The sequence below is a fragment of the Lissotriton helveticus genome, chromosome 12, assembly GCF_964261635.1.
Source record: "Lissotriton helveticus chromosome 12, aLisHel1.1, whole genome shotgun sequence".
Lineage (NCBI taxonomy): Eukaryota > Metazoa > Chordata > Amphibia > Caudata > Salamandridae > Lissotriton > Lissotriton helveticus.
This window is the reverse complement of record NC_136073.1, coordinates 885,054,686-885,198,864: the sequence shown is the minus strand read 5'-3', so window position 1 is coordinate 885,198,864 and position 144,179 is coordinate 885,054,686. Positions and strand designations below refer to the sequence as shown.

Genomic DNA, 144,179 nt, shown 5'->3' with positions numbered 1-144,179 from the left:
GTGCAGCAACTTTCTGGCCGCTGTAGCTGAGGTACGTCTGGGAAGATCCAGAACAAACCTAGCAGCGGCATTCTGGACTACCTGTAGGCGCTGCAGTAGGCTCTTATTTATGCCCGCATACAGCGCATTACAGTAGTCCATCCTGGAGCCAATAAGGGCAACAGCAAGCTGTTTCCTCGCCTGCAAGGATAGGTAGTGTCTAATCCTCCTCAGGACATGGATAATGCCCCAACAGGTGGAGATAGTGCGACTGACCTGTTTGCCCATATCAAGGGAGAGGTCAATCACCACCCCCATAATTTTTGCGGAAGAGGTAGGGGTGAGACAGGCTCCTAGTGAGTCTGGCCACCAACAAGATGACCATATGTCCTCTCCCCCTCCGAACACCATCACCTCCGTCTTCTCTCCGTTTAGTTTAAGCGTATTCAAGATCATCCATTGACCGACTGCCTCCATATAAGATCTAAAATTGGAGGCAGTCGGGGCGCTAGCCTGGGAGAGAGAGACAAGGATCTGGGTGTCATCCGCATAGGAGACTATCTCCATCCCATAGGATCTAATAAGCCTGGCAAGTGGGGTCACATAGATGTTAAATAGGGTCGGACTGAGTGCCGACCCCTGAGGGACCCCACATTGCACAGGGAGGGATGGAGATAGGAACTCCCCCAGCTTCACTCTTTGAACTCGGTGAGTGAGGAAAGATGTAAGTAGGTCCAGGGCTGCACCTCGCACCGCAATCTCCCTCAGCCGTGATGTTAATACTGAGGGGGAAAGGGTATCAAAGGCCGCTGTCAGATCTAAAAGGATCAGGAGGGTGGTCTGGCCCTCGTCAGCACGCGTGCGGATATTATCCAACACTATGGTGAGGGCTGACTCGGTGCTGTGTTCCCTCCTGAAACCATGTTGAGAGGAATCGAGACATTCCGAGCTCTCAACAAAAGCGGCAAGGTGCATATTGAGATGCGCCTCTAGCAACTTTGCTGGGGCTGGAAGTAATGAAATAGGCCTAAAGTTTTTTAAGACCAACGGATCGAGAGAGGGCTTCTTTAAAAGAGGTTTTACCACCGCGCTTTTCCATTGGGTGGGAAAGAATCCATCTCTTATGGCTCTATTCATAATGTCCACCAGAACAGGCAGGAGAGTTTCCCTGCACTGCTTAAAGATCCTAAGGGGGCACACATCCAAAGGGGAACCTGATTTAATTTTGTCAAGGAGGTTATCCAGCATCTCCACAGAGAGAGGGGGAAAGGAATCTAGAATCCCCATCGGAGACTTTTCAACCAGGGCAGAAACTACAGCCCCTGCGGCAGGGGGGCCACTCATAAGTGATTTTTGTAACTCCAGGGCAGAGTAGATGTCAGATATTTTTGTCTGGAAAAAAGAGGCGATATTATTGCAAAGCTCTTGGGACGCCACTACAGGATCAGGGGTTTGCAGGGTTATAAGTGAATCTACAACCCTAAAGAGCTCTTTGGGAGAGGACAGTGATGTTGTCAAGGTCGTGAAGTGTTGTTGTTTTGCTTTTATAATTTCAGCCTTATATTTCCTGAGCAAAATCTTATGGGCTTCCTTATCTTTAAGGTCCCATCCTGTATGCCAAAGGCGCTCCTGTCTCCTTACCTCCTGTCTCAGGAGTCTCAGGTGTTCTGAGAACCAAGGGGCTGAAGGCCTGGTGAGCTCTACTTCCCCCCTCTCTCCGCTATTGGGGTGTTATAGGAAGGGGAAACATCCATTACAATGCGGTCATTACACCGGCACTGCTTTTACATCGCAGCTGTTACAATGCAAATACCATCACATCGCATGCCATTACAAAGCATACATTACAACGCATGTCACTACAACACATGCCATTACAATGCATACCATTGCAACGCTTGCCATTACAATCCATTATAAGGAAAGTAATAGAGATTTTTTAGTTTTAGGGTGGGTATGGGTTTTGGGGCAGATGGGAATAGTACTTTTTACCCCTACACTATCCAACACTTATCCTACTGTTCCCCTAAAAGTATTATGCATTGTAATGGTATGCGTTGTAATGGAATGCGTTGTAATGCTGGTTTTAAAAAATGCGTTGTAATGGCATGTGTTGTAAAATCAAGCGATGTAATGGTAGTTGCGATGTAAAAACCGTGTTGTAAAAGAATGTATTGTAATTGTTTGCATTGTAACATCATATATTCATGGGGAAGAGGAAAGTAACCGAGGGAGGGCTGGGAGGAGACTGCAAGAAGAAAACAAAAAACAAACCTCAGAACCTGTGTCCCGCGGCAGGGGCCGGTGTTCTGGATCGTATGGACAGTTTGTTGTCCAAGTGTGAGGAGCTTCTTGATCCAATCGTCACTGATAGTGCACCGAAGCCTAGTGACTTACTCGCCCTTGCCAGTCTCGCAAAAAACAGGCGTATCCTGAGCATGTTTAAAGGGGCAACCAGCAGAAAACAGACTTCGGAAGTCACAGAGATGCAACACAAGAGCCTGCCTAGTGCGGACCATGCCTCACTTGTGACCACATCAGACTTCCTATGGTAATAGATTCTTAACACTTTTAGACCTACCAGAACCCGTGGATACCACTACTATCTCAGGAGAGCAGGCGGCCGGGGAGGACACAGAGACCTGTAGACATAACACAACATAAAGGGCCAGATGTAGGTGAATTCAATTTAGTGAGTCCTTAATAGCGATTTTTACAGAATCGCTATTAAGGACTCTCAAAATTGAATGTAGGTAGGATTCGCAAAAATATTTGCGATTCCTTAATGTTCCTTAATTGCGAATCACAAATTGAGATTCGCAATCAAGGAATACCATCCCTTTCATTCCTATGGGCCTAGAGGTCCCTAGGAATGAATAGGATTTGTGCCCGCAATTAGCGAGTAACCAAGAGGCACTCGCAAATTGCGGGTACAATTTCAAGGGTGCCAGGGGTGCAAAAGGACACCGTGTTGCACCCCTGAAAGGTGCATGTGTGCACATGTGGCACACATACATGCCCTAAGAGCATGTATGTGTGCCACATGGCACTCTGTAAAAAGCCAAAAAGTGCTTTTTGAAATGAAATCGCAAAATACCACCAACTTCATCGCAACTTGGCTTCCTACATCTGGCCCGTAGTCATTTAACTGAGTGCTCAGCATTAAAAACAGGCAACCAGGGGATTGAGAACAGCGTAAATCATTTGATTTATATAGATTCCCCGCCTTTGCTGATACATGACTGACACAATGGTTTTAAACAATTTCCATCTAGAACAGCTCCATCCACAGACGCAGATAAGCTTCTTAGAAAAACCACAACTGCTTCAACACCAGAGGAAGTGTTCTTAAAACATTTTAAACTGAAGATTATGGCTATTGTCCAGGAAGTTAGTACACTCAAAACAATGGTTAGTAGCCTTTCTGATTTATTAAATAAAGTACTCTCTGACGTTCAATACATTGACCAGTTGGGCGGAGCCGGAATTCCCCCGCAGTGCTGGCGAATTCCATTCATGCGCGGTTCGAATGGCCCACGGCCGTCCGACGCACACGCCCACGCATGCAACGGGTTAAAAATCAGATAGGGGTTCACATAACTAGTGATCGAAGGGAGATGCACTCCAGAAAACAGGTTAACGCGCTCATTAACTGGCGTACGGCAAACAAAGAATGCAATGTATAGGGATCGTCCAATAATGCAAAACACAATAGATTGTCAACTAGGCACTATTTCCAGTTGGGTAGCACAAAAGCACGCAGGATATTGGCAGCCGAATAATCCCATTGTGGTTCCAGGGCTCCTAGCAAGACCTATTCCAACCCAGGCAAGTCTGATACAAGTACAACGTGAAGCCGGGAGGGCACCAGACACAAGGGGGCAGATTTATGTTGGGAATGCGCCACGTTTGCGTCACGCAACTGCGGCGTAAACGTGGCGCATCCCTACGACCCATTTACAACGTGACGCATCTAGGCAGATGCATCACGTTGTAAAGCCCTGCGCCACTTGTGGGCGTTCCGGCGCAGGGTGGGCGTTCCGGTCCAGGTGCGCCTCGCAAAAGTGGCTGAGTGAAATCTATAAGATTTCACCTAGTCACTTTTAGGCCAATGCTGCGTCAAAACCCTACGCCTACTTGAAGCAGGCATAGGTCTTGACGCAGCATTGTAAAGATGGAGCACCCCCGAGCCTTGCTGGAGCTGCGTCGCGCTTGCGACGCAACTCCAGCAATGCGCCACCTTTACGGCACAGATGCATCACGCATCTGTGCCGTTTTTGCCCCATGGTGCGCCACATTGTAAATGCGGCGCACCATGGGTGGCGGAGCAGCGGCGCAAAATAGTTATCATAAATCTGCCCCAAGATGTATAGTTCATTTAACAAATATACTCAAACTCCTGCCTAGGTCAACCTATGAAGACAAGGGCTTCTTAATAAACAAATGCATCCAATGGATTCGACATGTGAGGGGATGTTGTTTGATAATAAGGGAGGATATCAAAGGAGCCAAAAGATGTTCCCCTCAGGGGGTTCCCTTGGATTCCATTGCATTAACACTCTCACATTGAGATCTAGTCGAGAACTTAGTAGCGTTTGATGCTCGTACTCTCCATCTCGCCAGCGCCAGCATTCAATTTAAGTACAAACTTCCCGAAACGATTCTAGAGATTAGTACACCTCATCTACCAACACCCCCCACAGCGACGACCCCAACACGGGACGTAGATTGATGTTTACAGATGCCCTCCCTAGTGCATAGCCAGATGCTGACTCCTGTATGTACTGGCAGGGCTTATGAGCTACATTCACTAGTAAGCTCCTCTCTGGATACTACACATACTACCAATATCATGAGCCAACAGAATCTAAAATCTAGCATAGTAGCTCCTGGGGCTAGAACAGTATTAGAGCTGCATCCTGTGACACTTCAACTATCCCTCATGTCTTGGAACATAGCTGGGTTAAAATCCTAGTGGGGTTCCCCAGGCTGAAATACTTTTGTGGATCTGCATAACATCTGAATATTCCAGGAAACCTGGTCAGTAGACCCATTATTTCACCCAGGGTACAGGAATTATTATTCCCCCGGGATCCATAGTAACAAGGGTCGCTCATCGGGGGTGGCTAACAATCTGGGTTAGACAAGACATAGATTTCACGATACAGGTACTTCTGACACACTGTCCGGTCATTCTTGCCATTCGGCTATTGAACAGCCCTAATGGCAATATTGATATTTACAATGTGTACGCGAGAGGCCTTAGAGGTGGGCAGAGGTCTACTACTGTGGCAGCCCTAGATGAGCTGCTGGACAAACTATCAGGCGTAGCTTCAGCAATAATAGCTGGGGACTTTAATTCAACTCTTGAGCCTTTGGATAGTGATGATAAGGATCGGACAGGGGAAGAAGATGCACTTTGGGGCATACCTGGTCTTGAATTAGCAGCAATTAAAAGATGGACAGAAGCCGCCATCCAACTTAAAGCTATCCGCTTGGAAAGAGGAGTAAGGGCAGTTAATGGTAGAACTATCTCAGACAGGCAAGGGGCCATTCCATTTAATGATGGTCATCCCTCAAGTCGAATTGATTATCTCCTAATTTATCTAAAATTATGGCCTGCCCTTAAAGATTTGGCTATAATAGAGAGAGTTGAGAGCGACCACAACCCATTGAGTTCCACTTTCGAATTCGATAAACTAAATGAGGCAACACATCTTCCTGTTTTAACATCCACTAGAGATCTGTTAACCTCTAATGATATGCAAAGAGCTAACAGCCAGATTCATCAAGCGAAATGCGCTCGCAAAAGGGCCAGATTCTGAGTATCTGGCCCTTTGCAAGTGCAATTTTTGCATTTGGGATTCATCATCCCAAATGCAAAAATCGCTAATAAAGAATTCGCAAATATGCGAGGATTAGCATTTAAGGAATCTCTATTAGAGATTCCTTAAATGCTATTCATGAAACATTTAAAAATAGCGAATTCGCAATTTAGGACCGCTATTTACCACGAAGTCAAACCTCGTGGTAAATAGCGAAAACTTAGAAAAATGCATTTTAATGCATTTTTCTAAGTTGCATGTTACACACACACACATGTCCTTTGGACATGTGTGTGCACAACATCAGTGTAAATTCACATTTCAGGGGTGCTACAGGGTGTCCTTTGGACACCCCTGCACCCTTGAAATCGCATCCTTTAGGCCCATAGGAATGAATGGGGAGTTATTCCTTATTTGCGATTAGCAATTTGCTAATCGCAAATAAGGAAGCTGTAGGTAGAATCTATCCTTATAAAAATAATTTATTTTGCAATTCCTACATGAATCCCGTTTTGCAAGTCCTTAATAGCGATTCCTTAATAATCGCTATTAAGGACTCGCAAAACGGGACAATGATGAATCTGGGGGTTAATGGTCAAAGATAGTGGAAAATTCTGATATATTGTCCAACATTACCAGGGATGTTGAGCGCTTGACAGCAGCATTAGAGACACTCCTGCCCACTACTAAGACTTATGATGTTATAAGAACTGCTCTTAACAAACTGTTGATAAAATACAAACTTACATTCTTAGACCTCACAGCACCAAAGGCAAATGCACCAAGATGCAGTGTCATTGGTTTAATAAAGGAGGCAAGCAAGCATGCAGGCTTTTATTGGAGGCCATTAGACCGAGCAGTGTTCAGAAAGCAAGGAAAGACTACAAGATTTTAGAAGGTTAGTGCCAAAAAGAAATGGGATGAAAATAGATGACAAGATCCTAATTTGGCGTCTGCAAGTGGTCTATCTCTACCCCCGCAAAACCATGCAGCCCCAGACGTTTGGGTCAAACGTTTTATAAAACAATATGCCAACAAAGATGATTAACCGCATGCGTGCGGCGGCTTTTTTTGCGCTGTGCGGCGTTTTTTAAAACACCGCGTTACATGACGAGCTGAGCTCGTCATGAACATGGAAGGGGTTAATAAAGCGAGTCCCTTGTCATTCCTTCACACTCAAATCAACTGGTTTTTGAACTGTGGAGAAGTGTGGCTCAATGGTTAGAGCGGCAGACCCTGATGCAGAGGTCTAGCCCGGGACCAGGGTTCAATTCCCCGCCTCGGTGTGTCTTGGGCTCAAAATTCCACGGACCTGATAATTCTCGCCTCGGTGCCTCTTCCAATCATGGAGTCCCACTCTGCAACTCTGGGCAATAGCTTGCTTAATCTCCACAACGGCCCCCACAACGCTGGGTATTCGTACAAGCGCCTTGAGACCCTTGCGGGTGAATAGTGCGCTATGCAAGTATCAATTTACAAGGGCTGCCCTCAGTGCAATTATCCCAGCGGATATATTTGGGCATGATAAGGATAAAGGGGCCTGGTATATCATGTTGCTAGCAAACGCTATTGCCCACGGTGCTCTCATCCCTGATTATTGGCGGGGAGTGGATATCATTCCAATATATAAAAAGGGTGATAGGTGTCTGTCACGTAATTTTAGGCCCTTAAGCCTCATAGAAGCAATCCAAAAGGTGGTGGCCTGCATGGTCCTGTTAGAGGTTCAGGATTCAGGATTGGATAGACACCAATGACATCTTAACCCCTCTTCAGGCGGGTTTTCGAGCACATATCAGCACAATAGATCAAGCCTTCTGCTTCTTGTTAATTTACTGGTGGACTGTTGTGATGGGAAAGGGCAGTGGGTATGCCGCGTTTGTAGACCTCAAGTCAGCTTTTGAATTAGTCTAACATAACAAGCTATGGGTCGTTCTCCAGGAATTGGGAATGCCTATGGGCCGGTTATCTCTTATTGCTCGATCACAGGAGAATAATTTTGCACAAAAACGATGGGGCTCACAGTGTAACATAACTGATCCATTTCCAGTAGACAAGGGAATACGCCAAGGGTGTGTAATGGACTCCACATTATTCTCCCTATTCATTAATGGAGTCTCTCAATTTTTATCTACACTTCCTACAGATGCAGGCATAAAGATTCTGATCCTAATGTTTGCAGACAACACGCTTATCATCTCAACAACTCCTAGCGGGTTACAGCGGGAGCTAGCCCGATTCAAAGAGTGCTGCAACATTCGAGGCTAGAAATCAACACAACCAAAACTACATTTATGGCTTTTATCAGCACACATCATTCAGGGGTAACATTAATCTAGATGGGAAGCCCCTTGAACAGGTAGATGCATTTATATATCTAGCAATCATACTGGAAAAAAGAATGAGTTGGAGGCCTCACATTGAAATTATGGCATTGAAACATCGCCAGCTAGTAGGTGCACTAAATAATGAATTTCAAACATATTTGACAAAGCTGGTTAGTCCGGTTTTGTAGATCTGTACGGAGAGAATGAGTGAGTGCGTGTCGCCAGCATAGGAGAGGACGTTGATGTCATGTGAGCGGATGATGGTGACTCGAGAGATCATGTATACGTTAAAGAGGGTTGGACTTAGGAAGGGTACTTGTGTAATTGTGCATGTCCATAGATGTAAACCCCCTTGGTGTGCACAACTTTTTATGTTCCCAAACATCAGTAGAATACACAGAGCTTCTTCGCTTCCTGCTAGGCTTGCCCTACATTAACACCAAACAGACATTAGTGTCTGGACGTGATCTAGCAGTGTCTACTAACAATTTTCTTTCCTAGGTCGTTAAGCAAGGGTGTCAAAGGAGTACTTTGTATTAAACTAGTTATCATTCAGAAAAAACATTTCTCTACTGAGGCAAGCAGAGTCATTTTCTCAAACCCCCCCATAATTCCCGACCCATATGGGACCGAGCTCACCACTTTTGCACTAAAGATCTACAAAACCGGACTAACCAGCTTTGTCAAATATGTTTTAAATTCATTATTTAGTGCACCTACTAGCTGCCGTGCTCACTACGCCACTGGAGTCAAGCTACCCTGTCTGATGAAGGCTGATAGCCAGAAACCGGTCCTAGGATGCTTGATTCTGTTCCAGGGAAGACATAGCTTGGTAGTTCGGTCTGGCCTGTTCCCATTAGGGACAGGGTCAACACTGATTTGCATATGGCCATGTCTGAACTGGGGTGGCTTGGTGAGCAAAATGACGATGGATTAAACCCAGATCTGTGACTGGGGGTGAATGTTTTGCCATTGTGTATCATTCAGTCCATCATCTTGTGTGTTTTGCTGTTCACCCTATGTGGGAAGGGTATGCCCAGACGTGGGTCCCGTGCTCACTACGCCATTGGAGTCAAGCTATCCTGGCTGATGAAGGCTGATAGCCAGAAACAAGTCCTAGAATGCTTGATTCTGGTCCAGGTAAGACATGGCTTGGCAGTTCGGGCTGGACTGTTCCCATGAGGCACAGGGTCAAGGCTGATTTGCATATGGCCATGTCTGAACTGGGGTGGGGTGGTGAGCAAAAAAGCGATGGTTTAAACCCAGATCTGTGACTGGGGATGAATGTTTTGCCATTGTGCAATCATCTTGTGTGTTTTGCCATTACAACACAGGCATTACAACAAATGCATCTTTACCACGCATCCCTTTACCATGCATTAGGCTTAAAAGTCAGCGCTTTCCCTACCGTTGCCCAGACTGGAGTTGGAATAGTAAATGATACCGTTCCAAAGGGCAGCCCTTTCCCTTAGGTATTTCATTGTAATGATATGTGTGGTAAAGGAAAGTGTGTAAAGACGCATTTGTTAAACAGACTTTTGCGTAACAACATTTGTGGAAAAGGCATGCATTGTTCCAACATACTGCCCAGATCTACGCATAGGGTGAATGAGTGAGATGCCCAGAATCAAAGATTGCTTGCCCTGTGTCAAGGCCCGCATTTGAATGTTGGACCCCAGGTTCCAAAGTCAGCAACTTAGCCCAAAGACCACATCTTCATGTGACAATTGAGGTGCATTGACAGAGCTGTGTGGAGCTCTTAATACTGGAATAAACAGGAGAACTGAAGATCAGGATTGAGATGTACTGGCAGAGCCATCAATGGCTCCTAGTATTGTGACGGCAGAGGGTCCGGCGAGCCAGGACAAGGTACATTGGGGAAGCTCTGCGAGGGTCTTGGAGTCCTCAGTACTGGTGAAGCAAGCCCAGGACTGAGGCGCTATAGCAGAGTTGTATGGCTGCGCTGTCCTAGGTTTAGAATAACAGAGGGTGCTGTACCTCGGGCAGAGGTGCACGAGTGGAGTTGTATGAATTGCAGTACTGGTATTCTAGGTGAGGAGTAAGGTACCAACCTCTGTCTCGTCTCCTGCCGCTCCCTGTCCTCTGTCTTCAGACTTGACTCTCGCCTCCACCTGCCAGTAACTGAGTCCCTTGTTAGCCCAGCCAGGAAATGCCCATGGGGAGCTCTGCGAACGAATGAGCACCTCCAGGAAGTGTTAGTGCTTTACCTGCTTCAGACAGAGGTGGGAAACTGGTTTTGCACGCAGATAGATGGAATTCCTCACGCACACCCACACCAAGAACTCTCCCTACCTGCCACGACTCTCTGACTGCACAGCCCCTAGCGCATAGGTACTAGCAAACATTTTCCTTTGGGCCACAAAGTATTGTCTGTGGTGTGGCAGGGGGCTGCATTTATGGCAGCAGGGTGGCAAAGGGTCTTTACATAGTATAGGGTAAGCAAAGCATTTATATGGTATGGTCAGTGAGCCACAGAGTTATTTTGAGCGTTTTATTCCATACTGAACTCTAAAATTAAGCCCTTAGCCTCTAGAAGAGTCACATGTTTGAAAATACTGTGTTATGCAGTATCTGATGGCTGTCCCTCTACCGCATCTTGGGGTAAGCCTTCTTTGCTTCCTATCGCTACCTTGGGAGAGTCAAGTGTAAAATGGAAGCAACTTGATTACTGAATTGGAACAACATATCATTGCACAATGTAAAACCAGAAAACCTGGGATCAATCCCAGCTTCCCCACTTGACCAAATTGTGTGATCCTAGGCAATTGTTTTATTTCACTTTGCCTCCTTTTTCTTCATTATCACATATAACAGCACCTTGAAATACTTGAGTTATGGATGTGCGCTGTACAAAACCTTCTCCTGTGTCTGATTCAATAAACGATAAAATTTTCCATGTCTATTAACAACCCATGCCGTTCCGAGGAGTCCACATGATCCCGATGACTTACTGACTTGGGGGCATATTACCAAGCACGGCGTTACAATTATCGCCGCTTTAGCGGCAGAAAACTGCCGCTAAAGTGTCGATAATGGGCTTGATAATATGCCCTTGAGAATTCCAATATAAGCCCATGTTCTGGTGTCAACATGGGCTTCTATTGGAATTCTCAAGGGCATATTATCAAGCCCATTATCGCCACTTTAGCGGCAGTTTTCTGCCACCAAACCGGCGATAATTGTAACGCCGTGCTTGGTAATATGCACCCTACTTCTTAGTTCACCATTGGAATTATCAGGATGGTAGGAGGTATAAACATTTCTATGTTCATTTTGTAAAACAATTGTAAACAACTAGAGAGTATATATATACAAAAAATAGCAAAGAACTCTGTCAAAAGAGTGGTCAGGTAGAACAGTCACCAAACCCCCATCAGTGCTCTATGCAAATACATTCACCAAGCCACAGACCAAAAGTGGAAATACCAAGATGTCAAAAAGGAACCCTCAGGCACCCACTCAAGGCAGGTAGCCGTTTGTCTTCATTGGGTTCCTATGGTTAGTGCGTGTGAAATTACAGCAAACCAAAAAATAATAAGTGCAAATTAAAATGAGTATAGATCACTCTCTCAACCAACGTTTTTAATGGAGAGGTGATTCGAACTCAATTAAAACCAATATGTGCAGACGGACATACGGAGTTGAGTAAATTTGAACCCCTAGTCCTAAAAAACGGTCGACATGTTTCAGCTATATGGTCATTTACGACCCAGCATTCTTCAGGACCAAAATGTATAAAAAACTCACCACACGAGGCAGTACACCCCCTAACGTGTCTACTCACGGTGGATGGATATTCACATAAACGCATTCATTTCCAACTTGTGTTCTATCTGTTGGTAGGCGTCTTGTGCAATACCTCTATTCTGAGAGGTTTATGGAATTTGTATCAATTCCCAGTTTTACTTCATGTGAAATGAAAATCAGGCACTCTCTTTTTGATTTCTCTGTTTTCAAATGCGTGACTTCATGAGTCCGTGGTGGGGGACATCTTCACGGCAGCATTGGTGTGCTGGCGGCTCCCCGCGTATACACCTATTTACGGCTCACCCACGGCTCGGAAGGACAACTCGACCCGCGGAACGTAAAACACTCACTTGTAAAAAACTGCTTCTTAATGCACTCATATAATCTGATGTACTGAGGTGAAAGGCCTCTGCATGTTAATAAAATACACTTTTATGAAATATGAAGATGCTTTTATCATATTTAGTACATGTTTAAAATGCTAGATATCTCAAAAGTAAATGTTTTCCTAAAGTTAGTGGCGAAGGACACCTTATTTGCTTCGTTTCTTTTAAGAATTCTATAAAATTCTCACAGAATTGGCTTGAAGGATCTCATCCCATAACTCAAGATTTCACAGACAAACTGACAAATCATTACACAACCAAAGCAGACATGTTAGACTCCTATTTAACCTCTTCGATGCTCATGACGGCTCCCGGCCGTCATGAGTCACGGTGGGCGTGTGCTGATGACGGCAGGGAGCCGTCATGACCACGCCCACGATAGGAATGTTCAGCAATGCGGCGGTATTCGCGCCGCAGTGATGAGGTTAAAAGAGTGAAAATCCACTAGCACCAAACCTTAAAAAAACTCCAAACGTAGGCCAACCCAGCCTCTGCATTCCTTCCAACAAATATCACATGATCCATTTATGGATCTGGTCAAAGCAAGCAGGCATGCCGGCAGCCCTTCTGACCTTTGTGCACCACTAACTTTCAAGACAATTCTTCTAACTACCTCCTCTGAGACTCCATTAAGAAGAATCATCAAAAATTCCTTAAATGCAGGAATCTTTCCAGAAAACCTAAAAAGTAATACTTATGCCCATTACTAAAGAAAACAAAATTGGACACGCCTAAATATTGACAACTAAAGACCGATTTCAAATGGACGATTCCTGGGCAAAGTGATGACACAACTCATTGAAGATAATTTCATACTTTCAGACTTCCGGACAGGATTCCGTCCAGGAAAAGGCTCAAAATTGCCCTCATTGCTGTCTGGGACAACTTTAAAAAGACAATGTACCGGAACGTGGTTGCTACACTACTTCTCTTGGACCGCTCAATAGCCTTTGACAGAGTTGAGCATGACACTAATACAAAGACTCTATGAAGCCGGCATACAGGAGACTGCTCTCGACAGCATCACATCTGAACTTCAAAACAGAATTGATTTCGTCGTCCATGCCTCCTCCTTTCTCATCCAAACCATACTTCACAAAAGCAGGAGTCCCTCAAGGCTCTATCCTCTCACGCATGCTTTTCAACATCTACTTGAAGTCATTACTGGCACTGATCAATCAATTTCACCTCACATGCTATCATTAATGAGATGACACACAAATAACTCCTTAAACTGGAAAGCCCTAAAGACATTGAACACTCACAAATCTTCAGTTGTCTCAGAGCCGTGGATCAGTGGATGACTTGGAGCCACCTCAAAATGAATGCTTCTAAAACAGAAATATTCACGTGTGGCGATTGCAAAAATTATGACCCACTTGCCGCCTGGCCTGATGACATGGAAACACCGCCTAAAGTATCACAGGAAGTAAGAAACCTCGGAATAACCATGGACTCCAAGCTATCAATGAATGCCCAAGTGGACAAATTAGCAAGATCAAGCTATGTTACTATAAAAACTCTGCTACACATCTTTCCCCACTTGGGATGTTCAGGCTCCTATCTCTCTTGTCCTGTCAAACTCGATTACGCCAATAGCCTCTACAATGGATCATCTTTAACAACTATGAAAAGACAACAATGGATTCAGAACTCGGCTGCCAGACTACTCTTGCATATAAAGCCATAAGCCCACATCTCCCCTGCCTTGAAGGCCCTACATTGGTTACCGGTTGCCAGAAGATCCACATTCAAGCTGCTTTGTATCGCCCAAAAAGCGATACATGGAATGGGACCGCTCTTTATCAGGAATGAAATTGCCAAATATATTCAACAAAGGAACTAGATTGGCACCACACCTCAAAATGCCACCATACAAAAAAAACATAGGTGGCACATCCTTCTCTGTGTAAGCAGCCAAACTATGCAACTCTTTATCCACAAACATAAAATCCACGGATAACTACCTCATCTTCAGAAGACTACTCAAGAGTTGGCTCTTATCCACATAACCACTATACTCAAACATAAATAAACCATATGTACCTGTGTATATAAGCATTCATTTGGACTATATAAGTGTACATAGATATGTGTATTGCTTTTTATAAAAATGTATTATAATTATGTTTATAAATATATAGACATTTGTTACTTCTGCTTTAACAAATGTACACATTACTTATGGTTATATTATTTTATGTTTAACATGTTTACAGGTGACTGCACGAATAAGAAAATCTTTATTATAAGATTTGTCTACAATTGCTTCACTATTGAATTATATATGTATATATATATATTATAAAAAACAAATAAATTAAAATAAAGTACAGCAACATTTAATAGTCTGAATGGCACATCTACAAGCTACTAGCGTCACCACAACATCACTTTTTACGACGTTGTTGTGGCGATAGGGGCATTGCCTTATTTACAAGGCAGTGTTTAGCCACTTAACGTGGCTTAACGCTGCCTTGTAAATAAGGCCTCCTTTCATGCTATGCTTAGCGTGAAAGGGGTGGGCAGTGGGTGTTGCTGTGGATGTTTCACCTCAAGACCCATTGATTTTGATGCTGCCCCCTATGTACAAGGTGAACGTAAACCTTGTGTTAAATAGGTGAAACAAGGAGAAATGCGTTAATTCTCCTCGTTTTTGCTTTTTCCATTTGAAATGCCTTGTGCCTTGGATTGTTTATGTACAGAAAGGCCTTCCTTCCTAAACAAAAATAATCTGTTAAAAAAAAAATGCAATTTTGTGACTTCCATGTGTGCTGCATTAAGCAGCACACACAGTAGTGACAACATGGCATTTAGAGATTGCTTATGTACAGGAAGATGGGCCTACCTGTACATAAACAATCTTTCCCCTGCACACACACACCCTTGCACTATGCTGCATGCATTGGCGCTACACTGTTAAGTGTAGCACCAGCACAGGGGGAAACGCAAGGCTGCACACTATCAGTGTAAATATGGTGCAAGCTTGCGTTTCTGAAGTGGAGGAGTGAGGCTTTAAACCATGACAGCTAACACCTCACTCCACCACTTCCTTGAACACATACCCCGAGTTTATTAAATACAACTTAAATCTACATATATGACCTTCCTTATACATATATAGCTTCCATGTACTTATGTATTTTTATATTTAGTTCTGTACTTCTAATTCAGCATCTCCAATGCACTACCCTATCTCACCATATACCTCTCTCAATACATCCTCTACCTCCACTGTCTGACTCAACCCATACCCCATTTTACTACTCTCATCCCCAAAATAACCCTTTCTAGACTCTTCCCTCCTCTATCCTTCCTTGCATCATCTCAAACCTTTTTTACAAAACAGATCGCCCAAAAAAAGCCTTTGTGTTACATTGTATATTATATTATTACACCTTTCCGTTTTAATTATCCCTTTCCCTTTTAATTATTCTGTATACTTTTAATCTCAGCACCTGCCATACAGTTTGTTATGACTTCACTTGGAACTGTGTCTCATGTCATTCTGCCTTGGACTTTTTCTGATGCAATACTGGGCTTTGTCCATTAAACTTCATATACCTTCTACTGGACTCATCTGCCACGTTTTAAGGAATTTTACACTTTCTAAACCCCTCCCTCTGACTCTTCCACCCTCCACCTCCCCTTCATTCATCCAAACCTCATCCTACTGCTCTGAGCTCCAAAAAAACATTTTGTAGACTCTTCCTCTTCTATCCCTCCACTCACCTTTTCAATTCAACTAACAGACCAACATGTCCACTACTCAAATTAATTTAATCTTTGCCTATACTAATTCACCCCTAATTCTCTTTGGGTTCCGGAGTAGCATGCTACTTGCTGAAAAGCACTTTGACACCTCATCAGGGGTAGCAAGCACTATATAAATGCAAACTCATCCCTCTGCCATCCCTCCACTATCCTTTTTCAATCCAAATAACAAAATCCCATGCCACCGCTCAAATACATTTCATATCTTCCTATACTAATTCACCAATAATTCTCATTGGGTTCTGAGTAGCGTGCTACACTGCAAAAAAGTGCTTTAAAGCATCGTCAGGTTTAGTAAGTACTATAAAATGCCATTACAATTAAAATAACTTCATTTGGGCACAAATAAATGCTTAATCATTTATTTAACAGCTTTCTGAAAGTTTTTGTTCTCTTATGAAATTACAGCAGGGCAGAGCTGTTTTTCAGCAGGCATGTGAACGCATGTGAAGGTCAGGGGGGCACAAGCAGCCCCAGGCAATACTTTGAGTGTCACTGGCCTAGAGTACAGAGGTGCCTGCCTCTAGTATGGAGACGCTTAACCCTGAACTTCCACAGCAACTGGAGACATAGCCTCAGGGCTTCAAACAAAGGGCATTCTGTACTCATGGCTAATCCATGCCAGTGTCAGAGCAGGATAGCAGCTTGTGAGGAAGGACCGAGGGAGGGGTGGGTTTACTGAGACATTAAGAGGACGTGGAGCAGTAACTCTGCGCTGTATCGCCTCATGCAAGAGGCGCTATAGACCACATATTTTTGGTGAGGAATTGGCTAGCAGCCATTCTTTACTTTCATCCTGGGCTTGATGTGTGAAAGGTTGCATTTTGCCAACAGACTTATCTAAAGTTAACCTTTACCTGGGGGTAGCACATGGGGGTACACAATAGTATCACTACCTGCCCTCTTTACTCCACGCAATCAGGCAAAAATGTAAAAGATCGATTGACTGATTGATTTGGCAATTTATAAAGAGCAAACAAATACCCGAAGCCATCAAAGCGCTAATGCGGTTAGTCTGATGAGCATCACCCCTTAACTAAAGTGGCATCAAGAAGCGAAAAGCCATGTCTTCAAGGCCTTGCAAAAGGTAAAATGAGATTCTAGGCAAGAAATGGATTGAGGAGGGTATTCCAAAGCCTAGATGCAGCCATAACAAAGGTTCTCCCTCCCCATCTTGCCCTTCGAAAGCTAGAAATACCCAACAGATTTATTTCCAGCAGAAGGTAACTGTCTAGAGGGAACATACCGTTGAAAGAGATGCCTAACTCCCTTAGGGCCTAAATCTTGAAGTGACTTAAGAACAAGGCCGTTTAGCAGCAGGGACCCAATGCAATTGTCGAACAGCAGCAGAGACTAAATGATATTTAGGAAGCCCCAAAACCAATCTTGCTGCAGCATTCTGGACAAGCTGCAACTTGTCGATGATCGTCTTATTGATGACAAGGTAAAGCGTGAGGCAATGATTCAATCTAGACATAATTAGTGTTCCAGCTACTTGATTGCACGTGGGGAAAGAAAGAAATGGAAACACCCTCCTAAGGGTCTTAATCACCCAAAAACAGGATGATACTGTCCTGTAGGCCTGAAGAATAAAGGACAGAGTTTTATCCACCAAAACGATCTGATTTTTAGCAAAGTCAGCAGGGCTGGGATAGTGCCCCTCCATTTCTGGTCACCAAGAATGGGTCCAAATAGATTGTTTATTACCAAAGATCAAGACCTCTGTCTTGTCCCCATTAATAATGGCCCGATTACGATGCGGTTAGGAAGGCCTCCTAACTGCATTTGCTCTGTCGGAATCGAATCGGGAATGTTTCTTCCCGACCGACTCGGAAAGGTGTCCTACCAACCGAGTACCATGCAAGTTAGGCGTTAGGAATGTCCCCAATCTGAACCCGACGGCATTCAGAATGACTAAGCCGTATGGAGCAGAATAGTATGTCTCTAGGGGCCGCGTTTCCTAACAACCGAGTACGATGATGGATTCAAACAGCCTTTCCGAATCGTGCTGTCTCACTCGAATCAGCAATCAGAAACAGACTTTGGGCCCCGTAGCAGGCCCCACTGCACCCGGAGCCTTCTCAATCAGGCCAAAGGGTTACCCATGGGTCCCCCCTTACCAGCCATGCACAGTGTGGCAGGCACCAGGGGGTGCCTGCCACAGGGTGCCCAATTTTCCCAAGCCATCCCCTTTTTTCAATGGGAGCATATGCATTCGATTGGAACATGGGCTCCTTTTGAAATCAATGGGAGTCTGACCTAATTGTATCTGCAAGCATCTGGATGCATCATACTTGGTCGGTCGGACTCTTCGGATCCGAGTCGGTCAGAAACCATTCCCAAACCCATTCGGTCGGGAAGATTTCCTAACCGCATCATAATCGGGCCCTAAGTCGGAAGTAATTTGTTACGGGGCAGAGACAGAATATCGACGTAGAAATATCGAATCGCATGAATATTGAGTCAAGAATATCAATGTTGGAAAATATCGGGGTACGTTTTTTTGTTGTTAAAAATATTATTTTTGTGTAATGTAGAAATATAAATTTTGCAAATATCAATGGCAAAAATATTGTTGTAAATAATATCGACCTTGTATTTTTTGTTTTCGTATAATGTTGTTTTTATTAATTAATTTGGTAGTAGTTATTTTATATGTTTTAATTTATTTTTAATGTTAAAATATTTGTTTTTATTGTATTTTCATTTACTTTTAGGAGCGGGATGTTGGGTTTATTGGGGAAAAGGGTGGTGAGTAATTTAAAAATATTTGTTTGAAGTTTTAAATATATTTTAAATGTATAACATTTTAAGAGCAGGATGTTCGGTTTATAGGGGATAAGGGTGAGGAGTAATTTAATAATGTTGGTTACAAATAAATTCTAAGGCCATGTTTAAAATGGTTTCTCTGCCCCAAGTATTTTATTGGCTACAGAACTTCCCATATAACATCCCCCGCTCATGGTTTACTAAACTAAATGCAATCCTTAATAAGTTCCTATAGCACGGTGGGGCAATTCGGGTGGCACTAAATACCTGTACACAGTTACCCTTCTGTGGAGGCATTGCAGTAGCGGTTATATATGCATATTATGATGCATCCCATCTCTCAGTCATTAATGAGTTTTGGTATATCCCACAATCAGACCCAGCCTATGCGTGGAACGGCTGGCAATGGATGGCACTCCTCTACAGAAACTCCTTTATAGTCAGATAAATCTCGATATCCTCCCTCTGGCCAGTAAAACAGGTATACAATTATGGTGACACACGATTAAAACCATGGACTGGTTGGGACCCTTGACACAAACGACCCCAGTATGGCAGGGCACATACATACGCCCTGTCTCCATACTTACAGGTTTTCACAAAAGGGACTTCCTTGGAATCTCCACATAGCTGGGGGCGAAGCAAGTACCCATGGAAGTTCCTTGTATGTGTCTGTAATGTTGTTGGTTAAACAGAAAAACATTTTCAGTAAGGCACATCTCAATCATTTGTAAGATCATATGGGTGTGTTCTAACTGGTAAATACTCGGGAAGGAAGTAAGGGGCAAAGCCTCTTGTTGCAAAATCTATAGATTTTCTTTTTTTATTTAAAGTGCAACAGGGCAAAAACATGACCTTCACGCTCTGCCATATCTTTCTACTGAGTCACAAAGTTCTAGTGTATAGAGTGTATATTTGATGGCACATAGCCCATTAACCACCAGCATTTTTTTTTTTAAATGTCTCGACTGCTCAGTCATATAATTCTATCTAACATCATCCACTATTTTGGAATTTCAATTGTACAGACTTTGTTAATACAAAAAAAGTGTAAAACAACGGTGGACATCTAAGCATGAAATTTCACATACTATAATAGTAAAGAACCCTTACATGAACCAAATGTTATAATTACACATTCATTTCAGCTCTTTGCAAAAGTATTTGGCACGTTTTAGGGATGTACTGTGATTATCATTCTGTCAAGTAGATCCAAGTAAAGCCCTTCCAAATCATGATTTTAACCCGCTGTGGGCTCGGAGGAATGGTCAGCTAACATGTTGGCTCTGCAATTATCCACATGAGTCTTGGTTACACCTGCTATGCTGCTGCCCTCATCTCGTTAATGATCGTCAACGTTTACTGGTCCCAGTCTATCGGGAAAAGTTACTGAGACATTGCAGGGAAGCATCGGATTTGTGCTTCAGTAATGATTTAGCCCAAGTTCTAGCAAGGGCTGGGAAGTTTGTTAATATTATTCTAACTGCACTGCACAATGCCCAGCATTAAGAAACAGACAAGTTCTATTTCTATTGTGCAAACGAACTTTGATGAAAGTTAATTTTCAGTAACAAGCATTGGGACAGTTCTGTTATTGCCTTCCATACTATACACTTTCCTATTGACTAAACAACTAATTGCAATATATTACCATCAACCAGATAAGCTGTTTTTAGAATTTACATTTATTTTGTACTGCTAGATTTTACAATTTTTATACAATTATTAATTAGGGCTGGGCGTAGTTTGCATAGCGCCACTACGCACTCTACGCAGAATTTTGGAAAAAAACTTGGCTGAAAAGGAGGGCACGTCCTGAGGGTCCGTGTGCCTGGGGCAGGGGTCCCTCGTGCCTGGAGAGACTCCCTGATCTCCCCGTCCAGGTTGGGTTGGAAAGCAGGGACCGGCACCGGGGCCTGGGCTTTGGAGCCCCCGTCCTACAGCCTGCCAAGAGTCAATCCGCCTGGGACAAGGGTCCCTTGTGCAGAGCCCCGGAGACCTGCAAGGCTCCAGGACAGTCTTCCCCAGGCGGCTGGGCCCCAGGAGCGCTTGCAGGCCTCCCCATGCCTGAGGCCCAGCGTGAGGTTTCAGAGCCCCCCTGAGCCTTGCAAACCCAGAGCCCTGCAGCCCAGCAGCCCCGGAGCCCTGCAGCCCGAGCCCTGCCGCCCCGGAGCCCTGCAGCTCCAGAGCCCTGCAGCCCCGGAGCCCTGCAGCCCACGAGCCCTGCAGCCCCCGAGCCCTGCAGCCCCTGAGCCCTGCAGCCCCGGAGCCCTGCAGCCCCCGAGCCCTGCAGCCCCAGAGCCCGGCAGCCCCAGAGCCCTACAAGGGCAGGTGGGGCGGGAACCCTACCGCAAAGGCTCGGTGGGTAGCTGGGAGTCCTTTAGGTCCCGACAATCTGGTCGCACCGATCCCCTCGGCCATCTGGTCGCACCCAATGATTTCCTATGGGGTGAGCAGATGGCCGGGCTTCCCTGGAAGTCCCGATGAGGGTCCATTTGTCTCCTCGATCCCAGCTAGGGCTCCAGGAGGTCGGGCGTCTCTGCGCCCTGGGTCCCCTCCGTCACTCTGTGCGCACGGGTTCCAAGAAGGAGGGGTAGCCTTCCTCCGGATTACTAGGGGCAGAGTATGCCCGGACACTCCTCCCAGGCTGGCGGTTCTCTGCCGGGGACCAGATGGGCTATGCCTGGGCAGCACCTCCCTGGGCGTCCGGTGCCCCCTCCTCCAGGGCCAACGGCAGGGTCGAGTGCCCGGGATGGGCTCCATGGGACCCGGGCAGGCCTCCCCGGGCGTCCGGGCCCGAGAGCCCTTGAGCCCTGCCCTGCGTGGGTGGGCGGGAGCCCTACCGCAAAGGCTCGAGGTGGGCAGCTGGGAGTCCTTTCGGTCCCGGCCATCTGGTCGCACCGATCCCCTCAGCCATCTGGTCGCACCCAATGCTTTCCTATGGGGTGACCAGATGGCCGGGCTTCCCTGGAAGTCCCGATGAAGTGCCATTTGCCTCCCCGATCCCAGCCAGGGCTCCAGGAGGTCGGGCACGTTCGCTCCCTGGGTCCCCTCTGTCACTCTGTGCGTGCGGGTTCCCAGAAAGAGGGGTAGTCTTCCTCCGGGTTACTAGGGGCAGGGTACTCTGAGACCCCTTTTGCCCTAGCCTCAGCTGGCAGCTGGACGGGCCAGGATGCCGCCCCAGCCTTGGGTCCGTCCCTGGGCCAGCCGCGTGGCAGGCTGCCCTGGATGGGTGCCGGTGGGCCCGGGGAGACTCCCACTGACGGGCAGGGTCCTGGGGCTCTGGGGAGGGCGGCCTCCCCACTCCGGGGCTCCGTCCTCGGTCCTGTCGTGTGGCAGGGTACCCAGGACGGGGTCCGGGTGGCCCGGGAGGGCTTCCCCTGTGCCTCTGGGCCTGGGAGCCCTGCAGGCCCTGGGTTGTGTGCTACAGCCCTGGGCCCTGACCCCCAGGCTGCCACACTGCCAAAGGCCCAGAACGGGGTTCCGTTGTGCCCGGGGAGCCTCCCCTTGCTTGGCTGGGTTCAGGAGCTACATCCGGGGGCCCTCAGGGGCCCTGGGGAGGGTGGCTACCCATCCCCAGGTTCCGTCCTCGGTCCTGCCGTGTGGCAGGGTGCCATGGGACGGTGTCTGGCAGGCCCGGGGTGGCTTCCCCTGCGCCTCCGGGCCTGGGAGCCCCGGCTGGGTCCAGGGGCCCCGCCAGGCCCCGGGTTGAGTGCTCCGGCCCTGGGCCCTGTCCCCCGGGCTGCCGTGCTGCCAAAGGTCCAGGGCGGGGTCCGTCGGTCTCGGGCAGGCCTCCAATGCTTGTCCGGGTGTCTGCGGGCCCTGGGTCAGAGGGCTTGTCGGGTCCCCCTCGCAGCCTCCATGGCTGGGGCCCAGCTGGGGCCCTGGGCCTCCGGTCCCCCATGCCATGGCGCCCGCTCGCTTTCGTTGGGGCACAGAGCGACCAGATGGCTTCCCTTTCCCCCTCGGCCATCTGGTCACACCTATCCCTCGGCCATCTGGTCACCCCTAATGCTTTACTATGGTTCGACCAGATGGCCGATCTTCCCTGGAAGTCCATATGAGGTGCCATTTGCCTCCCCGATCCCAACGAGGGCTCCAGGAGGTCGAGTACTTTCGTGCCTTGGGTCCCTTCTGTCACCTCGAGTGCACGGATTACAAGAAAGGGGGGTAATTCTCTTCCGGATTACTAGGGAGAGGCTCAGTCAGACCTCCGTGAGGCGATTCTGAAACAGGGGAAGGCAGCACCCGGGCCTGCCCGCCAGGGCCCCCAGGGGCCTGGGTACGCACCTGCCTTTCAGCCTCTTGCCGATGGTCCTTTTTCTCTGAGTTTGCTCAGGCAGACCTTCATGAGGTCCGGCCATGCTGAGAGGGGGATGGCAGTCCCAGGACCCACCCGCCGGGGCCCCCGGGGGCCCTGGTATGCTCCTGCCTCTCAGCCCCTTGACGATGGTCCTTTTTCTCTGAGTTTGCTCAGGCAGACCTCTGTGAGGTCTGGCCATGCTGAGAGGGGGAAGGCAGTCCCGGGGCCCGCCCGCCGGGGCTCCCGGAGGCCCGGGTATGCTCCTGCCTCTCAGCCCTTTGCCGATGGTCCTTTTTCTCTGAGTTTGCTCAGGCAGACCTCTGTGAGGTCCGGCCATGCTGAGATGGGAAAGGCAGTCACGGGGCCTGCTGCCGGGGCCCCCAGGGGCCAGGGTATGCTCCTGCCTCTCAGCCCCTTGCCGATGGTCCTTTTTCTCCAAGTTTGCTCAGGCAGACCTCCGTGAGGTCCGGCCATGATTAGAGGGGGAAGGCAGTCCCAGTGCCTGCCTGCTGGGGCCCCTAGGGGCCCGGGTGCACATCTGCCTCTCAGCCTCTTGCCGATGGTCCTTTTTCTCCGAGTTTGCTCAGGCAGACCTCCGTGAGGTCCGGCCATGCTGAGAGGGGGAAGGCAGTCCCGGGGCCTACCCGCCGGGGCCCCCAGGGGCCTGGGTATGCTCCTGCCTCTCAGCCCTTTGCCGATGGTCCTTTTTCTCCGGGTTTGCCCAGGCAGACCTCCATGAGGTCTGGCCATGCTGAGTTAGGAAAGGCAGTCCTGGGGCCCGCCCGCCGGGGCCCCCAGGGGCCTGGGTACGCTCCTGCCTCTCAGCCCCTTGCCGATGGTATGGTAGTGTATTTCATGTGTGGGTGGTCAAGGTCTGATAATTTGTCTGATCTTCCAACTCTCCCATTAATAGACGACCCTCTAGTGGATGAAGCCCAGGTAATTCCTCGAGCTGATGAATTTGGGGGGTTAGAGCGTGTCGCAATTGTAGGTATCTGTAGAACTGCGATTTATGTAACTGAAACTCTTTTTGTAATTGTTGAAATGTTTTGAGGGTGCGGCCTTGCATAATGTAGCCCAATGTGGAGATTCCATACTCCTGATGATGATGATGAAAGCGAATTGTATCGCACACAGCTACTCCTAGGCGGGTCCAGGCACATTAGCACAGATCGAAAAAGGTGGAACAGTTTACACTCATTCCTGCACAAAGAGCCAGGTTGTCTCCCTTTTTTAAAACACTGTAACATTACTCAATGCGTGAAGCTCCATGGGGAGCAGATTTCATGCTGCTGAACCAACATAGGTAAGTGACCTTCCTCCCACTCGGACACATTGAATTCCGGGAGCCACTGCTAATAATTTGTTAACAGACCTCAGGTTTCTTGGTGGAGCATAGAACCTGACTTGGTTCTAAGGTAGAACACACAGATCTGGTAAAGAGCCCTGTGCACTAGTACTTGAGCCTAGAACAAGATTATTTTCCTTATAGGAAGCCTTTGGGGACACTCGGATGAAAAGACATCTGTGTGATGACTGGCCAGTTCAGAAGAAGGGGAGTTGCCGCATTTTGGACCACCTGAAGCCTATCCAACAGATATTTTGGAAGCCCATAATAGAGGACAATAGTGTTGTCCAACTTAGAGGTTTTCAAGGCCAGAATAACCCATTTGTATTTGCCTTAAAGGACAGATAGTGCTTATCACTGACCTAATTTGAGGCTTAAAGGACAAGCTAAATAAACAGGTAACAAGCGATTTCAAGGGATTTATTTAGAATACTCTGTTCTATTGCTTTTGATATATATTTTTAACTGCCAGAATTATTGATAAACTCGCCAGAGAGATATTATTCAAATGTCTTTTATCTAAGATTTTTTTTTGTTCCTTGTCAGGACATAAGAACCAATCACAATACAATAAATATTCAAAACACGGGTATATATAGAAAAAAGTTTTATCTTTTCAAATGTATCAAGGGTACTACACAGTTATACAAACAATGTAACAAGAGAAAAACAAATACAATTGTATAATCCTTCAATCTCACTATTGTAAACACTTCTTCTCATTGTACATTATTTTCCAGAAGAGAGTGTAGATGTCGACGTTTCGGTCTCTATGCATTTGTCCATGAAATCATCTTCAGAATTATCATAAATTTATACAGTTGACCCCTGAATGGTGTTTCCAAAGATTCAAGCATTATAGAATACAATATTAGGACGTACAAGCTACTTTAGATGAGTTTGCACACTTTATTCTGAAACGTACCAAGTGGTTGGCCACCTTGAACATGGGCTTTTGTCCTTCTAAAATAGTTTACTGCTATCATTGATGTTTTTTCAATCATTCTTTACTAACTATACATAACGTGGGATTAGTGCATTTTAATTAATTTTCCCCACTTTCACCTCTCCTTGTTATTATCTCCTGGATCTGCTCTGAGGCCATCTTCTTAATTTCAAGTATGTAGACAAGTGGAAACCCCCTGCTGTCTCTGAAAACTTACATCAGCAGGGCTACTTTGCAGGTGCACATGGTCGTCAACTTTCTATAATTTTCACAGTCTGGTTCCATGGTGACTGCATGCGCCCCATATTGTGACCAGAGTGTGTAGGTCTTACAAACAGCCAGTGCTTTCTGTGAGCCAGGGGCTTTTAACTCATCAGAAATTTACCAAGAGCAAAAGAGATTAAAAGTACACACAAAGTGGAAAGATGGTGGAAGAGAAAGATGGAAAAACAGTCACAAAGGGCGTAAGCAGGAACCTGCTGAAGTGGCATAAAGAGGCAGGGGGTGTCTTGTATTGGATTACAGAGGCATATATTGTATTTAAGACACTTCAGCCTTGCTATTCGGCGCACCAAAATTTAAGTGTTTTGGGCACAGTCACTCATCCTTTTACAAATTAAGCACTGCAAATAGACTTTTAGCTCACCAGCAGCTTTTTAATGGCTTCATTTGTTTTGCTAGAGATGGACAGAATACACAGGGATAGGCAAGCAGCACTTTTCTTTGCTTGTCTGAGAGCAGTGGTCCTGTCCATTGCATCAGTGGTGGCTGGCAGGGAATGGGGGTGGTGAGTCAGGGGAACGGGGGGGGACAAAAAATAAAATTTTTAAAAAGCACTTACCTTCTTACAGCAGCCATCTCTCCTCAGCTATGGCCCCTTCACATGGTCGCCTTCTCCTCCATTTCAGTCCTGAAAGCACACTGTCTTCCCTAAGCCAATCACAATGCTGCAATGCAGTGCTCTGATTGGTATGAGCGCCATTATTCAGCACTCAGACGGGGACTGATTAAGACAGAAGATGTTTCACTTCAGAGATAGTTTCTGCTCAGCCCTTTGCTCCCGACATTACCTTGCATGACTTTTTTAGGTGGGATATGCCCTCACGTGAATTTTCCAATATTACAATTACCTCCCTCCACTGAGCCATATCTTGGGATTCCCCATGCCAAGTCAAGGATAGACACGTTGTCCTCATCTTTATCTCAGCCAATGAGAACCGTAGCCATCTCCATCCTGCTACGAGAACTGTAACTGTATCTATCCTGCCACGAGAACCACAGCCATCTCCATCCTGCAATGAGAACTATAGCAATTAAGTATGGGCAACATTTGCGAATTCTTGGTCCGCTAATTCGTGCGAAATTGCAAAAAAAGTCTGCAAGTTCGCGAATTTTCCCACGAACTCGCGGATTTTTGTGCCATTTGCACAAATATGTGACAACGTGTGCCTGTAACTTTGCCAGCGCGCCAAAAGGTGCCGAGGTCCCTTGAGTGAGCTGGCCATTATAGTGGGCACAGGCGGGAAGACGTTTCATATCGCTAGTGTGTGGTGATTGGGGCCAAACGGGCAGGGCTTCTATGCGAGTTCACATGCATCTTGTTTATATATTCTCAGAGACCGAGCAGAGCAGCAGATGAGGAGAAAGCAGCCTCCTGGTCACAGGAGCTACACAGGGATGGCGCTCGGGAAACTCATCGATGCAAAAATACGTTTGGCACAGGACCCCAGAATCCTTCAGATGTCCAAGATAGCTCTGCTGTGCGTGTTGGTACAAAGCCATTCTGATCCTGCTCAGTGGGTTCAGGCGCATGCAGCTGCTGCTGCTGGACAATGTCCCATCTCATACTAAACTGCCCCGTACAGGCATATGCTGGCGTGGGCAGTAGGGTGCAGTGGCATGCGGGTGCTCCACGCCTGGTACATGCGCATACCGGTGCCAGGGGGGACATGTGTTTATTGGTGCTGTGTAGCAAGTTATGACTTTACATTTTGACTGCACCAGATGGTGGTACCACCTACACAGATCAGGAGCATCCATGCACCAGACTTCATGGTACAAGAGCATAATAATGCTGTGCGGTACGGGTATATAAGTACTGGGGGCAGGGGGACACTTAGCACAATGTGTGCTCACACCCAGAGGGCTCCCAGGCAATTGAGCACGAATGATTTTCACAGAGAGCTCCGGGGCAGTTCAGCAGCACGGGGGCTCACACCCACTGGGCCCCAGGGCAGTTCAGTAGCACGTGGGCTCACAACCCCTGGGCAGCTCAGCAGTGCAGGGGCTCACACCCAGAGGGCTCACGGGAATTTTAGCAGTGCCACCCTCTGGTTCATCACTGCCAACCCCTGGTTCACCACTGCCACCCTCTGGTTCACCGCTGCCACCCTCTGGTTCATCCCTGCCACCTTCTGGTTCATCGCTACCACCCTCTGGTTCATCACTGCCACCCTCTGGTTCACCACTGCCCCCCTCTGGTCCACCACTGCCACCCTCTGGTTCACCCCTGCCACCATCTGGTTCATCACTGCCGCCCACTGGTTCATCACAGCACCCTCTGGCTCACCACTGCCACCCTCTGGTTCACCACTGCCACCCTCTGGTTCATCACAGCACCCTCTGGTTCACAACTGCACCTTCTGGTTCACCACAGCACCCTCTGGTTCACCACTGTAGATTATGGGGAGAAAGCACACCTGCCCAGCCTCAACCGGGGGCTGGTTAATGTGTTACTGAATTTGAGCTTCAAGTCCGGCACCTACTTCCTTATCTGTAAGTGCTTCCTGTTGTGGTTTAATTTTTGTGACAGCCTGGAGCATTGTGCCATACTTGTAACTATTCTCTGACCCTGCTTCGAGGGTCAGAGCAGGGTCAGAGAATAGTTGCAAGTAGGCAACAACTCTGGAGGCGCCGCTCAGGAAGCACTTACAGGGTTACAGGAGGTGCCCAAGTTGAAGTTAATTTCTTTTTAACCATTTTGTAAATGGTTACAAAGAAATTAGCTACAACTTGGGTACCTGCTGTAATCCTGTAAGTGCTTCATGTACTTCAGTTTTTGAAAATTCATCCCGAACGCGATTTCGTGGATTTTTCTACAATCTGGATTTTAGGCCCCTGCTTAATAGCAATCTGTATTCTCTCACAAGAACCTTATCATATCTATCCTATCACAAGAACAGTAGCCATCTCCATTCTTCTATGAGAAACGTAGCCATCTGTATCCTATCACGAGAACAGTAGCCGTCTCCACCCTCCCACGAGAACCGTAGTCATCTCCATCCTTCCACAAGAACCGTAACCACCTGCATCTTGCCATGAGAACCGTAGCAGCATCTATCCTGCCACGAGAATGGTAGCCATCTCCATCCTCCCACAAAAAGCATAGCCATCTGCAACCTTGCACGAGAACAGCAGCCATCTCCATCATGCCACAAGAACCATCTCCATCTCCACCTTGCCCTTAAAACTGTAGCCCTGGTGGTGTTCGTGGTCAGAGCCACAGTGAGCCAAACATTTGGCCTCGCTGAACTTTTCAGAGCAATTAAGAGCCCAGTACACGTATCCTCCAGGGCTGGGGGACTCACCTGTTTCATGAGCCTTGATCTTCCTGGTAGTGTCGCGTACCATTCTATGGCATCATACGTACACATGCATCACCTGAAGGTTTCTTTTAGCTTAGTGGATCATCTGGAATATATTTTCATCAGGCTAGAAAGAAATGAACCATGTCATGTGTAGATCTGTTTTTTTCCCAAATTTTCTATTTGAAATTGTCAAGGGGCCTAACTTCTTCATGCCGGAAAAAAATAAAATACGCAATGCATAATACAAAAACACACTATAAACAAGCAAAATTCCACTAAAGAAAAATATTTAAAGAACAGAAAATAGTGATAAATCCTAATCAATTCAGTAATTCTATTTCTAACCTAGATTTACCAGTTTCTAATTTTAAAGACATATTTATACAGCATGTAAGTAATTCCCCATTGGGGCGAGACCAGTTGAGGTCCCAGCTATTGGTGATTGCGGTGAAGAGTAAACTTCCTCCAAGTCAGGGCTCTAGTTTCAACTGATTCTCTCTGTATACTCTTTGAATGAGGTTTGATTATTTTCAATTCAGATGTCTTTGGAATTTTCGTTTCAATGATTTTCAATGTTCTGCCTCTATATTTGGACATGCTCCAATTGATGATGGATGAATTTGTATTGTTACGTGAATGTAGAATTCGGGCCAAGAAGACTGTGCTGTATCTGGTGTTCTATGATCAGCCAACTCAGGGAGGACCCCATGATGAACACCCGGTTACTTTTTTCTGTCGGGAGATAATGTCAATGGCCTTATTTTTGTCATCTGTCTTTTCTGTATGGATTGATTTGGAAGATCTTTGTATGTGGCCACGATTTACTGCAGTCTTAATATCACTGAAGCCTGAATTACTAGCTGATGTTATTCAACTGTCAGCATATGGTAGGTGATACTGGTTTCCCACATCACCAAAATAAAGAAGCCACAAATAGGGTGTTATTAAAATGTACAAAACAGTTAAAGGCCACGCCCTTCTATGGTACTTCCGGATATGTGTCCTCCCTCTTCTCCTTAATGGTTGTTCCAAAGCACCAAGAAGGTGGTCTGCTTTATTTATTCTCTCTATAAGTCCATTCTTATGGGAGTTATATGAGGTGGAACATTTAATGTTACACTAACCTCATCCCAAGTTACCTTCATTTCAGTTGAAATTAAGTTTGTTTCATTGTCAGGAATCGGACTGCTGAAAGGATGGCGAGCAGTGCCGATGCTGACACAGCTGAAGCGGTGTTCCTACACAACTGCTACAGACTGTCTTACCACATGGGTCACAGCCAGCAAGATATATTTGTTCCCAGTGGTTGTGGGAGGGTCCACTGGGACAATAATGGATTACGACCTCTTAACTTACTCCTACCACTAGCAGTAGACCTAGGTGGTTCTTTATTTGCCTTCCAGATTTACCACACTCATTTGATAAGATGGGCATGAGAAGGAAAACTCCTCTATTTCTACTTCCTTTCTGGACCAATAGGAATGGAAGAAATGCTCTTCTTTTTATCCCTTAAATGTTGGATAACTTGTCCTCCTGGGTCAGTTGCACTTGGAGGTTCTGTCGCATTTGCTAGTCTACCAACCTCTTCCTGAATTGTCCTAAGCAACCGTGAACCTCATGTTGGCTTTCATAAGACAAGTGGGAAAGGAATCAGAGGGTGGTCAGACCAGTCCAGTGGTATTCTACCACCTATCTGCAGAAGGTTTCTTAGAAGTAATTACATCTGGAATGGAACCCTTCTCGTGTGAGTTTGGTGCAATGTTGAGTCAAATCATACTTTCGTGCGAAGGAAGACAAGCAGCATGTGTAATATTGGTAATTTTCACACCAGAGTAGATTATATAGTTACTCAGAACGTTGTTACTGAAGGATATAGTACTGAGATAGTGTGATTTAAGCATTCCTCAATGATTGGGTGATCTTTTCATCAGGGGTGATCGGTAATGTCTAAACTAAAGCAAGGCAATAGAGGCAGAACATTTAAGCTGAAATATAAGATGTTTAAAGGTAGGGTAAGACTCATTCTTTAAATGTTTGCATTGAAGGAACTCACCCCTGGTCTTAAATCTAATCAACACATTGTTCACAAACTCATATTCATTTATCGCTTCTTCAGAGCAAACACTGGCTTTTCTCAAAAAAGTATAACAAGATTTTTAAGATCCAGTGAACTCATTAGAGAGATCCGACCTACCAATTTAGGGAGACGGTGACCCTCTTGAATTGTAAATAAAAGGGGGAAGTGTTTTGCTTCAATTTGTAAGGGTGTGCACCCTTTGAGAGATGTCGTGATAATCATTGACTGCTCCAATGAGTTGACTGGATATGAAAAATCTTGTTATACTTCTCTGAGAAAGTATAAGGTACTCAACATTGCGTGTACAGATCTGTCATAAAATTATCCACACCATCTTAAATGATAATGCTGTCATAAGATATGGGCCAGGCTGCACTGCAGGATCAAGTAAAGCACAGGCTAGCTGTCAGGGCACTTCTGTTCAACGAGGCCACCCAGTGGTCGCACGCTGGCAGTGCCCTATGATGTGAAATGGCTGCGACCAGCAACTGGAGCATATCCAACAGCAGTTGGCAACTTTCCAGCACTGCAGGCATACAATGCCCAATCAGTCTTACTCTGTATGGCTGACTGTTCATTTTTGTAGTCCCCCTCGTTGGGCCACCCCTGAAGCAGCATACGTAAAGCTACAGTGTGGGAGTGACAAGACCAAATTAATGATCTGCAATCTTACCCTACATTAACGTGACTTTGAGTACTGCTTAAAATAATTTTCCAAATGCAGCTGCACTCATATAACACATATATATTTTACTAAGTATTGTGAGCATTTTGAAGAAGCACACCAATAAAATATCCTTATCAATACACCTCCCACCTGCAACAGTTGCCATGCCTGCGAGTGGAGACCCCTGTCCTTGGGAGGATCCGCACTGGGCACACAATTTTGTGTTCTGGGGGTTGGATCTCCCAAAGGTGTTTTTTAAATACTCTGTAGATTTTAAATTTAAATACAAAACTAAACTTAAACCTATTACTGTATTCTTTATTTTTCAAGGACAGCTCATTGTTTCCATTAATGCAAGCGCTCCATGTTCAAACACATTCTACAGGACACATTTCCTCCATCGCCCCACCCCTTAACCCCGCCCCCTCCAAAAATATCTCAGTCCACAATTTGTTTTTGAATCTATAATGTTGTGAGATCTTTAATTCCTCGGATGAAAGGAGTTATTTTGAAATTAAAGATCCCTTATCTTCATCACAGTTGATGTTGTCAACATACAACTCCACATGAAGCAGTTTTAGATAAACTGCAGTCTGTACTCTTCAGTGGCCACCTCAACATGGAGGTGTAAGCTGATATTAAGAAGATAAGCTGGTGGTCTTAGTCAAACTTACTAAACTCAGTACCAAATGAATTTCAAGGTACTATTAAGTTCCCTTGCACCCCACTTCATCCTTTTCCATGCTAGGATTAGAGCACAAAAATGAATACATAAAAAATGTAGGGGGGGGGGGCGTGACTTCGACGCCAAACCAAGATGGTGCTTTTCACCTGAGCTCCATCGCGGGCACAGATTCTTTGTTGTTGTCCTAACCTCCCTTTCACCGCATTCCTGTCAACAAATGCAGACTGTATTGGGGTAATGGCGACGGTAACCATTTCTGCCATTTTTGAAAGCAAGAAATGCATTTTTAGCCCCTTACGCCGCGGCTGTCATTTTTCCTCTTAGACGGGACTGGCCACCAGTTTTGAATTGTCACCGATTGCATTTACCGCCTCTGCCCCATGAGTTTTTTGTCATTAACACCTGCTGATAGGCATTAATGTTGGTTTTCTGTCAGTTACTCTCACCAACTTCAGAGGAGAACTTCTCCATACCTGCCTTTTTGGATCCTGGCTACTGGAATCTGTAAATCTGATCCCTTACGATTCACCATCAGTTAAATATACTCATATAGAGGTGTGGCGCCGCGGCCAGGGCGACTCACGCTGGAATCTGGGGACCACGGTTCGATCCCCGGCTCCGGCGGCAGGTTAGCCCAGCACCATGTGACTCTGGGCAATAGCTCGCTTAATCTTCCCGACGGCCCCCCAGCGCCTAGAGACCCTTACGGGTGATTGTGCGCTTTACAAATGTGGACTTTACTTTACTTTACTTTCTCACTTTTGGTGACAACTATAATCATCTGGGCATGCTATTTTAATCACTTTTTGTGTCCTTTTAAACTGGATTTGCCCTTTTATCATCATTACTGAGGACTACATTTGACAGCATCTATACAGTGTTGTGATGATAGGATTTTGCGACCTCTTATTCACTTCATTGGGCCAGTTTATCCAGTTTCTTATGTTAATAAATCACCTATCCAACTGTAAAGATGACTAGTGAACTGCAATCATCTACTAAGCTATCTTCTTCAGGCACCAAGCCAAGAGAGCAAAAAATGACACTCCCTCCCCTATTTCATTATCCAATAACCCTGTGCTGGACTCTATCTTGGATGAAGTACATGGTTTACAACCTTTCATGGTTACCACCAACGACAAATTGCAACAAATCGATGATCGCTAGATTGTTATGGAAGGGAAGATGTCGGAATTGGAACAATGTGTGGGAGACCTTCAAGATTTGTCTACTAAAATACCTATGCAAGAACAAAACTTCAGAAACTTAATTTACACACCGAAGACCTTGAAAATCGTAATAGGAAGAATAACCTGCATCTTTATGGTCTTCCGGGAAAATGTTGAAGGTCCTGATCTCTTGGTCTTCCTGAAGAGGTTCCTCTCAGATCTTCTGGAGCTTCCCGCTACGCCACCCCTGAACATCCAGCCAGCACATTGTTTAGGATGTCTTCAATCTCACTCTTCAAAACCACTTGGGATTATAATGCTCTTTCTGGAATTCACTGACTTGATGCGTGTCCTAAAGGCAGCTGAGCTAAAACGGCTTCCTATTTGGTCTGTCCATAATTTGTTCATATCACAAGATGTTTCAAACGCAACTAATGCCCGTCGTAAGGAATTCTTAGCTCACCGTCCTCAGATGAGACATTTGAACATTCAGTATGGCATTATCCAACCTTGTCATTGCAAGATTCGCTATGAGGGCACTTCCTGGTTGTTTGAGGATCCAGTGAAATAAAAAAAAAATCAAAGCATTTCAGAGTTGTAGTATGGAGATTTCTCCCTAACATCTTCTAAGTTCCTCACTTTTCTCTTCACCAATTTCTTTCCTTCTCTGTTGATCTATTTTCTCATATTCTATCACAGCAATATTAGTACCTCTAATTCATACCATAGTCTTCTTTTACTTTATCTTGCTTTTCTCTGCTTTTTAAGTTTCCACACTATGGCTACCTCCTATATAATCTTTGTAGTCCTTACTTTCAACTGTCGCCGTTCTTGTTTGTGGTGTAAGCGTGCTCCCAACTTACATCCTAACCTCTGTATTTCAGGTCTGGATCTTTTTTATTGATCTGTCTTACTTTTTTCATCTTATTCCTCTACTCCCTTTCCCCACCTCTCCTTCCGTTTGATATTTCTCTTCATGGTTTTCCTTTATCATTATTTCCTCATATGTATGAGTGTTTTTCTTTTCCTTTATTCTCTTTCCATTACAACTACTTCTGTTCTCCATTATTTGATGATTGTTACGTGTTGTTTTTTTTTATTGGTCCTGCAGCTTGTTGATCCTGTTTCCGTATGCTCCCCCTCATCCTACAACATGTTTAACGTTGTCTCGTGGAATATGCGTGGTCTAGGTCATCCTGTCAAGCGTTAAAAGGTATTGTCTCACTTATCCAAACTCAATGCACATGTTGCCTTTTTACAGGAAACTCACTGTAATGATGTGGAGTCACTTAAGCTCAAGCGTCAATGGGTTAATCAGGTTATTTTTTCTCCTGCTACTAATCATCATGGTGGTGTTGCTATTCTATTTCAGAAGTCACTAAATGCACAAACATTATCAACTGAATGTGATTCGAATGGGCGATGGGCTTTGGTTGATGCCATTATAGGCAAAAAACAAATTCACTTAATTCAACATTTATAGTCCAGTCAAATCTGATCCCGAATTTTGGCATTATATTAAATTGAAATTATCCTCTATCTCTAACCCCAATATAATTGTTGGCGGTGATTTTAATGATTGGTTAGATCCTTTCTCGACAATCTAATTGTAAATTTAAACCTGATAAAGCTCACAAGGCATTTCAATCCGCCATCGCTTCTTGACCTTTCTATGACGTATGGAAAACATGTAATCCTGATGCTTGTTAATTTTTTTTTTTTCAAATGTTCACCACACTATGTCAAGTATTGATTATATTTTTGTTTCTAAATCATTGCTCACTTCTATACATTCCTCTGAAATTGGTTCTATTATTATTTCTGATCATGCCCCTGTGTTTTCCTCTTTCAATATGTCCCTAAACACTTTCAAACAAGGCCATTGGCATTTTAATAATTCCCTTCTCTCAGACCAAACCTTTATTTCAGAGGCGACCTCCTTTATTAATGAATGTTTTCATTTTAATAAATCCAAGGATACTTCTGTCCTTAACTATTGGGATGCCTATAAAACCTCTTTTAGAGCCTTTATTATTGCATACTCTGTAAGAAAAAAAAATTGTTAAACACTGAATCACGCAACCCTTCAAAAGATTAAGACTTTAGAACACAACTATTTCTCCTCAAAATCCTCCTCAAGTTTGCAAGAACTGATTAAAGCCAAATCTACCTTGAATAAGATTGCCACTGTTGATGCTTGTAACATTCTCCTTAAAATTAAATCTAAATTTCATGGAGGCCAAAATAAGGTGGGGAAAATGTTAGCCAGCTATTTAAAAATCAAATCAGAACTTAAAACTATTGGCACTATTCGCTCTGAACAGAATAATAACATTTTCTCCTCCGATTCTGAAATTGTAAATACCTTCCAGTCCTATTATGAACTACTATATACAGAAGATACGACTCCTTCTGAAAAAGGATAATGAGACTTTTTGCCAGGGTATCCCAAAATCCCCTTCCCTATCTGACACTCTCTTACTCCTTGAGAGAGATATCTCCCTTCAGGAGACTACTGATTCTCTTAAATGTTTAAAAAAGGCCAAAGCTTCTGGACCAGATGGTTCCTTCGTTGAAGTACTCTCATCATTTCCCATTATTTTTGCCCCTAAACTATTGGAGCTTTTTTACTCATTGTTTTCTAATTCTAAAGCATGTGGTTCTTTTTTGGAGGCCCTCATTGTCGTGATTCCCAAGCCAGACAAAGACTCTACCTTATGTAAAAAATGTCCACCCATTTCACTGATTAACTATGATTGTAAAGACTTTGCAAAGATTTTAGCTTCTCGACAATGGCATTCCACTCCTTATCACGCTGGATAAAACTGGTTTTTATTAAAGGTAGACTTACTTCTGACAATGCTAGAATGTTTTCTAATATCCTCGCCCTTGGGAAAAAGTACTCATCTCCTTTAGCTGCCCTCTCACTCGATGCTGAAAAAGCTTTTGACTGCATCAATTGGCAATGTATGTTTTATACTCTTCATTGATTTGGTTTTGGTAAAAAAAAAATATTTCTTATATTAAATTTGTTGTATATTGATCCAGGTGATTGTGTGTTTGTTAATGGCAATTTCTCTCCCTATTTTAAATTACAAAGAGGCACTAGACAGGGTTGTCCTCTTTCCCCATTACCTTTTCTCCTTTGTTTAGAATCCTTTCGTGAACGTTAGACATAACCCTGATATAACTGGTTTTAAACTCAACTCTCATGAAATTAAGCTTTCTGCATATGCAGATGATATCCTAATTTACATGTCCAATCCCTGCAATTGCCGAGACCCTTTTTTACAAAAGATTGCTTTATATTCTACTGTTTCTGGGTACAAACTAAATTTCTCTAAAACTGAGATTTTACCACTAAACTCATCCTGTTATCATTATATGTTTGATAAAACTAGCTTTACTTGGTGTTTCCAAAAGATTAAATACTTAGGTATATGGTTCTCCTCCAACATACCAGACACATAAGCTCATATTTTAATTGCTTAAAAATTTAAGCTTCAAGAATTGATGTCTTCCTGGTTCCCGTTATTTTTATCCTGGAGGGGCAGGCTAGACTCTATTAAAATGATGATTGTCCCTCAGGTTCTTTTTACACTCTGAATGTTACCCTTTAAAATTCCTAACTATTACTTTTCTCAAATTATTTCTATTTCTACAAAATTCCTTTGGATTAACCAACGTGTTGGTATTGCTTTATCTAAATTAATTCGACCAAAATCAGAGGGTGGTGTACGTTTTCCTGATTTAAAATTATATCACACTGCCTTCTTAATCCGTCAATACTATGTTATGTCTAAGGATTATTATGACTCTCCTATGCCAACATGGGTTTCTTTTGAATGTTCACTGTTATATAACTTTGCCTTTCAAGATGTTGCTTTTATGAACAACTGTACTTTCATTTCCAAATACCCTATTTTAAAATATTCTCAGCAATTACTACATACTCTTTTTACCCAAAGACTTGACTTTTATCAAGCCTTTTTGACCTCCTCTTTATGGTATATTAAATATATTAAATGTTGCCACACATCTTTTTACTTCAAGCACTGGATAGAAAAGGGTATTTTTTTATGTGCATATTTTGATAGTCAATAATTCAATTTTATCATTTCTCCAACTACGAGAGAAATTTGGCCTCCCTGATTCTTGTATACAACAATATAGCACATTATTACCTGTACTTCAAACCTTTTTGCTGAATAATAGTTCCAACTCTGATGTTATTTCTGTTACTCCTGTTACACCCTTATTTAGAGGCCTATTAGGATGGCGGACGGACCTGCGTCCGTCCGCCACCCCCGAGGTGGAGGGACCGTCCGCAGGGGCAGCTGCGGTCCCTCCGGGGGAATTAGGATGTGACCGCCACCCTGGCGGTCACAACCCATATCTTTAACCTTGCGGCGGGTGCTGCTTAAAGCAGCACCCGCCGCAAGGTTAAAAATGCATGTTTTGCATTTACATGCACAAAGCGGCAGGCACCGCGCGGTGCCTGCCGCTTTGTGCATGTAAATGCAGGGGGGTACCATAGGTACCCCCCATGTGCACCCCCCCCCCCCGACACTCTGTGGGCCCGCAACGGGCCCCCAAACACAAAAGACCACATGCTTTTCCACGGCGGAAAAGCCGCCGTGGAAAAGCATGTTTCAGCCGCCGCTGATCCCACCACCACCCTAATGTGGCGGTGGGTGTTTCCAATGTCCGTGGCGGTGAATCCGCCTCTGAATTTGACTTATTAATTGCCACTTTTTGGAGACTAATTAAATGTTCTTAAATTGTACTTTTGCTTATCTTTTGACCTGTATTATGATGGTTCTATTTTTATTGTGTAACAATTAGAATGTATTTTGTTTTTATGAAACATAATTGTAATATGAATATGTATTAAAAATACCAAATAATTTTTTAACAGTGTATAATTGTATGTCCACCTTTTTTTGCAACGGTCCTTTTGTTTTATTGTTATTATTGCCTAGGATTGTTATATACAAATGGTGAATCCGCATCCTCCAGGCCCGCGGTGTCTTCCGCCGGCCCGGAGGATGCGGATTTACCGCCATCCTAATCGGCCCGTTAATGTCATTTTGGATCCCACTCCACGGGCTTCTTTCATATACAAAACGTTGTACTACCCCATTAATACGAGTAATACATCTTCTATTGAATTACTATGTGAAAAAGATCCATCTCAATCGCTCTCTGTCCAGCAATGGGATCGAATGTGGCAAAAGATTTAAAGACCTCTAACGCTACCAACATTACACAGTCTCTATATTTCATATATAACAGAGTGGTTGTTACTCCCCAATTTTTGCACAAAATTGACCATTCTTTCTCTCCCTTATGTTGGCCATGTCCCTCCTCTAAAGGTACTGTGACGCATTTACTTTAATATTGTCCTAATGTATATGAATTTTGGAAAGATATATGGTCAAAATGTTTACTGATTGTTTCATGTAATGTCTCATTTGCTATTCACAATATCTTTTTGGGAACCATATCTCCTGATTTTGATCATCTCCCCTCAAAGACTATTCTATTCAACCTTTTTATCGCTCTTGCTTTTAAAGTTATGTTAACCTGTTGGAAAGACAATTCTAAACTATCATTTTTGTTTTGGTGGAACTTGATTTATGATGAACATAGAATTGCTTCTGTTTCGCATTCCTCTGTATTTCAAAAGGTGAAATCCGATTTATTATGGTTACCTTTTACCACTTTTCTATCCTCACACTCACACTCATCCTTCTCCTAATACCTTCATCATATTTTATCCATCTACCTCCTTGTTCTTTCTTTCCTCTTTCCCTTTCCCCCTCTTCTTTTCTTTTTTATATAAAACAAATACAAACAAATGAAATTGAGACATTTTCTTATGTAAATTATCATTTATTATGTGGATGTATTTATTTTTTACTATTTATCTATTTTCAATGATAAGTAATTTTCTAAAGGTTATTAAGTATTTTTCTTGTTCCAAATGATTTTGTCAATTCTTATATCTTTGTTATTTCTTAAATCTCTTTTAATCAATGTAATGTTTTATAACTGTGCCTGCACTCTCAATAAAAATGATTTACAAAAAGAAATGTAGGGAGGGAGGCAGGGAAGGTCAGTAGCCCCGTTGGCGTCACACGGCCCTGTCCCACATGGGCAGGGACCCGTTTTCCGGACCACGATAGTTACATTGGTCTGTCTTGCACTGATTATCTGTAGAGTTTTCTTCTCTCTCTGCACGGTGTGATGTCAATGAGTGCATGCATCGGAGTGACATGTTTCCTGGTCTCTGCCCCCCTTCTGGATGTGTCAATGGAAGACATTTCATTAGTTGGAGTATATTTTAAATAAACAAGCACAGATACTGAAGTATAATTTATTAGAAATACAAGATAATTCAACATATATTGTCAGAAATCAAATTTACATAGGATTTTTTTTTAATTATTTAGACTTTATATAGTGCTTATTTTAAAGGGAGACGGGGAGTTCCTCTGGTTTTTCGTGGCTATTGCTAAAGTATAGGACAGCTTCAAGTCTCTGAGTTTCATATAGAAATCTTGAAATGTTGAGGGCTGTGAAGAATTTCTGATAAAAATCAAGTTCCTTCAGACTCAACCATCTCCCCTGAGACTTGCTTCCAGGATCTCTCTTCTTTCCACTTAACAAGACACGGGAGCCTCCCTTCATGGGCAGAACATCTGCTCCCTGCAGCTCTCTCTCCTCCCTCGGTTCTGAGGGGTCAGTGTTTGACTGCATTGACAAGTTGTTATGATTTTCTCTTCCTGTGAATACTATGTTAGAATGATCACCATGTAATTCGTGATGTTGCAGATATTCTGAACCTGATCTTGCAGATGAGCCTGGATTGAGGTCCGTGAGGGTTGCGTTATACTTTACTTGAATAAACATTACGTATTCAGCTTCCGGCTTGAAGAACTTTATTTAAAACAATGGCGACGAGGTAAACAAGGTAAAGAAGCAACCCTACACGACATTTTCCATAGAAACGAACCTACGCGTAATTTAAAGAATTAACCTTCTTATTTCCTCATCTGAGATTAATTGAGGCGACGACGGGAGGTGTATCATCTTCACTGACGTATTCTGGATGACAGGAATAACCTTCAACAAGCTACAAGTACCTGTGTTGGAGTGTGTATGCTGTCCTGACCTCCGATCCTTTTTCTTGCACGAGATGTGTTCACAGTTTGATCTTCACGACTGATCTGATGACGTATTCGAGATTCAACTGTCATTTCCAGTTGCATTGTGGGAAGTGAACAACTAGACTGCATTTTCCTTACTTAGCAAAGCTTTGGAATTCTCTTCAATGTATTGTAACGCGTTGACGTGTACCACTCCAAGTGCATCGAGGGAGTTAACATCTAGAGCGTAGTGTTTCCTGAGATTCTTTTTAACTCACTGTGATGTATTGATGTAATTGACAGTGACATCCATTTTAATGCAATTTCTCTTACAGCGTAGTGACGTTATTGACACTGGCAGCCATTTTTGCTTACTAATTTTGTCAGTTTCGTCAATAGATCGTTCCGATTGCATTTTGTGACTCAGGTAACTCGTTTTTTTTTGTTTTATCATAGCGACTATTAACTGAGCTATTTTTCTCATTTGGATATATGGATTGTGTGGACTATTACATTTCCAGTATTTTTGGGATTGTTGTGTACGCTGTGATACACACACACGATTGACTATCTATGAAGCATTATCAGTCAACAAACTTACAGTGCACAGTGTGATGCACACATTATATTGACAAGGCTATTCACATGTAATATTTAACGTTTACTGATTCCAGACACTATTGCTTCTACTATCCTTATCATCAGATAGACATTTTTTTTTATTTAAAAAAAAAATCTATATTTAACAATGTCAACGTTTGTCGGAGAAAGGAGAGCCTGTTTTACCATGGAAGAGATGGGATGAAATTTTTGATTCTTATCTTATAGCTTATAGAAATAGGTGGAGAAAAGTTTTCTGCATGTCGTAAACAAACAATTCTTTTGCATAATTTAGGTATTGAAGGGAGATGTATCTATGAAAGTCTTGATCTAATTGAAATTGACAATGATGCAAGTGAAACTGGTAATGTATATGTTATGTATGTTTTAATGCTTGAGAAACATTTTGGTTCACATTTTAATGTGGTCTTAGAACGTCATAAATCTTTTTCTAGAACTCAAGGAAAGACTGAAAAAATTTCAAGTTATGTAGCTACTCTTAAAACACTGGCTAGAACATGTGAGTTTGAACAACTAAATGACTCTCTAATCAGAGATCAAATAGTTAGGTGCACATATAATACAAAAGTAGAAGAAAAGTTGTAGAGCAAAAATCCTAATTTGAAAGACGCAATTGCAATTATAGTAGGTATGGAAAACACTAACGTGGGTACAAGAAATGCGGGATGATAAGAGTAAGGATAGTTCTACTAAAGAAAATGCTTCTTTTTCAGAGCCATCTGTCAACGAAGTTTTTAGGATAGATAAGCAGGTTAACAAAGATAATGAAAAGACTCCATCTTTTGCAAGTAATGATACAGACAAAAATTTTGATAAGAAAAAGTTTACTCAGAATGATACCAGGAATAATAAACCCAAATGCTTCAGGTGCGGAAGTGAGGGGCATTGGACAAACAGTCCAGGATGTTTTGCAAGATTCGCTTTCTGTAAAAATTGTGGTAAAAAGGGGCATTACGCTAGAGTATGTCGTGGACCAAATTAATCACATGTAAATTGTTTGGCTGAAGAAACAAGAATTGTTTCCAGTATACGCTATGATGGGAGTGTAGATGCTGACCCATTAGATATGCTTGAATGTGAAATTATTGTTGGTGGAAAAAAAATATCTGTCTTAGTAGATTCTGGTTCACCTCACACAATGATTGGTGAAAAACATTGGGAAACTACATTTGGTGATGAGAACACTAATCTTTTACCTTCTGACATTAGCCCTGTGGGATATGGAGGTGTGAAGATTGATGTATTGGGTTATTGTGTTAAGAAAATCCAATTCGATGATCGTGAGACTGTGGGTAAGATCTACGTAGCAAGGAGGGGTGAAAATCTCTTGGGATGGAGACATCAGGGCGACATGGGAATTACACTTAATCCTAATGGAACACAAAAAGTGATGTTGTTATCTAAGGAAAATCTGCCTGAGGATATTTGTAAAAATGTTCCAGTCGTATTTAGTGATGGTCTTGGCCTGTTAAAGAATTTCGAACACAAAATTATGTTTAAGAGTGGTGCAACACTTTTTGTTGCCAAAGTGAGGAAAGTCCCAGTTATGATGATGGAGCCTTTAGAACGGGAGATTAAAAAACTCAAGGAAAAGGGTATTATTGAGGAGATTGAAAGCTCTGAGTGGTTGGCTCCGGTGGTTTTGGCACCAAAGGATGGTGGTAAGGAGATTCGTCTTTGTGCTGATTTAAGAGGGTTAAACAAGTTTATTTGGGTTGACAGACAACCTTTACCAAACATCAATGAGATTCTAACTCTTATTAAAGACGCTAACATTTTTAGTGTAATGGATCTGTCCTCCGCTTACCACCAGGTTAAGTTACATCCTGATTCTAAGCATTTAACCTCATTTGTCACACCTATAGGGGCGTTTCAATTTGTGAGAATGCCATTTGGACTTGCGTCTGCTGCGGCATGTTTTCAAAGGGTGATGAAGCAAGTTTAACATGGTTTAGATAAAGTATTGTTTTTACAAGATGATATATTAATTCATGGCAAGGATTTTAATGAACACGATGAGATTTTATGGAAAGTGCTGAGTAGGTTACAATCTGCTGGTTTAGTGATTAAAAAGGAAAAATGTAAGTTCAGAGTTACTTCAGTGACTTATCTTGGTCACACAATTTCTGAAGAAGGTATAAGTCCTAAATTAGAGTTGGCTAAAAGTATAAGTGCAGCTCCAAAACCTATTAACAAGGATCAGGTGCGTTCTTTTCTTGGATTAGCAGAATTTTGCTCAAAATTCATACAGAATTTTGCTTCTGTTTCTCAACCTCTAAGATTATTGTTGAAGAAAGGTTCTCAATTTATTTGGTCAGATGGGTGTGAAGAATCTTTCAGTCAGATAAAGACTTGTATTTCAAAGTTACCCACTTTTGGAAATTTTTAAGTAAACAAGAAAACTGTTTTATCTACAGATGCGAGTATTCTGGTTTGGGTGCAGTGCTTTCTCAGATTGTTAATGGAGAGTTAAAGGTTGTTGCGTTTGCTTCCCGTGACTTAAGGGGAGCGTAAGAAAGATATTCCGTGATTGAACAGGAAACGCTGGCCGTATTTTGGGGAATTTCTTAATTTTAATTTTTTTATGGGGATTACCTTTTACAGTAAGATCTGATCATAAACCTCTTTCAAAAGTTTTTCCTTCTAGAGAATTAGACAATCTTTCTCCAAGGATTTCCCGTTGGGTTGATGGTTTGTCGAATTACAATTTTGTTGTTGAATTTGTACCTGGTGCAAATAATTGTTTGGGAGATTGCATGTCAAGACTACCCATACAAACCGAAGTCATTAATGTTGATGTCATTTCCATAAATTGGATTTGGGAATCAGCTGTGGATGACAAAGAATGGAGCAATGCCAATGTGAAGGATCCTGATTTTAACACTTTAAGAGACTTTATTGTGAAAGGATGGCCAGAAACAAAAATGATGTCTTCCTCTATGTGTTGTTATTTTGGGGTGAAAGATAAGTTATCTATTTTGAATGATAAAATTCTCAGAGGTAAACATTTGATTGCTCCTACAAGCTTGAGAACAAAATTGATTAATTTAGCTCATGAAGGCCATTTGGGTCATAATAAAACAAAAGCAAGACTTTGTGGATGGTATTGGTGGCCAAGTATGGACCATGAAGTTGAAAATGTTGTTAAGGACTGTTGGCAGTGTGCCAACAATGATACATCTAAAAATACATTTTACTGCACCAATTTCACCTGTAGAAGTACCTCCTGGACCTTGGACAAAATTAGGGCTAGATATTGCGGGCCCATTTGAACTACTTAACCATAGTGAACGTTTTGTAATCTTGCTGGTAGATTATACCTCCAAATGGGTAGTAACAAAATGTGTACCAGTAGCTAATACCAGGAGTGTAATTGATTTTCTTATAGAGGAATTTTCTAGAGAAGAAATTCCTAAAACTAGTATCACGGATAATGGTATGCAATTTGTCTCTGAGGAGATGGAACAATTTCTGTCTAGTTTAGCCATTAAACATTTCAAAACTGCACTTTATTCTCCACAGGCTAAAGGTCTGGCTGAGAGTATGAATAAAATTGTCAAATCTTGTACTCAACGGGCAATTCAGAATAAATCATCTTTGACTGTATCTTTGAGGAAAACATGGTGGGCACATAGGGGAACACCTAATAATGTGACATCGATTTTGTCTTTTTCTCTTCCCAGAGGAAGAAAACCCCATTGCAAGCTAAATCCAGAGTGGTTAGGATTAGATACATATACTCTTGACCAACCTTCCACTTCTGATTTAGTAGCACAAAGAAGAGATTATCAAGATAGATACAGGATTGATTTTGATAAGAGACACTCCACTAAACAAATTACATGGTGTGTTGGTGATACTGTTTTTGTGAGGAAGCCAGGTTTTATAAAAAAAGGTTCATCAAAATTTATGGGTCCTTTTGTGATTTCTGCTGTCAATGTTGTAGTGTTAGACTCTGGTGACGTTTGGAATATGTCCCAGCTGGTTAGAACTTCAAATCATTGCTCAAGACTTTCTCATCGAGTTGGTTTGAATCATTTTCATGACATTTCTAACAGAAGTGTTGAGAGAACAAGAATCAAACCAAGATGGCATAAGGATTACATAATCTACAATTGTTAATGTATATTATTTTTAAGGTTCCTCCGATACTATTTTCATTATGTCAACAAATATATATATTTTGGTAATACCATTATTCTTTAGATTTAATTATATTTAGTACTTTAAACATTCTTTACAAATGTTGCATGTATATTCTTTTGTTGTTATAGAAAAGGAGATGTGTTATGATTTTCTCTTCCTGTGAATACTATGTTAGAATGATCACCATGTCATTCGTGATGTTGCAGATATTCTGATTCTGTTACGTGGGATTCTGCTTGGAACCTGATCTGGCAGTTGAGCCTGAATCGAGGTCCGTGAGGGTTGCATTATACTTTACTTGAATAAACATTACTTATTCAGCTTCCTGCTTGAAGAACTTTATTTAAAATACAAGTGTGGGGACAACAGCCTCTTGGTGAGGGGGGTTAGCCTTCTTTGTCCTTGAACTATTGGGTTCAAATATAAAGACAAGCATCTAGGGATTTCTTGCAAAAAAATCACGAGGCTGGGCAGAAAGCAAGATTCAAGCTGTGAGATGCTACAGATGCATAAAAACAGAGATGCATCATCAACGAATGAAGTCAACCTTCAGCAGTGAGGTCATTAGACATACAGACACCAAGAACCATAGGTGGGTTCAAGTGTTAAATTGAGTATTCTCCATACATCCTAGAACCCTCCTCACACAGCCCCCTTCCAGCTCTCACACATCCACAGCTGTAAAACTCTATCAGTCTCCCAGCCCAGACAGGAACACCTTTAATGCATTGCTGCATGGCTGATCCCATTGTGTTCATTCTTCTCTGTCACTCTCTCTGATTGGTCTCCTTTCCTGACCCTCATTTACATAGGGAGTGAGTTTGTCCACAATCATCAGCTGGCAACACAGACAAGCTGATATGGGTCCTCTTTTTGGTTCTAGAGAGGGTGAGTGTGCCCTTTGTTACTTAAACTTTAGACTGGACCACGGGTAAGCAATAGGATATATGACAATGGGGAAAAAGCGGCCCCATACCTGCGACATTGGGACTAATGCATCCGTCACCACCACCAGCAAGACTGAGCGGTGCAATGTGCGTTTAGCAATTTAATCCAAGTGGGTTCACTGGTGATCTCTGGCTAACATCTGGACATCAACAAACAAATGCCACTGAGGGCGACACGCAGGTTTGACTGCAACAAGATTTGTCAGTCGAGAACGGTGCCAGTCTGACAGTATGGTGCTTTTGTGATATGGAGGCAAGAAGTGACAGCACTGTAGCCGTGGGGCAGTTGTCTGTTGACAGATTTTTTGACCCAGGAGACAGGAAGTGATATTACTGGAGCCCTGGGCAAGCCTGTCTGTTGACAGATTTTGTGATCCATGAGGCAATAAGTGACATCACTGTAACCCTGGGACAACCTGTCTGTTGACAGATTTTGTGATCCAGGAGACAGGAAGTGACATCACCGTAGCCCGGGGGGCAGTCTGTCTGTTGACAGATGCTGTGAACCAGGAGCCAGGAAGTGACATCACCGTAGCCCGGGGGGCAGTCTGTCTGTTGACAGATGCTGTGAACCAGGAGCCAGGAAGTGACATCACCGTAGCCCGGGGGGGTAGTCTGTCTGTTGACAGATTTTGTGATCCAGGAGACAGAAAGTGATATCACTGTAGTCCTAAGGCAGCTTGTCTATTGCCCTGGGGTGGTCTGTCTGTCCACTAAATTTGTGATTCAGAGACAGGAAGACATATAACTGTAGCACTATGGTGGTCTGTCTGCTAATTGATTTGTGATCTAGAGACAGGACATTAAATCAGTATAGCACAATGGCGATCTGTCTGTTAATTGATTGTGTGGTCCAGAGACAGGGAGTGAAATCACTGCAGCGCTATGTGATCTGTCCATTAATTGGTTTTGTCCTCCAGATAAAAGAAGTGATATCACTGTAGCCGTGGGACTTTATCTCCCAGATGTGGACACCAGTGGGAATTTCTTCCAAATGTATTTAGCTCTAAATATGTAATTGTTTAACCCTTGGCAAAAAAATTATTGGCAAGGCCATTATCCAGCCCCAAGCGTGCCTACATTAGATGCCAGGGACAGAATCTTCTAATCCCCTTTACAGACCCTAATTTAGCACAACAACATTTTAACCTAGAAAAGAGATTTGTCGCTGCCCAAATCATACACAGCTATTGTGTCCAGACTGGAGTTACCCCTGATGTTCAGAATGGAATGTTCCTGCCCTGTGCTTAAGGTCATGACCAAAGAATGGTTCCCCATGGTTCATTCATATTCATCCATGGTGTTTTGATTGCACATTTGCCAAAAAAGTGACCCCTCCCTTGTCAACTTGTGGCTACTTTCAACCTCCCAACCACACTAATTCATCATGGCTGTATTGTATTCCTCTGCCCAGCCCAGCAGCACTCACATTGTTGGCTCCAGAGAAAACAGCTGTAAGTGAAATACTACTAATGTGGTACTACTAAACCTGCTTTTCAGCCAGTTTTTACCCAAACCCCACTTTGAAATTGTACGGCATCCTATTGCTTGAATAGAGCCGAGTTGACTTGAAAAACCTGAAATACGAGAATCTATTAGGGCCGGGTCAGAGTCAGTGGTATATTAGATCCAGAAATTATTCAAGGCTTTTCTTCATCCTGCATTCCTGGACTTTACACCGCTGCTGCTTTAGGTACCTGCAGGAAGTCCTACATGTATATAACTACATTGCTTAATATTCTGTGTAATTACATTAAGTCACTACAAACATAATGTTTCTTTATCATCTAAACATATATTCAGAGTGTCACAGTGTTGTAGGGTACTCTATACAGGAGCCGCTCTACACCTAAACTTGGAAACTATCCAAAGTTCTCTTCGTCTTATATATATATATATAATAATTTTTCAAACATATTTTGAAATATTGGTAGTAAGATGTTTGTTTACACTGGTAAAATAGTCAGTATTAAAAATATTAACAAGAACTCATGAAAATCAGTCATTTCCATTTGTCGTTACTTTTGAAATTCATTGTCCGTCAGCCTGCTCTGGACCCCAGGGCTCAAGTTTGCTAAGATGCTGGAGACCTCAGAAGACACCTTTCAGGGTAAAGAGAATAGTTTTTCCTCACCCGTAATCTAAGATCTTTAGCAATTCCTGCTTGCAGGGGTCTCAAATGTCACTCATCACGAGTGAGGCTCACACATTATGAGGTCACATTGAGCCCTCCTCATGCCTGGCTGAATCTCACAACTGGTGATGTTGGTTAGAAGCTGACTTCCTGGCAGGGCTCTGTTTAGACCTCTGAGGATTGCCACAAATCCTGTGATAGCCTAAGAGGCTGCAGCTGGCCCTCCAAACCGGGGACGGGGGCGGTGGAGGGCTCTGCTTACTTAAATGAGTTACTGTAGTTGTTTTATTAATTTACCTTTCAGCATGTTTCTCCCATGTAGCTGACATCCTTTCTTGTGGCATCATTGGAGTCAAAGATCAAATGGCATTATTTATTTAGATGCCAAGGAAGCTCTTCGTTTTGTTGTCTTGAAGCCCGCCTCCTTCAGATGTTTGACATGGCGACCGCTGAGAGGTACAGTCCCAGCAGACTAAGGGACTGGTTCATAGTTTGGCAGACTACAAATGCTGTGGGAAAGTGCTTGTACCTCTTGGAGCTGCTGAGCTCTGATGACTGCAGGAAATACTCAACCCCCCCTTTGGTCACCGTGAGACTGGGCATTGCTCGAATCCTTGCTATGCCTGCTACAGAATAACTTGCATTGTCATGAGGCACAGTGCTTGCCAATATGGATGAACCATTGAATGCCTCTTAAAGACAAACTTCCAAGAGCAACAAAACTAATTAGCAACCTGCAAGCAATGAGGAGAATGAGCCAATGTGAGCACTTGGAATGGGGGCACTACGTGCAGTTGTTTGCCTTCCTTCTGCGTGGGCTGAGAGTTTGAAGCCAAGGCATAGAGCGGGCATAATTGTCCACCATATTGGGTGAAGTCACAGGCACCATATTGCTGTGATGCTGTAAGACCCCACCAGCAGTTAATTTGCCTCTCCCTCACTAAAAGCCTTTGGTTTTAGCTCTGGCCCCTGGGGTGGGCAGTTAACAGTGATTAACAATCACTGCAGAGGGTGATATTGACCAGAATGTCCATGGCAGACTGGACCGCGAAGGATTCCTGGGGTTCCACAATATCTCTTTTCTTTTGAACTACAGGTAAGGCTAGCACAGTACGCCGTGCAAGCCTTATGCATTGCTACAAAAATAAACTTTATCTTTTAATTTGCCCCACAATTAGTTGATTTTCATAAATGCAGCACTGCATTATGGAGCTATAATGCTATATAGTGGTTCTGATGATGTGATACTTTTTGCCACAACGCCAAAGGGCCATGATTGAACTATAATACACAGGTACACCATTAATCATTTTATAATATATGGGAGCTTGTAATAATCCCTATCTTAACACTTGTCTCTGATTTCTTAAGTACAGGTGACTGCTGACAACAGGATGACGTTGCTGCTCAACTGTAATAAGTTATTACAGTTGAGTTCTGATGTCACAATGACTGCTGCCAGAGGCAGCAGCTAAGAGGAAAGGAAGGTCATCAAGTCTAGTTACAGCTGCAGTTTTTAACAAGGAAAATGAAACTTATTTTTTCTTCTTGTTTCTCAAAATGAACAGCTATCAACAGAAAGCAGATATTTATGGCAATAGGATTATGTTTGCATACTGCAGAAAAGAGAGTATCTCGATGACCCTTTATACAAATTCTGAGCTAGAGCCTATGTTAAATTTGATTTATATTAAACTGATTTTAATATATTTGTGCAACAAATATCTCCCTGCTTTTTGGTCTGTTACATTTTCCTACATATTTCTATGAAAGAGGAAAGTAATGTGGACTTAAGCAGTTTGTGTGAAGATTGATGGTGTGACCATGTATTATAAGGAATAAAGTCCCCCATCATCTATTATTAGGACATTGCAAGTCACCTCAGATATCCATGACCATATAAAGGAGCCCTGCCTTCTGTCTTTTTCCTCTAGATGGTTATGGAATGCCTCAGTGACTTGCAGAATTCTCATAATGTGCATTAGGGGGTACTTTATCCCTTACATACAGTACACATAAAAATGATGTAACTAGTTTTGGGGATTCCCAATGCTTTGGATCCATAATTCATGGGAACAATTCAATTCATGTGAATTATGTAACTAGGTCATGACATGAGTACTTCCCGTGAACTATGGGCTTTAAACCCACTGTGCTTGCAGTGCATTAACAACAGATAAGTTTGCAACATCTTATATATTTTATTTTCTTACATTTTTCAAACCTGTTGTTAACAATATGAATATTTTGCTATGTAAATTAAAATAAAATTCAAATATGTGGTAACCATGATGTGCTCTAATCTTGAAAAACATTCATCCCAGACATAAAATGTCCAGCCCACCTGTCCTGATGCCACCTTTGAGGGGTTCACAGGCGTACAGTGGTGGGTGTGTGTGTTGGAGTGAATAGCGGTGGCCACCCTGCAGCAATCGGGCCCCGCCTTAACACCTGCATTACTTATGCTGCTGGACGGCCTGAGCCTTGCCTTCGGAGTAGGGCGGAGGCATCTTATGAGCCATGCCATCGGAGTAGGACTGGGGCGCTTGAATGGTGGTCGTCTGGGCGTTGATGATGCTGAAGGGCTGCTTCCTCTTCTTGATCTCTCGCGCCATCTGGCACCAGGAGCAGCAATAGCACCCGCACAGCATGCAGCAGTCATCAAAGATGGAGCCCTGAAGGGAGAAGTGTGGGTTAGAAGATAGAGAAACAAGTTACTTTTAAATAAATATTGGATTAATTGTGCCCATGGTGCTATTGAACAGAGAGAAACACCTATTCATTAAGTCTGGGCAGTGAACTCCGCTCCGCTCGCGGAGTTTTCCGCACTCCGTGTTCATCAATGTCAAGTTGGTGATTGCGGGCAAGGAAAATCCACCTCCCGGCGAGATTTTTCCTCCTCTGCGATCATCAACATCAAGTTGGCGAGTATGGAAAATCAACCTCCCGGCGAGATTTCTCAACGCGGTCGGTCAGATTTCTCATTACGAATGGTTGTGTATGCTTGTGACCGCTCACATTGAGAAACCGTCTGTTTGCGTTGAGAAAGCTGCAGCCCGAGTAAAAATCTATTCAAGCAGCAGAAAGGAGGCAGCGCCCGCTTGCGCAGTGCATGGTGCAGTTCGCGATGATTGCACAGTGCGGATAAGCACCTGACACTGAAAATCACCGCAAACAGCATTTATATAAAGAAACTCCGCCGCTTGCAGAGCTCTGCGTAGCAGGGCGGAGGTTTTTTTGTACTTCGCAGAGTCACGCATAGTGGAACTCCGCAAACTCAGCCCAGGCTTACTATTCATTTTACTCCTTCACCTCAATGTAATTTAATCATAAAGCACTTTTAGCATCTGCTTTTCGTTTTACAAGTATAAAAAAAAGCTGCAAACTTGAAATTAGTGTCAAAAATAATTTATATCTAATGTTATTTATAGTGAACCAGGTGCTCGCATAAGGCCTTTTCAGGAAAAGTAAAGCCTTGAGAGATAGTGAACGGCCCCTTGAGAGTGAGGTAGCCTGTATATTGCTTGCAAGATTCAGCTTTGCTGTACTGTGACTGACCACTAGGTGTCACTGCATATCAGCAGTGCACCTATGTAGATTTATAAGGCCTAATGTATAAAATGTCCATCTGCAAAAAGTGGTCATAAATTGTGATCCAAACAATTGCGAATGAAAAAGAAATATGTGAGTCGACCTATGTACTAATTCTGAGCCACAGTGAGCCACAATCCAACCTACCTCATCAATATTCATAAGATATGTCATTCATTGTGACTCACCATGATTGGATGGCATCAAAGGGATGGTTTCCTTTTGGTGTTATCAGAACACCTGTCTGTGATCACATTTTAAATAAAGTCACCTTTTTTCTTTTGAATGTGGTCCATTTTCCTTAAAGGAAACAGGGCTGCATTGCAAAAGGAAAGATTTTTGTTTGCTTGTTTGAGAGTTGTGAGTTGTCCCGAAGGCCACTGACTCCTCCCCAATAAACTTTTAACATTCTCAAAAAGGAAATGGCCTCAAGGATCCCATTTGCAAGAGGGATAATACCTTCTTCAGGTGTAGGTTAAATGTCAATGTTTTGGGACCAGATTACAGTAATAAAATACTGATACATACCATAATGAACTGCATGGGTTTAGTGCACAACAAAAAGTTATTTTGTGATTGCAAACATAGTCATTTTGTGAAGCTCAGGCTTTCACAATTGCCTAAGCTAGGAATAGCCTAGCACCAGGAAGAGCCTGAGTTAGGAATCGCCTAGCACCACTGTTATCTTCTGTTATTGTTAGGCCATGTCCATGTGTCCTGGCAACTGATGCTCTGCTCCATTGCAACAAGTGACTTCGACTTCTGGAATCAAGTCAGATTCAAGAAGTTGAGAGACACTGTTGCGCAAGATCTCAGAGCTTCCCATGGGGCATGTCTGGATACTAAAAAACTTGATTTACAACATCCTGTGTGCCCTGTTATATTCCCGGGTTATGCCCATGTAGCGAGGCAGCTTATTCCTTACATTGTCCTAGAAACTAAAATTTCAGCAGTGAACTTTTGCACACATTTGCATGCCCAATAATGTTGGATTAGTATCTCTGAATCTACTTTGTTTATGTCAAGGAGTCATTGCCTTGCAATGTTTTGACCGCTGGAGAGAAGGAAAAAAAAACATTTGAGTGGATAATATCCTAGTTGTAGAAAATTACACCCTAGCAGAATGCTGTTGTTCAAAGTACTGCTCAAAGAATTACAGTATCGGAATTATGCAACATTCAAGATGGCCGCAGTCATCTTAAATGAAGCGGTCTAATGGTTTGAAGTATTCGTCTAAACATGTTGTACTGACATACTACACTACACCAACAGTACACTTTAGACCCAATTTTTTGCAGCATTATGGGAACAGCATGGTTCCAAGTCATTTAGTTGGCTCATTGTTTGCCATATCAACCATCGTAAACAACGTACACTTACCACACCCACATACACATGTAATGGCTAAAAGCTACAGTATGAACATGGAACAAGACACCTGAAGCTGAGCGAGGAACAACCTCACACCCCAGCGGAGCAAAACAAGAAGTAATGTCCTTTGGAAATTACACAATACATTTCATCACTGAACAATACACCAGTCTATTTCAACCATGCCGCCACTATCTAAAAAAAACAAAACAAAAAAAACCCAACTATCCAGTATGAGCCACCTCGGAACAATATGAAACACAACCAAACGCAATACCAACAGGTCCCTCTGACTCTAGTCAACAAGTGTCCCAGAACAATAAATTGAAACCAGGTTCCAAAAGCTGTACGAAACCATGCAAATGCCAAGAATACATGATATAGATAAACTTAACATAGTTCTCTAAAAATGAAAAATGCTGTAGTGACTCCTAGTGGCTACCAAGGAGACTGCAGTCTCCTTCTGGGCCCCAAAACATACTGTTGTAACGTATCTAATGGTTTCGCCCACCCTGCCATTACCCCCCTCCTAACTCCTTACCTTGGTTTAGCCCGAGCTGTCACCTGAAGGCAGCGTTAGAATGTTGGTAGGACACGAAAGCCGTCAAGCTGGGAGCACTTGTGTGTTATGATCTCAATAAACGACTTTGAATTCTCTTATGTGTAGTGCGTCCTTACTACACTTTTTGGCGACGAGTGTCAAGGAGCTGAGCCAGGGTCAGCGTGGTGCATCCCCCCTGGAGTTGTTGATGCTTGGATGGAGAATAAGTAAATCGATAAATGAATCATCCCTGCTGGCCAACTCTCGGCAGTACCGGCGAGAATTTGTTGAGGTAGCAGTTCGGCGTGGTGATCTCTGGTGAAGCAGCATCTTCATGGTGGGCTGCGTGTTGAATGGCGAGCCGGTGCTGTAAGAGGGAGGATAGCCGATGTGTCGGACGACTTGCGGTGAGCTGTGCTGATGTTCAAACTGACGGTATTCCTGAGGCGCGTTTGCAGTTGAAAGCGCAGTGAGTTTCGTCGAGTAAGGGAGCTGCCATCCTTGCTGACAAGGAGCGAAGGAGTTTGTGGGAGAAGTGCCTGGTGTGTGCGACGCTGCGAGTGAGATCTGGAGACTCCGATTTGCCCAGTTCGTCGTGTGAGAACTTTGTGGAGACACTGCCCTGTTCCTTTCTCCTTTTCGGCGGTTTGTGTGCACGGCGGGTGAGGCATCGGACCGAAGGAAGGAAGTCAACGAGGTCAGAGAGTTTCTGATGAAGCGTCGACGCTCTCCACAGGAAGTTCCCGCCCAGAGCAATTGACTGTGGGGAAATCAAGGAAAAAGAAAGAGGACTCGTGTAGTCTCCTCAGTTTTAGTTCCCATCAATTTAATGTTGGTTGAAAAGTGATTGAAGTTGGTTTATTTCATTTTTCTGAGGGGGAAAACACAGTTACTTGTGTGTCGCACTTTGCAGTAGGAAAATTTGAAAAGGAGGGTTAAAATAGCATAGTACTTCTTCTGAAAGTCTTAGCTTTCAGGGTTTGCCTTCATAGCATTCTAGAGGGTTTTACTAGTTGATGGCCATGGCAGGAGCAGGAATGAGCCAGCCTCCACCCTTTCTGTATGTATGTATGTATTTATTTCTTGTATAGCGCAACCTTTCACCCTACAGGTATCTTGATGCTCAGATTATAGCACAAAGCCCCTCCTGCAGTAGCATGGTCAGAGAAAGGGAAAGAGCTGGAAACCTAGCTGCCTCTAGGGAACAGCCAGGTTTTTAAGCTTTTCCTGAACGAGGTCAGCGTGTCGGACTGTCTAATTCGAAGTGGTAGCTCATTCCAGAGTCGGGCTGCTGACACACTAAAAGCTCGGCCTCCCATCCTAGATCGCTTAAATCTGGATGTCAACGCTAGGTTTGACGAGGAGGAGCGAAGCATCCTCTTCGGCTGGTACCAATTAAACCTGTTGGATAGCGGTCTTGGGCCTGAGTTGTGAAGTCCATTAAACACTGTGCACAAGGATTTAAAGCGAATTCTTTCACAGATTGGCAGCCAGTGTAGCTCTTTCAAAGCCAAGGAAGTGGAAGAACGGCGCTCCCAGCTCAAGGCTAGTTTAGCTGCAGTAGACTGGACTCTTTGTAGGCTCTGAATGATGTACTGCGGGGCACCCAAGTACAGAGCATTACAGTAGTTCAGTCTACTAAGTATCAGACTTCTGACCACCAGAGGGCGAGTCTCCTTCGGGAGAAAAGGTAGCACCTGTCGTAACATTCGTAGGAGAACCATACAGACACTGATTGTCTTGTTGGCTTGTGCTTCCATCTGAAGGTTATCCTCTACCATAACCCCTAAATTCCGTACCACCCTAACTGGAGTCAGGGGTGCTTCCTCTGGTGTAAGTCTAAACTCCAGTGGTAGGTGGCGAGGTAGAGTGTTGCCCGGACAAAACATTACCTCCGTTTTACTTCCATTAAATTGAAGGTAATTTTCCCTAAGCCAAACGGAGGTATGGCTCATGCAGTCTTGAAGGGTACTCAACGGTACCGCTTGTTCCCCCTCCAGGGAGAACACCAGTTGGGTGTCATCGGCATAATTAGCCAGCTCAATCCCAAAAGATCTGATCAGGGGGAATAGAGGACGTAGGTAAATATTGAAAAGGATAGGGCTGATAGACGAGCCCTGAGGCACGCCGTGGGGGACTGGTAGTTTATTTGACGTAAATGGTGTTAGAAATACTGTCTGTTGTCTGCCCATCAGGTAAGATTGTAACCAGTGGAAAGCCATCCCATTCACCCCAGTCTCGGTTAGCCTCTCCAACAAGATACGTTGATTCACCGTATCGAAGGCGGCTGACATATCCAATAATATCAATACTGTATGTTCTCCATTGTCCGCACGCCTTCGAAGGCTATCCATAACCGTTATTAATGCTGACTCCGTGCTATGTTTTGGGCGGAATCCAAATTGGTCCTCATCCAGCAAACAGTTTTCCTCCCAAAAAACTGAAAGATCCCTGCTGACCAGTTTTTCCAGGACCTTAGCTGGAAAGGGTAAGAGGGATATAGGCCTGAAGTTAGCAGGCACACCTGGGTCCATGGAGGGCTTTTTAAGCAGGGGGGTAACCATAGCCTGTTTCCAAGCCTCCGGCACCACCCCTGCCTCCAACGATTGATTGCAAATCTGATGTAATCAGGGTAAGGTTGCTTGTCCCACTTCCTTCCATAACCTTGGAGGAAAGGGATCCAGGGGGGAACCTGAAGAAACCTTACGTACTAGATTGCTGAACACTTCTTCGGTCAGCTCAGTAAATAGGCTAAGGGAAGGTTTCATCCCCCGCTCTTCTGCATACTCCGGAACCAAAATCTCGTCTTTCTAAATGAGCTTGGTGAGCCGGACATTCCCTGGAAAAGATGGGAAGGTACATTCAAGTCTTACCTCATAGCAATTGGGGGAGGAAATTACAACAACGTGAGGAAGCAACATATTTTACTACATAATTTGGGCATTCATGGAAGGAAAGTGTTTGAGGACATAACTGGTAGGCAGGTAAATGACGAACAAGAAGAGGTAGAAGGGATCACTGTCTATGAGTATACTTTAATGATATTGGAAGAACATTTTAAAATTAAACTGAATGTAGTACTTGAAAGGCACAAATTTTACAGAAGGGCGCAGAAGAAAGATGAAAAGGTCACTAATTACGTTGCTGTCCTGAGGGGTCTATCTGCCACTTGCGAATTTGGGGCTTTGACTGACTCAATGATAAGAGAACAGATTGTTAGGTGCACTAATGACCCAAGGATACAGGAGGAACTCCTTACAATGAATCCTGACCTGGAGGAGGCTCTGAGTATAGCTAAAGGGTTAGAGCACACTGCGTTGTGCATGAAAGAGATGAAAATACATGAGGGGGAAACTAAAGAAAAAAATGAGAGCAAAGGGGCACATGAAGGGGAGACTGTTTGTAAAGTGGGGGAGAAAGTTAAGGTCACTCAGCGCAGCAATCCCCAGGGATTATTATGTTACAAATGTGGTAGCCCCAATCATCTGGCAAACAACTGGAAGTGTCCTGCAAGGGATGTATTATGTAGGAAATGCAACAAAAAGGGGCATTTTTCAAAAGTATGTAAGAATTTCAATCCGAAAGTACATATGGTGGAAAATGTTGAAATTGAGGATGGGGGAGAGAAAACCTTTATATTCCAGGTGGGAGATGGTGATGAAAATGAATGTAACGAATATCCCAAATATGAAATTACTTTGGATGGAGAGAGAATTGAAGTATTTGCGGATTCTTGCTCTCCTTATACGCTAATAGACAAAAGGGTGTTTGAAGAGAAGTTTGCCAGACATGGGGTGGAGCTAGAGAGAGCTGACATAAATCCTGTAGGGTACTTCAAGGAACGAATACCATTAGAGGGTATGACAAAAATGAGGATAACCTTTAAGGATAGGCACACGGTGGGAAAAGTGTATGTTACCACGAGAGGTTCTAATCTCCTGGGGTGGAAGCATCAGAAAGAACTACGGATTAAGTTAGATCCCAACAACAGTGAGCAAGTGCTTTTAGTAGACCCCCCAGTATTGCTGAAGACCTGACTCAGGAATTTAAGGAGGTATTTAATGAAAAGCTGGGGGTGTTAAAGAACTATATGCACAGAATAACGCTCAAGGAAGGGGCAGTACCAGTAATACATAAAACACGCTCCATTCCTCTACGTATGAAGGAGCCTCTGAAAAACGAGTTGGACAAATTGGTCAGCCAAGGAGTTATCAAAGAAATAGAGACATCAGCTTGGTTGGCTCCGGTTGTTATCACGACCAAGGATGGAGGAAAGAACATTAGGTTGTGTGTAGACCTGAGAGACTTGAACGCTAACATTCAGATAGACCGATACCCCCTCCCGAGAATTGGAGAGATGTTGAGCACTATACAAGGGGCCAGATTCTTTAGCGTGTTGGATTTGTCCTCGGCCTACTATCAGATAGAGCTGCATCCGGAGTCACAGTCTCTGACGGCGTTCACAACTCCCTTTGGCAACTTCAAATTTCTACGGATGCCTTTTGGGTTGGCGTCTGCGGCAGCGGCCTTCCAGCGAGTGATGCAGCACATTCTCAAAGATTGCAGAAAAACAATGTGCTTCCAGGATGACATCCTGATCTATGGCTCAAATGAAGAGGAACACAGTGAGAACATAAAAGGAGTGCTAAGGAGGTTGAAGGCGGTAGGGTTCACCAACAGAGGGAGCAAGTGCAAATCGGGGGTGAGCTCAGTGGATTACTTGGGCCACACAATTTCAGAAGAAGGTATCAAACCTAAATGTGACTTGGTCAACGCCGTTAGAGATGCCCCAACACCAACAAGCAGAGAGGAAGTGGTGTAATTTCTTGGCCTGGCGGAGTACATGGCGAAATTCATTAAAGACTTTGCAATCAGAACTTATTCGTTGAGAGAATTGGTAAAGAAAGACAGCATTTTCAACTGGGGAGAGAAACAAGAGATGGCGTTCAGAGATATAAAGAATGCAATCATACAGGCACCCTTTATTGGAAAATTTGATCCAGAAAGAGACATAATAATTACCACAGATGCAAGTAACCGGGGAGTAGGCGCAACCTTATCGCAAAGAGTAGATAAGCAAGCAAAGGTAGTGGCTTTCGCCTCAAGAACTCTCACCTCTCCGGAAGCAAACTATTCTACGGTGGAGAAGGAGGCTCTGGCTGTTTATTGGGCAATCAAACACTTTAAGTTCTACGTTTGGGGAGTACAATTCGAGGTGCATACGGACCACAAGCCACTGGTGCCTTTGTTCACCAAGAAGAACATGGAGGAAATGACCCCGCGCATTGCAAAGTGGGTCTTGGGCCGGCAAGAATATAATTTCAGAGCTGTATACATACCGGGCCAACAAAACAGAGTGGTGGATTTTCTTTCTAGGTCTCCCGTCCGCTGCGAGCCAGAAGAAGAAAAGGTGGAGGACACCATATTGGAAATAAGTGTAGCAGCTGTGGCAAAAGAAGAATGGGAAAGGCATATGGAAAAGGATGAGACATTGAGGAAGGTGAAGAGGTACATTGTGTCAGGGTGGCCCCAGAAGTGCAAGGATCTGAGTAATGAAATTCAACCGTATTGGAATGTAAAAGATGATCTTTCAGTGGAAGCAAATTTCGTCAAAAAGTCGGGAAAACTTGTTCCACCAGAGGGAATGAGGCAGCAAGTGATCACCTTGGCCCATGAAGGTCATTTGGGCAGAAGCCTATGCAAGGCAAGACTAAGAGCAGACTACTGGTTTCCGGAGATGGACCGAGAAATGGAGGAGAAGGTACGAGATTGTTACGCTTGTAGCATCAGCGACAAATCCAAGCTATCTAAGCGTTCTCCTTTGATTCCAGTGGAAGTACCTATGGCACCCAGGAGAAAGCTGGGCTTTGACATAACGGGACCCATTCATGGAAGGGGCTCACAAGATTGGTACCTATTGGTATTGATAGACTATTATTCTAACTGGATAACTCACAAAATTGTAGTTAACATCAACACAAAGTCATGGATACGTTTTCTCGAAGAAGTGTTCTCTAGAGAAGGTATACCCTCAACGATGATAACGGACAATGGGGTCCAACTGATCTCGGATGAAATGAAAGAGTTTTTAAAAGACTGCTCAATATCCCATATCTGCACTCCGTTGTATTGTCCCAAGGCGAATGGCAAGGTGGAAAGGGCGAACCGCTTGCTGAAGGAGAGTATCAATCTAGCCAGCAAGTCGGGGAAAAACGTGGAGGACGCCATAATGGAAACTCTGTGGGCCTATCATACCACTCCCAACTCCACCACTGGACACACACCGTTCGAGCTGATGAGAGGAAGAAAGGCTGTATCAAAGCTGTCCCCACAGTGGATGGGGAAAGGGGGTCATCTGGAGGTAGATCAGGAGGATATGAGAAAGAGAATTGAAGACAAGCAAAGCAAATACAAAGAGTGGTATGACAGTAAGTGGGGTGCAAAGGAAAAGAACCTCAAAGGAGGACAGATGGTGTACATCAGGAAGCCGGACAGAATGGGAAAAAAAGAGGACAGATTCTACACCCCAGAGAAAATAAAGGAGGTCAAGAGCAATGTGGTAGTCATGCAGGACGGAAAAATGTGGAGTCAAGACCGAGTTGTCCCTGTTACCATTAAGAGAGATCTGTTAGGTGAGGGAATTTCAGAGTCAGGAGACAGATGGCAGGAAAGGGGGCAGAGAAGGGAAAGTCACAGGAAACGAACCACCCCGTCCTGGCACAGGCAATATAGCATGAGGTAAAGGCACATGCGGTCACCCTCTTAAGGGGGTGTTTGTGAACTATGTATTGTTTAACCTAGGCCCTGACCTAGGACAGAGTCTGCTGCGCAGAACTCAAGGTTTTGGTTTTGCACTGTTCTCCTGTTCTTTTCACCCCTGTTTTACTCTCCCACACTATCTCTCTCTCTCCTCTTCTACTCTCTCTCTCTCTCTCTCTCTCTCGTGCTCCTACTTTCCTCACAACTCTGCCTTTCCTCTCTTCTTGCCCACCCCTTCTGATACTCCCTTCCTACTCCTCCCGCGCCTGTGTAGTCTCCCTAGGGAGGATGATGTGTTGTAACGTATCTAATGGTTTCGCCCACCCTGCCATTTCCCCCCTCCTAACTCCTTACCTTGGTTTAGCCCAAGCTGTCACCTGAAGGCAGCGTTAGAATGTTGGTAGGACACGAAAGCCGTCAAGCTGGGAGCACTTGTGTGTTATGATCTCAATAAACGACTTTGAATTCTCTTATGTGTAGTGCGTCCTTACTACACATACTTTTTGCAAAGTTTTAACAAGGGCCCTCTGGCATTAAAATACTGGCCCAACTTAAAGCTTCCTTTGTAATGCATAGATTTGGAGGGAAAATGTAAAGGCCCTGGGCCCTTGCACCAGGAAGAGCCTAGTGCCAAGAAGAGCCTAGCGGCAAGAAGAGCCCCGGCCAGAAAGAGCCTGAACAAGGAAGAGCCTAAGCGGAAGAGCCTGAGCCAGGTAGAGACACGTCCAGGAAGACTCTAATGCTAGGAAGAGCCTATAGCCAGGAAGAGCCTTGTGCAAGGGAGAGCCTAGTGCCAGGAAATGCCCCGGCCGAAGAAGAGTCTAACACTAGGAACAGCCTAGCACAAGGAAGAGTCTATCGCTAGGAAGAGCCTACCACCAGAAAGAGCTTAGTACCAGGAAGAGCCTAGTGTCATGGAGAGCCTAGCGCGAAGAAAGGCCCAAACTAGAAAGAGACTTACACTAGGAATAGCCTAGAGCCAGGAAGAGCCTAGCACCAGGAAGAGCCTAGTGCCAAGAAGAATCCGAAATAGGAAGGGCCTAACGCTAGGAGGAGACTAGAGCAAGGAAGAGCCTTGTGCAAGGGAGAACCTAACAACATGAAGAGCCTGAGCTAGGAAGAGTCTAACGCTAGGAATAGCTTAGCACCAGGAAGATCCTGAGGCAGGAATAGCTCAGCAACAGGAAGAGCCTGGGCCAGGAAGAGTCTAGCACCAGGGTGAGCCTGAGCGAGGAATAGCCTAGCTCCAGGAAGAGTCTAGAGCCAAGAATAGCCTACCACCAGGAAGAGTCTAGAGCCAAGAATAGCCTACCACCAGGAAGAGTCTAGAGCCAAGAATAGCTTAGCACCAGGAAGAGCCTGAGGCAGGAATAGCTTAGCACCAGGAAAAGCCTGAGCCATGAATAATCTAGCACCAGGAAGAGCCTGAGCCAGGAAGAGCCTAGCACCAGGAAGAGCCTGAGCCAGGAATAGCCTAGCTCCAGGAAGAGTCTAGAGCCAAGAATAGCCTACCACCAGGAAGAGCCTGCTCCAGGAAAAGCCTAGCACCAGTAACAGTCTAGAGGCAGGAATAGCCTAGCACCAGGATGAGCCTGAGCCAAGAATAGCCTAGCACCAGGAAGAGACTAGAGCCAGGAATAGCCTTGCACCAGAAAGAGCCTGAGCCAGGAATCGCCTAGCACCACTATTATATTATGTTATTGTTAGGTCATGTCCATGTGTCCTGGCAACTGATGCTCTGCTCCAATGCAACAAGTGGCTTCTACTTCTGCAATCGAGCCAGATTCAAGAAGTTGAGAGACACTGTTGCGCAGGATCTCAGAGCTTCCCATAGGGCAAGTCTGGATACTAATAAACAAGATTTACAACATCCTGTGCATCCTGTTGTTATATTCACAGGTTATGCCCATGTAGCGAGGCAGCTTATTCCTTACATTGTCCTAGAAAATAAACTTTCAGCAGTAAACGTTTGCACACATTTGCATGCCTAATAATGTTGGATTAGTTTCTCTGAATCTACTTTGTTTATGTCAAGGAGTCATTGCCTTGCAATGTTTTGACCTAGGCAAAGAAGAAAAGAAAAGCCAAAACCCATCAGAGGGGACAATATCCTAATTGGAGAAAATTACACTCTAGCAGAATGCTGTTGTTCAAAGTACTGCTTAAAGAATTATAGCATCGGAATTATGCAATATTCAAGATGGCCGCCGTCATCTCAAATGAAGCGGTCTAGTGGTTTGAAGAGAATCCTACCAATGCGCGTGTGTGAGTAAAGCGCATTGCACTTCAACTGAACTCCTGAAGAAAAAATAAGTGTCTCGTCAGCCCGCCTGAAATTCTGAGTGAAGGAATCCCTTAGTGTCTCCCCAGGGAGGTTGTCTTGTGAGAAAAAAAATTAGGAGACTTTGTTAGAGTAAAATAACTCTTGAGGTAGAATTATTTGGATTGCAGTTTTCAGAGTCACACACCAGCTTTGTCAAGACGACTAATTTCTAAACCTGCTCTTTTGAGGTAAAGCGCCTGCAACTAATGAACAGCAGCAATAAGTTCAAGTCAGCGCGTCAGTGGAAATATAGTCAGCGCGCATGAATAAATGCTTATAGCCAATGCCAGTGATACTATTGAACAGCAGCAAAAAGGCCTCGTAGCGCGTCAGGGCAAATCTAGTCAGCGTGCATGAGTAACTGTTTCTACGCCAGTACAACAAAGAGCTGAAGAGAACACGTTTCGTCAGCGTGTCAGTTGAAATCTAGTCAGCACGCATAAGAAACAGCTAATAGTGGACGCCAGAACAACTTTAGAACAGAAGCAAAAAGGTTTGTCAGCGCATCTGAGAAAAGTTAATTAGAGTAGAAATCAGAAGTGAACAACCGCAGACCTTTTTTTTATTATTTAGCAGCTGGAACTAAACCTATTATAATATGGATCTAACAGGAAGATACCCGTGAATTTTCTAGTCAGTGATCTTAGAGAGCATTATACTACAAGAACTAAATTTATCAAGGATTACAAACCTATACATATATATATATATATATATATATATATATATATATATATATATATATATATATATATATATTCACTGAAAAAACCATAGGTTTCAGACATGTTATAGTTAGGAATTAGCATTTAAAAAACCTTAGAAATTCACTGAAAAAAACATAGGTTTCAGAGGTGTTATAGTTAGCTCGACATTTCACTTGTACAAAACCATTGAAATTCCTCTGTTATAGTTAGTTGTACTCACTATAGATCACGCGCCCACAATCCACTGCTGATGATGTCACATATTACATCATTCATGACATGGTCACTGACATCACTGATGACATCTCAAATGACATCACTGATGACATCATCCACTGAATGCGGTTTGGTTTGTTATTTAAATATGTATTATATATATAGCAATCTACATTGAAGACTGAGTGGATGTATAAGTGTCTGGATGGAGGATTTAGTAGCACTATGATTGACTGTCTAAGTGACTAATTTAAAGTGTCTCACTAAATATATGTGATAGTGATTAAACTGTGTGAATATCTGTATCACCCTATATATTGTGGTGTAAACTACTACATAAGATGGTTACTAGCTATGTGAAATTCTATATTAGTTATTAATTAGTTACATGAGTATTTGTTTGGGATAGTGAATGTGTGTGTGGTTGGGTGGGAGGTGTGTGACTGTCCAAAGATGTGTAAATAGTTGATTTAGTAGGTATATGAGGTTAAGACTGTATGTGGAAACAGTTGTTTGGGTGAGTGAATCTCTTTATGGGTGTGGTGATGAGTAACTATATTTTTCAATGTCCAACAAACTAGAAATATAAAAGGCAGTGTATGTGACAGTTGTTGGATATAGATAAGTATGCATAAGACTAAGTGATTGTATGAGTGACTGTATCGAAAACTGTATACTTGTAATAGTGGTTTTATAACACAATAAGTATGAGTTTCTATCTGTATGAATAAATAAAGTGGTGTTTGTATAAGTGTGTAGCTTAGTAAATGTAAGTATGATCAATTGTTTGCATTAGTGAATACGATGTGTGCTGGTGTGTAATGTCGATGTAGGTGTATAAGTATATTTAATAGTGTTCAATTGATCTTTGTTAGCATGTATGAGTGAATCTATAGGTAAGTGTTTAGATGAATGTGTAGATGTAGTAATCACTGAGTGGGTTTTTAGAAACTTGTATTAGTCTCAATGGTTTCAAATATGGTACTCCATATTTTATAATGAGCGTTGAAAGGTTATACTAGTGTATGATGTGATGTATCAGATTGTCACATGAATGATGTCATCAGTGATGTCATTTGAGATGTCATCAGTGATGTCATCAGTGATGTCAATGACCATGTCATGAATTATGTAACATGTGACATCATCAGCAGTGGATTGCAGGCCTGCGAGTTATAGTGAGTACAACTAACTATAACGGAGGAATTTCAATGGTTTTGTACGAGTGAAATGTCCAGCTAACTATAACACCTCTGAAACCTATGGTTTTTCCAGTGAATTTCTAAGGTTTTTTAAATGCCAATTCCTAACTATAACATGTCTGAAACCTATGTTTTTTCAGTGAATTTCGAAGGTTATTTAAATTCTAATTCCTAACTAATAAAAGGCCTGAAGCCTATGGTTTTTCAGTGAATTTCAAAGGTTTTTTCAATGATAATTTTTGAATGTATTAATTGTTATATTTATTTTTTTCATATTGTTTTAATACATTTTTTAATCTATTTATTTTTAGATATTTTTTAATCACATTACACATTTTTAATATAATATTTTTAAAAAACGAAATAAAAAATATTTAATTTTATATTTTTTATATTTTTTAGAATATATTCATAGTATTTTCTTTTTCAAATTATTTTGAGGAGTCGCGCACCCAATGCGTAGAAGTCGTGCACCAAATGCACTGGAGTCGTGCACCTTACAGGTTAGTAGTCGTGCATCCAACGCATGCACACCAGGGGGCCGCACTGAGCGCCGCGCTTAGTGCGTGACTCCTAATTTTACCGTAAAAAAAAAATTTGCCCCATCACTAATTTCTATTATCCCCGGGGAACCCATCCCCCGGGGCTTATATAAAACATTGGGGACCGTGGGGGGAGCCCCAATGCCCCCACGGTCCCAGCCAGCTCCCCGCGTCCTTTGGGAGCCGGCATTATTTTTCCACATGCAGCTCCCCGTGTGGAAAAGCAATATGGTTTGGATTTTGAATGAGAGAGCAGGTTTCCCTGCTCTCTCTTTCAAAATCCAAACCAAGTTTGCTATGGGAGGGCGGGGGCCGCGAGACTCCCGCCCTCTCATAGCAAACAGCAGTGTCCCGGGGTGGGCACCCAGGGACACTGCAGGAGGTGTGCAGGAGGTCGGGGTGGCGGTGCCCAGGGCCCTAAATGGCTCTAGGAGGGGGGCCACAGAGCCCCCCTCCCACAATACACAAAGTTCCGGGGGGATTTGGCTCCACTGGGGCTAATTATTAAAAAAGCTCTGTTTTATTTATTTATTTTTTCGCAGGTTTCACGCACCCTGCACACACTTTACCATTTAAAAAACAATTGAGGGGGCTCTGGGAGTCCTTGTGGGACCCCCTAAGCAAGTGTAGAGCTTCAGGGTATTTCTACCCTTCCCTCTTTATACGTTTTGCACACTTGTTCCACTGACTTCTTCAGCCTCGCTTCTACCGAGGCACAAAACGGCTGCCAACACTTCCTTGTTTCGAATATTGACAACCACTTTACTGCCAATTAGCATTCAGCACGTGATCGGGACAGTGCGCTTAGGGTGCGCTCAGGATGTGCGGATCCAGCGCGGCCATAGATATATATGTACGTTTAATTGTAATTTTCTCAGGAACTACTGAACGGATTCACACCATTTAAGCAAAAGGCACGAGTCTGAACTGAGGACTATCTCTTTGCCAAATTTAGTGTAATTCCGTTCAGCAGTTCGGGCTGTAGCCGCGATGAATGGTTCCTATGGAAAATTGCATGGGGAAAACACATTTTGGGACCCCCCTTTTTTAACGGGCCCCGCTTCATGAATCACCCCGAGACTTTCAGGATAGGAGCGGACCAGAGCGCCCCACTAGTTTTGAAAATTTCGTGAAGATTAGTCAACTGGCGGCAAAGTTATTCCAAATTGTATGTTGCAGATTTCCTATGGATAATAGGTCCTAACTATAACTACCTACTGGCGACCGCCAGTAGGTAATATACATATATATATATATATATATACATATATATATATATATAGTCACTTAAAAAACCATAGGTTTCAGGCCTTATATAGTTAGGAATTAGCATTTAAAAAACCATTGAAATTGCTTCTATATAGTTAGTTGTACTAACTATATTTCGCGCACCCGCAATCCACTGCTGATGATGTCACATATTACATCATTCATGACATGGTCAGTGACATCACTGATGACATCACTGATGACATCTCAAATGACATCACTGATGACATCACTGATGACATCTAATTTGACATCACTGATGACATCACTGGTGACATCATCCATTGACTGTGTGTTTCTGTAAAGTTTAAATATGTTTTACATATTAAAGAATGAGTGGATGTATAAGTGGCTGGATGAAGGATTTAGTAGGTGCGTGACTGACTGTATGAGTGAGTGATTAAATGTGTCTTACTAAATGCATTGGTTAGTGACTAAACTGTCTGAATGTGTGCATCAGTATGTCTGTTGTTGTGTAAGCTGCTGCGGCATGTGTTGATCAGTAGCTATATGAGTGGCTATATGGGTTATTCATTGGTTGCCCAAGTATTTGAATGGGAGACTGAGTGTGTGTGTGGGTGGCTGGGAGGTGTGTGACTCTGTGCATAGATGTGTGAGCAGTTGATTAGTTCAAGAGTGCATGTAGAAACAGCTATATGGGCGGTTGACTCTGTGCATGGGTGTGTTGGTGAGTGAATGGATATCTCAGTGCTACATGTCCAAGTAAGTACATATGTAAAATACAGTGCATGTGAGAGTTGGCTTATATAAATGACTATACATGAGAGCCAGTGAATGTGCGAGTGGCTGTATGGATCATTGTGTACTTGTATCAGTGATTGTATAAGAGAGTAAGTATGTGTTAGTATATGCTTGAATACGTAAGGTGTTGTGTGTATAACTGTATAGTTGAGGAAATGGAAGTGTGATTGATTCTTTGCATGACTGACTAGGTGTGTGAGTAACTCCATGGATGAGTGGCAGTGTGTGAGTGTCTGTATAGGTGTATGAGTGCATATGATAGTGTTGTATTGATGAGTGACTGTATGTATGAGTGATTCTATGGGTGAATGAGTGAGTGTGTGTGTAGACCTAGGAATCAGTGAGTGCGTATGTAGTAACTGGTATTGGTGTGTCAATGGTTTCAAGAATGGTAGTCTGTATTTAACACTGGGTGTATCAAAGGTTATATTAGAGTGTGAGGAGGTGCATCGTATTATCACATGAATGATATCATCAGTGATGTGGTCAGTGATGTCAAATGAGATGTCATCAGTGATGTCATCAGTGATGTCATTTGAGATGTCATCAGTGATGTCATCAGTGATGTCACTGACCGTGTCATGAATGATGTAATATGTGACATCATCAGCAGTGGATTGCGGGTGCGCGAAATATAGTTAGTACAACTAACTATATAGGAGCAATTTCAATGTTTTTTTAAATGCTAATTCCTAACTATATAAGGCCTGAAACCTATGGTCTTTTAAGTGAATTTGCAAGGTTTTCTAAAATGCTAATTCCTAACTATATAAGGCCTGAAACCTATGTTTTTTAAGTGAATTTGCAAGGTTTTTTAAATGCTAATTCCTAACTATATAAGGCCTGAAACCTATGGTTTTTTAAGTGAATTTGCAAGGTTTTTTAAATGCTAATTCCTAACTATATAAGGCTTGAAAACTATGGTTTTTTCAGTGAATTTGCAAGGTTTTTTAAATGCTAATTCCTAACTATATCAGGCGTGAAACCTATATTTTTTTTCAATACATTTCAAAGGTTTTGTAAATGTTAATTCTATTAGCGGATAACGTTTATATATGTTATTATCCTTCTGGGACCACCTGAGCAGCCATCTTGTTTCTCAGGAGAAGTGAGGCACAAGAGAGCACAAAACAAGAGTGGAAAACGCGAAAAGGGGGCAGGGTTGAGACCCCCTGACCTCCTAGCCCTTCTCAGGGGGTCCCAGAAGGACCACCAAAGTGCAAAAAAAAATGTCTTTTTTTTTTTAAATCGTGGGGTACGCGCACGGTACGCGTACCGTACGCATACGGTGCGCGTACCCCGCGATTTTTTTGAAATTTGTTTTGCCCTTGGGGGTCCTTTTGGGACCCCCTAAGAAGGGCTAGAGGGTTGGGGGGTCTACCCTGCTCCCTTTTCGTGTTTTCCACTCTTGTTTTGGCTCTCTTGTGCCGCAGTTCTCCTGAAAAACAAGATGGTGGCCAACACTTCCTGGTTTGGACAATTTGGAATGTTGACAGTCGACTGCCAGCCAATCAGAAACTCGCTCGCGCACATAAGGGTACGCACACGTACGCATACGGTGCGCATACGGTGAGCGCATATAGATATATAATTTGCTCAAATTCAATTTTCTCAACAACTACTGGAGGGATTTTCACCAAATATAGAAAAGGCACTACTGCATACCTGTCTTTACCATTTTGCCAAGTTTGGAGTAATTCCGTTCAGCCGTTCAGGCTGTAGCTGTGTCTAAAGGTCCCATAGAAAATGCCATTTGAAAATTTCAAATTCAATTTTCTCAAGAACTACTGGAGGGATTTTCACCAAACATAGCAAAGGCACATCTGCATACCAGGCCCTACCATTTTGTCAAGTTTGGTGTAATTCCATTCAGCCGTTCGGGCTGTAGCTGTGTCTAAAGGTCCCTATGGAAATTAACATGGGGAAAACACGTTTTGGGACCCCCCTTTCGGCCCCCACTTGACGAATCCCCCCGAAACTTTCAGGGAAGGAGCGGAGCGGAGCTGGCCAAAATTCTGGAAAATTACACACAGATTCCTCAATCGGCGCCAAAGTTATTCCCAATAGAATGTTGAGCGCATATAGATATATAATTTGCTCAAATTCAAATGCTCAACAACTAGTGGAGGGAATTTCACCAAATATAGAAAAGGCACTACTGCATACCTGTCCCTACCATTTTGCCAAGTTTGGTGTAATTCCGTTCAGCCGTTCGGGCTGTAGCCGTGTCTAAAGGTCTCATTGAAAATGCCATTTGAAAAATTTCAAATTCAATTTTCTCAAGAACTACTGGAGGGATTTACACCAAACATACAAAAGGCACTGCTGCATACCAGTCCCTACCATTTTGCTAAATCTGGTGTAATTCCGTTCAGCCGTTCGAGCTGTAGCCTTTTTTCTCGGCCCCCGCCTGACAAATCCCCCCGAAACTTTCAGGGATGGAGCGGAGCGGAGCGAGGCAAATTTAAGGAAAATTACAGGCAGATCCCTTGATCGGCGCCAAAGTTATTCCCAATAGAATGTTCGGAATTTCCTATGTTAACTAGGTCCTTACTATATATACCTACTGGCGACCGCCAGTAGGTAATATATATATATATATATATATATATATATATATATATATATATATATATATATATATATATATATATATATATATATATATATAGTTAGGATTTTTTCTCTATGGGATTTTTGAAAATTCTATGTCTAATAACTTTGGCGTTTGTGGACGGAATTGGCTGAAATTTTCAGGAAAATGGAACATTTTGTTTCTGGGCAGGCCCTGAAAATTTGGGGGGGGGGTTCGTCAAGGGGGGGGCCGAGACAAAAGGGGGGTCCCAAAACGCATTTTCCCCATGTTAATTTCCATAGGGCGGTTGGCCTCACATTTAGCCCGAACGGCTGAATGGATTTGCACGAAACTTGGCAAAATTGTAGGGACTGTTAGCCCGATGTGCCTTTGCTAGGTCTCAATATATGTGCTCCAGTGGATTTTGAGAAATTAACGTTCAAAAAAAGATATATATCTGTAAGCGCGCTCCGGGCAGCGCCCCGGTTCGCGTACTTGACGCGTAACGGAACTTCGCGAAGCGAAGCTGATTGGCTCTTCGGTGTCTGTCAACATTCTAAACAGTCCGGAGCGGCCGCCATCTTGTCTCTCGGTAGGATCGAGAGACAAGAGGAGGCCAAAACAAAGGGGGAAATGACCATAAGGGGGCATAGTAGATCCTCCCTGACCCCCTAGGTTTGATGTGGAGGCTTTAAAAGGGCCCCGTGTGGATAGCGCCCGGTTCGCGAACCGGGAAGCGGCCCGGGGAGCGTACTATAAGGAAAAAAGAATGATAGACTTTTCAAATACTGTATGTTAATTGATTGTTGGTTTTGTTGATTATTTTTTTATTTCTTTATTTTTTAAGCAATTATTTATTGTGTTTCAAAATTTAATAAAATGTCTAACATTTCACTGTCTGAAATGTCGTTATTTTCATTGAACATAGCTTGTAATGTTTGAGTGTGTAAAATGTCCTCATTTTCAAGGAGGACATCTACTGCCTGCACACATTGCAGTAGTTCTTGGTCCCAAGTTTCATTCATAAATTCTATATAATTTGGATCAATTATTTCTTGGTTGGTCTCTTGCAGGACAATTTCAAATGAAACTTTGTGTTCGCCTTCCATTTTGTCTGAAATTTGGATAAAAAATATATTAGTAGAGATAGGGCACTGTTGGGATTAATTTTAGATAGGCAGTTTTTAACAGTGAATTTATCTTTGGGCAGTGTATAGTATCAGAGTGGAAGTAGGAATATAAAAAAGTGTATGTGATTTAACGTAAGTAAATTCATAATTATACAAGAGAAACCTAACTGCATCCATAACTATAACAGAGAAGTCTATCTAAATCTATAACTACTACAGAGGGATAGTATATAACTATCAGAAAAAGTTTACCATATTAACTTATAGTGCACAATATACTTCAGTTTTTAAAATAACAACTTACCTTTACAAAGAAGTTGAAGTGATTAGTGAAAATCCTATTGAAATGTACACCAGGAAGTAGTAGTCAAAATGGCTGTGTTTCCTTCTCTTCCTTTATATATATTCAGGTACATAACCAATCAAATGTCAGGTAAAAAAAAAAAAAAAATGAAAGTAACATTTTAATTGGTTGTCAATTCCAACACTTCAGATGTGTTTTGTGAAGTAATTTACCTCAGGGTATTTAGAGAGGTCTACAGGCTAAATGGCTAAATGGAATTTCAACCAAATTTGTAAAAATGGTAGGGATTGGTATGTAGTATGAGCAAATCTATATTTGGTGAAAGTGTCTCAAGGGTTTCTTCTGTAAATTACTTTCCCACCTTTTTTAATGGAGCGCTTCCCGGGGAGCGCCCCGGTACGCGAACTGGCGAGCGCCCCGGTACGCGAACCTTAAGCGTTACGGGAGTCCACCATTTTGTGTTTCGGTCGAATTAAGATATAAGATGTAGGGCACATAATGTTCAGAATGGGTAGAAGGGGACACGGTAGACGTATTTTGACCCCCTAGGTTTTCTGAGGATGGCTGAGGAGGCCCATATGTGCGAGAAAAAAAACATTTTTTTTAAAAAATTCGCGCGGTTAGCTTCCGGTTCGCGTACCGGGTAGCGCTCCGGGGAGCGTACTTTGTTGGAAATTTGTGAAAAAAGTTAGAGTAAAATAATAATTGTGAGTGATCAGATGTAGGGTAGCTCCGAGAAGAGCTTTTGGGTTTATGGTACATTTAGGTACTTATAAGTAGGTACCAATGCACAGTCTTAAATTCAAAATGAAAACTCTGTTGCCCTCATCTGAGAAGTGAACTCCATCTCCTCTGTAGGTATCTTGCATGTAGTAACGCAAGTTATTGTTGTACATGGAGCCCATTCCATGGTCTCTCATGTAAGCTGAAACTGATTTGTTTACATGCTTCCTCGACTTCTCAATTTGTGGACAAAATTGGTTCGACCACCTCCATTTCTGTCTTTGGCATATATTTGAATATACCAAGGCAGTTTGAGGAAAAAGTGCCATTAATTGCTCAAAGGTGTCCTTTAAAAGCATTTCCAGACCTACTCCAGTCAAAGTGCCCAAATCATTACCTCCACAGTGCACAATTAACAGGTCAGGTTTTGGCAAATGCATAAAGGTTTTCACCAATGGTATCAATTGGTGACATTTTAATCCTCTGTGGCCAAACCACTTAATTTCCACATCTTGTAAATTGAGGTTAGGTAAATTTCTGTTCTCAGCATACCTCTGAGCCCAATAGATGTAACTATGTCCAACAATCCAGACAGAAAACATGGTGAGAGAAGGTTCTGCTGCAGTCAGATGAAGTGTGGTAATGAAATGGCAGTTGAAAAAATAAGAGTTTAAAATGAAAAAAACTGTGGAGTTTCTGTGTTAATGAAGCAGTAACAGTGATTGGTGGATTTTGATTGCTGAAAACAGAAAGTTAGGGTGCATGGATGAGTTCATGAGATGTAATTTGAATGGTCAAGAAAAAATCATTTAATGAAAGATTGCACTGGATACGCAGGTGCACTGAGAGTTCAGAGTTCAATTGAAACATTGTTGTGTGAACTTGCAAACACCAGAGGTCTTCCAGGAGGTGGTTGCTATGCAAAAAAGGCAGAGAGGGCAGAGGGGGAAGGGTTTTGATTTGAAAAAAGTGAGGGAAGAGTTTTGATTGGGTGACATGAGGGATATGTGTGATGAATTACAGCATTTCTGTGCTTTCTATAGCTGCAGCTTCTGGAGTGCATACCCTTTGTTCTGCTGAAGACAAATTGGTGTATTTCTGAGACTGTTTTGAAACTCATAAAGTATTTGCTAAGGTGAGAAAAGATTTATTTAATTTAGATAGAGAATAGTATGCTTTAAGGAGAAAATTATGAAGAAAGTTGTGTTTTTAAAATGTTGCTTTGTCTCAAGTGTTTTACAAATAGATTTTGTTTCTTTGAGAAATTGTAATTGGAGATAATGTGAAGTATTAGTACTGACAGGGTGTTTTTGTACATAGGAGCTGTGCAGTGTTTTCAAATTATGACTTGAAAATCGTTTTTGAGGAAAAGGAATGCTTTTAAAATTTATGACAAGGAAATAATGGTGTCTGCTTCTTTATAAGGCATTTGAGTGTCTCTGATGTTATTTTTCCCCTTTTAATTTAAGACCTTTCTCCGTGGGGCAAGTTCCTTGTAAATATGCTCCCACCTGTGCTTGGCAAATTTAGATTTTGATTCTTTGAGTTACATAGCCATGTTAAAAGTGACCCAAAAATGGTGCAAGGGCAATCAAAAAACGCTTTCATGTGTCTTAAGGACATTTTAAGTCATTTTCCCATGAATGTAGGTATACAATTGATTTATATGTTGTGTTTAAAAACGTTTTTTGAAATCAATTACATTTCTGGATATGTACTGCTAGAGCTTCATAGGTTGTTTGGGGCATATTTATAAGGCATTTGAGTGTCTCTGATGTTATGTTTCCCATTTTAAATTAAAAGACCTTTCTCCGTGGGGCAAGTTCCTTGTAAATATGCTCCCACCTGTGCTTGGCAAATTTAGATTTTGATTCTTTGAGTTACATAGCCATGTTAAAAGTGACCCAAAAATGGTGCAAGGGCAATCAAAAAACGCTTTCATGTGTCTTAAGGACATTTTAAGTCATTTCCCCTTGAATGTAGGTATACAATTGATTTATATGTTGTGTTTAAAAACGTTTTTTGAAATCAATTACATTTCTGGATATGTACTGCTAGAGCTTCATAGGTTGTTTGGGGCATATTTATAAGGCATTTGAGTGTCTCTGATGTTATTTTTCCCATTTTAATTTAAGACATTTCCCCGTGGTGCAAATTCCTTGTAAATATGCTCGCACCTGTGCTTGGCAAATTTAGATTTTGATTCTTTGAGTTACATAGCCATGTTAAAAGTGACCCAAAAATGGTGCAAAGGCTTTAAAAAAACACTTTCATCACCTGTGTTTCCTAAGTTTACGAATGACATTGTGCAGATGAAGTTTAGCTCTGTCCACGGACACAAAAGAGGTCTGGCCTTTGTTCAAGAGTGAAGTGGACATGACTTACTTCATTGGTAGGCTTTCACATGTATTATCTCCTCTGTGTTCTTCAACAAGCGTAAATTTGATCTGCAACCCTGAGTAGGCCTCACCTTAAACAAACCTTTGGAGAGGCCACACCTTATCGTCATCCTGAATTAATCATTTAAAATGTTAGGGACAGATTTATGATAGGTGTATGCCTCTTTTGCGCCACTGTGCGTCACTTTTGTGACGCAGTGGCGGTGCAAAAGATTTGCTATGTGGCGACAAAATTACAAATTGATGCATCTAGGCAGATGTGTCATGCTGTAAAGTCCCGTGCCACATGAAACCGATGCAGCAGTGATGTAAAACATGCACCATGTTGCAAGACAGGCCTCATTCATCTCCAACAAGATAAGAAGCTGAATCTTCTGTAAATGTCAAAATTGTTGTATACACTGCTCAGCTTATGTGTACTCTTTCATATGCTAGAGTCCATCTGCACTATGAGATACCTAAGCAAAGGAAACACAGGTGATGTGATTGTGAAATGAGGAAAAGAAACTCCACATTTTTCAATTACATCACCTGTGTTTGCTAAGTTTACGAATGACATTGTGCAGATGAGGTTTAGGTCTGTCCACGGACACAGAAGAGGTGTGGCCTTTGTTCAAGAGTGAAGTGGACATGACTTACTTCATTGGTAGGTCTTCACATGTATTATCTCCTCTATAGTCTTCAACAAGCGTAAATTTAATCTGCAACCCTGAGTAGGCCTCACCTTAAACAAACTCTGGATAGGCCACACCTTATCGTTATCCTGAATCAATCATTTAACATGTTAGGGACAGATTTATGATAGGTGTGTGCCTCTTTTGCGTCGCTGTGCGTCACTTTTGTGACGCAGCGGTGGTGCAAAAGATTTGCTATGTGGCGACATATTTAAAAATTGATGCATCTAGGCAGATGTGTCATGCTGTAAAGTCCCGTGCCACATGAAACCGATGCAGCAGTGATGGAAAAGATGCACCATGTTGCAAGACAGGCCTCATTTCATCTCCAACAAGATAAGAAGCTGAATCTTCTGTAAATGTCAAAATTGTTGTATACACTGCTCAACTTCTGTGTACTCTTTCATATGCTAGAGTCCATCTGCACTATGAGATACCTAAGCAAAGGAAACACAGGTGATGTGATTGTGAAATGAGGAAAAGAAACTCCACATTTTTCAATTACATCACCTGTGTTTGCTAAGTTTACGAATGACATTGTGCAGATGAGGTTTAGGTCTGTCCATGGACACAGAAGAAGTGTGGCCTTTGTTCAAGAGTGAAGTGGACATGACTAACTTCATTGGTAGGCCTTCACATGTATTATCTCCTCTATACTCTTCAACAAGCGTAAATTTAATCTGCAACCCTGAGTAGGCCTCACCTTAAACAAACCTCTGGATAGGCCACACCTTATCGTCATCCTGAATCAATCATTTAACATGTTAGGGACAGATTTATGATAGGTGTATGACTCTTTTGCGCCACTGTGCGTCACTTTTGTGACGCAGCGGCGGTGCAAAAAATTTGCTATGTGGCGACATATTTACAACTTGATGCATCTAGGCAGATGTGTCATGCTGTAAAGTCCCGTGCCACATGAAACCGATGCAGCAGTGATGTAAAACATGCACCATGTTGCAAGACAGGCCTCATTTCATCTCCAACAAGATAAGAAGCTGAATCTTCTGTAAATGTCAAAATTGTTGTATACACTGCTCAGCTTATGTGTACTCTTTCATATGCTAGAGTCCATCTGCACTATGAGATACCTAAGCAAAGGAAACACAGGTGATGTGATTGTGAAATGAGGAAAAGAAACTCCACATTTTTCAATTATATCACCTGTGTTTGCTAAGTTTACGAATGACATTGTGCAGATGAGGTTTAGGTCTGTCCACGGACACAGAAGAGGTCTGGCCTTTGTTCAAGAGTGAAGTGGACATGACTTACTTCATTGGTAGGTCTTCACATGTATTATCTCCTCTATACTCTTCAACAAGCGTAAATTTCATCTGCAACCCTGAGTAGGCCTCACCTTAAACAAACTCTGGATAGGCCACACCTTATCGTTATCCTGAATCAATCATTTAACATGTTAGGGACAGATTTATGATAGGTGTGTGCCTCTTTTGCGTCGCTGTGCGTCACTTTTGTGACGCAGCGGCGGTGCAAAAGATTTGCTATGTGGCGACAAAATTACAAATTGATGCATCTAGGCAGATGTGTCATGCTGTAAAAAACCCGTGCCACATGAAACCGATGCAGCAGTGATGCGAAAGATGCACCATGTTGCAAGACAGGCCTCACTTCATCTCCATCAAGATAAGAAGCTGAGTCTCCTGTAAATGTCAAAATTGTTGTATACACTGCTCAACTTCTGTGTACTCTTTGATATGCTAGACTCCATCTGCACTATGAGGTACCTAAGCAAAGGAAACACAGGTGATGTAATTGTAAAATGAGGAAAAGAAACTCCACATTTTTCAATTACATCACCAGTGTTTCCTAAGTTTACGAATGACATTGTGCAGATGAAGTTTAGCTCTGTCCACGGACACAAAAGAGGTCTGGCCTTTGTTCAAGAGTGAAGTGGACATGACTTACTTCATTGGTAGGCTTTCACATGTATTATCTCCTCTGTATTCTACAACAAGCGTAAATTTGATCTGCAACCCTGAGTAGGCCTCACCTTAAACAAACCTCTGGAGAGGACACACCTTATCGTCATCCTGAATTAATCATTTAAAATGCTAGGGACAGATTTATGATAGGTGTATGCCTCTTTTGCGCCACTGTGCGTCACTTTTGTGACGCAGTGGCGGTGCAAAAGATTTGCTATGTGGCGACAAAATTACAAATTGATGCATCTAGGCAGATGTGTCATGCTGTAAAAAACCCGTGCCACATGAAACCGATGCAGCAGTGATGCGAAAGATGCACCATGTTGCAAGACAGGCCTCACTTCATCTCCAACAAGATAAGAAGCTGCGTCTCCTGTAAATGTCAAAATTGTTGTATACACTGCTCAACTTCTGTGTACTCTTTGATATGCTAGACTCCATCTGCACTATGAGGTACCTAAGCAAAGGAAACACAGGTGATGTAATTGTAAAATGAAGAAAAGAAACTCCACATTTTTCAATTACATCACCAGTGTTTCCTAAGTTTACGAATGACATTGTGCAGATGAAGTTTAGCTCTGTCCACGGACACAGAAGAGGTCTGGCGTTTGTTCAAGAGTGAAGTGGACATGACTTACTTCATTGGTAGGCTTTCACATGTATTATCTCCTCTGTATTCTACAACAAGCGTAAATTTGATCTGCAACCCTGAGTAGGCCTCACCTTAAACAAACCTCTGGAGAGGCCACACCTTATCGTCATCCTGAATTAATCATTTAAAATGTTAGGGACAGATTTATGATAGGTGTATGCCTCTTTTGCGCCACTGTGCGTCATTTTTGTGACGCAGTGGCGGTGGAAAAGATTTGCTATGAGGCGACAAAATTACAAATTGATGCATCTAGGCAGATGTGTCATGCTGTAAAAAACCCGTGCCACATGAAACCGATGCAGCAGTGATGCGAAAGATGCACCATGTTGCAAGACAGGCCTCACTTCATCTCCAACAAGATAAGAAGCTGAGTCTTCTGTAAATGTCAAAATTGTTGTATACACTGCTCAACTTCTGTGTACTCTTTGATATGCTAGACTCCATCTGCACTATGAGGTACCTAAGCAAAGGAAACACAGGTGATGTGATTGTGAAATGAGGAAAAGAAACTCCACATTTTTCAATTACATCACCAGTGTTTCCTAAGTTTACGAATGACATTGTGCAGATGAAGTTTAGGTCTGTCCACGGACACAGAAGAGGTCTGGCGTTTGTTCAAGAGTGAAGTGGACATGACTTACTTCATTGGTAGACCTTCACATGTATTATGTCCTCTGTTCTCTTCAACAACTCGAAATTTCATTTGGAACCCTGAGTAGGCCTCACCTCAAACAAACCTCTGGATAGGACACATCTTATTGGCATCCTGAAACAATCATTTAAAATGTTAGTGTCTTGCGACACTTTTGTGAGACAACAGCAGTGCAAAAGATGCACCATGTTTTAAGATAGGCCTCACTTCATCTGCATCAAGATACTGTTAGTTTAAAATGTATATCTTTAGGACTATGTAGGGGGCCTGGAGAAGCAGAAGCTTCTGTAAGTGTCAAAGTTGTTGAAAAACTGTTTGTCCTTTAATCTTTTCCCTTGTCTTTTCTAATTTTTAAATACATGTTTTAATATTTTTCAAATGTTTGTTCTCTCTTTCACAGATTGAAAGTATAAAAATAAAAAGTGAGTAAGTTAACGACAATTATAAGGTAAATGTTTTGTACTCTTTTCGTTACATTTCTATCACATTCACCTACTATTAGTTCAACAGCTTCATTTCTTTAACCCTCAGTTTCCTGCCTTTGCTACTTCCCTCATTCCTTTCTCTATTACCTACTTACTCTACTCCTTCCACTCCTTTTCTCAGTCCCTCTCTTCTCATAGTTCCTCACTCTTGTTCACTCACTCCGTCTCTATTACTCTTAGTGTCTTTGACTGATCACTCTTTCACTACTTGTTCATTATGCTTTCTCTGTGTAGTTGAAGCACACTAAGGGGCATATTATGAACACAGCCAATAAAATTATTGCTGTTTTTATTGGCAGAAAACTGCTGCTAAAGTGGTTTTAGCGACACATTTCTGCCGATAAAAGCTGCAAAACTTTTATTGCCTATGTTGATGATATGGCCCTATGTTATTTACATTTCTTTGCTGTTTCAATTATTCTTGTTGTGTTACTTCTTCTTTTCTGTTTTCTGTTTTTTCTCTCTGTTATTCCACATGTTTTAATCTTATTTTGAACATTCACTCACATTCTCCAAGAAAATCTTCTTTGTTATTCTTCTACTCTCCTTTTTTTCTTTCACTTCCTTATCTATTTTGTTTTTCACAATTATATCCTCTTCCCTCTTTTCTTCGGTAAATAAATCTATTAAACAGTATCTCTGGTTTAGACCCTATAGCTGTCTTTGTTTTAACATTACTCTCTGTTTACTTCCCTTATACTTACTCTTCTTTTATTTTTTTTATTTTTTTTGGTTCGCTCCCGGTTCGCGTACCGGCGAGCGAACCAGGAAGCGAACCAAAAGAAATACAGCATGCCAGAGTGCTAAACATTCTAGCAATTGTTTTTGAAAGGGGAGGTAGTTCTGAAAAGAACTTTTTTTTAATGTTTTTGTTGTTTCATATTTTTTTATTTTTCTGAACATTTTTTTTTTTTTTTGTATTTTTTGAACAGTTTTATGTTTTTTTTGTTTTTTTTGGAGGGGAAACAACAAAAAACAGGCATTGGAAAGGGCTCAACAGGAGCAAAAAAAAAATTTACTTTCTGGGGCGTTTAGAGCACTTGTGGTTTTCAAATACTCTGTTGATTAAGTTAATGCTCATATTGGCACATGAGAGTAATGCACCGCAATATAAACAGGTAATCTTCATATGGACAAAGTTGTCCTGAATGTTTGGCACGGTTTCCCGTGCCTCTGGCCCTGACAAAGATATCTGTGTTGATGTCCTGGCCACAGGAGTTTGAGGATTGTCCTGAAGGTCACGCATCTCTGCCCGGCTGTAGTTTAGTGGATGCCACCTCTGCATGTGACGGTGCATGGTGTAGTTGCCGAAGCTATACTTCTTTAAGGTGCCTCTAGATAAGTCCTCTTTACATATCAGGCACGTCACATATCGAGCATTAACTTTTTTCTGCCCTTCAGGGATTGAAAAAAACTGCCAAATGAAACTAGTTTTCCGATGAGAAACCCGGGGATCCTCTTGTAAAAACTGTGGTGCCTGTATCTCTTCTTCCTCTTGTTCATCCTCTTCCTCCTCTGTGTTGCTAATGAACTGTGGAGGTGGTCCTCTCTTCCCATGAGGAGGTGGTGGTGGTGGTGGGGGTGCACCAGCTGAAGCTACCAATGAAGCCATTGCTCAGTGATCACAAAGGGTCTTCCTCTCACAAAGATGAAAGTCAGAGTGAGGAAATAAGGAGGGGTTTTCATCATTTTGGAAAAAAAATAGGTCTAAACCAATGAAAAGTGTTATTTTTAGATCACATGACCTAGCCTTACATCATTAGGAAACCAAAAGTGAAATGAACCAATGAAAAGTTTTATTAACAAGTCACATGACCTGTTACGCTTATGTTACGTGCTGCGGAACGCGCCCCGGATCGCTTCCGGGGAGCTGCGCTTCGCGCCTTGGTTCGCGCTCCGGAGCACTTCCGGGTGCGCTAACGCGGCGCGTCATAAGACGCATTATGCGGCAACGTGATACGACGCGCTTTCGCAACGCGCCCCGCGTCTTAGTTCGCGTACCGGAGCACTTCCGGGTGCGCTAACGCGGCGCGTCATAAGATGCATTACGCAACAACGTGATACGTCGCGCTTCCGCGACGCGTCACGATGTTGATTTCTAACGCGGCAGTTGCGCAAACGGAACGTTTACTGGTTCGCGGACCGGGTCGCGGCACCAAATTAAGCTAACGGGAAGCTTCCCGGTTCGCGAACCGGGAGCGAACCAAAGCATAATAATAAAAAAAAATTAATAAACATATAAAATACATTTTTTGATTTAAAGAAAAATACATTTTACAGCTATAGATATTAGCTTTTAAAAAACCAATGAAATTCACTGAAAAAACCATAGGTTATAGACCATATATAGTTAGGAATTAGCATTTACAAAACCTTGAAAATTGACTGAAAAAACCATAGGTTATAGACCATATATAGTTAGGAATTAGCATTTAAAAAAACTTTTTTTACTCACACAAAACCATTGAAATTCCATATATAGTTAGTTGTACTAACTATATATCGCGCACCCGCAATCCACTGCTGATCATGTCACATATTACATCATTCATGACATGGTCAGTGACATCACTGATGACATCACTGATGACATCTCAAATGACATCACTGATGACATCACTGATGACAACATCCAGTGACTGTATGTTTCTGTAAAGTTAAAATATGTCTTACATATTGAAGAATGAGTGGATGTATAAGTGTCTGGATGAAGGATTTATTAGGTGCATGATTGACTGTATGAGTGAGTGAATAAATGTGTGTCACTGAGTGCATGAGTTAGTGACTAAACTGTCTTAATTTGTGCATCATTATGTCTGTTGTTCTGTAAACTGCTGCATGTGTTGATCAGTAGCTATATAAGTAAGTATATGGGTTATTGATTGGTTGCCCAAGTATTTGTATGGGAGACTGAGTGTGTGTGTGTGTGTGGGTGGCTGGGAGGTGTATGACTCTGTGCATAGATGTGTTAGCAGTTAATTCAATAGATGTATGGGTTCAAAAGTGCATGTGGAAACACCTGTATGGGCGGTTGACTGAGTGCATTGGTGAGTGAATGGATATCTCAGTGCTACATGTCAAAGTAAGTACATATGTAAAACACAGTACATGTGACAGTTGACATATATAAATAACTGTGCATAAGAGCCAGTGAATGTGTGAGTGGCTGTATGGATCATTGTGTACTTGTATCAGGCATTGTAAAAGAGAGTAAATATGTGTTAGTATATGTTTGAATAAGCAAGGTGTGTATAACTGTATAGTTGAGGAAATGGAGGTGTGATTGATTCTTTGCATGACTGACTAAGTGTCTGAGTAACTCCATGGATGAGTGACAGTCTGTGAGTGTCTGTTTACACTGAGTGTATCTAAGGTTATATTAGAGTCTGAAGAGGTTCATCGTATTATCACATGAATGATGTCATCAGTGATGTGATCAGTAATGTCAAATGAGATGTCATCAGTGATGTCATCAGTGATGTCATTTGAGATGTCATCAGTGATGTCATCAGTGATGTCATTTGAGATGTCATCAGTGATGTCATCAGTGATGTCATTTGAGATGTCATCAGTGATGTCATCAGTGATGTCACTGACCATGTCATGAATGATGTAATATGTGACATGATCAGCAGTGGATTGCGGGTGCGCGATATATAGTTAGTACAACTAACTATATATGGAATTTCAATGGTTTTGTGTGAGTAAAAAAAGGTTTTTTAAATGCTAATTCCTAACTATATATGGTCTATAACCTATGGTTTTTTCAGTGAATATATATATATATTCACTGAAAAAACCATAAGTTATAGACCATATATAGTTAGGAATTAGCATTTACAAAACCTTGAAAATTCACTGAAAAAACCATAGGTTATAGACCATATATAGTTAGGAATTAGCATTTACAAAACCTTGAAAATTCACTGAAAAAACCATAGGTTAGAGACCATATATAGTTAGCTGGACATTTTATTGACATAAAACCAATGAAATTCCATATATAGTTAGTTGCACTAACTATATATCGCGCACCCGCAATCCACTGCTGATGATGTCACATATTACATCATTCATGACATGGTCAGTGACATCACTGATGACATCACTGATGACATCTCAAATGACATCACTGATGACATGACTGATAACAACATCCAGTGATTTTTTGTTTCTGTAAAGTTTAAATATGTCTTACATATTGAAGAATGAGTGGATGTGTAAGTGTCTGGACGAAGGATTTAGTAGGTGCATGACTGACTGTATGACTGAGTGATTAAATGTGTCTCACTGAGTGCATGGGTTAGTGACTAAACTGTCTTAATTTGTGCATCATTATGTCTGTTGTTCTGTAAACTGCTGCATGTGTTGATCAGTAGCTATATGAGTAACTATATGGGTTATTGATTGATTGCCCAAGTATTTGTATGAGAGACTGAGTGTGTGTGTGGCTGGCTGGGAGGTGTGTGACTCTGTGCAGATCAATGTGTACTTGTATCAATGATTGTATAAGAAGGTAAGTATGTGTTAGTATATGTTTGAAAATGTAAGGTGCTCTATGTTTAACTGTATAGACAAGAAAATGGAAGTGTCATTGATTCTTTACAGGACTGACTAGGTGTGTGAGTAACTCCATGGATGAGTGGCAGACTGTGAGTGTCTGTATAGGTGTATGAGTGCATATGATAGTCTTGTAAAGATGAGTGATTGTATGTATGAATGATTGTATGGGTGAATGAGTGAAGGTGTGTGTAGACGTAGGAATCAGTGAGTGCGTATGTAGTAACTAGTATTGGTGTGTCAATGGTTTCAAAAATTATACTCTGTATTTAACACTGGGTGAAACAGAGGTTATATTAAAATGTGAGGAGATGCATTGTATTGTCACATGAATGATATCATCAGTGATGTGGTCATTGATGTCAAATGAGATGTCATCAGTGATGTCATCAGTGATGTCATTTGAGATGTCATCAGTGATGTCATCAGTGATGTCACTGACCATGTCATGAATGATGTAATATGTGACATCATCAGCAGTGGATTGCGGGTGCGCGATATATAGTTAGTGCAACTAACTATATATGGAATTTCATTGGTTTTATGTCAATAAAATGTCCAGCTAACTATATATGGTCTCTAACCTATGGTTTTTTCAGTGAATTTTCAAGGTTTTGTAAATGCTAATTCCTAACTATATATGGTCTATAACCTATGGTTTTTTCAGTGAATTTTCAAGGTTTTGTAAATGCTAATTCCTAACTATATATGGTCTATAACCTATGGTTTTTTCAGTGAATTTCAATGGTTTTTTAATAGCAAATATCTTAAGCTGTCGAATGTCAAGTACGTGGTAAGTAAAAACATTTTCGTGTTTATGCACACTGATCTGCTTTGAATGCTGCCCCCCACCCCTCATTTCTATTAGGAGTACTCTCTCTTTGCAGATAGTGAAGGGTAGTTAACGCAGGCCTTTGCCCCCGTTGTAATCCGTCGTGCCTGCTTCTCTCTCCATTTGATTGATTGTTCTCTTTGCTTCATTCTCTATTTACAAACAAGCACAGAGTCGCAATACTCTGTTTAGTCTTTGCAGATAGCGAAAAATCGTGTAAAAAAACAAAAGGAATCGAGCAAAATCAATAGGCCACTAATGGGATCTCTTTTTGACCTCGCTAAAATAGAAACATTAGGAACAACCTGTTGAAAATAGCAATGTGTATGTACATAAGCGGCGTTCATTTGTGTTCACAGTACCCCTTGTTGATTGTTTGAATCGAGCATTGAATTGTTCGAAGTTGGTTCTCTTAAGGATCTTCTCTGCCTGCAAACGAGGAAGAATAGGAATATTCTCTCTCCCTTTGCAGATAGTGAAGGGTAGGTAACGCAAGCCTTTAACACGTCGTACCTATTTCATTCCTCATTGATTGATTGATTGTCCGAACATTGACTGTTTGGGAATTAGTTCTTTTTGGAGGTATTCCCTGTTTGCAAATAAACGTAGGAAAATCTTTGCAAGTAGTGAAAGTGTAGGTAATGCGGACCTTTCTCCCCCGTTGTAATCTGTCATGCCTATCTACTCCCCACTGATTGATGCACCTGTTTCACCCGGACCATTTACTAGAGATAGGTCATCTGGCCCAACAAGAGAGCACCCCTAGTGAAAAGGACATATGCAATAATAACGAAGTGATCACTGTATCCTGTTAACAGAAACTTTAGCATGAAACAACCTGGAAAGAAAAGAATAGGAAAACGAAAATCAGTAGGCCACTGATGAACTTTTTATTAAATAACAAACAAAGAAACGATAACAATACGTAATGATAAAACCTATTATTGTCCTAGAAACAAGAAACGTTAGAAGTAAGCCCGTAATAAGAAACCTGAAAACATCGCCCCTCACTGCCCCAAAACGTGTCTGTCCCACCGCCTGCCACGGCCAAATAACGGCAAACTGGGAAAGATAGAAGTCAGCAGACATCCGCCCCATTCTAGAAACTTCCAAAGGGCAACAGGTTTTCGGCTACGCCCAGCCGGAAGCAACACATATAAGGCGGGTCCTGCTGCCACGCCTCGGCCAGGAGATCATCACGTAGGGTGTAGCCGGAGGAGAGGCCAAGGCCAGAGGGACCCGGCCAGGGGGATTGACAACGCTGGAGAGTTGCAGGGGGGGAATGTCCGTGTCCTCGACCCTCCCCTCTCTCTCCCAGTCCGGCCGCGGTGGCCCTTGACAGTTGCAGGTAGTCCCGCCACATTCTCTACCGGTCCGGCCACCAACGGCCGGGGCCGATGGGATCCGGCTGCAGCCGATAAACCAAGGAACCCGTTCATGGGGCCAGAGCAAGGGGCGTCCGGCCGACATCCACCGGAAGCCCGGCCCGAAGACGGACGGGACATTTCTTCTTTCTTCAATAATGGCTTTGACAACACTGGGGGGGATGTCTTGCACATGCCTCCGACCCCCCCCCCCTCGTCCACATCGCCTGGTCCGGCCATAACAAATCTCAAGCGAGACGCCGTGGGGTGCACTGGGAGGGAGAGACGGTGCGAACAGGCCTCTCCCGCCTCCCCAGTGGAGGCTTCCCACCTGCACCCTCAGCGCACCAGGCGCCCGGAAAAGGGTTCTTCCACTGTGGCGATGCTGCAACGTCTCGCCCGGCAGGGTGGAGCCCGTCCGCTCATTTGACCCCGCGATCGCCAGTAGCTACCGAACTCTCAAAATGGCGATCGACCTGGCAAGAGCGGGCCCAGCATAAAGAAATGGCCCGGTCACTGGTTGACTCCACCACCATAGTCCTCCACGACCTTGAAGATTCTAGAGGAGCCGCGGGAGTCTCCGACCCCCGCAGACACCCCCGATGGGGAATGACTGCCATGATCGCCCGTGGAGTGACGAAACTGTATCCGCGGGACGTCGGCGCTCCCATGCTGGCGCCAGCCTCACTTTGAATTACTAGAATCCTGCAAACCTCAGTTCCGGTGAAAGCACACTGTGACCCGGTAGGAAAAATTGTTGCACCCCCTCCCCTTTTTGACTGATAGTTCAAACCACCGATCCTTTCCTTTGCCCTTTTACCAGAACTTTGGACTGCCTCCCCCTCTTTTACATTTTCTAGAGAAAACAAAACATTAACCACTACATTAGCATAGCAGTTGACACCAGAACTGTTTTCAAATTGAAAACCAACAACATCTTCAACAGAATCCTTTTTGTTTCTGTTGTGACCCTGCTACAGCACAGGCATTGTCCCCAGCAGTAATTCTGCAATGCCGGTAAGAATAGCTGTGGTGCCTACTGGACTCACTCACCCCCGCGGCGCCCCACGCCGTTATTTGCTGGGCGGCAACTTACTAGACATCACCTTCGTGCCATCTAGATTTCAGCGCGTTCTGCTGCCTTCGAACTATTCGCACAACAGACTGCTACTGACGACCCACCCCCAGGCAACATCTTCTGAATTTTCATAATTTGAAAGAACTAGTAACATGTCCTCATCAGGAATTTCCTCATGAAAAGTCTGCAATGATGATTCTTGTAACTCTATGGTCTCCAAACATTCGATAAATTCGCCATCAAGAGATTGATCAAAAAAATCATTCAAATCATCTCCTCCTTGTGAGAATATTTCGTTATTGGTGCTGTCAATTTCAATAAATGTATTGGATAATTCAAAAGAAATTGCCACGGTCTCTTCGTTGTTTAAATGTTTTTACTGTTTTTGTTTTGTTGTATATATTTATAAGTTATTAAAGTTTTATAATCCTACTACTTTGTTGGAGTGCTATATATTTTTAATGTGACACATAAATGTAAAAACTTTGATGTACAAAGAGTCATCCCTGGAATCTTCCGCTTCAGGCTCGGTCCCCTCCCCAATCACAATACAGGATGGTTTTCAGATAGTAGGAACACGTGTGGTGTGACGGATCTCATCGGGTGTGGGCCTTGATCTACTATAACTCCTTTGAAGAGGGGTGATTCTTTACAGCTGGGGCCATAAACTACATCTGCAGGGCTAGCTGATAGCCTGGACAATCGGACACAGAGGAAGAGGAGTGTCAGAGGGTGCGGTAGTGAATAGGGCGAAAGGGAGGTGTCGGGCGGGCACAGGGTGTGATTCTCAGGGAAGAGCAGCGCAGATGGGGAGAGGTTTATTGCCCATGCATAACACAGAGAGCGGGGGTGAGCAGTGCCTGGGGAAGATGCTTGCGAGGGGGAGCCATGCTACGAATCGACAGCGTACAGAGAGTGGGTCTGGTCAAGGCATCTAAAATGGCTGCCGTGCACGACAAAAGTGTGGCATTTCAAAAAAGGCAAGATGGCGCAAACAATGTTTTTCAACACTTCCTCATTTCCTTCGAATCGAACGTTAACAGACGTTGGTGCATATTACCAAAGTTAAGCGATATATATCGCTAACGATGCTTACCAACGAATTTTTTACCGCTAAGCATCGTCAGAAATTATCGAAGATAAACCTTGCTATTATCAAGGTTTATCGCAAATGCGATAAAAAACGACCGCAATGCATTAATATCGCTGAAAACTCAGCGATATTCATGCATTACCGAGCTAATGCTCTTAGCCATGTTATCCACCTCCCATTGGATAACATGGCTAAGAACTGCTCAGGGCAGGTGTTAGTTTTTGGAGATATTCGCGCTTAGCGCGAATATCTCCAAAAGTTGGCAATAGGAGATATATATCTTGCATGTTGTAATGCAAATTATTGTGGTATATGGAACTCATACCATAATCTCTCAGGAAAGCAGAAACTGATCCTTTTGGGACCGCCTGAGAAGGCCTAGGGGGTGAGGGGTACTCTACTTTGCCCCCTTTTCACGTTCCGAACTATTTTATTTTACTCTCTTCTGTAATTACACAAAATGGCAGCGATAAGATGCATCAGAGACAGACAGTGAGAGAAAGGAGGCCGGAGATGAAGAAGAGATGTCAAATACACATTGGAGATAATATAGTGGGAGAAGGGAAGTAAATATGAGTAAACTTACCATGTAACATAAAAATGTTGCACTCTATACTATAAGTCTCATTTTATACTACAATCACTTCGCTACAACCTCATAAATTAAAAATAAAAATGAATAATGTCTCAAACAATTTTTGATTTCTAAATATAAATTTATTCTTCTGAATTTTCTAAATTTGAAAGAACTAGTAACATGTCCTCATCAGGAATTTCCTCTTCAATCATCTCATCTGGAATCTCCTCATTTAAAGTCTGCAATGATGATTCTTGTAACTCTATGGTCTCCAAACATTCGATAAATTCGCCATCAACAGATTGATCAAAAAAATCATTCAAGTCATCTCCTCCTTGTGACAATATTTCATTATTGGTGCTGTCAATTTCAATCAATGTAGTGGAATCATTCAAGTCATCTCCTCCTTGTGACAATATTTCATTATTGCTGCTGTCAATTTCAATCAATGTAGTGGACAATTCAAAAGAAATTGCCACGGTCTCTTCATTGTGAGCCATTTTATTTTGAAATTGCTTGCTGTAAATTGCAGAAAAAAATAATCACTTTCATTTATCGTTTTTAGTAATACATAATATAAAACTAACTTTATCAAGTATTTAGTATAACAGAACGACTGCAAATAAATAACAGAAAACATTTTTCAAATTATCTTCAAGTGTACAACATAGTTCCCCTTACAAATTAAAAACTCACCTTTTTAAAAGTAGGAGAAGTGTTAGTACTGTGTAAATCAAACACCAGAAATTCACCACCAAAAATTCCTCACAAATGTACCTCAGACAGTAGTATCACAAAATGGCTGTGGTTTCCTCTCATTTGAGATATATACATAACCAATTAACTTTCATCACACACAAATACAAAACCAAAGTAACATTTTAATTGGTTCTAAATTTCAACACTTTCAAATGTGTTTTCCCCATGCAATTTTCCATAGGACATTTACATACGTCTACAGCCTGAATGGCTGAACGGAATTACACCAAACTTGGCAAAATGGTACATTAAACCTAAGAGGTCAGGAAGGATCTACTATGCCCCCTTATGGTCATTTGCCCCTTCGCTTTGGCCTCCTCTTGTCTCTCGATCCTACCGAGAGACAAGATGGCCGCCGCTACGGACTGTTTGGAATGTTTACAGACGCCGGAGAACCAATCAGCTTCGCAAAGCTCCGTAACGCGAAAAGTACGCGAAGCGGAGCGCTGTTACAGATATATATCTTTTTTTGAACGTTAATTTCTCAAAATCCACTGGAGCACATATATTGAGACCTAGCAAAGGCACATCGGGCTACCAGTCCCTAATATTTTGCCAAGTTTTGTGCAAATCCATTCAGCCGTTCGATTATTATTATTATTTTTTTTTTTTGCCCCGCGGGGCCCTTTTAAAACCTCCACATCAAACCTAGGGGGTCAGCGAGGATCTACTATGCCCCCTTATGGTCATTTGCCCCTTCGCTTTGGCCTCCTCTTGTCTCTCGATCCTACCGAGAGACAAGATGGCGGCCGCTACGGACTGTTTGGAATGTTCACAGACGCCGGAGAACCAATCAGCTTCGCTTCACAAAGCTCCGTACCGCGAAATTTCCGCGAACCGGAGCGCTGCCCGGTCCGCTGTTACAGATATATATCTTTTTTTGAACGTTAATTTCTCAAAATCCACTGAAGCACATATATTGAGACCTAGCAAAGGCACATCGGGCTACCAGTCCCTACAATTTTGCCAAGTTTCGTGCAAATCCATTCAGCCGTTCGGGCTAAAAGTGAGGCCAACCGCCCTATGGGAAACTCAATGTTAAAAACACGTTTTGGGACCCCCCTTTTTTCTCGGCCCCCCCTTGACGAAACCCCCCCAAATTTTCAGGGGCTGCTCAGAAACAAAATGTTCCATTTTCCTGAAAATTTCAGCCAATTCCGTCCACAAACGCCAAAGTTATTAGACATAGAATTTTCAAAAATCCCATAGAGAAAAAATCCTAACTATATATACCTACTGGCGACCGCCAGTAGGTAATATACACATATATATCCAAACCCTTGTTGGTTAACAATTTCCTCCATGAAGAACGAGCGTGGACCCAGCTTTCGTGCAAGTAGAATTTTTTATTGTTTTTCACCAATTCTGTCCGCCATGACGCGTTTCGGCCGACACTCTGCCTTGATCACATGACATTGTTAAGACATTGTTGCCAGAATTTAAAGTGCCAGTGCTCACAGCCCAAGTCATGAACATAAACAACATACTACACCATAGGCTCACATTGCTGCTTGCATGCAATATGTTTACCAATATCCTAGTAAAATACTCAAAATTAACCCTGGGCGTAGTACTTAGCTACGCCCACGGAGTGGGCGTAGTGTTGCCTACTTCGCCATTTGCGAAGTAGGCGTAGCAGGCAACACTATGCGCACCCCGCGGGCGTAGCGAAGTTGCCCGCCACCCGCCTCCCGGAGCTCCCTCTCGTCATCGCGCGATTCGCGCCGCCGTCTTGGATAGTAATGCCTCGCGAGAAATGCGCATGCGCGGGCGGCCGCGCATGCGCATTACTATCCAAGACGGCGGAGCAAATCGCGCGATGACGAGAGGGAGCCCCGGGGACGCGGCGGACAAGGTAAGTGGTTTTTAATCATTTCTAAAATTTAATTTAAGTATTTAGGGAGGGCGGGAGGGAGGCGGGTGGCGCGTAGTGGGGCTACGCGAAGTGCGGAGATGGGCGCAGTTTCTCGCCCACTTCGCGTAGCTTCGCGAAGCCCCACAATGCCCACTATGCCCAGGGTTACTCAGAATAACATGTGAGAACAAATAAATAAATAAATAATATCCTACTTTGGATAGTATTTTGTCACATTGTGTGCTGGGTATAATACCTATACCTATTGTGTCATCAATGCCCAGAAGCATACTATTGTTGCTTCAATGCTTGATGTACCTTGACTTATAATTGTCCTTTTGTGACTTGAGTTGATTTCCCCAAATAGTACCTCTCCTATTCTAAAAAGTGATATCACTGTTAGCCTTATTGATATGCAATATATACACGGAGAAAAGACTGTAAGCCATAAGTGTACTGATTGGGCAATGGGTATTCAGTCTTAATACTGTACCCAAAATTGTTCCAGGGCCAAACACTGTACTTACTGAATAGCAGCTTTGAAATCTTACAACGTGCAAATATTGCTATGTGCTAACAAAAGTGACTGGCGAAAGTGTGATAAAGTGTATATCCCTCAGGTGCAAAAAATAAATATACAAAAGTTCTATGTGCTAAGTTATCCTTACTCATGGCCACATGCATCTTGAACAAGAATATTTTCAAATGTCTAGCCAGTGATTAGGATTAAATATGCAAAATATTATGTACAAAAATTGCTAAATTGTATTTTCTCCTAGCATATTGTTGGGCAACAACCATATATACTTGAAGTACTGAGTTGCCAAGTAAATATGCGCAAAGTGCAAAAGAGGTGTGGATAAGGTTATAAGGATCTATCCATAAATTTGTCATAGATATTATATTAGCAGTTGATTCCCATCTATACACATAAATACATAAATAAATAAATATCCATATAAATATGATGTATAGACCCATTGAAATGTCTGTTAGTTTGCTCACCTCAAAGAATTGACTGACTTATATGGAAAAAATGTAGTTGTTTCATAGATATGTGTGCAGGTCTTCACTGGCATTGAGGCCCCCTGGCTGATTGGAATCGAATTCTAAAATATAGCTAGTCTCAAGGCTTCTCAACTTAGCTTCCCAGTTTCCACCTTTTTTGTGGTGGTATTGCCTCTATTGCATAATACCTAAGGTATCTGAGTTCACTGTTGTAGCATTCCTTGAAATGTCTAGCCACCGGGTAGCTGGCATCGTTGTTAACTATGGCTCTTATATGCTGGAGAATTCTTTTGCTGCACGGCTAACTTTGTACTGCTTTCCAGAATATATGCTGCATACTCAGATTTGCAGGTTAAATGCTGTTTGATATTCTGTGTTCTAGTATTGAATGCAGCCTGATACCAAGTATACATAGCATCTGTAGCAATCTATGAGTGATCATCTCACTTCTTGGATACAAGAACTTATCTGATCTCTAAAGACTTGGCAATACTATTTCAAACTAAAGAGAGAGGCTAACCTCAGTCTTTAAGCAGGTAATGAAAGAGTAGGGTAAAAGTTATTGACAATGTGATTGTGAGATATGTAATTAATGTGTCGCTATTAGGTGCTGTGATAATCTATTGTAGGTGTACTCCAGATATCCTTCTTTTCAAAAGAATCAGTCAATAGAGTCAAGAAGCACCAAATGTGAGGAGTCTCTCTGTGTCCCTTTCCCCCTGGCTGTTGTGAGAAACAGTTACAGGGTTTCTGTTGCTTATAGCGGTAAAGCGGAGTGAGGAACTTTCATCTCAAAACTTCTGCTCCTGAGGAAATTGTATCAGGTACACGCTCTGACAGATTATGCATCCATCTTCGCACAACATTACCACAATGCCTTGAACATTATGTACTAGGCCTCTACGCGCTAGGTACAAAAGTCGTCCTATCTTCATCCACTGGGCAACAGCACTATCTCCATATACATAACATCATGAATCTAGCATGCACATCACGAATGCTGCTTTTTATTATAAAAATAATAGGCATCCAGACAGACTGGGAGAGGAGGCACTTTTGCTGACACTGGGGGTCCCTGCCTGTTGAGAGATCTCCATGCACCGGTCTGACATTCTGTGAGGGGTGTCCAACTCAAGACCAAGACGGGGTCCTTCACTCTCTCCCATCAGGTAATGGGGTTGGATCCTCCCTAGGGGGATTCTTAGCTCTACACCCATACACACTCTAGGCACACTCAGAGCAGGGTGTGCATCATAGAAGTATGTTAGATTACCATTTTGCCTATATGCCTGCATATATTCACTGCTTCAGCACCCTGATAGAAATGTATCTACTGTTTTCTCTTTTAGTGCTTGTAATCTCCTTTATTTGCTTCTGTCTCCTAATCATTACAGCACACATTATGCATGAATAACGTTGGTTTAATAAATATTATTGAAAATGCCCCACTGTGTATTCTCTGTGTATCTCTCTAAGAGCAAGTGAGCACGAGTGACTGAGCAAACAATGCTGTACTGTTTAAACGATTCCTGAGTAATCAGGGTTGTAATGTTCAGTGGTTGCTAGAAACTGTTCGCTCCCTGATAGGTTAGGGGGCTTAAAGTGGCACTGTGAGCTAGCTGGTCTATAGGCCAACATATCCTGCGGGGGGTGTCCAGAATCAGTCTTGACACCAAGCCCTTAGTTTATGTTGTCCAAACAATGTGCAGATCCTCTCGGATTAGTAGGAACTATACAACACTTTCATCCTAAAAAATGGCAGCGAGGATGGGATCCAGTTAATAGGACACCTGGAGGAAAGTTTTTGCAGTTGTACAAGAATAAGAATTTTTTGCTGAAGAAGAAGTTTTTATGTTTGTTGCCCTTGGAGCCCAGAATATAATGAATATTGCTGAGAAGCAATGTGCACAACGAATTAGGGAAATTGGTGAGCTGTGGTTGTAATACGGGTTTGGCAATTGGACAGAGGGAAATGTTAAGAACTGTTTACATTTGAGAGACGTGAGAGATTGTGCCATCTGTTTACATTCGAGTGAAGGTGTGGGTGAGTTCCTCGAGGAGTCACAATGTAAGATCTATGGTGAGAAGCACACACCTGCAGAAGCACAAGCACTTATTTGGAGTCTCAGTGCTTCCTTTGTTCCAGTTGCGGTTTTATGGTGTGTGCCTTGAAAAACTCCACAAGTTGGTGAGTAGATGTCACAGCGCAATACATGGAGGAAGAACGTCGCTGAGAAGTCTTAGGGTGCATTGTTGTATCCTGGCAACAGTTGTGTACAGCGCGTCCTGGCACTGTGCATGCTGCCATTTTGGTGATACCTTAAAGAAGCGCTGTGGAATCCTAGCAACAGCAGTATACGATTTGTCCCGATGTTGGGCCGCAACGTTTGCATACATATAGTGTCGATTTCTACAATTGGTCATTTGTGGTGTCTGTCACGGTTCGGCAGAGTTATGCTGCAATCAGCATGCCTCATTAACCCTATCATTCCTTGTCTGCTGGAGGGAGTATGGTGACAAATCAAATCACTGTTAGAAAACGAATGTTTTCCACTATTGCCTGTCATAATCGTTTATGCAAAAGGCACGGTGACCGGCAAACCGATCTTTATAAGCGATGGGCACGCTATACAAGAAGTACTGTTGTGCTAGTTGTTCATTGTTGTAGCTTAGTCAATTAATTTTACACTAAGGTACAGTGTATTTAAGTGTTCTTTACAGTTAATAGTCTAGTACTCTGCACATTCTTGTGATTAGTTCATTCTGCTGAGTAGTAACAATGGCATAACTAACTATTCCTCCTCCACCATACTTTTTACAAGATCCTGATCTTTCTTCCATGGATTGGGATGATTGGTAAGAAACAGATTTAACTTATCTGGAAGCAATTGGGGAGATGTATATGTAGCAATGAGAAAATTGTCCATTCGGAAAAACAGTTTAGGTATGGAAGATAGGAAACTATTACAAGTTTTACCAACACCAGTGAGCAGGGATGCAGGCGGATCAGACAATTGTGAAGGCTGTGACCCTTAAACCATTTAATCCCAGCCTAAAACAATTTTTGTCACTGATGCAAGTGGTTATGGACTAGGAACGGTTTTGATGTGAAAACATGAGGAGAAGGGAAGAGTCATAACATTTGCATCACAAACTCTGAAGGGTACTGAGAAAACATACTCAGTTGTAGACAAGGAGGCCCTGGCATGATGTTGGGGAGTACAATACATCTGTATTTTTGTCTGGGGTATGTAATTTGACCTTTGGACAAATCACAAGTATTAAGTTGATCTGTTCTCCGCCACTGGTGCGGCAAAAGCTACACCACGCATTGTAATGTGGTTACGTTGTTAGCATAGGTATGGCGTCTCAGTGAAGCCTGTTCTGGGGTAAGAAACATAAATGCAGACTGTATGTCTAGAATGCATCTGGATTATAGGAATGTTGTAGATGAGTGGACAGTTGTAGAAATATCTAAAGTATGTCAGACCATTAAGGAAACGGAATGTAAGGACGCTATGACTGCTGACCCTGTGCTGACAAAGGTGAAGGCATGTTACCCAAAATGTTTGGTTGGAAATTAGATAAAGAGTTAATCTTGTATAACAATGTCTGGGAAGAACTGTCTGAGGTAAATAGGACTGTGAGAAGAGGAGATACATTTGTGGAGTAAGAAGTGGTACGTTGTAGGTTGTTGAGTCTGATGCATGAAGGGAATGTTGGAATGTCAGCAATGAAGCGTAAGGTCAGAATGGATTTCTAGTGGCATGGGATGGAGAGGCAAATTGAAAGGTATGTTAGAGGTTGTGTTTCTTTTATGTACAGCACTAAATCACACGTTTTACAAGAAACAAAAATTATTCCTGTAGAATTGCCCAGGCAGGCATGGGAAAAAAGCAGCTATGGACATTTCTGGTCTATTTAACTGTTCAGGATTGAACAAGAGATTTTCCATAGTACTTCTATTCTAAATTGTAGAACACAGAAATGTGGGTTTGCCCAAATCAATCCGCACATCTACTTACTTTCATGAATAATGAAACGTTCCATAATTTTATATATATTCAGTATGGGGTGCTTACTACGGTGTCAAACACCTACCCACCGGAGTGTTACTTCGTCCACAGATTCAAAGAACCCTGGTCAATAAATGTATACTCTACACCTGAGCACACCCAATCACTATATCTATAATCCAGTTTATCTGTCACACACAAAGAGATCAGCATATGAATAAGTCCTTTCAAAAGTATAATTCAATTTCCCACAGTTGTCAATCAGGGGAAGTGATCAGGTCACACTCTTCAATCAGATCTGTATGTTTTTTATTGTTCAATCAAGTAACTTTTGATACAGCAGCAGCCGACGCGCGTTTCGCCCACAGGGCTTTTTCAAGGCTTAGGGATGTGAGCTGAATCAGAGAATTCGTATTCTCTCCAAAATTATCCAAGTGATGTTTAGACCTTGTGATGGTTTGTATCCAATGATGAGAACTAGGAATGACGCTCGAAATACTCGAAAGTATTCGATTGATGAACCAGCGTTTTGAAATCCAAAGAGGATTGTTACTTTCATTTTGGGAAACATAGAGAGTGATTATACTTACATCACCTCAATTTTTCTATTCTAAATTGCCGGATGTGACGTTTGTGCGAGAGGTGAAGACAGTGAACATTATTGCATTTTGTGAAGATATATTCTGCAGAGAGCGATGTCCTGCGGAAATTTAGACAGACAACGTTCCATATTTTGTGACAGATGAGTTTTCAGGTTTTCTCAAAATGGGGCATCAAACAGAGCAGGACCCCAGTTTATCACCCAAGGGGAAATGGTTTCATTAAGCGCTTCAATCATGTGTTGGAAGAAAGCGTGCCATTGGCGATAACAAACAATATATGTTGGGGAAGACAAATGAAAGAATTGTTATGGAATTACAGAACAACGCCCCGTTCTGTTACGAGGAAGACCACTTTTGTTTGTTGAAGGGAAGGGTACCTTGTACAGTGGCTGTGCCTGTGTGGATGGCGAGGTATGGTCAGAAGAAGATACAAAGTGAGAATGTGTGTGATGAGATGGAACATAATCAATCACATAACAAACAGAGATATAATGAGAAGGTGATGAAAGAGGACAGGACATTTTAGGAAGGTACGTTGGTGAGAATGTGTTCTGGCAATGTAGTCAAAAAAGGATGTTCCAAGTTATCTGATCCAAAAAGGGTAATAAATGTGTGGGGACATTTGTTGTTATTGTCTGGTGGAAAGAGATGGAACGTCAGAAGAATAGTACGACGTTCAGTAGTGAAGGAGAATAAATGGATGGAAAAAGAAGGGCGTAAGGACAGCAAGGTGGAAAACAGTGGATGGTGTGAGAGGGAGCTAAGCATGCGTTGCCGAGAAACACTGTCATGGCTTTAGGATTACAAGTGTAATTAAAAAGTTAAAATCGTTGTGGCTTTAGTATTACAAGTGTAATTTAAAATGTTAGAATTTAATATCTTAAAAAGCCTTATTTTACTTTATTCTGCTTTGTAAATGAGATCTGTTACATTTTGTTATTGTTAGGTCATGTCCATGTGTCCTGCCAACAGTTGCTCTGTTCCAATGCAACATGTGGCTTCTACTTCTGGAATCGAGCCAGATTCAAGGAGTTGAGACACAGTTGAGGAGGATCTGAGAGCTTCCCAGGGGCCATTTCTGGACACTAATAAAGAAGGTTTACAACATCCTGTGTGTCCGTACAATGTCAAAAGCCACAAAGAGCCCCAGTCAGGTAGAGCCGAGTGCTAACAAGAGCTGGGCATAAGGGAGACCCTAGAGCCAGGAAGTGCCAAAGGAACGCCCTTTGATAGCAACGGATACTCTGAAGGACCGCCAAGTGGCATTGTTGCATTTCTGTCTGTACCTACTCCTCATAGGTTTCACAATTTGCAATAGCTCGTCTAACAATACAACAGCGCCTTCAGGTGTATCCCCCTGGCTAACAACTAAGGATCGTGATTTTTAACTCAGCAAATCAAGTTTCTCATCTAGGCTGCACCCTCCTCAGATACAATGGGACTCCTGTAGTATGCTGCTCAGCCAGGATGTGGGCAATGTAGAATGTTGGTAGTTAGAATGCTGGAATGGTTTGAGTCAGTTGGTCCATGGGCTGAGCTTGTTTCTTATTTACATCACTCTTCCCTTTACTACTTCATCGTTTTCACTCCTGTTGTCTCCGTTTAAGGGGGAAGAAGGGTTGTGTTCCTTTTATTTTCATCACCTCATTACTTGTTTAAAATGTATTCTTTATCACTTCTTTTCAAGATACATTCACATAATGATTTATTGTAACCTTTAATTGTTCCTCTTCTAAGTCTCCTTTCTCATTGCAAAGAAGGGAGAAGGTGTAGTATGCTGCTCAGCCAGGATGTGTGCAATGTAGAATGTTGGTAGTTAGAATGTTGGAATGGTTTGAGTCAGTCGGTCCATGGGCTGAGCAGCATACAGGCTGCTCCGGGTGGGGCTTGTTATTTATATACTTTCTTACCTGTAACTTCAACCTTCAATAAATATACCTGAAGTTACCAACATCAAATGGACTTCTTTCCATTCATTACAACTCCCAACCCCGGATTAGTAATGTTGGAGATGAAGTCCCTTAAAAATATGTTTCTGCCCCAAGTGCCTAGTGGCAACAGGTACCTCAAGAACATCGCGAACTGGAGTAGTTCTTTCCTGAGTGATTGGTCGCTGGTTTTATCCCCAACCCTTTGTCAGTCTTGACCCTTTCCCATCCATTGTGGGTTCTCCCCGTTCCCCACACTGCTCTATGTGAATGCCCAGCTGCGAACAAACCTTGGCTGATCCCACTGTTTCAGATTATTTTACAATGCAAGCAACATGCAGAGCATTATCCAACTTGATCAAAAGCTGAGCCATTCCCTTCACAGATTTTCAGAATGTATGTCTGCCTTCCGGGCAGGGATGGGTCAGAAAGAGCTCACGCTGAACTCTGAAATGGCCAGGAGTTTGCCTGTGAAGAATGAGAAGGTTGGTAGCCATTGATGGTTTTGGCCAACATCACTCAGACCTGCTCTAACCCCAGTCAAGAAACTGGAGGACATACGCTTCTTCCTGGGTAAAGATCTCTCAATCACTACTCAGATCAATGCACTTGCTTCCATCAGCTGTGTCAGCTGAGGACAATCTTCCCACTACTTTTGCATGGCTTAGAAGGGCTGCTAGTCAATGCATTTATGGTCTCATGACTGGATTATGGTTCTACATTTCATCTGGGCCTCCCTTGTGAAACTCTAGTGTATCCAGAACCCTACGGTGAGCCTCCTCCATGGCGTTTGAGAATCTAATAATGTCACGTATGCCTGATAAAGGCTACGCTGCCTTTCCCTGCCACAGAACATTCATTTGAATTATTTCTTCCTTGTATATCATGCATATAACCCTATGATCAATGCACAAATATAAAACTCTATCAGTGGACGTGCAAGCTTTGCTCAAAGTCCCTGGCCCTAAAGATCCTTCTGGAGTGTAAGCGCATGTACATTGGCAGCCGCACACTCTCTCTAGTTTGCCTTTTGCTTCTGATCACCTTCTTTCACGAAGGTCTTAGGATTCTTACTCCTTTGCTGAACTTTCCTCTGGTTGATTTCCTCAAGTCACGTTGCCATTGAGCCTTCAGGCAGAGATGGTCCTATAGGTTCTGCTCAAACACTCAGTCAATCAAGTCAAGGTTTATTCACTGTGGCAAAGCTAAAGCATGCTTAGCAGTAGCTGCTGTCATGGGATCATCTGCATAGCTGTCAGTACCTGTAAACGGAGGAATAAATATGCCGCCAAAGATGGCGGCTTGATCTAGAGTATTCGAGTACCCTCAGCGGTCCCTGGTGCAATAAGCAAGGGATTTCCTGCCTCCACCTCTGCAGTGAATTCCACTCCACCCAATTTACATGTCCTTGCTGCGTCAGTGGGGATCCTCTGCCAAAACAGCATCCACCGATGTGACGGATGCACTTTCGTCAGAACGGAATGCTGAGAGGGATGTTATATTGTTAAAGTTCATTTGGCATTCTTTACTTGTTTTCCATTAACCCCTCCCATGCTCACGACGAGCTGAGCTCGTCATGAGCCACGGCGCTCCGCTGCTCATGACGAGCTCAACTCGTCATGAGCCGTGGAACGCTCAGGTGCGGGGAGAATTTCTCACTGTGCTGAACGTTCCACTGAGCCAATGCACCTGTGACGAGCTGAGCTCGTCATGAGCACAGGAGCGCCGTAGCTCATGACGAGCTCAGCTCGTCATGAGCATGTGAGCGCTGCGCGCGCCTCCCTCCCCCCCAGCACAGCGGGGGAATAACCCCCGCAGTGAAGGGGTTAACAAACCCCCAAAGTGGGTGTTTATTTCTGCAAATCAAAAGAAAATGGTGGCCTGAACATTCAAGTAATTTTGGGCCAGGTGTACATGGACTCAGGTTTGCGATTACTTAATAGAGAAGTTTTGTGATTCACTATTAGAAAAACGCAATTAGCTATGTACAACAGTATGTTTTACACTGTTTACAATTCTCAGTGGGTCTCAAATGTACCTACTTCATTAATATTCATGAGGTAGGTCGTAATTTGTGACCCATTGGGAATCCCTAATAACACAGGGATGGTGGCCTGCTTGGGCCAGCTGACCACCATGTCTGTGTTTGCTTTTAAATAAAGCAACGTTTTCCTTTTTTTTTATGCAGACCACTGTCCTTAAAGAAAAATGGGATGCTTTTCTAAATAAAAAATAAAAAAATTATTTTTATTTTTGAAGAGTAGGCAGTGGTCCGTGGGACTACTTCCTGCTCTTAAAAAGAGTTTTCACATACATTCACAAAAGGGGAAGGGGTCTCCTTCCCTTTTGCCAATGGGTTGCCATCAACTTGAAGTAGACGGTGAAATGAGAATGTTTTGCAACTGCATTTCTGTCGCAAAACATTCGCACATACCAGAGATATTGGTATCCCTAGGAGCTTGAGTTACCAGGCGCTACACTGAATCAGTCAGAATGAGGCTCTAAATGAACAGTAGAACCCACCCGCGGCTCCTGCAGGTAAGAGCGGTGGGCCGGGTGGGGGGTATTTTGACAGACGATGACAAGGGAAATTAATTATTTATTTAAGTTTTCCTCGTCGTCGTCTGTCAACATCCCCCTCCCATCCGGCCCCACCACTCTTACCTGCACGAGGGAACCACTAGAATGGCACAGTGAACGTTCCTTCAGTTTATGGTGGAGCGGCTTGGGAAACAACCTTTACAACGCAACTTTTACGACGCACTACCATTACAATGAAACTTTTACAACGCAACATCCATTACATAGCATGCCATTACAACGCAACAATTACAACGCATGACACTACAACGCACACCATTACAACGCATGTCATTACAACGCAGTAATTACAACGCATACCATTACAACGCATACCATTACTATCCAACACTTACTCTACTGTTGCACCCCCTGGAGTTAGAATAGTGATTTTTACCCCTACACTATCCAATACTTACCATACAAGCAATGTAATGGTATGCGTTGTAATGGTATGCGTTGTAAAGGTAGTATGCGTTGTAATGGAATGCGTTGTAAAGGTAGTTTTTAAAAATTCGTTGTAATGCATACATTGTAATGGAATGTGTTGTAATGGATGTTGCGCTGTAAAACATGCGTTGTAAAGGTGTGCGTTGTAAAAGTATGCATTGTAACGTCATACAACCAGCAGCTCACTCTAAACTATAAAGCCCCCAGTCTTTCCTTTTTGGTGGACAGATTTCATTTGCATATCTTTTACAAACATCCCCCAACAAACCCTTCCTTTTAGATGATGGGCACGTACAGTCCCTTTCTAAACTCCAATTTTGAAAATAAAATTCATAATTATTATTTTTATAATAAAAATAGACAGAACTGGTTTTCTATATGTGTTGGTGCCCCACCAAGTTAGGTGTTTTGTCTGTTAACCTGTCATTGAAACTCCTGCTGATGCCCCTTGGATGAGGGTGGGAGATGTGAAACAGGTCTACAGAGTAGGTGGCTACCATGAGGATACGGTTATAGAAGGGGCCCCTCACCATTCCTTCCACCGGGCCCCTGAGGTTTTGTTACATCCCTGGCAAGAAGCGTGCCAGGTCTGCTCCACACGGCTCCATGCAGACAAGGAGTGACTCATCCCCCCTGTGCTTACCTGGATTTTGTATCTCTCGCGGACCCCGCTACGCATCGCCATGGAGATGGGTGGGCAGGGTGTGCAGGGTATGCAGAAGCAAGTAAAAGAGCTAGTCAAGTAGCCAGTGCAGGCGATGCATAGTAGGTCAATGAGCGGCAGACACAGGCACTCTCCAAACTCACTGACAGTCTGGCACTGGAAACATGGGCAGCACCAGAAGGCACAGCAGCCTGTAGGGAAAAGAGGGAATAAACATGAGGTCATCAGAGCTGAGGTCTTCAGTGTAGGGGAGGGGTGAGGCTGGATAGCCCATGTGGAGGAGGGCCACAGAGGGATATCAGGGGGAAGGGAAAGGCACAAAGGGATATCCCTGGTGGAAGAGGGCCACAGAGATATTTATATCAGCAGAAAAGGGAAAGGCACAGAGCGCTATCTCTGGTGGAAGAGGGCCACGGAGGTATACCAGGAGGAAGGGAAAGCACAGAGGGATATCCCTACTGAAGGAGGGTCACAGAGGGATACCCAAGGGGAAGGGGAAAGAAGAGAGGAATATACCTAGTGGAGGAGGGCCACAGAGGGATACCTGGGGTAAAGGAAAGGCACAGAGGGATCTGGTGGACAGGGGGGCTATCCGTGGGGTGAACAACCTTTACAACGCAACTTTTACCATGCAGTGTCTTTACGACGCAACTTTAACAACGCAAACCATTACAACGCATAGCGCTGGGGGGCGCTCTAGGTTAGGGAATAGGTTTAATGTACTATCCAACACCTTCCCTACTATCCATGGGGACTGGAGTTGGAATAGTAAATTAAACTATTCACTATCCAGCGCCCAAAAGCATTATGCGTTGTAAAGGTATTCGTTGTAAATACCGCGTTGTAAAGGCATGCGATGTAAAAGCATGCGTTGTAATGTCATACATCCCTTTGTGGAGGAGCAGGGCCACAGAGGGATACCAGTGAGGAAGGAAGAGGCACGGAGGGATATCCAAGAAATGGGTGTAACAATAATTAAATCTTTAGAGCTTCTATCTTAATTCCAGGGAGGGGGCGTGGCAGGATATACCCGGTGAATGAAGTGCATGGAGGGCCAGAGGGGAGAAGGAAGAAGCGTAGAAGGATATCCAGTATGAGGGTATGCGGTAAATAGAAAAGACACTGTTTCAAGATCCATATGGGTAAGTATCTTTAATTCTCTTTCAGTTTCACCCACGGCATGGAGCGACGGCCGGGACAGAAGGTCGAACCGCAACTGCCATTGCTAATCGAACCTTCCTTCCAGCGTTCCCTCCATGCACGTGAAAGCATAACATTCCAAACTATACTCCCACTACATCAACTCCCCCTTACACAATATAAACAAAAAATACAAATTAACACATTAATAACATATCAATATGTATGCAAATAAGTAAATACAAATAAATGTTCAGAATTCAGATAATCCCGCCAATAAGTTCTTCACCAATACTTGCCTCCTGCCCCCAAATTTGAGGGTAACATTAAAACAAGCAGACAAAAAAGCTAAAAAAACAATATCTAACAAAATCTTTGAACCTAATAGGAACTCTTCTCACCCGGCAGCTAGACTCTTCCCTCATGGCAGTTGACCCTACATCAGACCCACTGGTCCTAGAGTCTGACTCCCAAGTTACCACATCCAAACCACCATCCGTCACTGTTCCACTCGCCGCCCCAGCTTGCAGCCAATGTGTCCATTCATGATCCTGCATCCTGTCCTTCCTGTGCTTAATAACCCCAGCCTGCTCCTGTGTTATTTTCACCAGCTGCCTCTTGTTCAACCAACCTTTACCATGCATGAAAGCTGCTCCTTTACCACACTGGAACTGAAAATATCAAGTCCCCTTTTCATATCTTAAGGGGTTTCTTAACCATCACCCAATCTCCCACTCACACATCCTTGTCAGCCAGATAATCTTTCTTGTCAAACTTTTTTTCATCAATAACTGCTTCTCGCTCACCATGGTTGCCACACTAACTTCACTTAACTCTGCACCTACTCTCTCACTCTTCACTACCCCCAACCGAGCCAGAAAAAAAGTACCAACCTGCCCCTCAGCAGTGTAAAATGTGCGGTACCTGTGGTACAGTGTGGTGACATGTAATAACTCCACACCTTCTGCTCAATGACCACCTCCACATCCAGGCCTACAGCAATTGCCATTTAAATCCCTTTGTTTGTCACTTTCTTACCTCGTTCCACTAAGCCATTTGAACAGGGTGAATATAATGCCACTTTAAGGTCCTTAATATCCCGCCCCTGCATGAATTTGCACATTTTATCGGACACAAAGTGTGTTCTGTTGTCGGTAACTATAGCTTTAGGAGACCCCTCCAAACAAAATATCCGTTTTAAAAATTCAGTAATATTATCCGTATTGGGTGCTTCTACAAATTTGTAATACATGCACTTTGAATAGCAATTCATAGCCAAAATCAAATACTCCATTTCTGCTGGCAAAATCGCATATAACCCTGAGAAATCCAAACCAATTTTTTCCCAGGCTGCTTCAGGAAATTGAGTAGGAGGCAATGGTGTCTCCTCAGTCTTCCAGTTTTTATCCAACAGCAAGCACTCTGTACAGTTATCTATCGTCCTCCTAACATGAGCATCCAAGGCAGGCCACCCATACTGCTGTCTCCCCTTCATACTTGTCTTAGTAACCCCCATGTGCCCTTGATGCCCCACTCTTATGAGAGACTCCTGCAAATCTGCAGGAGGAATGAATTGATCACCTTTCATCACCATGTCATCTTTCACAGATAACTCATTTGCTACTTGTTCAAAATTTCTCAAGTCCCCATTCAAACACCTAACTTCTGGCAATTTATGCATAGTATACTCTTTAACTTTAGCCAGAGTGACATCTTTTCTGGACGCCTACCTCCAATCACTTTCCAAAATAACAGAACTCTATTCTGCAACAGCATCTACCACCGCAATGCATTTTACATCAGCCTCAGCCTCAACGAGATCCTCCTCATCGTCCTTTTCCATCAGCTTTCTGGATAAGCAATCCGCCCAGATGTTTTTCCCTCTTGCGATGTGCCATTTCTCGAAATTGTACTCCTGCAACCTTGACACCAGTCTAGTGAGTCTGACTGACATGATATTGATATTTACCTTACTAAAGATGAAAGTTAACGGTTTGTGATCTGTATTAATCTTGAAATTGCGTCCCCAAATATACATTTTGAATTTATGTGTTGCCATACACAAGCCAGTGCATTCTGCTCTATTGTACTGTACTGACATTCGAATGGCTTCAAAAATCTCAACGCAAACGCTACTGTTTGCTCTCTTCCTTCCACCCTTTGGCTGAGCACCCCCCCCAAACCATGCATGCTTGCATCCGCCGTTATAATCGAGGTGCAGTCCTCCCTAAAAGCATAAAGCGATTGAGCGGATATAATTAATTCTTTCACCTTTTCAGACCAGTTACATTTTTGTCCCTTTTTTTAGTAGCGCACCTTATGATTCCACTGTTTGTGCGTAATTCACTACACATCTAGCATAGTATTCGGCTAACCTCAAAAATGAGCAGAGAGTATCTCTGTCCCTTGGTGCTTTTGCCTCCTTTATAGCTCTAATCACACATAACTTATGTCTGATGCCCATCTCTGACATAGTGTGTCCCAAATACTCCAACTCTCTCAATGCAAATTTACATTTATCAACCCTTACAGTCATCCCTTGTTCACACAACATTGATAAAACCTTCCTCAATAACTTTTTATGCTCTGCCAAACTCTGCGCAAAAATCAAGATATCATCCACATATGCATGCATTCCCTTTGTGTCACAAAATAGCGAGTCCATGAGCCTCTGAAATACACTGGCCACTGAGGCAAGTCCAAATGGAAGTCTCAGGAATTTAAATGCTCCAAACAGTGTTACGAACGTCATCAACTCCTGAGAATCCTTTGATAGCGACACCTGATGATAGACTGATATTAAATCTATCAAGGAGAACCACTTATATCCCCCAATGTTTGCTAAAAGCTCCTGAATCCTAGTCAGGGGTGGCGGTCAACAGCAATATTTGTATTGAGCCCACGAAGGTCCGCACACAGTCTAATTTCTCCAGTTTTTTTGAGAGCCACCACAATGGGTGACACCCACTGCAACAAATCAGTAGCTTGAATAATGCCCTGTGTACACAACCCCTGAAGTGTGGCCTTCAACTCCTCACTTACACTCATCTGAATAGGTTGTACCTTGTGTGCCACTGGATGTGCATTCGACAACAGCTTAGTTCTGTGTTCCACTCCTTTCACTAGACCTACAAGTTCGCTAAATACCATATTAAATTCTGTTCCTTAACATCCTTTTCTGTTTCATCCACTTTACCCACAGATACCTCACGTACACTCATAGGGTCCTCATCACCCAGCACCAAATACAGTCTCATCCATGCCAGGCCTTTCCACCCAACTATATTCTTCTCTTTGACCTCCACATACACTTTTGTAACAATCCCTCTGCCAAGCACTTATAAATTGGCAACAAAATACCCCACCATCTCAATGTCTTTGTCATTAAAAGCTTTAGGGTTTACATCTGTTTTCAGTGGAGCAACATCTTTTCCCAAATTTTCATTGAATAAGGAATCTCTAAGTATTGTAGTGGGCGACAATGAGCCTGCCATCACTTGCATCTCAACGTTATCAATCGTAGCCACACATAATGGACCTTTCAACTCCATAGGCTCCACATCACTATCCAATGTTAACACCACATTGCTCAAGGACTCTGAACTCATGTCCATTTCCACATACACACTGCTCACTTTCAACGGCTTCTTATTTCCCCTGCACACCTTCAGAAAATGCACAATCTTCTTAGAATTCAAATATGGATTGCCTAAGGCTGGCAGTAAAAATTGCTTAGATGAGTTTTGAACAGCGTCTGTAACAAAAACTGGTTCCTCTTTTTTGCAACATTCTTTGTAACGTATTGTTTGCGCCCACCGTATATAACATTTCTTCATTGTTCTCCTCCTGAGAAGAAACCAAATTAACCTTAAAAACCGTTTCCAACTGCATTGCCTTGGTTGCAATTGTAGATCTTTCAAAACTTAATGCTAAATCGATCACTTCTGTCTGAGAAGGATTTTTACAACTTCGCAATCTTTCTTTGATTTTGCGGGAAGCACAATTAAACACGAATTGGTCCCTAATGTAGTCATCAGCCAAGGGACCGAACCCACAAGTGGTTGCCAATACTCTCAATACCAATATATATATTCCTCAACCTTTTCTTCCACCATTTGTTTATGCTTGTAAAAATTATGTCTCTCCAAAATAATATTAGGGGTTTCCGAAAACTTTTTCTTAAGTCTGATGATTGCTTCCAAATATACATTCTACTGTCTGTCCCCGGCGTGACCCTAGGGAGGAGGTATTGGAGGTAAACTGTTGAAAATGTGTTGCACTGCTTGACCAAGGCTTCCAAAGAAGAAAGCACATGTATGTGCTGGAGCATGATCTGGATAATCAATAGCCACCAAATGATTTTTAAATAGTCTGAACAATTCTGGCCACACCATAGATGGTTTCCCAGGTTTACTGAGAAAGGGAGGAGGTTGCATGATTTGATGCGGGGTTGCCATCACTTTTACCCCATTTGTTTCTTATATCTTCTGAGTAATGCCGTATACAAATTCAATCAGAACCCCCACTTCGTTCAATTCCTTCACGATCCATCCCCCAGCCCCTCTTGTGCAGTCAAATCCTCCACAACACCGAATTATGTAGCACTGTTTCGGTGAAAAGCGCTCGTCCTCTATTCATTTTCTTCACCAGACTTCGTTGGACACTGGATGACGTATAATGCAACCAGTGTCTGAGCCATCTTGAAATTGATTATTTTGCGCATTCACAGCAGTGGACTCGCTCCGACCTCAACAATTGCCAGTACTACAAGAGCTGTGAGTGCTCACTCGCACACATTCAGTAGCGCGACCAGACTAGCTCCGCAACTGCCGTTGACACGGGAGCTGTGCCCCTCACCACAAAATAGGAGTAAGAGTAATGTCCCCCGTATTGCTAACTCCCAACGATGTGTGGTGGCACCTGCCCTCCTGTGCCTACCTTGCACATCAATCGTGGCACTGGCTGAAAAGCGTGGGGCGGGTGGGTGAAGCTGAATCCCAAATCGTCGCCAGATGTGGTAAATGGATATGACACTGCTTCAAGATCCATTTAGGTAAGTATCTTTATTTCATCTACAGCTTCACCCACCGCATGGAGCGACTGCCTGGACGGAAGGTCAAACCACGACTGCCTTTGCTAATCGAACCTTCCTTCCAGCGTTCCCTCCATGCACGTGAAAACATAACATTCCATACCATACTCATAGTACAGGGTGGAGTAGTCATTAATACGTCAGAGCTGTAGTCTTCACTCCAGGGGCCGGCGCTGAGGGATATCCAAGGTGGAAGAGGAGTACAGATGGATACCAGTGGAAAGGGGAGGGGCATAGAAGGATCCCAGGGGTGAAAGGTGCTGAGGGATATGTCAGGTTAGAGGGAATAATCACTAAACCAATAGAGCTCCAGTCTTCAGTCTAAGGTAGGGGCCCAGAGTGATACTACAGTTACTTGAGAAATGGCAATAGATACTGCAACATTTCTAGCAAAAGAGGCATGTTCCATTAATGTTCCTGTGACAGCTACTTACCACTGTCTAATAGTGCAGCTGCAGCTCCACAACACTTTACAACACCAGTCAGCCCCAAACTGTGGTGCAGATTACATCCTACGTTAGCACTTCCAGTGCTCACTTTATATGATACGACCCCATGTGATGTTTACCCTGCTGCTGGCTGTTCTGTGTGAAGGTGAAATCTCTCCTACTGCTGCCTGTTCTGTGTGAGTGTGAAACCTGCCTTAATCCTGGCTGTTCTGTGTGAGGGTGGAACCTGTCCTACTGCTGCCTGTTATGTGTGAGGGTGAAACCTGCCCTACTGCTGCCTGTTCTGTGTTAGGGTGGAGCCTGTTCTGCTGCTTCCTGGGCTCTAACTGTTCTGTGTGAGGGTGAAACCTGCCCTGTTGCTGCCTGTGCACTAACTCTTCTGTGTGAGGGTGAAACCTGCGTTTCTGTTTCCTGTGCACTAATTGTTTTGTGTGAGGGTGAAACTTGCACAGCTGCCGCCTGGACTTTAACTGTTCTGTGTGAGGGTGAAACTGCCTTGCTGCTGCCTGGATGCTTGCATTGCTACTGATTTCCTGTCTGTATTCTATTTTGCGGGAAAGCAATCATCATAAATGTGGACACCCCACATTCAGATGCCCAGCAACATCACTACAAGACTGCAGAGTCTTTTATGGGAGCTTTGAAGGGCAAACGAGTAACCCTCACTCACTGTTCTTCTATTCATTTCAGATTTGAACTCTAATTCCTTGAAGAGTCATGATAAGTTCATTACCTTGAAAAAACTTGTGGGGTGTATTTCCTCAAGTGACCCACGTGTAAGAGGGTATTCAGACAACATTCTCTGCCATTCATGGGAGCAACAAGCCATTCTATGCAAGAGGTGAGACATGGATGCAATGGGAGGTTTGATCTCTGGCTCAGAGGGTTCTTCTCTTGTGCTCTTGGAGATGCAAGGCTTCTAGCCGTGCCATTCCCCACTCTAGACACAGAGTAGATGCACAGGTAATGACAGTAGAGATGGTCCATCGTCAGACCTTTTGTCTATTGCTCTATCAGGTCCAACCCCATAGACTCTACAGTGCAGTTGAGCGGAGCCTCCCACTCTGTGAGTGGGTTTGTCACCAGAACCAGTCCCCTGCTGCGCAGTTAACAAGAACCAGTGGCTTAACCCGGGCACCATTGAGTATGGATCCGCTTCATGAGCGTAAAAAGGGTGAAGCCGAGCTAGGCGCCATCGAGGGTGCCACCTGCCTAGACCAGGTCTGTAGGAGTCACCCTTGACTTCGATAGAGCTAGGTTTCTCTTCTTCTGGGATAGCTTGAAAGCATCCTCTGTTATGGCTCTCAATTCCAGGAGTCTGGGTGATTTCCAGGTGTCCATTGGCCTACACTTTAAAGGCCTTTAAGAATTCTGAATAGCCAACTGAACTTTCACATTGAAACTAATAAAATGGTTAAACTTTCCACCATTTTGGAATTTGCTCACCTTTTATAATACCAGCAGAAGGGCTCTGGACTCTATCCGACTCCACACTCAAGTACACAAGAGCAGGTATGTCCAAGGCATCTCATAGGATCTACTTTCCCCCTATACTGGGGATAAGCAAATGCAGCGGCATAACAAAACCTCAAGGCCCCCCTGGAAGGTAAGGTGAGCGGGTCCCCATTACCCATTCCCTACCTGACTTGCTGCTTCCGACTGGTTTTATGTGTTGCAGTTGGCCAGCCCAAGGAGGTCCACTGTGAGGTGAAAGGTGTTGGCCCCTCTTCCCCACACCACGGGGGCTGTGGGGCCCTCCATTACATCTCTGAGAAAATTATTCTGCCACTGTTACAAGACTCACCCTAAGCTCAGTCTTTTCAGTAGGAGATTGGGGGAGTCTTGAAATGCTGGCCTGTGAGGTTTCCTATCACTCTGAAGACCCGCCTTAATCACCACTTCCTGTCAGATTACAGCCAGGGGCACCAGCAGAAGAGATCCAGCAGTGAGGACCATTGCAGAGTTAGAAGCACAGCCTTGCTACCAATGATTCCACTCTAATCCCAGGGGTGAAAGGGAGATCTAAGTGAGTGGGGTAGCACAATCTTCCCACGAGTAGCAAGGGAAGGATCTCGCGCAGCTACCATCAGCGATTGAGGGATTCACACTCCGCCTCCATTCATTAAATAGATTCCCAATACTTCCCCAATGTTGTTAGTAAATGAACCCTAACACTTGTTGAACAAGATTCTGTTACCATAAGATGATCTAGAAATTACGAATTACAAATGTACTAATATGAACTAGTGAAGGGTCCCACCGCTGTCACCATTTACGTGCAGGGGATTCACAATAGTGGGACTGTTATAAAATTCACCACACATCTACTGTTATCATTAGTGAGTAGGAACATTCAAAATCCTGCTACCATAATTAGTGAGCAATCCCAGCACTGCCACCATTAGTGAATAGGGCAATCACCATGGAAACACTGTTATCTAGTAAAAAATGCTGCTTATTATTAGTGAGTCGGCGAATCACATTCATGCCACTGTAAGACAGTGAGTGATCCCATTGTGGCTACTATTGAGTAGAGGAATTACAATCCTGCCAATTCTCTTTAGTGAAGGATACCATGGTCTGTGCTTAATTTGTGCCGGTGGTTGCGGGTGGTGCCCACTTGGGCTCATATTTGCGGACCAATACTTATTTTTCTTTAATAGACTTTTACACAGAACAAGAAACACAAAAAAACACAAACGTCAGAAAGAAGGAGGAAGAGTAAGATGGGAAAAAGTGATAAAAGGAGAATGAAGGAGCGAAAAAGAACACGCAGGAGTGAGTTTGAGGTGCAGAGAGTACTGGGGGATGGATTAATGATGCAGGCAGGAGAATCAAGACAACATAGCATTAGTATTTGGTATCACAACCTTCTTCAGTGCCGGCGGCAGCTTTTGAATAAAAGTTTGGGCCCTGGCACTTATTATTCTACAAAAGAACCTACGCCCATAGTTGCTAATGTGTGTCTGTGAATCATGATGATGATACTGTTTAATAGTGGGTACCATAGTGTAAACAAAGTTGGTGAGCAGAAGATGCCACAAGTAACAGAGGCCGCTTGTGCTACCCAGATGAAGCGGGTCTCCAGTGGTGTTTACTACAGTGTGACAGCATTCCTCTCTGGTCACTAGTGCTAGTCTTTCTAGTGACTACACTCTGGATTCCTGAGCTCTGCGACCAGCATCCAGACTTCAAGGGTGGAAGGAAAGTGATCCTGACTGTTCTGTGCACCTCTGTCCCACATTTCATTCCTTGTCACTGGCTCATAACAACTCTGGTGTCTCCAGGCGTCAAGGAACGTAGGGCCTGATTTATATCTTGGCAGATGGGTTACTCTGTCACAACGGTGACGGATATCTGGTCTGTCGAAACATAAATCCTGAATCATCCTGATCTGAATCAAGCCAATAGGCACTGCTGGCTTCCCATCTTTTGTGTCTCTGGTGTTGCCAGGGAACAAGGTAAGGACTGGGGAAGAGGACCCCAGGTTGGTGAAAGAAAGGCCATTATTCCGCAGCCACTGAGTGGTGTAACTTACAGACACTGCAGTCCTCGCAGCAATCACAGATTTCACTGCTCCAATAGTTGCCACTCATCACCGTGACCTGCGTGGATGTCATGGGGACAGGCTGGTTGACGTGTACCACATTCATTTTGACCTGCAGGAGATAAGAAGGTAAAAAGTGAATGAGGACAAAAACTGAATGTGCTTAGAGTGCAGCTTTTGGTATAATCACAGATATCTCCATAACCCCCTGGAACAAGAATCCATATTTAAAACAAAAAAGGGGTCGGCTGAGGGAATTAATTGTACTGAGGACTGATCATAAACTGCCTCTGGTGGAGATAACTTCCAAGATCCATCAGTCATTCTATATCTGTACTTAAAAATTCAATTTACTTGGTGTCCGAACCAACACCGATCCACCATGAATTATGTTTTAAAACCTCATGAAAATAATCAAGGAATAACTTTTCAAGCAGAAGAAAAGTGATTTTAAAACATTTTGGTAAAGAATGATCCTGTCCATCCCAGCATGGAACCTCTAGAGTAAGAGTGAGACAGACCAAGCACTCCTTCCCTTGGCCAACCTCCCCACCCCTACAGCTACCTCTAGTAACTTCCCGTTCCTTGCCGCTCTGCTTCCTGTACCATTCCCTACTTCCTACCCTCTAGCCACACCTTCTGCTCTCTTTATAAGACTTAAGTCTGAGGAGTGAAAATTTGTGAAGGTCCTCCAAAACAAATGCAACAAAGTTTTTTTACTGCAATAATCTATGTTAAAAATCCATCCCAGGATTTGTAGGTCTACCTACTCTGAATGAAAGCGCCAAGCTGCAAGTCTCAGAAAATGGCTTGCACATACGTCTTAAACAAACCAAGATGCTTTTAGCATCTGCTTTCTGTGTGCTGTGTGCCAAACAACATTTTTGTGTGTCTTTGTTTTCCCTCCTGTGCTCAGAGGAGATAAGATATGGACCAGCAGATATGCCAGACCATGGCCTTGGGTCTGCAGCACGTTCCAGACCCTCAAACAGGGGTGGTTCCTCCGCTAAGGCGGTTGAGCATCGCCCCATTACTTTTAAGCAGTGCACTGCAAAGTAAAGGAAACATAAAATGATAATAACTTAGAGTTATAATCATTTTATGATTGCTTTGCGGGCAGGGCTGCTCTGCAGGCAGGGGAGGAGTGGTTTGCCCACTCCTAAGTGTGCAATGACTGTTTGGTCGGCCCTCTCAGGCCCTCTCAGGCCACCCAAACCAGTCTTGCGCACTTTCCACATTCTCCATTACAGCCTGCATGGAGATCATGCCCAAGCCCCCATTCCCTGGTTGAGCGTCGAACCAGGAAGCTCAAAACCAATCACAAAGCTGCACTGCAATGTTGTGATTGCTCAGGGGAGCCTGCGTGCTTACTAATCACAGTGCTACATTGTCTGCATGCTTACCAATCACAATGCTTTATTGCAGTGTTGTGATTGGTCAGGGGAGTCTGGCTGTGCTTCCTGTGCCTCAGTCTGACGAGGAGAGCAGGAGCAGAGACGCAGGACCCGGAGCGGCAAGTTAAGTGTTTATTTTTATTTTTTTACATTGCGCACCGTTTCCCTTCTTGTCACGCATCTCAATCCCACCCTCGGCACCCGCAACAGCTCGCCCCCCACAAACCATGCCGGCCGCCACTGCCTTCAAAGATTCCCCTTCCCTTTTACAACTATGGATTCACTTTAAATACATTTCCAGACACTTACTTGAAAGGTCCTACATTTCCATGAATATGTTCACCATGAGTTATTTTCACATAGGCCTCAGGGACATTCATGTGATAGTCATCACAAATATGGAATTTGTGAAAATTCAAAGTGGATCCCACTGGCTTCAGTACTCAGACTCATACACGCAGACTCTTCCATCACACGTACTACATGCATTGTGGGCATGCCCTCAACAAGCCCGTGTTTTCTGCGAGGTTACCTTATGTAAGGTCATTTTGTCAATGGTAAACTATGATAAATGCGGCTGAAATTGGTTGAAAATACCCCAATTTCACACACATGATGGAAAATGTCACAACCTTCTGGAAGTTGCAAAGTCTTCCATTGAACTTTGTGCAGGTTGCAGGATATGAGTCATCGCTCACCACTGTGTCAAACTCATGAGGTCATTTCTAGAGCAGCGGCTAGAGGGAGGGATTAACACAAAGATGTGAGCACCCGTAATCTGGATCACACCCCAATGTCCTCTAATCCAGCTGTTATGGTGTCTGTCCAGTGTGCTGGCTTTGGTTGTAGCGAGCGGAGAAGGGCAAGGTGCATCAAAAATGAGACCAGTGCTGATTTCGATATCAATCAATCAATAAGGATTTATAAATCACAGCTAATCACCCGATACACTATCCAGGCGCTTGCAGGGCCCAGAGGCTTATTCAAACAGCCAGGTCTTGAGGCTATTCAGAATTCCGGAAGTGAGGTGATGGTTCGGAGTTGGATGGGGAGACTGTTCCAGGTCTTTGCTTTGATGTGGGAGAAGAAGCGTCCTCCACGTCTGGTTTGGTAGATGCAAAAGTATGGGCAAGTGAAGGGAGGCAGAGCATAGACTTCTCGACAATTGGTGGAAGTTCAGGGGGTGGTTATGTAGGTGGGTCCTTGGTTGTGTAGAGCTTTGTGTGCGTGGGTCAGCAGCTTGAATTGGCATCTCTTCTGTACGGGGAGCGAGTGGAGTTGACTGAGGTGGGGTGTGATGTGGGCTCATCGGGTAAGGCTGGGTATGAGTCTGGCTGTGGCGTTCTGTATGGTCTGAAGTCTCTGTAGGAGGTGTGCTTGATTCCTACTTAGAGGGCATTGCCATAGTCTAGTCAGCTGGTGATGAGGGCCTTGTCACAGTGCTTCTCGTGTGTAGGGGTAGCCACCTAAATATCTTAAGTAACATGTGCAGAGTGAGGAAGCAGATGGAGGAGATGGCATTGATCTATGATTTCATGGTGAGCTTGTTGTCAATTCTGAGGTTTCTGGTGTGGTCGGAGGGAGTGGGTGCCGGTCCGATGTCTGATGGCCACCAAGGATCATTTCATGTGTTGCTGCTGTTGCCAAAGATCAGTACTTCTGTCTTGTCTGTGTTCAGCTGCAGGCACTTGTTCTTCATCCATTCAGCGACGTTTGTCATGTATCTGTGGACGTTGGTTTTGGTGGTGCTGGGCTCGACGGTGAGTGAGAGGATGAGTTGGGTGTCATCTGCATAGCAAATGATGTGGGATCTGATGATGTTGGCCAGCGGGGTCATATATGCGTTGAAGAGCATGGGGCTGAGGGGCGAGCCCTGGGGGACACCGCAGCTTACATCCTTGGGTTCAGTGGTGTAAGGTGGGAGGTGGATCCTCTAGGTTTTTCCAGTGAGAAAGGAGGGGATCCATCGGAGAGCACTCCCTTGGATGCCGATGTGGTGAATTCTTTTGATCAGGGTGTGGTGGGATACGCATTTGTAGTGACTAAAAACAGCAAGCAGTGCAGGGTTTTACATCAGCTCCAGTGTAGTAAAGTGAAAACCAGGCCTGTTCTCTGCCCAGTGTTCACACTCAGGGTAGCATAAAGCACAGCAGCACTGGGTGTGTATTCAGGCTCTTCCACATTGTGATTGGCAAACAGCATCACACTTTTTTTTTTTGCGGAGTTTTATGTAGCGCAAACTAGACCCGAACCGAATCAGGTATGAGAGCGCTTTACATAGCACCAGTTACGTTACATGAGGACAGACACACATTCATTTTAGGCACGGGGAGATTAAGTGATTTGCCCAGAATCACAGGAGGTTTTGGCGTCGTTACCGGGACTCGAACCCAGATCCCCAGGTCCGAGGTCGAGCGCCCTAGCCGTTAGGCCAACTCCTCTCCCCAAATTTTATTTTAAGTGTGGGAATTTTATTCCCACACTTATTTTAAGGGTTCTCTGGAAAAGTGCATGTGGCACACACATTTACCCAGCACCACTCATTCAACTCACAAGGCGGATTACTGGAACCCCCATTAAGACCCAGCACTTTAAAGCGGACTTTATGAAGTCCTAGAAAGGACTGAGCGCTCACCTCTTCTGCTGAGCTCATAGACTGATCCTCCCTTAACTGCCTACACATTTTTATATGTTATACTTTTCCTCTCTCCTTTTTAACTATTCTCTCTGTGAGTGCTGTGAAGCTGAAAGGCACACTGGGTGCCATATACAATAGCAAGAAATCTGAATCTAGCTTTACTCTCCCTAAGTCAATGAAGACCTCAGTGAATAATGTCAGCGCAGCATTGCACGGAGGGCAGGAAATAGTGGAGCACCAGATGTAGTAAGATTCCCCTGCTGATGACGTCATTGGCGGTGCTCAAGTTGCTTTTGTAGACATTCCTACTTGTAGCCCACCGCACAGGAGCCATTCATGTAAGATGTGTTTCAGAGTAAAAGGACACATTACTCATAGGTATATTAGGCAATATACCATTTGACCACTTGCATGACCCCTTGCCTAAGCCTGCTTACACATGGCGTTAGGATTTTGGGCAAAGCCAGATCAGGCTAGTTTAGTAGGCTTGACTATGGTTTTTTGATGGTAGACAACGACACTCCCCCGACAGGGGCATGGCACAAAGAGGTTTGGGCACATACTGTCATCTGTTCTATGCAGTCCCATTGTAGTTTTCCCTATGTTAGCCTATCTGTACATGGCTGTGTGGGTCTGTGCATGAGTGTGTGAGTGGTTTTGTGGATCTGTGAGTGGCTTTATGGGTGTGTGAGTGGTGTGAGTGGTTGTGTGGGTGTGTAGGTGTGTGTGTGTGTTTGTGAGTGGGTGTGCAAGTGGTTTTGTGGGTCTGTGAGTGGGTGTGTGAGCAGCTTTATGGGTGTGTGAGTAGTTGTGTGGGAACATAAGTGGGTGTGTGAGTAGGTGTGTGGGTCTGTGAGTGGATGCATATCTTTTTTAATTGGGGCCTGGATCTGCAGATCCCTGTGGAGCACAGAGAGGGTCATGCTAATTGCCGCAGTACATCCGCGGACCCTTACAAGCTAAAAAAAATATATTTTTGGACAGATTCTTGCCCATGAGGTGCTCCCAGAACCCCTTTATCAGTCACATGGGGTCAGATTACCTTTACCCTGAGCACTACTATCACTTTTGGAACTGGGAACTGGGGCCCGATTCACGAAATGGCAGCTGCAACTTTCCTCTCAGATTGCAACCAGTCAATCATGGCACTGCTGTTGTTGCGTGGCCCTATGGCACCATTGTGATGGATACGGGGTGGATCTGTATCTCTATAAATATATATACTAGCTTACCCGTCGCGCGTTGCTGCGATCTCAGAAGAAAGGGAATTTAAGGAAACTTTCTATGATAACATTCAATTTACATTGTGTCATTTTTATTGAAACGTATTCATTTTAGTATGGAAAACATTTTAAAGTGTTGTTTTAATTCTGTTTATTTATTCGAGTGCTTGTGGATACATGGTATTTTTTGTTTTTCCGTCTGGTGCGTACACGAATAAATCAGAAGGTTTTCCGACGCGTGAGCTGGCCACATACAGTTGTCTATGTGAGAAGCACGGAGGGATTCTGCAAATCTAGTCCACACACTTGCAGCGATTGTCCTTGTGCTTTGTTGATGGTCATTGCAAAAGCGAGTCGCACCAGAAACTGTAAACGTTCAGTATTGGAAAGATTATGAGGGTCCTGGGGGGCCGGGGGCCGATATTTAACAAATGTTTCCTTTTTTTTTTTTTTTTCCTGAAACCTTCGCGTGAGTGTACTCAACAACTTAAAAAAAATTAATTATTTTTAATATTATTATTATTTTTTGCCAGAAAGCTTTGCAGGAGTGTACTCAACAACTTCCCAAAGTTTCATGCCGATCGGATGAATGGTGTAGTAATGCATAAAGGACAAACATTTGTTTTTATATATATAGAAATATATATAAATATTTTTACTTTAATAACTCCAAAACTAGTGAACAGATTTATACCATATTACAAAAAGGACCTTTGCCGGGCAAAGATCTAGCTTTCTGCCAAATTTAGTGCAATTCTCTTCTGTGGTTCGGGCTGTAGTCATGTCTAAAATACCTTCAGGAATTTGCTTGGGCAAAATGCCTTTTGGGATCCCCCCTTTTTTAATGTCCCCACCTGACATATAACCTCGAAAATTTCCAGACAGCAGCTGAAGTGACAGACAAACAAGTTTTGAAATGTTCATGAAAATTTGTCAAATTATTAGCAAAACAAAAACACTCTTCATTTATATATGTTCCACAAATGCCACACCTTAGTTCCATACGGCAGCAGCGCAGTCATCAAGTGAACGGGTACAGTTCATTTGCCTAACGCGTTTCACACATTCAATACGTCCTTGTTCACAGGCCTGAGCAGCAACGAATTCAAATGGCAAAAGTCTCGGAATGATGTTGCAAGTACCTTTTATTGCCCACAAGTGGGTCCTCACATAATGTCCAAATTGCACTCTGGGATCCTATTCTTATGTATTGCTGCCATAGTTCGTAATAAAACTCATGACCTTAGGCAATCAAATTGTACCCGTGCATTTGATGACTGCGATGCTGCCGTATGGAACTAAGGTTTACAGATGGAAAGTGGATCCTAAAGCTTGTGACATTTGTGGAACAATTCATTTATATATGTACCTTTGAGAATAGGAACACTGAGGCGCAACGAGTCAAACCGCAAGAGCAATTTTATAAACTGTTTGACATCACCCACTGGAGGGTTGAAAAAGCAAGGGGCAGAGAACCGCAAATACCAGCATGCATTTAAAGTGACACAACCGGGCGCCCACCAGGGGGCAAACATTATAAATAATGTGCAATTGACTTGTTTAGTTTCTCTGCTCAGCACAAATGATGTCAAGACGCCCCTTTGAGAAAGGTCGTAGTGCGACCGAAACATGTAAGGACTGCCGAAGCTGTGCGTGATTAAATCAAAGATTACCTTCGTTGTGGTGTGCGGCTATGTCTCTTCTGAGGGGGAGAGTTGGTGAATATATATATATATATACATACAAAAACTACTTCCCAAAAGAGAAAAGGCGGAGGCCAGAGGGGATTTTCAGAGGAGCACTTTATTTCAAGGACGCATCGGTAAGTGGCGGCAGATGCATTTCGGCCGTCTTGTTGCCTTCTTCAGTGCCCTGCACCCACGAAAGTCCAGCAATTCACCCAGTAGCTCTGCTCCACCTGATATGATGGTGACAACACTATGCTCCTCCCCTGGCAGTCAGCTCACCTGTCGGAGAACGTGGCTAATACTCAAACTCCAACTCCCAACATGCATCATGATTATGCATGTGGGTCGGTGGCGTGGGGGGGCGAAAACCTTGAATGGTACCGGCTCAAGTGTCCATATGCAGGCTGGGGTGGCATGACTCGATCCCTCACATCCAAAAGCAAAAGCTTATATATATATATTCCTCCACGTTCCCCACCAAAGCCACTGCCGAAATTCCGAAACGGGTGCTCCTTTAGTCGCGAGGGTAGGACTTGCGTGTTACACAACAACTTAGTCCACAGGTAAGGAGCACTCACGGGGTAATTCGCGTATTTATTAATGCAATACACAGCAAATACATTTCGGAATTTGATCCTTCTTCAGTGCTTTCATTGTATTAAAAAATGTGACACAGTCTCTGATTTGTTTAAATTTCGTCACCTTCGTTGTTATTGGTGGATCTGTGGCCAATGGAGGAGCTACAATCCGGGTAACTTCTTTCTTGCTTTCTTTGGCCAGCATGGATGCCGAGTGTATCGCCATGATGTTATTGCCAATGCGATGTTTTTCTTGACTCATTTTCTGTTCATCCATCCATGTTAGATCCCCTTTCTACAGTATCAACCACCTTCCATTGCTCCCCAAATGGGCTGCCACTCTCCCGATTCTGTGTCCCCCTGGCCTGCACCCTCTCTCTTCTCACCATTCCTGTGGCCTTCCTTTGACCTCCCTCCCCTCCCTGTACAGCCCATTCTCCTCTCATCTCACTGTATCCATGGCCTTCCCTTTACCCCCCTCTTCCCCCTCCTCCTCCCGCCATCCATTTCTACTTCTCAATTTTCTCTTCCTATGTATGATCTCTATTTTACCCCTCTGCTCAACACCAGTAAAAATTTCACTGTAACTCCATCCACTCCTTTTTATCACCATCTTTTCCCCCTCAGACCCTTGCATCCCATCTCTCTCCCCAGTCCCCCACAGCCCACTGTCCTCCTTTGCCTACTTCACTTCCTCCCCCACCTTTGACCCTCGCACCCCAACACTCTCCCCGGTCCCCCACTTCCCCCTGTCCTCCTTCGCCTGGGCCACTCCCTCCCTTAACCATTGAACCACCCTTCACTCTGCGCTCAGCACACCTCTCTCTGGAAACTAAACTTGATTCTCTAATCTCTTCCATTTCCGAGGTTGAAGCGTCCATTTCACTTTTATGTGCTAAGATATCCCCTCCCCGAATAACCTCCCTAGGAGTTCCTTTCTCCCGCGCCCCAATAAAGCCAACCACAGTCTGTCCTCCACAGACATCACCAACTTACTGGTTAGAGACAAGACCACCAATGTCAATTCCCCTCCACTCGCCTCTCCTAACAATTCTACTCAATTTACCATTCAGACCATCTCTTCCGTCAGAACTTACCAGCCTCCCCCTCAAGGGGCACCCTCATTCAAGAATCTAATCCCTATCCCACTTATCAGTCCAGACACTCACATCACCAAACCAGTTGCTTCAGAGCTACACTGTATGCTCCATGACTGCAGATCTGCAACCAAACACAAATTGGAAATCTCTGACACTATCACCCACCACAATCTCGACATGCTCTTTCTCACTGAGACCTGGTTTAATGACTCCTCTCACACTTCATTTGATCTTTTGATACCTACTGACTACTCTATCCTCAGAAACGACAGAACAGACAAGATCGGAGGAGGTGTTGCGATTATCTTCAGAAACTCCCTGCAAATCAAAGCCTTTTCCCACCATCCTCTTTCGCACTTTTGAATGCCTTTCCCTAGAACTCCAAGTTCATCATGGCACACCCTTCAGGTTCCATGCCATCTACAACCTGCCTGGTAATAACTCTTCCTTCATGGAGGAACTCATCGACTTCATTAGTGACCAATATTCACAAAGCGACAAGCAGATTTTCCTAGGTGATTTCAATCTCCACTGGGGCTCCGCGGAAGACTCGGCTGCCTACAAGCTTGCAACCCTTCTCTCACCTAACGATCTTGTCCATCACGGCACGGAATTTACACACGCCAAGGGCTCAATTCTGGACCTTGTTATTTCTAAATCAGACCGGTTTACCACTGCTCCCCCCATCCGTGTAGACTGGTTCGACCATTTCCTCATTCCCTTCTGTTTTCACCTCTCGCACATTATAACTCTCGGCCAACCTAAAAGACCCTCTACTTGGTTATGCAACACAAAAAACATTGATCTTGGGACTCTATGTGATTCTGCTATGCGTTCACTTCCTAGTCTAGATGCGAATACGGATGTCAATGATCTCACTCCCCATTGCCTCTCAATCCTTGCAGTCGAAATCGACAAGATTGCTCCACTCCAAAGCAAAAGGAAAAGACCCACCCCATCAGCTCCTTGGTTCAATAAAGCTCTCTATGACAAAAGGTAAAACCGTAGAATCTTGGAGAAACATTGGAGACAATCTTCATCCACCTCCAACCTCTCTCTTTTACGTTCAGCAAGATCCAAATACCACAAGCACATCTTCTAGGAAAAAACATCTCATTTCAGATCCCTCCTCGATTCAGCTAAAAACAGACCCAAAAAACTTTTCCACCTCATCAAAAACCCAAATTGTTCTCCCCAAACCATCAAACCTGAGGATGCTTCAAAGAAAGCAACTGAGTTCGCTATATTCTTTGATCAAAAGGTAAAATCTCTGGTGGAACAGGTCACGCACCCCACCCCCATTGAGGAGCGAAAATCCTTAGTCACTTGGCAGAACTTTGCCGCCATCTCAGAAGATGATCACCTTAAATGCATCCTCAAAACCAAACTATCCAACCATTCTTCTGACCCCATACCCAGTGTCATCGCCATTGATTTCTATACCAACACTCTCTTCCTCAGTCAAGGATCCCGCCCAGTTGTCCTGAAAACAGGACAGGTTACCCCCTTCTAAAAAAAACCCTCTGCAGGTGCAAACGACCTCAATAACATCCGCCCCATCACCAACCTCCCTTTTCTTTCAAAGATCACAGAAAAATGTGTTGCAAAACAACTTTCCCAACACATTATGGACAATAATCTCCTCGACATGTTCCAGTCTTGCTTTATTCAAAATTGCAGCACTGCTGCGAGTGATCGATGATGTGCTGCATATTCTCGATTCAGGGGAATCGTGCCTTCTGATTCTTCTTGACCTCTATGCAGCCTTTGACACTGTTAATCACAACACCCTCCTTAACACTCTTCAACAGAGAATGGGCGTGGAAGTCACAGTACTCAAATGGTTTGCCTCATTCCTCCCGGACAGATCCCAAATGATCAAGATTGCGAACAGTCTCTCGTCGCCACGGGTGGTTGGTCAAGACGTCCCTCAAGGTTCTATCCTTGCTCCCACTCTGTTTAATCTCTATCTGGAACCATTAGGGAACCTCCAAAGCAGATACACTGAAAAAATTGAATGGGCCAGGGAGAAAACCCAATTGCATAGTTTTAAATCTGGATACGGACCTATCATCAAGCCTGTGTGCCTGTTCAGGCTGTATGAGTGCTATCCCAGCCGTGCTAATGTCCCCCATTGAGGCCTTATCTCGAACACATCGAGGAAAATATAAAGCAGAGGGGCCTAATTTTGATTGCCTCCTTTTGAATGCCAGGTCGCAGGTAAAGCACAGCCTGGAATGCGCTATGCTAATTCAGGAAGAAAATATTAAAATTGCTTTTGTGACCGAATCATGGACGGATGCGGCTTCAGGCCCGGACTTAGTTAATGCCACTCCCCCTGGTTACCTTAGTTTCACGAGAGATTGCCCACTGAGAAAAGGTGGGGGGTTGGCAGTAATATATCATAATTCTCTCAACGCCTTCTTTCACCCTTTAACTGTGGATGGATGTGAAGCGGTAGCATTTAACTTTAATCAGGGCAATCATCACTCATTTAATGGCTGTTTAGTCTATAGACCCCCTTGTCCTAAAAATATCTTTCTGAGCTCGGTGGGAAGCATACTGGAGGAGGGACTCTGCTCTAAGGACTTTACGGTCTTGGGGGATTTCAATTTCTATTTAGAAAACCTCCTGGACACGGACACCAACGCACTTATCGATCTAATGGATGGTGCCGAGCTTAAACAACTGGTTAGGGGTCCTACGCATAAGGCTGGTTATACCCTGGATGGGCTTTTTTCGAACCACCCTACTCTGGTTTTTACTAAATCTATACCGGTCACCTGGACCGACCATAGGGCACTGATATTTGCCATCTCAGTGCCAAAATCCCAAGGTGGGGGGTGTCCGCCTAAAGTAGCCAGGATATGCAGGGCCTAGAACAAAGTTGAGGGTAGAGCATTGGAAGACCATCTGCTCTCCTCCAAGGAGCCCCTTCCATTAGAGGTGGAGGCGGCGGCTCCCGCCCATACTAGTTGGATTGAAAAAGCCTGCAACATCCTCGCCCCACCTAAACTGCGTCTCCTGGCCAGAGCCCAGGCCTCAGCACCGTGGTTTTCTGAGGAATTAAGAAATCATAAGTTGGAATGTAAAAAACTGGAATGGGTCTGGCGAAAGGAATACAGGGAAAGTGATAGAACGCTTCTTAAACAAAGCCTCCTAGCATATAAAAAAATGGTGGGGAGGGCAAAACAAGATTACTAAACTAATCGCATAAACCTCGCTAAGAACTCTGCGAAGGAACTGTTCACAACGGTGTCCGCTTTGGCTGACCCGGTCCCCGTGGCTATCCCCGCGAGTCTTGAATTATGCAAAGATCTTGCCAAATTCTTTCTAGGAAAGGTGGAGACCATTTTTAAAGCCTTCTCTAGTCAGGAGAGGGTGAATAGACAGGTGACTACTCCAGAAAATGTAATGGAGCTTACCTTAGGGCAAAAATTTGATTTTTTTTCACCTGTAAATAGCGAAGAAATCACGCGGCTACTGTGAGCGGCAAAATCAGGCACTCCGTCAGATCCTTGCCCGGTGGTAGTGATAAGAATGGCTCCAGAACCGATAGTCACAACGTTGGTGACCGTCTTTAATAACATGCTTATGACAGGAGGTTTCCCAGCGTGCTGGAAACATGCCTCTATTTTGCCCCTACTTAAAAAACCAAACTTGGATATCAGGGACCCAAATAATTACCGCCCAATAGCAAGGCTCCCTCTACCAGCTAAACTTATAGAAAAGGCCCCGAATACTCAATTAAGCTCCTTCCTTGCGGCCACTCAAACTCTTGACCCCTCCCAACATGGTTTCAGACCCTACCATAGCACGGAATCCGCCCTCATTAAAACAACTGAGGAGATCAGAGCGGTGACCGATGCGGGAGGGAGGGCTGCCCTGTTGCTGTTGGACCTCTCCGCGGCCTTCGACACGGTCCACCATGGGATCTTACTCGACTGTCTGAAGGCCTGCGGAGTACAAGGGAAGGCGTTTGACATACTTAAAGCCTTCCTGTCCGGCAGAGTCCAGAGCGTGGCCTTAGGAGATTGTGAATCAAAACCTTTCATCCTGCCCTGTGGAGTTCCTCAGGGCTCGTCCCTGAGCCCCACGTTATTTAATGTTTATGTCAGCTCATTGGCACCAGTAATCCGGGCCTTTGGCTTTGATCTTACATCATATGCTGACGACACCTAGATTGTGGTGTCTTTACTATCAGGGATGGAAGAAGGAGTAGCAAGGAATTTACAGGACTGTATGCTGGCGGATGGAAACTGGATGGCAGTTAACTGCCTCAAATTAAATTCAGCTAAAACTGAAGTCATAGTGTTTGGGTCAAACACTAACTTTTGGAGCCCAAACTGGTGACCAGAGCAGATGGGCAAGGTCCCCTCCCCAGTGGCTAAGGTGAAAAACCTGGGGGTGTTGATTGATGATCAACTCACCTTTTGTCCCCAGGTCAATGCACTATCTTCTTCTATGGCTTATTTGCTCAAATCCATCCGTAAGATCCTTCCATTTATTCCAGGCAGTGACAGAAAAACAGTGGTCACGACGCTGGTCATGGCAAGGCTGGATTACTGCAATAGTCTATTTCTTGGTGCCCAACAGGGGGTACTCAATAAATTGCAGGTATTACAAAATGCGGATGCCAGGCTCATATTGGGGATCCCAAAATTTGTACTCTACTCGAGGGAAAAGCCTACCCTAATAAATTGAACAGTGGCCCAAGACGGGTCCCAACAGGATAAGTAACCCACAACATGGAGCTCACCTAAGGGTCATAGAGAGGTCACACGGTACACAGAAGGTATTATAGAAACGTATAAAAATCTTTATTTTCTTTTTTCCATATTTTTTCTATTTCATCAAAACCAACTTATTGAAAAGAGTGTAATGTTCTGATACATTGATTAATAAAGTTTTAAAACATATTCTAATAAATATTATATATATATTCAACATCGTCACCCCACAATACCTCTCAAGCACCACATCCTCTCATATCTTTCATTCACATCCAGACATTCAACAAAAAAGATAACACATTCCTCAACGTAATCCCCAGAGTGACACAGTAAATAATGGGATCCTGGAAGATCTTCGTGGCCAGTTGCCAAGTTGTTAGACACAGGATCCAGAACACACGTAAAGCCAATGCGCGTTTCGGTGCTCAGCCTAGATGAACAGGCGCACCTTCATCAGGGCTCTCACGTCGAGGTAGTGGGGGACACAACACCTCTCGTCCTATTTTGTCAAACTTGTTAGTTTCCACAGTCTTAGAGGATGAGACAAAAACACTCTCGAAGGCAATAACAGGTTACACAGTATTGGTCCGGTAGCGCCCGCTCTGAAAGAGTCAATGTAGCCACGTTTAAAATATCAAGTTTTCGATCTGTACTTCAGACTCAGCGAGAAGACCAGTCCCTAGTTTCACCAACACGTTGTAGGCACCTCTGATTCTGCTCCCTTCACGACCGTCCAAGTCGGCGGTTCCGCGGGCTATCCCACATGTGCTCTCGTAACAGACGATCGATCAGCGTATACGGGGTTCCTCTCGGCGGTAACCGGTGCTCGCAGCGTCAACATTTGTCCCTGTGTCCCAGGAGCTGGCTAAACTCCATTGGCTCCCAATGCAAAAGAGGATTCTATTCAAAGCATTATGCCTAGTATTTAAGACCTTATAAGGCAAGGGACCCTTATTCTTTCGGCAGTACTTTCATTGGTATCGTCCGACTAGAAATCTTAGATCAGCTGACCTGGGATTGATCACTGTGCCTCGTATTAGGAGAGCGTGCTGTGGAGGCAGAAGCTTTGTGCTGGGCGCAGCCAAAGCTTGGAATGCCTTGCCCCATGCCCTCAGAAAAATGACGGACCTTATGGCCTTTAGAAGAGCATTAAAGACATGGCTGTTTACCAACTGATTCCCGATCCGCCTCTACTTCAGGAGTGACACTTAGCGCCAGGACACCTACGGGTAACAGAGCGCTGTACAAATGCCAAAAATAAATAAAATAAAGAAATAAAAAAAACTGGAATCCTCTACCATCTCTATGCGGTTGACACCCAAATCTACCTCAATGTCTTCCTCCCATGATCTCTCACTACTCAACTTTACTCTCAACTCTATTCACAACTGGATGTTAGTTCACCAACTCATTCTCATTCCTTCCAAAACGGAATTCCTCCTCTTATCTAGCTTTTTCTCCCCGCCTCCTGTTCAATCCTGGATGGATCAGTTGAATTACTCAACAGTAAACCCATCATTGTTGACTGCGCTAAATCCTTAGGTGTCATACTTGACAAAAGACTCAACCTAATCTCACACAACAACTCCATGGCCAAGAGCGCACGCTATTAGCTGTGCCTTATGTGGGGGATTCGTCGGTTCTTTCCCGGTGAATGACCTAAAAACCTTGGTTCAATCGCTAGTTCTCTCTAGACTGGATTATTGTAATTCTCTTCTGACTGGCCTTCCCAAATCTCACATCTCCCCCCTCAAATCTGTCCTCCATTCAGCAGCTCGCATCATTTCAGGGTCCAAACAAAGTGACCGCATCACTCCTATCCTGTCCTCTCTCCGATGGCTTCCCATCGAGGCTAGAGCTATCTACAAAACGGCTTGCATCATCCACAAAGCTTTTCACTCTTCCTTCCCTCGCTATCTGGCGAATAAACTGGAATTGTCTGGAGGCTCAAGACCTTCTCGGAATGCGGAAAAGTTCCTGCTTGAGCCCCCCCACCTTCAAAAGGGAAAAATTGATGGCGCAATCGTTCTCAGGTAATACAGTCAGAATCTGGAACTCGCTTCCTCCTTCGCTCCGTGCCACCTTCTCTACTCGGATCTTCAAAGCGGACCTCAAATCTCTTCTATTCCAAAGACACTTTCAGAACTAATTCCCTCCTTCTCAGACCCCGCCAGGAAGTTCTTTAGTCATTGTAAATTTCTCATATATATTTATATTTTTGTTTGTACATTCTGTACTTGCTGTGTTTGATATTGTGTTCCTTTTGCCTGCGTTGTTTTGATTCTATGACCTGCTATTTTTCACCAGGAATTTCTTTAGTCATTGTAAATTTGTCATATATATTTGTATTTTTGTTTGTACATTCTGTACTTGCTGTGTTTCTTATTGTGTTCCTTTTGCCTACGTTGTTTTGATTCTATGGCCTGCTATTTTTGTTTGTTCCATTTTTGTAACAGTTCTATCATGTAACGTAACTCGTTCTATTGTACATTGCTCTGACATCTTCGGGTAAACTCTGCGCTTTATAAAAATGCATTAAATAAATAAATAAATATATATTTAAATACATAAATAAATACATAAATAAATGTGAACAAGGCCAGGCCAGGCTTGTCCAAAACGCGTCATATCGTATGAACATGGTGCTATCAAAATAAGTTGCATGTATTAATTTGGAGTCTGTGCACGGTCTTCATTTTTGTCTTTGGTAGTTTGAATGACATGTACCCAAAGGATTAGTACATATGTGGGTATGGTGTGTCTGTTGTCAATCTCTGAGAACACTCTTGTATATCCTTGAATTGATCATAATTTTACCATTATTTGATTTAATCTTATGTTTTGATACACTGATATATAAAACATAATTTTGTAAATGAACGTAATCATACTTAAAGAAATATATAAAATCAGAAACAATAAGAAAAGCTAAGAAATGTTATCAAATGACAAAGGATAACAAAAATGTTCATGTGGTAGATTGCAAAAAATGTTTATGCGGTATATTGTAAATAATGCTTAATGATATGTACTATGCAAGAAGGATGAAAATGAAATAATGAAAAAAGAAAAAAAAAGAAAAGAAAATGTGTCCATAACAGGAGACCCCAAAGGCACAGTCTTTCCTCTGATAAGGAAAAACATGTGACCGTGTTTAAAGGTTAGCCAAAGCGTGGTGCACTATGTGAACTGGCACATGCATCAACATTGGAGTTTGCGATTCCTTAATTGCGAAAAATAAGGAATCGCAATTAAGGAATCGCAAACTGCAATGCATCAAGAAATCGCTAAATAAATTGCGATTTCTTAAAATTCCTTAATTGCGATTCTCAATTTAAGAATCGCAATTAAGGAATCCCTTCCCATTCATTCCTATGGGCCTAGAGGCCCATAGGAATGAATGGGAAGACATTCTCATTTTGCGAATCGCAATTAAGGAATCGCAAAATGAGAATGCAATTTCAAGGGTGCAGGGGGGGTCCAAAGGACACCCTGTTGCACCCCTGAAATTTGCCATTAAGTACATTTTTCATACACACATGCCCCAAGGGCATGTGTGTGTGTAAAATGGCACTTTGAAAAATGCACTTTTGTGCATTTTTCAAAGTTTTCGCAAATTACCATGAAGGTCAACTTCATGGTAATTTGCACCCCTTATTTGCGAATTCGTAAATTTTAACAGTTTGATGCATTGCATTTAAGGGCACTCAATTTGAGATTCCTTAAATGCAATCGCAATTGAAGAAATCGCAATTTTGCGATTTCTTAAATTGCGAGAACAACGAAATGCATAATGCATCTCAAAAATGGAAATTGCATTTGCAAACGGCCGAATTTTGCGATTCCTTTGATGCATGTGCCCGAAGGTCATGGCAGTGACTGAAACGCATCGTTTCAGAGAAGCAAGATCGAAATTAAATTAAAAAAATTAAACTGATGGGTGTCTGAGCTTGGTCCTTTGGGGGATGCAAAAAGGATTACGGGAGATTAAGAATATTGACGGAGTGGCTGTCTCCATATTGCAGACCGTCATTCTATGGTGGTCCGAGGCATAGTCAACCCAAAGAGGAGTGGCGCGAACCAGTGGGGAGTTCACAAGCATCTCCGAGAAAGAAAGCCAAGAAACACCCCGTGAGGAAATCTGAATCCTTACAGAGAGGTTGATGCAGGAGCGAGTCAGAGGGCCCTATCCGTGCAAACTGTAGCAGGGTAAGTCAAGACAACAGCGGGTTGAGAGATTGCTTCTGCGCCACAATTTTAAACAACTCAAGTGTGGCATTCAAGTAAGATATGGTAACTATCCCCCAGATGCATCAACAACCCATTTTGCGATTCTTTAATAGCGAAAAATACCAATTCGCTATTAAGGAATGGCAAAATGGAATGCATCACGAAATCACTAAAAAAATAGCGATTTCTTAGAATTCCTTAATTGCGACTCGCCTAGAGGCCCATAGGAATGAATGGTGAGACAATCTCAATTTGTGAATCGCAATTAGCGATTCGCAAATTGAGATTGCGAATTCGAGGATGCAGGGGTGTCCAAAGGACACCCTGTTGCACCCCTGAAATTGATCTGTGCAAATATGTTGCGCACACACATGTCCTTGGGGCATGTGTGTGCGCAACATGAAACTTTGAAAAATGCACTTTAGTGCATTTTTCAAAGTTTTTGCAAATTACCATGAAGTTGTACTTCATGGTAATTTGCGTGCCCCATTAGCGAATTCGCTATTTTTAAAACTTTCATGCATTGCATTTAAGGAATCTCAATTTGAGATTCCTTAAATGCAAATAAGCGCAATTTAGCGATTTCTCTATTTGCGATTTTTGCATTTGGGATGATGCATCCCAAATGCAAAAATACCGGTCGCAATGGGCTTGATAATATGCCGTAGAGAATTCCAATAGAAGCCCATGTTCACACCAGAAAATTGGCTGTGCGACAGGGAGGCCGCAGCAGGTGAACTTTTTAACAATGTAGCAAGTGACACACAGAGGAATCTCTCACAGGGCCAAACCTCAGCAGGAGGGGGGACTGACATCAAAGCAAAGTATGGACAACTAGAAAAATGTATGAAAACGAACAAGCAAAATGGCGGGAAATGAAATAGATCTTCAAATATCTTGAGGCAGGAAGAATTCCAAGAGGCCTAAGGATCTTTGTGTCTCCGAGTTATGAAAGCCGCAGGGTAGACATGCTAAAAGAATGCCAAAACCAAGGTCCAATTAAAAAACAGAGAACCTATCCTCTTTCATGAAGTATGTAGGAAGGAAACTAAGCAACCAATGAGGATGATCGCCGCCTACTGTGAACAGGAAGATGCTCTCAGGTAAATCCTGCAACGACACTGGCATTTGATGCAGGGACATCTATTGGTGGGTCCCTCTATGCCTAAAACCCCTCAGATAACCTTTAGAAGCGCACCATCCATGCGTGATGCATTAGTACACAGCAGTCCAGAGGTAGACAACACAAGATCTTGGTTACAAGAAATAGAATGGGTTTTTACAAATGCTATAAGTATAAGGCATGTACTAAAGTAGTAAACACTAGAGAATTCACCACACCATTCAACACAAAATCCATAGCAATCAAGGGATTTCTAATTGCAAAACTGAATTTGCGCTGCTATCCTGCAGATGTGGTCTGTCGTATGTGGGGAGCACAACCAGCAGGATACTCCAACATCTTAGAGCAGTAAAAAAATAAAGATTGGTTGTACCCAATAGCGAAACATATTGGTGACGTATTTTACAATGATGCAGAATTCCTATCATATTATGTGATAGATGCTGTCTCAAACTCCATAAGAGGACCTAATCGAGAGAGAAAACTGAGACAACTTGAGAGATGATACATTGATAATTTGGACACAAAATTTCAAAATGGCAAATCAAATGAAAATTGAAAAAAGAAAAAAATAAGTACAATATATTTGCAACCTTTTGGACATGATATTGAAGTTTACGCCCAAAAATAATGTCCTGTCATTGGTTTGATTTCAATATTTAGTCTTCTGTTTAGATTAATGGAAATAGTTAGCACTATGTGACATTAAATAGGTGTACACCTCGCAATGTGTCATGTGATCAAGGCCGAAACGCGTCATGATGGATGTGCGGAAAATAAAATAATGGTTTGGTCTCTAATTTGAGCAGAATATGCCCTAGCAAGGAATCTTTGTTTCGACTCATGTTGGGCCTTTCTGAGTTTCTCTTCAAGCATTTAATATTAACTGCTGTAGGCTGCCTTCTGTGCAGCGCTGCCACGCTGTGACAGCCAAGTCACAGTTTGTGGCCGAAGCCCCCCTGCCCATCCAACACGTCGACGGAAAGGGGTTCTTTCTTGCTCTAGGGCTGCCTGCACCCTCTGCCCCCTGCTTCCAAGTGCGCAGGTGCTCTAAGAACCCTCCCCGCCCCCAGGGGACGCCCAGGCTCTCAGAAGTGAGCGCCTCTCCCGTGCCAGCGCCTCTCCCCTGGGACAGGCATGCGCCTCAGGGCGCTAAGCCGACCTTGTCGCTAGTCTCTGCTTGAGAAGCATCACGAGGCGCTGCTTGGAGATGAGGGGCCCAGGCGGGGAGGCGTGGCCTCCAGTCACAGCTCCCCACTGACGCGCTGTGTGATCTGTGGCAGAGAGAGCCGTTTCAACTAGAATACTTCCAATCTTGTTTACGGATAAATGTGCGCCCACCTAGGACTCCTGGCAGCTTTTAGTACAACAAGCAGGTGTTTTTCACACAGGACTGCACTCGTTTCAACCAGCAGCAGTATTGTGCAAAGACAAGTGTTCACTTCTAGTTCCTTAGGGAGCACGCCGTGACCCTTCCCGCCCACCTCCTGTGCTGCCAGCGTGCACAGACCCTACCCTGACTGCAGGACAGAGGCCTGGGGAGACACTCGGAAAATGTACTGTATCTTCCATTAATAAAAAACAGTCCGGTGCAAACAAAGTTTAATATCTGCGTTCATGTGTAATAAAAAGTATTATTGAAAAGTCTGAGTCTTAATTAACATTACTTGTTAAGGATGTTTCTTTAGGTTCAGTGACCCCCTTTGCAGAGCCACCTCTAGAGGGTACATGACGCTTCCAAACTGTGCCCCCTTCCTTAATATCCGTCAGATTCTTCTGAATAGCACAACTGCACTCAGCTATTTATAAAAGCGCATTACGATCTCCTAACTCACTTACTGAGGGACACTTGGGGGTATGTGCACCAGGCCTCTCCTGGTACCATGAATGCACTTGAATTGAATCCAGGTGCACGGGTCAGTTCATCAGTCAGGATTTATAGAGCGCCTAATCACCCCCGAGGGTCTCCAGGCGCTGGGTGCAGGCTGCTCGGGGGCTTCAGTAGTCAGAGAGCCAGGTCTTGAGTCTCCTTCCGAGTTCCTGGAGGAGGGTGATGTGCTCAGGTCAAGGGGGGGCTGTATCAGGATTTTGCAGGGACCAATGGAAATGTTAGTATTTTTACAGTGAGGTGATAATTGTACATGTCAATCCATCAAACATAGAAATCTAACAGCAAACCGAGGGGCCGATCAAGATGAGTCAAGAGTGAGTAAGGAGCCAGTATAGGAAGAGGGTGAAGGTCCTGGTGGTCTAAGAAAGTGTGAGCAAAAAAGAGAGACAATGAAGGGAGAGAGAGAAGAAGTAAGAGTGACAGTGAGGGGATGGGATGGGGGTTAGAGGCCTCCAGCGAGGGGTTATGGCATCAGAGAGCCCTACAACTTGGCTCTAGATTCTATCACATTCATAGCATTACCTTTCTGCTATCATTAGTTTCTCCCCCTTTCTCTTTATCACTATCTCTACCTTTCTCCTCTCCCCTTGCCTCTAGTATTTATTTCTCTCTCTGTCAGTCTTGTATCTCTCTTTTTCACTCTCTCACCCCTTATTTATATCTCTCTCTCTGTCTTGTATCTCTATTTATCACTATCTCTACCTCTCGCACCTCCTATTTATATCTCTCTCTGTCTGTCTTGTCTCTCTTTATCACTATCTCTACCTCTCTCATCTCATATTTATATCTCTCTCTGTCTGTCTTGTATCTCTTTATCAATATCTCTATCTCTCGCACCTCTGGTTTATCTCTCTCTCTGTCTGTCTTGTCTCTCTTTATCACTATCTCTACCTCTCTCATCTCATATTTATATCTCTCTCTGTCTGTCTTGTATCTCTTTATCAATATCTCTATCTCTCGCACCTCTGGTTTATCTCTCTCTCTGTCTGTCTTGCATCTCTTTATCACTATCCCTACCTCTCTCCTCGCCTCTCTTAGTTATAGCTCGCTCTGTCAGTTTGTTTATCTCTTTATTTATGTTGCTTTTTTTACAGCTACCTCTTTCTGTGTCTGTCCCTCTGCCCTCTCTGCTTGCTGCTCATTTCCCTCTCTCTGTTCCTCTCGGGTCTCGTTTTCACCCCTCTCTCTAGTTATCTCCCCTATTCGCTCAATCTGCCACCCCTCTCCTTCCTCCTATGATTCACGTCTTCCTTTCTCTTTTCTCTCTCTTTATTCCTCTCTCTCCTGTTTCCTCTGATTTGTCTTTTTTTCTTCTCTCCCCTCTTTCTTTGCTGTCAGACTCCCTCTTCTTTCTCTCTCTTTCTTTCCCTCGCTTTCACTCATCACTCTCTTCCTCGCTCTGTCTCTGTCTCTCCTTCTGTGTCTGTTGTCTCTCTCCCTCACACCCCTCCTCTTCCTCACGCTCAGGACGTTGATGATCTCACTTCACAATGCCTCCCAGTCCTTGCAGTCGAAATCAATAGCGTTGCTCCTCTCCAAAGCAAAAAGAAAAGGCCCATTCCCTCAGCACCCTGGTTCAGCAAATCCCTATATGAAGAAAGGAAGCAGCTAAGACTCCTGGAGAAACATTGGAGGCAAGCACCCTTCACCGATAACTTGGCCACGCTTCGTTCAGCAAGATCCGAGTACCACAAGCACATCTTCCTTGGGAAAGCATCACACTTCAGAACCCTCCTTGACTCAGCCAAAAATAGACCCAAAAAACTATTTGATCTCATCAAGACCTCTAACTGCTCTCCCCCAACCTCCAAGTTGGAGGATTCTACAAAGAAAGCTTCTGATTTCGCTGTATTCTTTGACGAAAAAGTGAAATCACTTGTGGTTCAGGTCGCTCATCCTACCCCTCCAGAGGAGCGCAAATCACTAGTCATCTGGCAGAACTTCGACCCCATCTCTGAAGATGTCCTCCTCAAGTGCATCCTCGAAACAAAGCCCTCCGACCACTCGCTCGACCCCATCCCTAGTGTAATTGCCATTGACTTCTATACCCTTTCTCTTCCCTATTGGACCACTCTGGTCAACCTCTCCCTCTGTCAAGGTTCCCTCCCTGTTCCCTTCAAATCTGGGCAGGTCACCCCTCTGCTTAAAAAACCCACTGCGGATGCGAATGACCTCAACAACTTCCGCCCCATCACTAACCTACCCTTTCTTGCGAAGATCACAGAAAGATGTGTTGCGAAACAACTCTCACGTCATATCAAGGAAAATGATCTTCTTGACAATTGTCAGTCCGGCTTCATCCAAAACTGCAGCGCTGAAACTGCCCTGCTGCAAGTGATCGATGACGCGCTGAGAATACTAGACTCGGGGGGGTCTTGTCTTCTAATTCTCCTTGACCTTTCGGCAGCCTTTGACACTGTCAACCACAACACCCTCCTCAACACCCTTCAACAGAGAATGGGCATGGAAGGCACCGTGCTTAAATGGTTTGCTTCTTTCCTTTCTGATAGATCCCAAATGATCAAAATAGAGGACAGTCTTTCACCTCCTTTGGCAGTGGGTCAAGGTGTTCCCCAAGGCTCTATTCTTGCTCCCACATTGTTCAATCTCTATTTGGAACCTCTGGGAAATCTCCTAAGTAAATCTGGGGTCAAATATCACCTCTACGCTGACGACACTCAAATCTACCTCAAGGTTGCCTCCACGCACGATCTCTCTGTCCTAAGCTCTACCCTCGACTCCATTCATAACTGGATGTCAACACATCAACTGATCCTGAACCCCTCCAAAACTGAGTTCCTCCTCCTCTCCTCCTCACTTTCTCCTCCCCCGGTGCAATCATGGATGGACCAGATGAATCTGCTGAACACTAATCCCATCATTGTCGACAGCGCAAAATCCCTTGGTGTCATACTCGACACAAAACTCAATCTACTCTCTCACATTAATTCAATTGTAAAGTCTGCCCGATACCAACTGCGCCTTCTTTGGGGGATTCGTCGCTTCTTCCTGGTGCATGACCTCAACACCCTGGTCCAATCGCTGGTCCTCTCCAGACTGGACTACTGCAATTCTCTTCTGACTGGCCTCCCCAAATCCCACCTATCCCCCCTTAAGTCTGTTCTACATTCAGCAGCTCGTTTCATTTATGGGGCCAAAAGAAGCGACCACATCACTCCCATGTTATCCTCCCTCCGCTGGCTCCCCATCGAGGCTAGAGCTATCTACAAGACTGCCTGCATCACCCATAAAGCCTTGCACTCCTCCTCTCCGCGCTACCTGGCGAATAAACTGAAACTCTCTGGAGGCTCTAGACCATACCGAAATGCGGAAAATCTACTGAACCTCCCACTTTCAAGAAGGAGAGATCGATGGCCCAATCCTTTTCAGGCAGCGCAGTGAGAATCTGGAACTCACTTCCGCCTCAGCTCCGGACCACCTCCTCCTCCCAAGCCTTCAAATCTGACCTCAAAGTTCTCCTTCTTCAAAGACATTTCCAAATGTAATTCATGCCCTCTCTGCTATCTGAAGGAAGCCCTTCAACTACTGAAAAACCTACTTTATTTGACTATGGAAGTGTCTTCCAAGTGTGTTCTTGTGGTTTGAAAGTCTGCCTCTTATTGCAGTATTGTCCTTCCTCCTGTGTCTGGGACTCGTGGGTGACTTGCACCCGTCACTCTCTCCGGTAACACACTGTTTTCTACCTCCTACATTTGTTTGTTTCGACACCTGCACAAGTGCCACCATGGCCTACGTAACGTTTGTTCTTGTGCTGGAGTGTCCTCCATATATTGCAGTATTATACCTCTATATTTATTTTGTACGCTTTTTGTAACCTGCACACGTCACTTTTTCCTCCTGCAATGCACCGTTTGCTACCTCTTGTATTTTATTGACTCACGATTGTCACTTTTGTAATGCACCGTTTACTACCTCTTATACTTTGTTGGCGCACAATTGTAATTTTGCTTAATTTAATGTAACGTTTGCCTTTGTATTTTGCTCACTTGTAATGTTCTCATGTATCAGTTCTGTTCCTATTGTGAAGCGCTCTGACACCTTCGGGTAAAGTCCGCGCTATATAAAAATGCATAAATAAATACATAAATAAATAAAATCCTGATGATTTCTAGGGGGTTTGCCTAACTGGTGTAATTCTCTCTACTGTAATTACCGCTATTACTCATAATTATGCGTTATTGTGTGAGAAGTTGATCCAGCATTTGGCGCTATTTTCTCAGAACAAAATGCCCCCGTGCCTTTACAATGGTCCCGAGGATGCTTCGTGTGCTAAGAAAATAGCGCTCAATGCTCCGGGACCCGGAGAGCGGCAGCCAGCGGCCGCTCTGTGTTTGTTGTTCCTCTGCGCCTGCGGTTGGACTATTGCCCAGCATTTGAATGCTGACCCCCAGCTTCCAAAGTCGGCAACTTAGCCCAAAGGCCACCTCTTCAGGTGAGAATTGAGGTGCATCGACGGAGCTGTGTGGAGCTCCTAATCCTGGAATGGCCAGGAGAACTGAAGGTCAGGGTTGAGATGTACGGGCAGAGCAATCAATGTCTCCTAGTACGGAGACTGCAGAGGGTTCGACGAGCCAGGACAAGGTACATTGGTGGAGCTGTGGGTGGGCCATTGAGTCCACAGCACCAGGAAAGAATGCCCAGGGCTCCGGCGCTGTAGCAGAGCTGTACGGCTGCGCTGTGCTAGTATTATAATAACAGGGGGTGATGTAGCTTTGGATCGAGGTGCACTGGTGGAGCCGTGGAGGGGTCGTGGAGTCCCCAGCACCGTGAAAGCATTCCCAGGGCTCCGGCGCTGTAGCAGAGCTGTACGGCTGCGCTGTGCTAGTATTATAATAACAGGGGTTGATGTAGCTTTGGATCGAGGTACACTGGTGGAGCCGTGGAGGGGTCGTGGAGTCCCCAGTACTGGAGAAGCAAGCCAGCCCAGGGCTCAGGAGCTGTAGCAGAGCGGTATGGCTGCGCTGTGCTAGAGTTAGAATAGCAGGGGGAGCTGTAACTCTCTGTAGAGGTGCACTGGCGGAGCTGTGCGAGAGTCGGTGAGTCCCCAGTACTGGAGAAGCATGCCAAGGGCTCAGCCGCTGTAGCGGAGCGCTATGGCTGCGCTGTACTAGTGTTATAATAACGGGGAGCTGTAACTCTGAATAGAGGTGCACCGGCGGAGCTGTGCGGGGGTCATGGATTCCCCAGCACCAGGAAAATATGCCCAGGACTCCGGCGCTGTAGCAGAGCTGTATGGCTGCGCTGTACTGGGGTTAGAATAACAGGGGGTGCTGTAACTACCGGTAGAGGTGCACCGGCGGAGCTGTACGAGGGTCGTGGAGTCCCCAGTACTGGAAAAGCACTCCCAGGGCTCAGGCGCTGTAGTAGAGCTGTATGGCTGCGCTGTGCTAGTATTATAATAACAGGGGGTGCTGTAGCTCTGGATAGAGGTGCACTGGTGGAGCTGTATGAATTGCAGCACTGGTATTCTAGGTGAGGAATAATGCACCCACCTCTCTCTCGCCTCCTTCCCTCCCGCTGTCCTCTCTCTTCGGACCTCGTGCTCGTCTCCACCTGCCGGTCACTGGGCCCCTTCTTAGCCCGGCCAGGAGGTGCCCACGGGGAGCTCTGCGAACGAATGAGCGCCTCCTGGAAGCGTTGGCCCTTTACCTGCTTCGGACAGAGGTGGGAAACTGGTTTTGCTCGCAAATAGACGGAATTCCCCAACGACACCAACCCCCTGACAACTTGAACTTTACCTCTCTGACTGCACAGCTCATGGAGCCTGCGGGCCCGCAAACATTCTCCAAGGGGCCACAGAGCACGGTCTGCGGTGTGCCCGAGGGCAGCATTGATGCCAGCAGGGCGGGAGAGGGCCCTAACAAGGAATGGGGTAAAAACATGTGAGTGAACCTCGGCACTCCAATCAGTTCAATATTCATTCTTAAATATTTCTGTATATCAGTCAATTTGAAAAAAACAGCAAACAAAATAAAGTTTTCATATATTTGCTGTTCAATTTGATATACATATGGAACAAACAGTTTTGACCATATACTTGGAAGCAATAACATTGTATTACAAGAATGGAGGGCTTAATACACCGATCCTCCTGTCAGACGTTGGACCGGCAGCCGACACGTGTTTCGTTATAGCCTTATAGCCCGCCGTAGAGGGATATACCGGCTATTAAAGGCCCTCTCCAGCGTTAAGGGCCCCGAGCCGAAGGCGAGGGCCTTTAACAAGGGAGAGGAACTTTAATAGCGGTATAGCCCATCTACGAAGGGCTATAAGGCTATTAGAACATTCTGTCACTAGAGGACAGAATGTTCTAACAAAAAAAATAAAGCCTTATGGGAGTGCGAGGGGATTGGAATCCCATCAGGCTCCCTGAAGCCTTTGCTCACAGCCAGAGCTGTGAACAAAGAAACATTTGGAATGTTGGAACGCCAGGCTTATACCGGCGATTATAAGCCCGGAGCACTCCATTGTCTTCAATGGAGCTCCCAACATTCCAATGTTCTAATACAGAGTAACTTTTTCAAGGCTTCAATAAATAGTGGATACGTTCCAGAAGTATTCCATAGACATTCTAGTCTTCCAGTGAAAAGGATCAGTCCCTAGCGAATATTAGCAAGAGAAAATCAGGACCATTCACAAAGAGATTCTATTCGAAATAGAATCTTTACCCGGAACATAAATTGGGCCCCAAGTTTTAACTCGATCCAGTACGAGTCGTAAATTGATAGGCGATGAACGTAGGGCTGTGATATGCCCCTGTCCGTAAGCATTCCGCCGTGCATCAAGGCTGTTCCGAGTAGGTTACCAAGGTTGTTGTTTATGACTTGTACTGGATCCATTTGAAACTTGAATGTCTATGGAATACTTCTGGAACTTACCATGGGGTAAAGGGTTGTGCTAGATACAAGAACTGTATTATTTCATCATCACCACAGGCCTTATTTTGTACAGGGTTGTTTACAGAAGAAACATGAACATATCACTCAATGCACTTCTTTTTGGTACAAAACTATAATTTATTTCATTTTTATCTTTTGAATAATTCTTTTTTTCTTTTTCTGTTATTTAAATATTGTCATAGTTCATTTAGTGCATGATTTCAATTCGCAACCTCATATGTTCACAACATATGCACGATATATATATATACATCACATACAATACAAAACAGTGCTGTACACAACTCATATATAAAACTAGGAGAGGAAGTTCCTAAAATAACAAATCTTTTCTATGGCTGGCGGTCGGATAACATACGATGCGGGTTTTGGTGTTTTTGAGCCTTCCTCAGGGGAACCGTCTCAACTTTTCTACAATGAAGTGTACAATAAAACACAATAAGAACACATTTAACAACATTTAAGGCCTGAGACTTCATTATTGATACAATTATGAACACATGGGGGCCCATTAGCATGTCGGGCGGATCTCCACCTCCCGCATGGTGGTGGTGATCCGCCCGACATTTGTGCCCACCCGCATGCTAATTCCCCCGCCATATTACTATGGCGGGGGGGACACCGGCGGATGAAAAGACGATCCGCCGGTTTTCTGCCGGTAGGCAATCTGCCCGATTGCCTACCGGGCAGAAAAGCAGTTAATATGGTGGCAGTGGCTGGTAGACACAGGCATCCATATTATGATGTATGTGGGGTTTTGCCGTTGCCGCCACGGAAAGGCAGGCGCTTCTCACCATTGGGGGCCTGTAGCTGGCCCCCAGGGATTCTGGGGGGTGGGGGTGCACATGGGGGTACCTATGGTACCCCCCTGCAGTTCCATGCACAACATGGCAGGCACCGCACGATGCCTGCCATGTTGTGGATGAAACTACATGACATGCCTTTTTGGCATTGCGGTGGGCGGTGCTGAGAGCACCGCCCGCCGCAATGTCAAGAATGCAGGATGTGCCCGCAAATGTGGCGGGCGCATCCTAATGTCACCCACGGTACCCCCGGACCATTGGCGGGCGGTCCCATTCTACGAATGGATCCTAATGATGCCCTTAGTGTTTCATTCTCTAGATACGATTTCTGAGCCTGTGTTCTCCTGTCGCTATTCATTATTCCAAAACGTATACATTTTACCATCAAAAAACAAATTCAGAATTTGTATCTTGTGCAAAAATAGGCAGAGAAAGAACACAAAAGAAATAGATCCATATGTACCAGGATAAATCACCCAATGTGTTAGATCAATTAGAGTGTATTGCTCACCAAGCAATCAGTAGAAAATGAGTGGTTTATAAAGGAGGGCAATGTTGTGTTGCCCCAGAGATAAAAGGGATGAAATATATAGGAAAACTGAATTTGCTTTTCCAAGTTATACCTGTAATTTTGATGTAAAGATTTTGATATTCAATAATAGGCGGGAGAAGAAGAAATTTTATCCCGGACTAATGGTGTTTCATTGGGGGTCCAATCTCTTCTGGAATGCTATTGATATATATATATATATATATATATATATATATATATATATATATATATATATATATATATGCAAGCTCCACAACACCACATATGTGAGCCACTCTCAGGGCGGGTGCCGAATAACGCGATGGTGTTCGCGTACAATATGCAGGCTCCAATTTCCAAAAATACCCAGCCGGGTTTACAGAAAAAACAGCACTCACACGGGCAGCAGCAGTATTTTCAGCAGATCGGTTTATTCAACAAAGGCAAACAGACGCGTTTCGGGAGTAAAATCCCTTCGTCAGTGTTATCGTTTGAGCGCCAAAATTTTTACCCTTATCACTGTTCATGCCCAATGGCGACACAAACAAAGGACTGATGCATTTGCGTACGTGTGGCGCGCCATCTTTGAACGCCTACAATCTACACAAATTCGTCTGTATGAGATATAACAATTCACAATGTTTTAAATGTGTGACAGCGTCTATAAAGACGTAAGTGTGTTAACACTTGAAACAATCTCGCCGTGTATCGGCAAATTTTAAAGCAGCCATATGCCTGAGAGAAAAGGCATTACCAAGAATGCATAATCAAAGCGAAAAATCGCTACCTTCAAAATAAATGCTATACTAAGCAAAATCTTGCCGTGGATCGGCACTTGCAACCTAATGTCAGGTTGCTAAATTCTCAGGTCATTGACAAAAAGATAAACACACAAAAATATATATCTCATTTTGACGATAAAACTTACTTACACTATATACATTTTCAGAATTTCACCCCGACATATAATCACAAATCTTCCAAAATATTGCAAACAGTTTCATATAGTTAATCATACGTTATACGATATGTTCTTAGCCCAAGTGAGAGGCAAGTTCCTCCCCCATATTCAGTCCCTTCGGAGCCTTGGTCTCAAGATCAATGATAAATCTAGATTCTAATCTTCTCAGAACCTGTAACCGATTGCCTCCTCTGGGGTTCTCAGTTACTTGATCTAGACAGAAATATCTTAACAAAGTCCTATCACTCTTATGTTTGATGGCAAAATGCCGTGCTACCGGATAGCTGAAATCTTTATTGGCAATTGCCCGCATGTGTTCCAATATCCGGAGTTTAACAGGATTGATGGTACTACCCACATACCTTAACAGACAAGGACAGACCAAACAGTAAACTGCGTGGTCTGTGTGACAAGACATAAATTTTGTGATTTTCTTTTCACCTTGGCAACCTGGCACCTCATATGTCAACGTTCTTTTGCTTGCCGAGCATGCTTTGCATTTCCCGCATGGGAAAAAACCCTTTGCATCTTTCAATGTTCCTAACTGTTTCTTCTCAACTGGAAGATAACTGTGAACCATTTCGTCTCGCAGCGACCTTGCCCTCCTAAAGGTGATAGCAGGCACAGCTGGAATATCCACATCTACAATTGGGTCAGATTTAAGAATGTGCCAATGTTTGGACAAGATTGATCTTAGTCTGAAAGAATTCGCAGCAAACGGTGTGATCATTCTGAATTGAACTTTATCAGATTGGGAGATCTCTTTCTTTTCAAACAATTTGCTGCGAGGTATTTTTCTGACTTTTTTCAGAGTTTCATACAGCTGGTTAGAATTGTAGCCTCTATTTTGGAACCTCTCTATGATATCGGTGGCAGCTTTTTCAAAATCTTCATTATGGGTACAGTTACGTTTTAGTCGTAAGAGTTCCCCATAAGGGATATTAGAGATGAGTTTCCGGGAGTGGCTGCTTGAAGCGTGCAAGACGCTATTACCCGCAGTCGGTTTCCGATACAGTTGGGTGCTGATTTTGCCATTCCTCACACTCACTTCTAGATCAAGGTAATTCACTTTGTCTCTACTAATATCCCCAGTAAATTTGAGGTTGCACTCATTGTTATTTAGCACTGAAATATACTCATTAGCCTCTTCTATAGACCCATTCCACACTAGGAGCAGGTCATCAATATACCTGCTCCAAGCCACTATCTTGTGGTTCCAAGCGGCATTTCCAGGGGCCCAGGCTACCTGCTCCTCACACCAGCCCACGAATAAATTCGCGTAGCTGGGGGCGAAGCAGGAGCCCATCGCCGTACCAGAGCACTGTTGATATATAGTATCCTGAAA

General features: G+C 43.5%; 1 protein-coding gene across 1 annotated transcript; it reads right to left on the bottom strand.

The window, feature by feature from the left end:
• Window positions 1–50,796: 50,796 nt before the first annotated feature.
• Window positions 50,797–139,219, bottom strand: LOC144798589 (cornifelin homolog). Its single transcript, XM_078669543.1, has 4 exons — window positions 139,132–139,219; window positions 113,012–113,132; window positions 102,772–102,983; window positions 50,797–51,281 (listed from the first exon to the last, which is right to left on the bottom strand). The coding sequence occupies exons 2-4, from the start codon at window positions 113,124–113,126 to the stop codon at window positions 51,063–51,065; spliced, it is 546 nt and encodes a 181-aa protein (XP_078525669.1). The 5' UTR covers window positions 113,127–113,132; window positions 139,132–139,219; the 3' UTR covers window positions 50,797–51,062.
• Window positions 139,220–144,179: the final 4,960 nt, after the last annotated feature.

Bases quoted from the DNA above. Each gene is read 5' to 3' on its own strand.
- LOC144798589 (XM_078669543.1), bottom strand. From the start codon at position 113,126: ATGAATGTGGTACACGTCAACCAGCCTGTCCCCATGACATCCACGCAG. The intron at 102,984-113,011 runs GTAAGTTACACC...TTTTCCCTACAG, and splicing joins CTGCGAGGACTGCAGTGTCT to GCTGCTGTGCCTTCTGGTGC. The intron at 51,282-102,771 runs GTAAGCACAGGG...TTCTCCCTTCAG, and splicing joins GCGAGAGATACAAAATCCAG to GGCTCCATCTTTGATGACTG.